A 143221-nucleotide genomic window follows, 5' to 3' on the forward strand; every position below is an offset into this window, starting at 1 on the left:
TTGCTGGCCAGTCCTCGGCAGCCCAGGGCCGAGTCCCTGCGATCTCTCTCCCTTCTGTCGAGGGGGCTTCTGCCTGTCTGTCTCTCTCCACAGGTGTTCGTGAAGGACAGAGGTCATATTGGAAGCGGAGCCTACCCTCCTCCGGTATGAATTCATTTTAACTTCGATGCTTACATCTACAACACTCCTGTTTCCAAATAAAGTCCCATTCTGAGGTACTGGGTGTTAAGTCTTCCATATATTATTTTGGGGGGTGGGCACAACCATCCCCCCCCTTGAATCACAGTACACAAGAGCATATCTTATTATCCCAACTAGACGGTGAAATTTTCCAAGGAAAACAATTCGATTTCAAATCTCCCGGGGCAAACAGGCTGCTCTTGGGCTGGATTTGAACAGCAGGAATGTCTGTCTGCCCTGAAGTGTTGGCCCAACGCAGTGCTTGGGAAGATATTCTGAATTAGTGTGAAAGTCTGGATGCCTGATTTCCAGGACAGATCGCAATGTGTTGTCTTACACCAGGGAACATTCCCCCACGTCCTCACTGCCTGAAGCCTGGCAGGGGCTGCTCCTCAGCCTGGGCAGTGCCGTTCTTGCACCACAGATGCTAGATATTCTACTGGTTCTGTTTTTCTGGAGACCCTCGAAAAGATTATTATCCTCTTCACTGACAAATGTCAATGAAATACCTAAGCCCCTCTCACCACTTCTATTAATAGCACTCTTGTTCATCTGTCTCCTGGTTGTTACAATTGCTGCATACCTGGAATCCCAGCCGAGCCGCTCTCCAAGGAGCAGCCAATCACGTGCCACCTCTACTCAGTGTCCTCCATTGGCTCCCATCTCAGCCAGAGTAAAAGCTGAAGTCCTTAGATGACCTCCAAGGTCCCACGCAATTGGACCTCCTGCTGCTTTCTCTGACCTCATCTCTACACCCTTGCCCTGCCTCCCTAGACTCCAATCACACATGCTTTTCCTTTAACCTGCCACACAGGGTCCAGCCCCAGGGCCTTTGCACATGCTGCTTGCTCTCTCTGACTGGAAAGCTCTTTGTTCTGGTTAATTCAGCGGAGCTACCCAGAGCAGAACAGCACTAGATTCTTGTATTTCAAGAGAAGCAATGACTTCTTCCAGAATGAACCATTCATTACAGATTTGCCAAAATGTGTATCTCAGTCAGCTGCTTCAGGGTATTGTCTGTGATGGATGACCTTCCATAGGTTGGTCTCGATCATTTACCGTTTCCGATCTCTGTTACTGTGCCTGTGTGAGCGTGGTGTGCAGGCACGTCCGGAGAAGTGATTACGTCTGAGAATCAGCTGTCATCGAGAGAGCAGTCACTCTCTATTCTCACGTACCTCCCCAAGTTTCAAGTGGCTATGTTCTAAAGAGACCCTTGCCCTTTTATCTTGGGCCCAAGAAAACACCTTAGTTTATACTTACGACACTGTGCCTTGGTGAGGGAAAAGGCGAGGGGCACGTCGTGGGAAGTGGATGCTTTAAACATCCTGCACAGTGGCGGTGTGATCAGAAAGACCCTCTGCCCCGTATCCCTGCCCCAGCCGAATCCTCCCTCAGTGTCGTCATGAGAAGAGCCTGTGATCACAAAAGTGAAGTCCTGGGCCGTGGAACCAACTAGACCCGGCTCACGTTCTGGATCTGACACTCATAAGTGGTGGGGCCTCGGACAGTGCTGCCCTCTCGTCACTGGCTCCCTGCCGTATGCCTAGAGATGGCGGTGCCGACGTTGTGGGATCTAGATGAAGGGATGTACAACGAGCGCCTGGTCTGTAGTGAACTGGGAATCGGGACGAGTCAGCGTTGAAACTGAAGCCAAACTTTAGAGACACGGTCAACGTGCTGTCACCTGGGGTTGAGCTGGTGTGTGTGGTGGACACTCCTGACCCCTCCAGGGAGACTGACCCTTGGACCATCCTGCATATTCTCACCTAGTGCTCCTTCCAGAACTTAACTTGACCAGGTCACCTCCCTCCCTCCTTTTTTTTTTTTTTAAATAAGTTTTTATTGACTTTTTAGAGACAAAGGAAGGGAGAGAGAGAGATAGAAACATTGGTGTGAAAGAGAAACATCGATCGGCTGCCTCCTGCACGCCCCCCACTGGGGATTGAGCCTGCAACCCGGGCAAGTGCCCTGACCAGGAATCGGACCAGGACCTCTAGGTCCATGGGCCGAGGTTCAATCCACTGAGTCACACCACCAGGCAGCCACCCCCCTCCGTCAAATGCTTGTGAGAGGGACCTCAAGTCCATCCTCCAGGTCGCCTGCAAGGCAGGCTGTGAGACCTGCTTTCCCTCGGCCCGCCCCTCTTCACTCTGACCACTCACCGCTGACCTTCGCTCTTGGCACGAAAGACACGTTAAGCAGCTAGTGATCCTTGAGCGTGGTTTTTGACCGCCTGTGCCTCTGTCTGACCTTGCTGGCATTCAGCCACGTTTTCTCCGTCTCCTTTGGGAGATGTCATGGGAGGTTTTCGGAGATTCAGCCACACTGTGCCAACGGCATGCCCCTGCTCTGCTGACCATCCGAAATGGAGCAGGGGTTGGTCAGCATGACCAGTTTTTGTGTGCATGCTTGTGGCCTTAGTACACCTTGTCCTTCGCCCTCCCACTGGGAAGGTGCTGGGCTGCCTCAGGTGACTCGGGGGCTGGGGTGCTGCCCCCTCCCAGCAGGCGTAGGCTTCTTGATGCTGCCGAGGCTGAGATGCGGTGCCCTTGGCTCCCACGTCAGCTTCACACGGACAGCTGAGGGAGGTGACTGCAGAGAGAGGCTGGAGAGACTCCCTCTCCCGGGGGCAGGCCAGTCAGCGAGGGAGCAAGGACGGCAGCCTGGTTCCTGGGATGTTCTCTGCTCTCCTCCTCCGCCCTGGCCACCCCCACCGAAATCAAACTGTGTATCTTGGCCTTAGAATGCCAGGAATGTGCCACAGCCTGAGAGGCACGAAGCAATTTGCAGAGAAGCAGGGAGGAGCTCTGCTTCCAGGCAGAGGCCTGGCAGAGCAAGGGCTATGGGGCCTGAGGGCCGGGCAGCCCCTCCCATCCTCCCTGGGCCTCCTGCTGCAGCCAGGATATCAAAGGCTGCATTGTGCACTGAGCTGGGACCCTGGTCCCTCGTGTGCCAGGGAGTAGGCAGGAGGAGGATCGCCGTGGGGAGGCTGTCCCCTCCCAGTGCTCTTCTGGTTGGTGTTCCCAGGGTCCTCGGCCCGGGAGGATGGTGAACACATGGGTGGCTGCTTCTGCATCCCCAGGGAGCCGAGTCTGTCCTGGGGTCCAGGTGAGTTTCCTGGGGGATCCTGGCCTATGTCTTGGCTGAGGTGGTTGATCCAGTGAAGGCTCAGAGGTCTGCTGGGTTGGGGAAGCCGCTCTCCCAAAGATGGGGAGATGGTTGTGCTCTGTTGCTCCCGCCTCCCTCCCTCCGTCCACATTGGCACTGTGGCTTTGTGAAGAGGGTGGAAAGCCGGGCGCATCCACTTTTCCTGAAGAGAGGCCGCGAGCGGGCTGGGAGCGGCCAGGGCTGTTGGCTGCCCTTCCCGGGATGTGACTAAGCCCTTCCTTCCTTTCTTCCCAAGATCCCCTAGGTCCGGAAGAAAGCGCAGGCTGTGAGTTCCTCTGGGGCCCGGGGTGGTCATAAACTTGGCCTCCGTCCCGCAAACCCTATTTTTGTCAGGGTTGTTGTTACCGAAGGAAAACAGGCAGTCCCCTGCTTCCTACCTGTTACAGTGCGACATAGCTTTCGGCACGTTGGGTTGAAGCTGCGCGAGGTGTTGCTCTTAGAGATTGTCGTCACTGAGACTTGACATCGGTGACCCACCATCCCGGGTTGGCCCGGGCCGGGGGGCTTCCCCAGGCTGCGGTCAGCGCTAACACTGGGATGGGGTCACCCTAAAGCAAGCTCCTTGCTTCTGTTCCGAGCAGGACGAGGTACAGCCCTGTGGTCTCGCCAATGGCATTTATCAAGACGAGTGTGGCTTTGGGGTGGGGGCGATTGGATGGGGGAGGACCAGTGGGGAGATAGAGGTGCATCACACAAGGAACCATTCCTAACCCTAGTTGGCATACCATGTCTTTCGGGAGCACCGCCGGGGTTCCTTGGAGGGGCCGCCCAGGAGAACCCCAACAAGGCTGTCTTCTCTCTGACGGATGATTTCCCCTGGGAGTCCTGTTACTGGGGCTCCGCAATGTCACAGTGAACAGGAAGTAGTTCCAGCAGGTAGAGGCTCCCAGACTAAGGCCACCCCAGATCTAAAACTCACAAGCAAACAACCCCCGAGCAGCACCTCTGAGGCGAGCGTCGTCAGGGTTAACCGCCGGGCCCTGAGGCCGGGATGCCTGGTTTGATCTCGGTTCCTTGACTTGCAAGGAGCAGTTTACTCATAACCTCGCTGTGTTTCAGTTTCCTCGTGTGTAGGTTTTATACGACTGTGTCTTCCTCATCGGGTTGTGGTGGGGATTAAGACTACATGTGAAACACTTAAAACAACCTGGTAGCCCAGCCGGTGTGGTTCAGTGGTTCAGTGGTTGAGCGTCGACCCAGGCACCAAGAGGTCGCTGGTTCGATTCCTGGTCAGGGCACATGCCCAGGTTGTGGGCCCAATCCCCAGTGGAGGGCATGCAGGAGGCAGCCAATCGATGTTCTCTCTCATCGATGTTCTCTCTCATCGATGTTTCTATCTCTCTCCCTCTCCCTTCCTCTCTCTCTAAAGTAAATAAATAAGCAAACAAACAATTTGGTACACAGTTAATTAAGCACAATAAATGTTATCCCCATGAAATACATCGCTATGGCCTCCATTTGCTCATCTGTGAAATGAGCGGGTTGTAAGCCCGGCCTGTGGAGGTTTCTCGGGACCTCTGCTCCTGCTCCCTGACCTCCCGCTTCAGACTGAGCAGCTCTGCTTCTGTTTAAAGTCCTGTCCTTCAGCCAAGATTTCATATACATGAGCTCTGCAGCTCTGACAAAGAAACCACTATTGAAGAAAACATTCTCAAAGTTCTTCAGCACTATCATTCCATTATTTTATTAGTTTACCTGATTTTGCTATTACTAATTGGTTGGCATCCCGGATTTGCTTATTCACCAAGGGTCAGCTTGCTGTTTATTTCATCGAGGCTTTATAATGACACCCTCCCATACTGTTCTCCCACATGTCAAGGCCTCTTCCTAAGTGGGTGATAGAAGTGTTGTAGGTTGGAGGCCAGTTGATATACACACCCCCTTCTAGGTGCCCTTAGTTAACCTAGAAAAATGGGACACACTCTGAGACACACGCTGGAGCGACTTAACAGTTGTGTGACTTTGGGCAAGTCTCTTCCATTCTTTGAACCTTTCAAATGAGCATAGAGCAATAAGAGGCTTTGGCTAGAAATGAGAGATAAAGATTTATTCAAGGGTCTCAGGGTTTGCAAACTGAAAACACAACTAGGCAATGCCCAGAGTGGTCTGAAGAAGCGAGAAAAGCCGAGGGTTTGTTTTTTTTTCAATCTTCACCCGAGGACATTTTTTCCGTATTTTGTTCAGATAGAGTGGGAGGGAGAGAGAGAGAGAGAAACATCGACGTGAAAGGGACACATCGAGTGGCTGCCACCCGCACAACCCAACCAGGGCCGGGGACAAACTGCAACCAAAGTACGTGCCCTTAGCGGGAACCGAACCCGGGTCTCTCTGGACCGCAGTCTGACGCTCTAACCGCTGAGCCAAACCGGCCAGGGCAAGCCGAGGGTTCTTATAGAGAGGAGGACATTCTTGAGAAGAAGCGGTCTGCATTCCTCTAGGTGACTAGTGGTCTGGATAATGGGTGTCAGGTGGCCTGGAGGTGTAAACAGTCTTTCCTTAGTCCTTTAAGGGATAATCGGAGGGTTCTCTGGAGGTTGGACGGATATCCGTGTCCGCCACAAGACCTGAAAGTTCAAAGGTATAGGTTCCCAGGCTCATTATAACAAGAACAGAATTGTTCCCTCATATCTCAACCTACTTGATTTTAGTCACTTAGCATCTTGACTCTACTGACTTCATTTTATTTCTGTACTCTATTCCTCAAACTTCAGTTTTCCTGTTTGTAAACTGGATCTAACAATAGTGTCCATTACATGGAGCATTTGTGAGGGTTAAATCAGATAATGCGTCTCATGGATTTAGCACTGGGTCTGGCTTCTGATAACCCCTCAGTAGTTGTGGGCAGTTTTATTGTTAGCTAATAAGGACCCCTCCAACATTCCTTCTTCCTAATGCCTTCTTCCTAATTTCTGACTTCCTGATTCCTAATTCCTGACTCCTAATTCCTAATTTAGGATTCTGAGCTCATGTTTCTTTGGCTGCTTCTGCCATTGTGTCTGTGTAAGTGGGAGTCAATAGTGAGGATGACAGTCCTCAGGGGTAAGGGAGGCAGCAAAGGAGATGGTTCTTGACAGAACGGTTGCCTGGCCAGCGGCCCAGCTGGTTTGCTGTTGTGCGACACAGTGAGTCATGTTGGTTCTTACGACTCCAGGCATGCTACATTCTCACACACGGATGCTGCCTGCAACGTTTATTCCCTGTGATGTTTCTCATTTGCTTACATAAATGTCCTGATTGAAGGTGGTGAGAGGGTGAGTTTCTGGTCAATTGCCATCATTCCTAGATCCTTAAATGTTCTTGCCATTGTTTAATAAACTACAGTTGCTCATTTGGGGTTACAGAGCAAGTCGTGTCAAAGTTGGTTGGTCTAAAAGCTGCTAATACTGCCCTGGCCGGTTTGGCTCAGCAGTTAGAGCATCGGCCTGCGGTAGAGAGAGACCCGTGTTTGGTTCCCGCTAAGGGCACGTACCTTGGTTGCAATTTCTCCCCGACGGGAGGCAGCCACTCGATGTGTCCCTTTCACGTCGATGTTTCTCTCTCTCTCTCCCCCTCTCTTTCCCTCCTACTCTGTCTGAACAAAAAATGGAAAAATGTCCTCCTTGGGTGAGGATTGTAAAAACAAAACAAAACAATATTTAGCCCTGGCCAACTGGCTCAGCGGTTGGAGCATTGGCCTGCGGACCAGGGAGTCCTGGGTTCGGTTCTCGCTAGGGGCAAATACCAAAAATAAATAAATAAATAAATAAATAAAAATAAAAGCTTCCAGTACTTTCCCCTTATCTTCAACACATTCTTGAAGAAATTTGGCAGACCTACACCCTTACACTGTGGATGTGGGGGAGACCCATTTGCCTATGTAACTTTCCTTTCGAACTTCTTGGTAAATAGTAATAATCAGTATAATAGGAGATTGAAGGTGAATGCCGATAATAGTAAACGATGCTTCACATTTGAACCTGAGAACACTTGGGAGGCATTCTGAGCATACGGGTAATAGAGACGCTTCGAATAAGCCCACCTAGCTTTAGTCAATTTCAACCTCCTGCCATATTAGCTTCAGGACTGCTTTCTCTTCCTCTTACTTTTTGAAACAAACAAACAAACAAACCAACCAACCAACCAACCAAATAACAAAAACAAAATGTTACAGATACAGTTAGGGCCCCTGGCATTTCTTCCCAGTCACATTCCTCCCTCTCTCTCCCCAAAGCCAGCCATGTTCATGAATTCAGTGGTTTTGTGCTTTTATTACATATTCATTCCAAAAAAATTAGTTTGAAGATTTTTGAAACTTAAAACAAAATTATTTCATCATGCAACTTGCTTCCTCCCCCCAACATGATTATCTAAGCTATTTTCACTAGATAGATGTAGGTGTTGTAGTTCTAATGTGACCTTTGCTCCTGCAGGGACCATGTGGGCTTACACCACAAAACTCCCTGTAGTTTTATGAAACTGCTTGCAGGTCAGAGGAGGAAAACATATGTGAGTGGAGAGAAAAAGTCATGCAGCGAAATGTTTTCCGTTTAGTTTTTTTTTTTCTCTTAAAGCTGTGGATGAGAGCGGATTCTCATTTCCAGCCAGTTTCTGTGAGTTAGATGTTTCCCGGATTGGAAGTGAGAGCTCAGATTTCCGAGGTCAGGTTAATGTAAGGGAAACAGCAAGGTCTGCACCCAGTGATCTGTGTGGCCCCGGACTCAGCTGCTAACTCGCTGTGTGACTAATCTCTGCTTCTCTCTCTGGGCCTTAGGTTCTCAACAAGAACATTCGGGGTGGAGCTAAACGATCTCTGAAACCCTTTCTAGCCTTCATTTTCTGTATTCATTGCCTTTTCCTCGTTTTTTATCCCACATATTCAATATGGCAAGATGCCTTCTGTTCTCTTACTTTAACATACTCCACTTGCTCTATCCCCTCCCTGCTCATTTGCCAGGATCGCAATCCACATGCTCATAGTCACACCCACGGATTTCCATAACAGTTTTCAGCTGGCTTCCTGATACACTCTGTCCTTCCTGTGCCACTCAGGTAGAAATTCCACCTTCGTGAGCCACTGCGGAGCTGAAGAATGTTTGCTTGCTTGCTGTATCCATTCTAATTCCTCTGCCTTCTCTACAATCCTGTCCCTATCCGGACTCTACCATTTATCAGTTTTAGCCCCATGATCACTCACCTCTCCGACACGTCCAGGCTGGCCTCTGCCGCCTTGCATGCAGGGAAGGCTCCTTCACCCTCTCCCGTCGATCTCCGTACTGGTCATCCTGCTTCCCCCACCCATACAAATGTCCCAAGAAAATAAAAAGGGAGCCACAGACTGGGGGGTAATATTTGTAAACCATATATTTGATGCTTGTATACAGAACATTAAAAAACAACAATGATGGCACTTCTTATAACTCAGTAACGAGAAAGTAAACAACCCAATTAAAATGGAACAAAATGTTTTTACAGACACTTTTATTCAGAAAATATATGGATGGCAAATGAGCACATAAAAAGTGCTCAGGCATCATTAATTATCAGGGAAATGCAAATTGAAATAATGAGATAAAACTGTGCACCTATAGAATGGCTAAGATATAATCGAGTGTTGGTGAGGCTGCGGAGCAGCTGGAATGCTCACAGACTGCTAATGGGAATGCAAAATGGCACAGCCACTTTGCAAAGTAGTTTGACAGTTTTTAAATAAACCTCAATGTTTTCTAAATTAAGTGTTAGTAACTTTTTCTAATTAATAACAAGAAAGAAAAAAAAAACTAGCTTCCAGAAAATAATTTATTGATTCATAAATGAAAAGTCCAGAGGTTATTTGCTTCAGGTATGGCTTGATCAAGATAGCCAACTGACGTAATTGGGAAATGATCTTTCCTAAGCTCTATTTTTTCTGGGTTGCCCTCAACCTCAGACAATCTCTCTCTCTGTGGTGGGCTCCACAGCTCCACGCTGTCATAGTCACAGCTTCAAGTTCATTGAAAAGAAATCTTCTCTTCCTTAAGAGTTCTGATGAGGGCCCTATGACCAATTACATTGGGTTAACTTTGGTTGCATGGCTATAGCACTGCAGAACTTGATTGACTTATGTGAGTCACCTGACCGCTTTGGGAGCTAGGGATGAATGGAGTCAGCCTCATCGGAACCACATAGACTGCATTCACAGAGGTTACATGGCTGATGAAGAAGCCAGGGTTTGAGTCCAGGACTGTCTGATGGCACAGTCTTTGCTCCTAGCCACTGCTTTACCTGCCCCTAGTGTTAGGAAAAAAAAAAAAAGGCAGGCCCATTACAGGATATTTGGAAAGTAGACAAAAGTACAGGAAAGATCATTTAAAATGACTCAGCAATAGTCACCATGGACCTTTTGGGTTATTTCTTTTCAGTCATAAAAAAATCTTATATTTTCCCTAAAGTACTTTTATTCTCTATGATCATTTTTTGTTGCCTTCAATAGTGTCTTGTTGTTTCTCAACACTCAGCTCAAGTCTCGAAATTCCTTCATGTCAAAATGTGATTCCACATGTGGAAAAGCTCTGTAAACTGTGAATTCTGTGCAACTCTTTACTGCTCTTCCTATTGTAAAACTCACTCTCGTGTTTCAGATTCCTTATTGTTTCTCAAGGAACTGACCCCTGGCTCACAGGTCCCAAGGCATCCGGTGAATTGGCTGTCTCTATGCACTTGAGAGGACATGATCAATCCCAAAGGCACTAATTAAAAACACACGTCTCTGCCCTGGCCGGTTTGGCTCAGCGGTTGGAGCATCGGCCTGCGGACCAGAGAGTCCTGGGTTCAGTTCCTGCTAGGGGCCATACATTCAAAAACAAAAACAAAAACCACACATCTCCAGTCTACCCCCAGATAGTCTGAGGTAGAGTAGGCAGAAAAAGATGCCCGGAATATTTTAAAATTCATCCTCTTATCAAAATTTCCCATTCTTATAGAATTGTATGTAAAGTTAGATGGGTACAGCTTGTTGAATTTCCACAAGGTGACTATATCTATCTATGCTGTTTCCTGTGGCAGTGATTTGCCAGGAACCAGCCTGGAGAGCAGAGTTCCTGAGATCAATATGGGATCAGGAGGACTGTCCTCAGCAGGCTCAGCCTTGATATGCTTTATTACAGGCCTTTTATACCTTATAGCAAAAGTTCAGTGATACCAGAAAATAGGATCTTCTTGATATAATGCCCAGGGCTACAACAATGCTGTATAGAATTAGTTTGCCTTGCGTGTATAACAGGAACACCCAGTCTGTTATCTCAGGTATTTCAAGGTACATTGGGTCACACTTAGCCCCGAACTGCACAAACACAATGCAAGCCTAAGTCCTGGAGATTGTGGGGGAGGTCGAGTCTCTGACTCAAGACCTCCAGGCTCTGTGGACTCTGTCAGACATGTAGCCGGCTCCCAACAGTAATTTATTTATTCTCGTTGCCGCATTGTATTTAACTGTACATTCTACCATTCACTTATCCCTGCTAGTGTAGATGGATATTTGCATTGTTGCCAGGTTTTGGCTGTTATTGATACTGCTGTTCTGAACATTTTGGTAGATGTATTTTAGTGAACATGTGTATGTACTATTTTGGGTATATACCTAGGAATGGAATTGCTGAATCTTATGCGTATGTATATATTGATACTGTCCAACAGTTTTTCAAAGTGAAAATTTTTAGAACGTATTCTCACACTTGTCATGTATGGAGTTCTGGTTTCTGTGTAACCTTACACACACTTGGCTTTGTCTGTCTTTTTCATTTTAGCCAGTCTATGTACAGATGTTTCACTGTGATTTTAATTTTCATTTCCCTGATGAACTTTAAAAAGTATTTATACATTTATTGGCCATTTGGACACCGTCTTTAATAAAATGCCTATTTAAGCCTGTTGCCCATTTTTTATAGATGGTTGGCTACCTGTTAAAGATTTATTAGTGTTCTTTGTGTATTTTGAATTCTAGTTCTTTGATGATTATACATACTGTCTCTATTTTCTTCTACTCTGTCACTTATCTTTCATTCTTTTAATTGAATCTTTTGATTAACAGAAGTTTCTAATTTTAATGTGTTCCAATATATCCATTGTTTCTTTTGTAAGTAGTGCTTTTTTCATTCTTTTTAAGAAATCAGTGGCTACTCCAAGGCGTGCAGATATTCTATATTTTTCTACACGTTGTTTTTTGTACAGGTATCTTTTACAAAACAGTCATGTTGTATAAAACTCTGCGATTTTCTGCCTTAAACCTCACATCCTGGCCTTCTTCTTTGAAGTGGACTCACCTCAAGGGTCCCCATCATCCTACAACAGGGACACACTCCTAGAGCCTGCTAAGGTCGAGTGTGAATGTGACCTGTCAGTGTGGGGATCATGGTGGCCAGAGAACAAATGCCCCATAGAGGGGCAGCAACTGCTTAGCCTCAGCTGACTGTTGCCACATGAGAACGAGGGCCTCGGGCTGTAGACCTTCCGGTTCTCAAAGCCAAGCATCCGAGTTATGCAAAGTATCCTGATTTCTAAGTGATGTCAAGCAATTCAAACTGTAAAAATGCATGTGTGGGGGGTGGAGGGGGGAAGAAAAAAAAAAATGTGTGCAGATTATCTGTGGCCTGTGGCTTCTGGTCCACCAGTTTCCAAACTTCGTCCCAGAGTAGGGAAGCAGACGGCCCCTCCAAGTGTGATCCCGGGACCACGCTGGAAATGCAGAGCCCCAGGCTTTCCGCTGTGGGGGCAGCCTCTGCGTTTGGTCAGTGTCCCCAGCTGACTCACAGGCACATGGACACTTGGGAGCCACCCATGCAGACATATGGTTCTCAGCACTGACTCCACTTAGAAGCATTTGGGGAGCCTAAAAAAATACCTGTGGCCGGGCTGCACCGCGAACCACATAAATCAGCATTTATGGAAATGAGGCTGGACACTGAAAAGGCAAACTGGGTGCTTCACATGACAGCCGGTGTTGAGAACATTCATTTAGAAGAGTGCTCCGGACCTCTCTCTCTCTCTCTCTCAGCCTCACCTTTCCCCCTCTCCTCCCCCAGGCGTGTTTTCTTTGTCTTTCTTTCTCCTGAGCTCCAAGAGCCCTTCTTTTGCCTCTGTGACTTGCTTCCCAAACCCACACAGCCCAGCACTCTCTTCTTCCATGGCTCACTTCTTCTACCTCTGTGACTTTCTAACATATAAATAATAAAAAAAGAGAACACTCATTTAGATGGATCCCCCATTAATGGGTGGGAAAAGTGAAATCTCAGAAAATGGACACATGAAATGTCTTGCCCAAGGTCACTTAACAAATGCAAATGCGTGGGAGAATCCGACTGTGTTCCACCTCCTAGCTCATGATTCCGGAGCCAGTGTCTGTTTGCTACAGTTACTTTGGGTTCCTGGGGGCAGAACTATGAAGTGATCCTGTTCAACTAGAGCTCATTATTGCCAGCTTTCCAGCTAAGCTGCTTAGCTGTTGGCGCCGAACCCTGTGGAGATTTACTGGATGAAGAGCTGTGAACGGACGGGCCCCTCCTTCTACCCACGGAAGCCGAAATCCACTTAATTCTCCCTGTTCATCACCACAAACATACTCACCGTTTTCTCTATGAAGAAATGGCAGGTCCTCCACTTGCATCTCATACTCCCGCTGCATAGGCGCGGAGGAGGCATAGACTCCATGCACCAAGAGGAGGACTTGGGTTCAGCACGAACCAGCAGTGACTGAATGGAGCTGGTGGCCCTGCCTCTGACCGTGCTGGGGCTGCATCAGCAGCAGCAAACATCTCGAGTGCGGGCCCGGTAGGCCTGCTGGACTTTGACCAGCACCGCTGTACAAGTGAAGACATGGGGAGGATTAGATGAGTCACTCGAACAGTGGTTGCTAACCCTCTTTTCAGGACCAGGTAATATAATATTCCGACCTCATGCTGCAGTCCCTGAGCAGTGTCATGGTCAAAAGAGCATAGTAACTAAAAGTAATGTGTGAAGGACTTGAGTTTTCCTGTGTTTTGGGGATACCACGAAGGAGGCCCACTTTTCATAGCCATACTTGTGAAATTCCCTTCTATTCTCCTTCTTCTTCTTCTTTTTTTTAATGGCTACTGCCTAATGCTTTTTAGCTGCACTCTCTTCTCTTTTCAACTTTCTGCCCTCAAAACAGCCTCCTCCCTAACCCTGTCCTGTGACACAATCTTCTCTTTTCCTCTTTTCACTCCAGTGTACAGCTGCAAAGACAGGACTATGTGGAGAGCTGGGGACGAGAGCTGCCCCATACAGGACTCCATTCAGTGGGCAGGCAGGGGACAGTCATACCTTTCAGGGCCATTGCTACCATGCCCCCACCATCTCCCCAGTGATGCCACTCCCCCTTGTTCTGCTTCAGCACTTCTGTCATCCACCCGTTGACCTTAAACCATGCTGCAGCCACGCTGTGACCTTGTTGGCTCAACGTCTACTCTGCACCTTCATTGCACTGTGCCATGGAATGCAGTCTTAACTGTGGGTGAAAATCCGTTCTTATTTTAATGATATGGGACACCCTGACTGTTGCGTGATTGAGATGGCATGTATGACGGTTGTTCTGGATAACAGTTGGGTACTAAATAATTATAAGGCAGTGGTGGTAGAATTCCTTCATGCCACCAGCCCTGGAGAAAAATTGGAGCTCGACCAAAACTTGCAGTCCTCGTTTGTGTCTTGCTTACACTCCCTCAACGACCTTTCCTTTGATCTCTTCCAGGGAAAGAAACTCTTCCCAAGGATCCAGCTGTATCGAGTGAGTTTATAGCCTCATCTGAAGACAGGGAAAAATGTTTCCTGCTACAGGACATGAGTCCAGGTATCTAGATTCCAAAGACAAACCCTATGACAGAATGTTTTTTTTTCATGTAGAATACCACAGTAACCTCTGTGTCTCTCCCATCTGTGGGTTCCCTCCTTCTTGTCCTGTTTAGGACCACCACAAAATGCATCCTTGAAAAAAAAAAGCCCTGGCCAGTTTGGCTCAGCGGTTGAGCATTGGCCTGTGCACCAGAGAGTCCCGGGTTCAGTTCCCGTAGGGGCACGTACCCCCCCCCCCAAATGCATCCTTGGACGCATGACCTTGACTATGACATTCACTTGCTCACACATATTCCAGGGCTCTCCACTGTCTGTGACATTAAGTTAAACCTTCTCAGGCTGACACTCAAAACTTTTCACAACCTGGCACATATTAGGAGCTCCATACACATCCACAAAAGTATATCATTGGTTAAATTTGTCTTCAGACAGAGTGGAAGGGAGAAGGGAGAGAGAGAGAGAGGGGTACATTAATGTGAGAGAGACACATCAATTGGTTGCCACCTGCACGACTCCAACCGGAGCCGGGATGAACCACAACCGAGGTACATACCCTTGACCGGAATCGAACCCGGGACTTCCTGGTCTGCAGGCCAACGCTCTAACCACTGAGCAAAACTGGCCAGAGGTCATTGGTTAGAATTTAAGGTGCTGAAGGTCGGGATAATTTAACAAAATTATGTATTCTACATGGTATCTAAAAGAATTACTTGTACATAACAGTTGCACATAAACTCTGGTAAATAAATATAAGAATGGTTGGATAAATATGTAGAGGCCACACGTGTATTCTGTACAATACCTTGCACATCGTAGGTTCTCAATTCATATTTGTCAGAGTCATGAATCAGTAAATAAAGGGTGGAATGTGTGAGGTGAGATTGACTGGTCAGAAGAGCACCTGTATGAATCTTTCGGAAGCAGAAGATTTTGAAATTAATGTTGACAACATAGTCCTCTCAATGCACGCCTCTCACAGGGTTCCCCTTAGGAGACAGTGAAGCTGGCAAAGGGCGTGTCGTCGTCACAGAGAGCTGCACCTGGGCTGACCCACGCACCTGAAACTGATCAGTTCTGTCGCTGAGTAACAGGGACCATTTTTGAGGGCAAACCATGTGCCGAGAAAGTGCTCAGTGATCCTCGTATGTCCTTCCCATCCTCACATGCTCACCTCCAGGAGGTGGCACCAAACTCCCCACTGGGTGACTTCCCCACTGCCGCACTTAGTCTGTGATGAGAAGGAGATGCAAACCCCGGCCCTGGTTCATAACCGCAATGCTCCATTGTCCTTCCAAACACGTCTTCTCTCCAGCAGACATGACATAGATTTGTGGAAAAGATTTACACTGTGAATGTTCCAATGGACATAAATCGTACGACTCGATATTGTACAAGTGTCATACCAGGTTCTCTCTTACCCTGATTTTAAATTCTGTCCAACTGCTTGGCTGGCAATACAAAACCTTACCCTTCATTTCTTTCTATTGTGCCAATCTGCTGACCTGCCTGTCAGCTTGGGCCATCCTTGCCAAAGCTGAGTCACCATCTGCCGGTTCATGAGCACAGTGGAGTCAGCGTTTTGCCTTATCTGTGCCCGAAGGCCAATGAACAAGGGGTATGTGCAGGTGAAACCTAATCAACCAAGGCGGAGCTTGTTCATCCTGCAGTGTTTTCTGCCATCGTGCTGCTTCCAAGAAAGGTCACGGAGAGAGAAGGGGGGACTCGGGTCCTGCTACCAACCTCTGATTTTTAAGGAAGACTTGCAGACAGGATCAATCAGATACATCACTGTGATTAAAAGACCGGTTTTCAGAAGGACTGAAAAATGACAAAATGCACTTTGCCTTGAACGGGAGTGAAGCTGACTTATCCCCACGTCTGGTGATGCAGAGGGCACTTAGGATCCCGCGGTGGGCCCTGAGGTTCCGCTCTGGGCGTTAGCTCTCACTGGTGGAGATCTCAGAAGCAGTTTGCTTATTTAAACCCTGGTCTTTTGAGCTCCGCATCCAGGGATTCACGTGCCTGTGTGGCAAGGACATTTACATCAAAGGGGCTATTCCCAGAGGGATTCTCGAGGGGAGTTCGATCAGGTTCTGCAAGGACAGAAGAGACAAGTTTGGTGAAAAGGAATCACAGACTCAGCGTCAAGGTCAGCGACAGGTGTGACAAAATGAGAGCAATGAGAGCAGTAATTGCTGGAGTCCTGGGGTGGGGTGGGCACTGGCCAGGGGTCACAGCTAAAGTTAAATGTGTTTAGTGAACATTAAGTAGGTTCCAGGCACTGAACAAAATCTTTATATGCATAATCTCATTCAGTTAGTCTCTGAAAACCCCTGTGGGATAGGTACTTTAAAAGCCATTTTGCTAATGAGAGAAGTCAAGCAAAGGGGGGTAATTAACTGCTCAGGGTGGTGCAGTTGGCAAGGACAGAGCCAAGCCTTGAGCCCAAGACTGTGTGACTCCTCCCCCGGGGACTTCCCCTCCTCCTAGAGGTCAGTGTGCAGAGAGGCTACAAGACGGAGGGTTGGACCTGGACTGCCGAAGATGGAGGGCTTGGATGAGATTAGAACACAGTCCAGGGAGGAATGGAAGGCGACAAACATCCAACCGAAGTTCACACCAAGGTCAGGTCAGTTGGGCATGTCATATTGGAGCTGGTCTGCAGACACAGCGGTTTCAGGACTTCTAGGTTAAAGACAGGCCTTTCAAAGGTAGGAGTCCAGGGCTGCCCTGTGGACCCAGGCCAGTGTGATAGGGGCCATCTCTAATGTGGTCAGGAATTTGTAAAGGCCCTGGCAAGTTCGGGCTAGAACAGAGACTTCTGTAACCAGTCCAGCACCTCCTTGGTTTATTGTGTTGGAGCATAACTAACAACATTGCTACTTACTGTCTAAAGAAGACACGTGGCAAAGTGCAATTAGAAGATGAATTTCCTAAATGTGGCCTTTTCTGACCACGCTATCCAAAGGCTTTCGCACCCTCCGACTGCTCCATCGCTCTGCCTCTTTACCCTGTTACATTTTTTTTTTTTTCATGGTACTTCTCTGCATCTGAGGTTATTGTGTTCATGGGATGGGTTACTTGCCAAGAATACAAGCTCCATGAGAACAAGGACCATGTCTATTTTGTGTCTTGCTGTTTCCCAGCGTCTGCTCACACTACCAGATGAGTAAATGTGCAACTTGAAGAAATTCAAGATGGATTTTAATAATTAACCAATTACTCTGACAGACATTAATACACACTGATCAGAAAGACAAGTTAGAGACAATGTATGTGTGTAGGTGTAAAGCATAAAGTATGCCATATCTATTACACGCCATAAATTTGACATATAAAGACATTTTCATCAGTACATAAATCATTCAAAACTTTCACAAATTATGCGCAGGAGGAACTACGTGTCCCAGCTGTTTCTACAGCTAACGCTCGATGTGGTTAGTGAATGTTCAGTGGCAGTGTGGGCACTGCCATTCAGTGCCAGGCAGCCGAGCAGTGAGCCTGGCTCCCAGCACAAAGAACCAGCCCAAGTGCACCAAGTCCTGGCATTCCAGAGCCTTCCTGGACTTTAGCATTTTTTTCTCTCTCCGGGGTGATAGTTCAAGGGAGGTGCTCCGAGGAGCGTTAAGATCACCTGTCATCTCTAAATAATGAGGACACCGGTTCAGGGTTGAGTGTGAGGAACACCAGTGTTTATCTGATGCTGTCTCCCCTTTGACTGCATTTCCAGCCTCATCCGCTCCCTCCGCTCTCTTTCAGACCTGACGCTCTCCTTCAGCGTGAAGAGCCGCTCCGGGAGGTGTGTGAATGGCCCCTTGCAGGAAGCAGCCAGGAGGCGGCTCTGGGCGCTGGAGAATGAGGACCAGGAGGTGCGTGCGCTGTTTAAGGTGAGCTCCGGAGGGCGGTGCGAACTCCGGCCTGTGGATCCGGCCGCTACGGGCTCCCCAGCACCTCGGACAGCGCCGGGAACACAGCGGGCCCCCAAGGAAAGGTCTGACTGAACAAATGAAAGAGGGGGTCGGCTCAACAGGAGGACAGGGACTCGACATGGGGGAAGCCCTGGAGGTGTAGAGTCAGAAAAAACTTCATTTCAAATCTGCCTCTGTTAGTTGTATGACCTTCCCCAAGTTACTTAACTGTATGGGAGTCATTATAATACCTACCCTATTAAATACCTACCCTACCCTAAAAATTTACTTTTAAAAAATGTAAATTTGAATTTTATTGTGATAAAATCTATATAAAACATACATTTTCAAATTTTAATCACTTGAAGTGTACAATTCAGTGGCATTGAGTGCATTCACATTGTTGTGTTACCATCACCACCATCCACTGCAGAACTTCATCCTCTCAAACTAAACCTCTACCCGCTGAACAATAACTCCCCTCCCCTCGATCCCCTTCCCTCAGCCACTGGGAACCACTAAGTATACTCTTTCCTGTCAAGCACCAAACTCGCTAATCAAAAATTAATACCTATAAATATTAAAACGAGAGAAGGAAAAGGCAATAAGGTAAATAAACCAACTGCTGGTTTTCATAGTGGGAAGATATTTGTTAAACTGTTAAACCAACTGTTAAACCAAGGAAGAGTGTGATCACCCTGTTCAGTTTAGGAGGCATTTACTAGGAGAGCGAAAGTCAATTGGTTAAAAGTTGTTGCAGTGGAGGTGGGGGAAGGAGACTATTACTTTACAGAATGAACAATTATGTTCTAGTTATTTTGTAGTTCCGCATTCATCGGATACAGATGTAAAAGAGAAATGTGCTCTGTGAATCCGCCCCGCAGCAGGCAACCGCGTTGTGCTGTGAGGGGGAGTGGTTGTGACAGTGTCCACGGAGAGCTCAGCACTGCTCGGCTGGGTGTGTGCCCTGCCTGGTAGACCAGTTATACAGACAACAGAGTCATTTTGGTTTTGGTTTTTAAATTTTCAGAATTCAGGAACTTGGAGACTTTACCTGCTAACTGGCATCATCGCTTTCTTTTTTAAAAAAATATGGAACGCCACACGCATTTGCGTGTCATCCTTGCACAGGGTCTCTGCTAATCTTCTCCACGTTGTTCCAATTTTGGTATACGTGCTGCCGAAGTGAGCAGAGTTTCTTTAATCCGAGTCACCTGGGTGTGGGCAAGAGCTGGGTGTGGATGAGCGAGCTGGTCTGCTGGGCTGAGGCCTGAGCAGGGCCCGCTTATGGGCACAGCGGAGGCCTGGAGTCGGCTGCATCCAGTCAGAGGGCCAGAGCTCCTCCCAGGTGACCTCGGGCAATTGCTTAACCTGTCTCTGCCTGGGCCTCCTTGACTATAAAACAGAGATGATCCCGTTTTCTATTGCATCTGAAATGCCATTTGATTACAAAATGCACCATTATTTTGTTTACCTCTAAGAAAGAAAACAAATGCCGCCAACAAAGTGTGATGTCACGCTTCTTTACTTGTGTTTCAGAAATGGTGAGAGGTGGGAACAGCGCACTTGGGAAAGGTTTGAGCCGTGTAACTACTCTTCCCATCGGCTCATAGTGAGAGTTAAAGGGGCCCTGCTCACAGAGCTGGCTCTTGGTGAAGTGCTTGACAATTAGTGCATTCTCTGTGGACCAGTTTTTGCCTGGAACCCCTTCCCTGGTTACCAGGATCTTCATCCTCCAATGAGGCTCCAGAATGGTGACTTTGCTGAGCAAGATGCTCTTCCTTTGGATCCTTCTACCCGCTTCTCCCCCTGGTTCTCCAGCTCAGTCTCCAGGGGTCCATCTTTGATGATGGGACTTGGCCTGGGGGGACAGGGGCTTTCCGATCCTCTCTCGTTATAATCAACTCCAGAGGCTTGGGCAAGCCACAGAGAAAGATTCTAGGGGAAAACCAAGTTTGGGCAGCGACTCACGCCTGTTTTATCAGGTATTGAAAAGGGGGGGGGGGAGCTTGCGGGCCCCCTCTTGCCCTGCTTGTGAGCATGTAAACTGGCTCAGCCTTTCGGAGCAGTTGGCTCCTGTGTGTTAGGACTGAAAACGTGTGTATCCTTGCATTCCCAATGACGCTTCTCGAAATTACTGTGTCTGAATAATCCAGGATGTGCACAGCACTTTAGGTAGAGGATGTTGATCACAGTACTGTTTAGGATGTTGAAAACAATTAAAACAACTCAAATGGCCAACCCTAAAGAAATATTAAGAATTAATTATGTTAATGCAACAATGGCATATACAACCATGAAAAACAACGTAGATTCGCCCTGGCTGGTTTGGCTCAGCAGTTAGAGCACTGGCCTGCGGACCAAATAGTCTCAGGTTCCATTCCGGTCAAGGGTATATACCTGAGTTGTGGTTTGGCCCCCGGCCCTGGTCAGGGTCATGTGGGAGGCAACCAATCAATGTGTCTCTCTCACATTGATGTTTCTCTCTCTCTCTCTCTCTCCCCCTCCCACTCTATCTGAAGATAAATGGAAAAAAATATCCTAGGGTGAGAATTAAAAAAATGACATAGATTCTTTAATGGCATGGAAGATGATTCACAAGATATGGTTTAGCAACAAGAGGTTACAAAACAACAATTTAAGTAGTGTGATGCTATTTATATAAAGGTAGTTACATAGAAACCCATGTATAGGAAAAAAGACTCCGTTAACACGCCCGTGTCGACACTGGGGTCTCTAAGAGGACGGATTGTGGACGATTTTGATTTTTGTGAGTTCTTTGTCAGCTCTATAAAGTTAATCAGTAGATTGACCACCAAAGGTGCTGCCTCTAATTTACCTCCCCTCTCCCCCAATTTTTTTTTTTTTTTTACCTGACAGGTAGCATCCACCGCACATAGCTCCACATGTTTGTCTTGTTATACACCTTGTTCCATTTAGTGTGTGTGTTTGGAGACTGTCACGTACAAAGAGCTCCTTCATTTTTTTTTTTATCCTCACCCTAGGACTTTTTCCCATTTTTATTCAGATAGAGTGGGAGGAAGAGAGAGAGAGAGAGAGAGAGAAAGAAACATCGACCTGAAAGGGACGCATCGAGTGGCTGCCTCCCGCACGACCCCAACCAGGGCCAGGGATGAATCGCAACCAAGGTACATGCCCTTGACCGGAATCGAACCTGAGATTCATTGGTTCGCTGGCTGACACTCTAACCGCTGAGCCAAACTGACCAGGGCTCCTTCATTCTTTCTTACGACCGTGTGATATCATAATATCCCATTGTCTTGATGAACCATCATTCACTTTAACCGGTCTCCTACGAGGGACATTTAGGTGGTTTCCCTTGTGTGTGTGTTTGATGTAAAATTCAATGCCACCGCCAAGATATTGACACAAAGCATTTTGTACTTAGGTGAGCTTGCTCACGGGACACTCCTCCTGGGCTGACTCGCTCTTCTGTCTCCTCAGGACCTCTCGGCCAGGTTGGTGGGCATCCAGTCCCAGAAGGCCCAGTTTCTCCTAACCTTCAAGACCATGGAGGAAATCTGGAAGTTCTCCACCTACCTGAACTTAGGTAGGCACAGAGCAGGCTGGTGGGGAAGCACCTGTGTCCCGTCCAGCCGAGCGGGGGGCCTGGACGTGGAGGAGTCGGTGTGGTGCAGACGGTAGAAGAGGCGGAGCCCTCGCGTGGGTAGCTAACTCCTGAAACATCACGAAACGCCGCACTAAATCCAAAGCAGATAGAGACGGTCACTCAAACGCCACGTGCAGCACTCTTTGTTTCCAGGGAGACCCTTCTTTATTAGACAGTCGATCAACTGGCAAATGGTTATTGGTCCAGACTAAATTCAAAGGACTGAGACAGATGTGAACTTGATGGTTTAAAAAAGGGATCGGTCTTGAGTGAGATCCAAGGAGCTGCTTAGAATAGGAAAGTTCCGGATACTTTATTCCATGTCTGGGAAGGGGCCAAAGGAAGAGAGGGAGGAGTTATTTGCTAGCGGGGCCTCGACTGCAGGGTTTTCTAGTAGGTAAAGGAGGCTACTGGGCACAGCCCCAGGACTACTGTGGTGGGAATGGTTCGCTGGCCTTCTCTACGGAGAAGAACTCTCGACAGGGAAGTGGATTCCAAAGCGAGGTCAGGGAAGCGGAGGTCCCTGGTGCTGACACACATTGTACGCCCCCTAGAGGATGCTGGACTCCGTGCAGACCGGCACAGGAAGCAGCCTTCTGGGGGACTCGTGGCCAGAACTATAGCTGCTCTGACAGCCGTGGTGAGGGTCTGCCTCCTACAGCACACGTGTCCTTCTCTGGCCCTCCCTGCTCAAAGTGTGCTGCGTGGGCCAGCAGTGTCGGCCGCACACGGGACAGGTTGGAAAGGTGGGATCGCAGGCCCCAGCCCAGACCCACGAGCCAGCACCTGTAGTTCGGAGAGGTCCCCAGGGGCCTTGTGTGCACAGGAGGTGGGAGAAGCACAATTAAAGAAGAGATTCCAGGCCCGAGTCAGTACACCGCAGAGTCAGAATGGAAAGAGACGGCTTTGCCACGGAAGAAAAGAGGAAGTCTCCAAAGAAGCAAAGTTTTAATATAAATACTCCACATTTATCGGCACATTTAAAATACTGCCCACGGTTGTTAGAATTCTGCAATTTGCATGGTTTCTAGCTTGATTTTAACGAAGGAGAGCTTACTGGGTGAGGCCAAGGGTCATGGGTGAGGTCAAGGGTCATAGGTGAGACCAAGGGTCAGAGTGGGAACATTGAAGTACATCCTATGTCTGTCGTGGGCCATGGAGAACCCCCACCCCGGCCACTGCATCACCAGAGGGACAGGAATTCAAGCCACAGGTCAGGAGACTTGAAGGGGCTGCCAGGAACCCCCAGAGTCAACATTGTCATCTTGGAGATTCCTCCATGGATATATCAGAAAAAGGTAATGGGGTCTGGTCATCTCATTATGAATTTATGGAGACCCATAAATATGTTGAAAATGGTAAAAAAAATTTTAAATGACTTGTGTTTCCCAACAGATGCTGACAAGAATCAATTAATTCTGGACATTTTTAAGCTACCCTCTTATGCTCTCCTAGTTCCGGTTAAATGGGGACGAGCTGGGGTCAGAGTCTGGGGGGAAGTCATGGCAGCAGCCGTGTCGTTTGTTCAGGAACCTTGTTGGCTTGACTTCCTAGGCCACGTGTCTGCGTGTCTGGAGCAGCTGCTCTTCGACCACAAGTACTGGCTCAACTGCAGGTTGGTGGAGGACACAGAGATCCAAGTGTCCGTCGATGAGAAACACCTGGAAACAATCTACCTGGCACTCCTGATGCAGGAAGGTGAGCAAGGAGTAGGGGTGGGGGTCTCACCTGGATATTTATTATCCAAGCCCCTGAAATAATCAGGTTCCAAAGGAGGCAAACACCATTCAAATGTGATAATATTCACAAAGGAACCCACCTGTTATAATATTACCCCAGATATCTGTCAGTTCAACACTGATATAACATGAACAGCTATGCCGGCCAGTCTCCCTGATTGTCTGATGTTGGAACCACTTGGGGAGTTTTCAGAAGATGCCTTTGCCAGGGCTCCCCCGAGGCCGGTGAAATCTCCCACGGTGGGGCCCAGGCTTTGGCAGGTTTTGAAAGTTGCCCACGTAATCGCCATGGGCATCTAAGACTGAGAATCACTTTTCTAGACCTATGATTTAATTTGATTGTAAAATAAAATTGCAAATCTTGTGAAACCTAAAAGTGTTCGTGAGTTTGAGGGAAGGGATGTTGGGGGAACTGCTTGGAGCTCCCACTGATCTGTTTACAAGAAAGGGTCTGATTAAGGCTCCATCTGACCAGTCAGCAAGTGATGACATCACAGCCACATGAGAGAGCAAGTGATGACATCACAGACACATGAGAGAGCAAGTGATGACATCACAGACACATGAGAGAGCAACATTTGCACAGCATCTTTTGCAAAACAATTCCCTTTCTGATTGCAGTGCTCAAATTATATACGAAGGAAAGAAGAATTTCATACGTGCTACTATAAAAGTCACTTGGAAAAATTGTATTCATCCAAATCACTGTAAATTATTCTTCGCTGATCCTAAGATTAAGCGTGAGGTAGCAGTTATAACTGAAGTTCTGTTAAATATCTTTTTATAAGTTTCTGTTTCCTTCTTTTTCAAGGTGAAGTCCCAATTAGACCTCGGTCTCACAAACTACTTAGAACTTTCAGTGTTTATTCTAAGTGAATTCCCTCTTAGTGGCTTTTTTTCTCCTACCAGTTTTCCTGTGGTGCCCCCCAGACCCCGACCTTGACCAACTGTGTACTTTTCTCCCAGAAAGAAAAGTGTCTGGGCCGTGGAGAGACGCGTTGCCTCGTGTGATAACCCCTTTCACTTGCTGCTGCTCCTTGGAAGGGCTTTTCTCATTGTCCACAGGCCACTTCTTCTGCAGAGCCATGTGCGTGGTGGCTCAGCCAGCTGACAAGGAAGGGGAGGGTCTGACGCTCTGCAAGGACGAGTTACTCTCAGTGAAAACAGCCGAAGGCAGGTCCGAGTGGGAAGGCATGTCCTTGGTGACCGGTCAGCGGGGCCTGGTGCCGGTGTCAGCCCTGGAGATTCTGCCGCTCCCTTTCCACCAGTGAGTAGCCGCCACCTCCCGGCCCAGGGTCCCAGGGCAGACCGAGGTCTGTGCGGAACGGCGTGGGCACGCGGGCAGGTACCATGCTCATGCTGCCGGGGAGGAAACGAGATGGGGTGGCTTTTTCTCTAATTTTTTTAAGAGTCAAGGTTTGCACAGTTTGATGAGATTGGAGACAACTCTCCATTCCAGATGGGCATTGTACCTAAAGGGTAACACACTGCCTGCCTCCAAGGGAGCATTTCTCAGTGCGGGCACTGGGGACCGTTTGTATCACAGTCCCCTGGGATTTGACTACAGCTTTAGACTCCTTAGCCCTCCTCGAACTCTCCTGGGGTTGGATCTGGGGACCTGCATTTTATATGAGCTCCCCTGAAACGTAAGGAGATATTTTCACACTAAACTGTGAGAATCTTTGCCGGAAGACATCGTCAACTCAAACAGAGGCTGCGGCAATGAACCTCACCCAGGCCGCGGACGTGGTGCGGCCCTGGCAGAGAATCGGACGGTGCCAGTGGGGAAAAGATTGTCTGTTAGTTATTTAACTGACAAACAATTGCAGAGCCGGCAAACACGCCAGGCAAGCCGACTCCTCTGCTTTGCACAGTGCGCCCTGCAAAGCAAGTTCTCAGCAAGTGCCTGCCAGCGCCGGACGGAGCCGTAACATTCACCTGTCACCACCACCACCCTCTTTGCTTTAGCCGGCTGTTTTGCTCACTGTTCTAAGGTTTTGAAATCCACGTTTGTAAACCGTGTGTTTCCGTTGGCAGGTGGTTCCTAAAGAATTATCCAGGAAGCTGTGGTCTTTCCAGAAACAGGGACTGGACGGGCTCCTATCAGATTGGTACGGCTGAGGGGAGGATAGTATGCTTGGGAGATAATACCGCCCTGCCTCCTAATTTCGTCTGCGGGTTTGGAGTCAGTTGATCTGAATCCCTGTCTTGCTACTGACTGGATTTGGGGAAGCCAGTTACTGTCCGTATATGCGGGTTTCCTCACCTGCAAATCTTGAGGTGTCACCCAGGCCTGTAGATACAGACGCCGGCAGGAGCGGCAGGATGCACGGGGCCTGGATGAGAGGCTGGGGAGTGGTAGGGGCCGCAGGGGTGTGAAGACCTGTCGGGGGAATGCAGGCTGCTTGTTTTCTTTTTTAAAATTTCTTTCTTTTTTTTCCTTTGCTTAATCCCTTCACCCTTCTCACCCAGCCCCAACCCTCTCCCCTGTGACAGCTGTCACTCTGTTAAGCCCACCTGGTTCGGCGTTAAGGTGGATCCAGATCCTGAGATGATCTCCCCTCCACCGTTCAAATGCCGTTTCCTTTATGCAATGATGAACGTGGTCGGTAGTTCCTTTTCTTGAATGTCCTAGTTCGGCAGAATGAAAAGCATTACCCCACGTCTCTCCTAAAGGGTGGGGGCCACTCACGTCCTACTACACGGAGAGACAGTGGAAGGCTCAGCGGTCTCTGCCTCGCTTGGCTGACCCGTGTGCTCTTTCCCCACAGGGCGAGGAAAATGTAAGGCCTGGAAGGATTATGAGAGGGAAGCAAAGGATGAGCTGAATTTCCACCGGGGAGAGAGCATCGAGATCATTGGCTTCGTCATCCCTGGGCTTCAGTGGTTCATTGGGAAGTCGGCGTGCTCAGGAGCCGTGGGCTTTGTCCCCACCAGGAGCATAGACCCCGATTCTTACTCCCCCATGTGAGTGCCCGCGACCTTCTGGTGTGTCCTGGGGCTGGGCTGCCTTCCTCCCTTCCCAGCAGGTTTGCAGATGAACTTCGGGTTCCCGGGAACACGGAGCCAGAGGAGCAGGTTCCGCCGAGCAAGGCCGGCAGGAGTGAGAGGGAGGAGAGGATGAGCCACCGGGGAGAGTCCGTCGGGTCCTTTCAACAGGTGGCCGCGGAGAGAAGCGCAGCCCGCGAAGGGCCTGCTGCTGGCCCCAGGAGGCGGCGGTGGTCCTTGTGCCCCGCCACTCATCCAGTCCGATCGAGGGGCCCCCAGGAGGCGGTGGTGGTCCCGCCACTCATCGGTCCGATCCAGGGGCCCCCAGGAGGCGCGCACACGGGGCCCCAGATCACAGCTGTCAGTGGCGAGTCCCTCCCACGTGGGCCTGTCCGCGGAACGTGTGACGTCAGCGTGGGCCGGGGTACAGGCTGCTTTCACTACTTCTGCCTTCAGTGCAGAGGGCGGCTCGGGCGCAGGTGGCCAGCCGGCTCCGCCTGCGTCAGGGGCGAGCGCTGGGGAGCACTCCCAGGGGTCGGGAGGCCTTCCTGCGCGGGGAGCAGAGGGGGAAGCCCGGGCAGCGGAGCTACGAGGAGGAACCCCGAGACCTGGGCCTCCACACGGGAAAACGGGGCCCGCGGAAGGTCTCCGCTCTGAACTCTCAGACCGGGGCCCCTTCTCCTGTGGGAAAGCACCGCTGAGGGAGTGGACCACGGGCAGGGCTCTCTGTGGGGAGAGGGGGAACAAGGTCATTTTCCTGCACAGCAGTGTGGAGCCCAAGTGACGCAGCGAGCCCCTGGAGCGTGTGGCGGCTGTGGGAGTCTGTGGGGAGGGGAAGGGGGTGGGGAGAACTCCCATGAGCAAGGGGAGGTTCGAGTTCAGTTCTGCACAATGTAAGACTTGCCACAGGTGTACACGGGCAGAGGAGGTGACAGTGGACAAGTGAGGATGCTGACCCATGTCCTCTGGGAGGCAGGTTACCAGGAGGGCACCGTGTTACCAAGGTTTAATGGGCCGCGAGGCGGAGACTGAAATACTGCGCCACGGCCTGTCCTTCACCCGGCAGAGCGGGGAGCCAGGTGACATGATGTGGCAGAGACCTCTCTAGGAAGCTGACTTGGCGTTGGGTGAGGCGTGCGCGGGTGAGGGAGGGCCTGTGGCCGGAGACAGTGTGAAGGCCACGGCGGTGGCACTTGGGAAGAGGGGGATTGGAGAGCAGAGGGCGCTGCCGAGGACCAGCGGTGTTCGACCCTGAGCGGCTCTATCTCACCGGCCAGGGTGGAGCCTGGGCGGTGACGGTTATGAAAGTTCTCCAGGTGGGCCAGTGTGCGGCCAAGGTGAGACCACTGTGCAAACCACCCTCAACCGACCGCAGGGGGAAGTGAGGCCCCAAGAGCGAGAGGACTGGACTCAGGGCCGTGGGTCTGGAACCCCAGAATCCTGGCATTAAATTCAACTGTGCTTCAACTGAGGTTCTGGAGAAAGGGAGACAGAATAGAGAACAGAGCTTTGGTGGGGACGACCCTTCACAGAGCAGAGGAGTGTAGCAAAGGAGAGAGAGGAGCCTGCTGAGAGGGAAGGACCAGCGCGGGGTGCGCAGGGGGTGATGCTTGACGCTGCCGAAGGCCTTTGGGGTTGGTCACTGAGAGGTCACTAGTCATGGGGGGCAGCGCAGCTGAGGAATCAAGAGGTTCAGAGCCAGAAAGGCGTGCATGGTCCTGTGAGCAGTCCTGTCTCCAGGAGCTCACCAGCTGTGATTTGGGGTATGTTACTGTCCCCCTAGGCCCCATTCCTGTCATCTGTAAAATGCTCACAACATTCATATTTTCCCATGGGAATGGCATGAGTTAAAATGAGCTAATACATGTCAGAATGGTGCCTGACACTGTGTGTGTGTGTGTGTGTGTGTGTGTGATGAATATGTGTTAGCGCTTATTATGGCTGGCATTGTTGTGGGTGGTAACCTTTGAGAAACAGTTTTAAAAGGAGATCGTGGGCAGATGTCAGATTTCATAACTTATATTTAGACTTAACCTCGTATTTTCCCCCAAATGACAATAATAGTACCATGAAATTAATTTCCCCCTTTTAGCTGCTTAGCTGTAGGGGGTACACTCTCACCCTGAGGAACACCAGTCCTGTATCGCGATGGTGGCAGGAGACCATCTCCTTCTTTCCACAGTGTTGTCTGTTGTCCTACCCTGGCCACCCGTGGGACCCAGTGCGCCAGGGATTGCACACTCGGTAGGGAACGGGAAAGTGAGCCAGGAGACAGGAGGAGTGGAAGAAGGAGAGGACAGGGGAACTGGCTCATTGCATCCCCACGCGGTGCTCTCTGGATGACAGACTTCCCTGAAACACAGCACTCAGGAAACCCCCGCAAACACCCTGGACACAACAGCAGCCAGGGTGTGGAAATCCTGGGAATCAGGCCTGTCTGCTATACTGGAGATTGGCCACTGGGTGTCACTCTTAGCCTATGTTTATTTGGGGTCAGGCTTCTGAAGATGGTCCAGCATATGCTGAAGTCTCCATCCTCTTCCCCCCAGATTGCCCACCCCCTTGCCTGGGATATTATTCTTTATGTATGTGTTAATTAATTAGTTAATTCAGCTAAATTGTCAGTATACAAGGAGTGAAATTTCTCAGATGCTGTTTTCTGAGTCAGATTTACTCTGGGTCTCTGACACATGGGAAAGGGATCCTGCTTGTCCACAGGAGCAAATTTGTGGGTTTCCTGTTTTGGAGCACAGATTTCAACATCGGCTCCCTAGTCCCACAGTGCCAGCAGCTGGAAGACAGTTCTTACAACCGCGGCAGGCTTTCTATTCCGTCTTCGCATTTGGCCAGAGTGACTTCAGGGATCTCAGAGCTTTTGAGAATGACAGAATTCCATACCCTTCCTATTTAAAAACATTTTTCTGCCTTTGTTTGTGTGTGTGTTTTAAAGAAAAAAATGTCTTTAGATCCTTTCCTCCTTCCTACTGGTTTCCACCCCAGAGGCAAACTCTATTTGAAGGTAATATGTATGTTTCCAGTTCTTTTTTTTTAAATAATTAATTAATTAATTAATTAATTTTTGTTATAGATGTTTCTCCTTTTCACCAACTGATTCCCCCCTCCTCCTCCCTCCCCGCCCTGTCCCCAGCTTTGATGTCCACGTCCACTGTTCATGCACACATGCATATAAGTTCTGTGGTTTATCTCTCCCCCACCACCCCCTCTTCTGGGGATTGTCAGTCTGCACCCCACTTCCATGTCTCTGGGACTACCCCATTCCTCAGACTGTTATGTTCATTATATTCCACAAATAAGTGAGATCATATGATACTTGTCTGTTTGGCTTGTTTCACTTAGGATGATACTTTCTAGGTCCCTCCATGTTGTCTCAAAGGATAAGAGATTTTTCTTTGACCGATGCAGTCACTGTGGAAAACAATATGGTGTTACCTCAGAAAATTAAAAATTGAACTGCCATTTGACCCAGTGATCCCACTTCTAGGAATATACCCTAAGAAACCTGAAACACCAATCAGAAAGAATATATGTACCCTCATGTTCGTAGCAGCACTTTTTACAATGGCTAAGATCTGGAAACAGCCCAAGTGTCCATCAGTAGACGAATGGATAAAAAAGCTGTGGTACATATACACAATGGAGTACTATGTTTCCAGTTCTTATTCTGGTGCATTTTAAAAATAGGTATTTGTTCATAAAAATAATATGTTTCTGTGTATTTAACAGTGTATATAATTTTTCTCCTGCAGCTGGCCTTTTTCTCCACTGACTTTGGAAATTTAGAATTTATTCCCATTGTAGGAGATATAGTTCATTTTAATAGTGTGACTTAAAGGAGATTTATATCCTTAAATGCCTAAATTTAAAAATAACAAGATTGAAAAATGAATGCACTCAAACCCAGAAAAAAAATGACATGGGAGAAAAGCCAGTATTTCGTAGTATTAGACATTAAAAACATAGCTTTCTTACATCCCCTCTGTTGTCCTTCATACGCGGTGTCCTCGTGTCCTCTTTCCGATTCCTTTCCTCCTGCATCTGTTTTGCTGGCGAGAAGTTGGCTGCTGCGCTCATCGCCATTTCTTTGCAGGTAGGCTGCTTTTTCCTCGCTGGCTATTTTTCCTTAAGGTTTCTGTTTTGTAATTCTTGTTTTGCAATCATGCAGTGTGTCTAGATGTGGCGTATTCTATCATATATTTACAACAGGTTGTCCACTTTTTCATAAGTCAGATCTTTTAGAGGTTATTTCAGTGGAAATCTGTGAGTTGTAATTACTCTCAGTCTCTAGTCCATGTTTGTCTGACATATACTTAAAATATACTCTTGAAGGATAACTTAGTTAGGTGTAGAATGACATCTTCAAAGTGTGGAGGGAAAAAGAACTATTCACATGAAACTTCAAAAACATTTTTGGCCAGGGTTCTGTCCATTTTATTAATCTTTTCAGAGAACCAGTTTTACTTTTGTTGACCATCTTTACTGTTTCTGTGTTCTAGTTCATAAATTTCATATTTATTTTTATTATTTTCTCCTTTCTTTGTGTTTATTTCATTAATTTATGTTCTTATCCTTTATATTTAACTCTCTCATCTCATAAACTGAACATTTAAGTAATAGATAATTGAACCCAAAAAGGAGGATGAGGAGAATTAGAAAACCTGAAAAGACCTATACTCTTAAAGAAATGGAAATCATGTTAAAATTATATTATTTGTATTTTTTTTTTGCCCAGGACTTGGTGCAGTTATTCCATTGGACGGCTCACGTCTTCCCTCAGTTCTGGACATTTCTCAGTCCCTTTGAGCACTGCCTTTCTCTCCTTGTTAGTCTGTCTTCTGGGATGCCTCCTAGAGCTGTGTTCGCCTTGGCGCTCTGGTCTCAATCCTGCTTAATTGGTTCTTTTGTATCTTTCATCTCTTTGTGACTGTAGGCTGCTCCCTGGGTGATTTCCTCAGAATGATCTCCAGGTTCACTGATTCTCTCTTCTGCCGGGACTAAGCCACTGTCTCACTCACTCACGTTGTCCTACATTTCTGTGTCTTCCTTTTCATCTCTAGAATGTGTAGCTTGTTGTTTTCCACACGTTTGTTTGCACTCACAATGTTCTGCGTTTTCACTGTAGCTTCTAGTTGTTCTTTGTATTTCAACGTTTTAACCGTGCCTTTTATAGTGAATCATCAGGGTACCGTTGTCTCTAGTTTTTGTAGTGCGGTGTTAATCCACCTTATTGTGCACCTGCTGGCCCTCCGGCAGAGTTCCTTGTGTGGTTTGCATGTTTGGTTATGTGAAACAGTTTTCAACATTTTAAAACATGGTCTTTGCATGAAACCTGGACAGAAGAAAGCATCCCAGCATAGTCATTTTGACATTTGCTTCCCCTGAAAACTTAGAAACTTAATGGTCAGGGCTGTTTTTCAAATGTTAAGTTCTCTGATTGTGGTACCTGCACTCTACAGTATAAATTCATGTCTCACATCTTTTAATGGTGTAAAACCAAGTTTTTAAAAAATTTCTTCTAGGGACTCAGATAGATGGAAAGTGTTCTTGGCAGACAAGTTTCCTACCCCCTCTTTAAGGAGATTGTACCCCATCAAGATTTCAGGCCACAGGGAGTTCAGAGCTATGTAGGGAGCACAGTTCAGCGTCCCTGTTACACATAGGTCCAAAGTCACAGCGCCGGGTGGCACAAGGTCGGCCCCAGCTGGGGAGGGCCAGCGTCCCAGCTGAGAAACCCCAGGGACCTGAGCAAGCTCTCGCTTCCCACTCTGGCTTTGGTTTCTCCCTTTGTTTTTGGCTCCCAGGAATTTCCTTCTTTTCCTTTAAAATTAAAGTGTGTATTAGACTAGATATCTTTGTCACATTTTACCCAGGACTTGTGTGCGCGTGTGGGGTGAGAAGCCCCACATGGAGCACTTGGCCCTTCCACGCACCTTCACCCCTGCTCCACCCTGGAAATCACGCTCACAGTTTGTCCACCTCCTCGGCTCTCTCCAAACACCCGGGCCTCGGGACAGCAGCAGATCAGCTGGGAGGCAGTGGACGCTGAGACAATCGCCCTCAGCTTTGGCCTCAGCATTCCCACTTTCTAGCTGTCATTCCGAACCTGTCTGATTTTTTCTCTCCAAATATGGATACAAGTATCTACGGCATAGGGCTGTTAGGAAGAGTAAATGAAATGTAAATTCAGGAATGCTTTGTAAAATTTAAGAGTTCTACAGGAATTGAGATTGCATAGTTCTTTTTTTATTTTTATCTCAAATGAGTTCAGCTGTAGGCTTTAAGTACATGCCCTTTTGAGGATAAATTCTCTCATGGAGAGTCTGAGGTCAGGCCAGAGAGATGGGGGTCAGCAGGTGTGGGAAGAACCCTGGGCCAGATGTCAGGACGCAGCCACTAATTAGTGGTGTGACCTTGAGCAGTCACATCAGCTGCTGGTTATCTCATCACTGGCTTTCAGACTGCATTTATCTGAGCTGTGGGGACAAAGGGTAGGTGCCTCAAAGGGCAATTGTGTATATTAAATGACATAACAGTGTTCGATTGGTAATCAGCCCCCCAAAAGTATTAACTGTTATTAACTCTTGGGATTCCAATTTACTTCTGTTTAAAATTAGATTCTGAAGTTAAAAAAAAAAACTTTATTTATAAGTAAAGAGAGTTTTCCATGGCTGGGTGGCTCAGATGGTTGTGGGTTCAAGTCCTGGTCAGGGCATAAACCTAGGTTGTGGGTTTGATCCCCAGTTGGGTGCATAGGGGAGGCAACTGATAGACTTTTCTTTCTCCTCGCCCCTTCTTCTCTCTCTAAAAATCAGTAAAACATACTTGGGTGAGGATTAAAAAATAAAAGTAAAAAATAGATCTTAAAAATTGTTCAGATAGATACTGGGCCAAACACTTTCTAAGGTACTTCTAGTTTTCAAATTCTTTGAGCCTAAGACAAATCTCTAGAAAGCAAGTTTGTTTGAACAGTTTATAAGATAGGGTGAATATAAAGATCCTTATTATTTATAATAATTTCTTCTAGCCCCCTGGTCCTCTTTTGTTGTTGTTGTTGTTGTTAATCCTCACCCAAGGATATTTTTCCATTGACTTTTTAGATAGAGTGTAAGGGAGGGAAGGAGAGAGAGAGAGAGAGAGAGAGAGAGAGAGAGAGAGTGAGAGAGAGAGAGAGAGAGAGAGAAACATCGATGTGAGAGAGACACATTGATTGGTTGCCTCCCACAGGACCCCAACCAGGGCCAGAGACCGAACTTGCAACCCAGGTACGTGCCCTTTACTGGTAATTGAACCTGTGGCCGTTTGGTCCGAGGGCTGACGCTCTAACTGGTCCCACTGGTCCTCTTCCTACCCACGTCTCACCCTTGGCACTGTATTTCTTTCTTGACACCACACAACACTGTTTTTCTGTATCCTGGACTCTGATGCCAGCAGCCATAAAAGGGCCCTTCTGACCACAGTCATGCTTTCTTCATCATCCCTCTAGATGGTGTCACCTGTCCCTAGTGTTTTCTTGAAATAACCTAACAAAGAAATTTCTTTTAATGGTCCCTTTCCAACCCTTACATGTAGGGAAGCCAATTCCTGTTTCTCCCATTGAGAACGGGCACCAAGTGGTCTCGAAGAGTGGGCAGGGGTTGAGAGAAGGGACTGTTTTTCTTGGGGGACAGAGTTTTGACAGGAGGGGTGTGTTCATCCCCACTTCGACCCATCCAGCAGCACACAGCTCAGTTCTCCGTGGAAGGGGTGCTGACAGCGCCCTTCCCCGCAGCATGAATTAATGCATCGTACCACAGTGAGCCACCCGGTTTCAACTGTGGCTCGTGGGTGGATGGCCCCTCTGTCCTTCACTGTCCTCACGTGGAGGGGGGAGGGGTCGTGCCTGGCACCTTTCACTCATCTGTGTCCTTGTCTTTTGTCTCAACACAGGAGCAAGAACTGTGCCTTTTTCAGTGAGGAGGAACGAAGCTCTCTGGGAGCCCTGGGGAGTGACAGGGAAGCCGAGTGTGCCGGCTTCCTCCACACGCTTGCTCACACGGACATCACGTCTGTCTACCGGCTTAGTGAGTGTGTGCTCCTCGGCCCCTCGGGAAGCCCAGCTCCTCAGGATTAAGGGAGTGTTTCTAACCAGGAACAGAATATCTTTACATTCTAACCCATCTGTGAAGTTGGGGCTATGGTTATTGTCCAGCTGATGACCTGCCTACTATTTGATTAGCAGCACTTCCACTTTAGATTTCAGGCAACTCTGGGTGTGGGTGGGATTTGTTGCCTAGAAACTGTGGGATATGTTGAAATCAACTCAACTATCACTTGGGAGGTCGGCGTTTTGAGCCTTCCATTCCAATCCTGGAGAAGAAAAGCTTCCTGAGTTGGGGCTGTGGTCCCTCCTTCAAGGGCTGAAGTAAGTCTAAGTCCCCAGTGATGATGGTGGGGGCACAGAATGTTACAGCTGAAAGGACCCTAAGACATGATGTCTCCTCCCATTTCACAGATTGGGAAACTGAGGCCCAAGTGAATTAGTGCCTGAGCCAGGATAAGAACTGCCCTCCCCCATCTTCTAGTCCACACAATCCCGACTTTCACACTGACCCTGACAGAAATGACATTGGACTGCTGGGTACGTCAGACTTGGGTGGGTGACGGGTCTCAGTGCCCAGCACAGTTTTCAGCGGCCTCAGGGTGATTGAGTGAGTGAATGACACTTCCTTCCCTTCCTTCGGAAAAGGCCCATTGCTCTGTTAGAAAGTACATTCTCCCACTGACAGTGGTCTGAGGAAGGGTTTCTCCCATCTCTTCAGCGATGGTGATGTTGCATCTACTTCCATGTCCCAAGATGAGTTAGGGCATGTTTGGTGGGTACAGACAGAAATTCTGCAGGAGGGACCCTCTGGCCAGCACCCAGGAGCAGAGGTGGGAGCCGGTCTTTCCGTGCACAAGGGTTGTTCGTGAGGAGCACCTACTCAGGCATCAGGCCAGCCCTGCAATCACACTGTCCCACCAAGCTGAGTCGGGAATCTGAAACTAGGGGTCTGTCTGCTAGGTGGGAGCTGAGATCTGAAAATCAGGGGTGTGTCAATGGGCAGGGTGGCTATAGACTTGGATCTAAAATATCCACCAACCACTGATCCCGTGGTTGGGAAGATCCAGGAGCAGGTTCCAGGCAGCCCTTATCTAAAGACCAACTCAGCAGGATGCAGGGCTGTGCCTCCTGGTTGTGGGGCTGCTCTTGGCACCACGGCCACCAGCAGAGGGCGCATCCTCCTGGTAAATTCCAGCTCCCCAAGGCCTCTGCCCCATGGAAGAACTGCCTCTCTGCCATTCTTCCTGTAGAAGGAGCACTTTTTTTTTTTTTTTATCCTCACCGAGGACATTTTTCCATTCTTTGTTCAGGTAGAGTGGGAGGGAGAGAGAGGAACAGAGAGAGAGAGAGAAACATCGACGTGAAGGGACACATCGAGTGGCTGCCACCCGCACAACCCACCGGGGCCGGAGACAAACCGCAACCGTGGTACGCGCCCTTAGCGGGAACCGAACCCGGGTCTCTCAGGACGGCAGGCCGATGCTCTAACCGCTGAGCCAAACTGGCCAGGGCAGAAGGAGCACCTTTTTGTAGCACATGCACTGTGGTGGTCCTGGCCCGGAGAGAAATGGCTGCAGTAAGACGCTGTGTCCTCAGTGGGGGGGGGGGGGGGGGTACTGAACATCTAGCTCTCCTGTGTTTGCCTGTGGGGCCTTCTCCCCTTTGGAGGTTGCAGATCTCAAGTATCTGCAATGACACTTGCAGAAAAAGCCTTCCCCAGAGAACAGAAGGCAGAGGAAGGACTTGGTAAGGGCCCCGATGTCCTCAGAGTTCAGTGGTGAGCCCAGAGTGGGGCTTTGGCTTCTCTGCCAGGAAGAGGTGGAGTCTCCTTCAGCAGCCCCTGTCCAGGGGAGCATGACTCTGGCGTCTGCCCCCACAGCTGCAAGAGGGTTTGCTTCTCTGCCGCCAAACTCATGACTTCTTGGTCCTCACCTCGTCTTGTTTCACTTTTGTGACATTAAGTGGCGGCAGCATAGGGCAGCCTGGTCTCCGTGTCTCTCCTCTGACCTCTGACGGTGCCTTTTCAGTCTCCTTCTGCCAACTTTTCTCCAGCCAGATCCATTTCATCCTCTGTCTAGAGCTCCTGCAAGTACTGCAAACTCCAAGTGTCTAAAACTGGGCCCAAGACTGTCCCTCCTTCTGCCCCATCCCACTAAGCTATGTCGGCGAACAAAGCTCCGCCCTCAGGTGCACCTTCGCTTTCTTTCTCCACTGTTTGCATCTGGGCGCCTCGTCCCGTCAGAGCGCACTGCACACCCCACACCAGTGTCTGCTGGGCGGCTGGGCGATGGTCGAAGGAGGAAGAAGGATCCAGGACACACGGGGATGGGGGCAGCGCCACGTGCCGCCAAGTGCGCTGCACGGGGAGGTCTGTTCACGGCTCTGTCGTAAAACTGTCGGGCAGCACCGCTCGGCGTTCCCACGCCTCTAGGCCGAGGGCTCGTGTGCTCAGCTTTTCTTCCCTGACTCCGGGTCTCATTTCCACCTCAGTTCCCCGCTGTGAAGGGAGTGGGTTCAGTGAGATAATCTTCAGGTTCCAGCCGCTCCAAACTGATGAAGAAGGGGAGAAGTCTGCCCCGTCCTAAGGTGGCTGATGGCCTGACCCTGAAACACAAAGGTTCCCAGGGGCCACCCGTGTGGGGACCACCCGCAGGCATAGGCTCGGTGGCCACGGACCTAACCCGGGCCTGTCCTTCGTCTCTCTCCAGGTGCGTTTGAATCCATCCAGAACCTTCCACATGATCTGAGTGGTGAGTAGAGGTCATGCCGACCCTGACCGCCAGTCCTCCAGGACAGCATCCTGGCCCCCTGCCGAGAGCAGGTGCTCAGGGTGGCTCCCCTCTGCCTGTCCCTTACAGCGTCCCAGCCCGAGGGCTTCAAGGAGGCCCGGCCTGGCGGGGCCTGGGAGGAGCATCGGGCCACGGGCTCCCGACGGTCCAGCAGCTCCGAGGACTCCAGCCTGGAGGAGCTCCTCTCTGCCGGCTCAGACAGTTACCACCTGCCCGAGCCAGACGACCTTGATGACCCGGAACTGCTCATGGACCTGAACTCGGGTGGGGCAGAGGAGGAGGCTGAGCACTTCGCCCCCATGTTGGCCTTCCTGAATCACGAGGGTTACGCCGACCACTTTAAGAGCCTCTACGATTTCTCCTTCTCTTTCCTCACATCTTCCTTCTATAGCTTCTCCGAGGAGGACGAGCTGGTGGTCTACCTGGAGGCCTCAAGGAAGTGGGCCAAGCGGAGCCACATGACCTGGGCCCATGCCCGGCTCTGCTTCCTCCTGGGCCGGCTGAGCGTCAGGAAGGTCAAGCTCTCTCAGGCCAGGGTGTACTTTGAGGAGGCCATCCACATTCTCAGTGGGGCATTTGAGGACCTGTCCTTGGTGGCTGCTCTGTACATCAATCTGGCGGCCATCTACCTGAGGCAGAGGCTAAGGCAAAAAGGCTCGGCCCTGCTGGACAAGGCCGGGGCCCTGCTGGCCTGCCTGCCTGACCGTGAGTCGAGTGCCAAGAACGAGCTCGAAGTGGTGGCCTACGTGCTGCGCCAGGGCATTGCGTCCGGCAGCTGCCCCCTGGAGGCCAGGGCCTGCTTCCTGGCCATCCGATTGCTCCTGAGCCTCGGCCGGCACGAGGACGTCCTGCCCTTCGCTGAACGCCTGCAGCTTCTCTCTGGACACCCTCCCGCCTCGGATGCTGTGGCCACCATCCTGAGCTTTCTGTATGATAAGAAATACCTTCCACACCTTGCAGTGGCCTCTGTCCGGCAGCGTGGTCCCCAGAGTGCCCACAGGATGTCCCTGCTGATCTGGCAGATCCACCTGGTCCTCCAGAATGCCTCCAAGCTCCGTGGTGTTACCTCCTCAAGCGGGAATGAAGTGTCCACCCTTGCTTGTCCGGCGCTCAGGCAGGCGCTGGCTGTCTGCGAGCAGCAGGCGGATCAGCGAACCCAGAGGGCCCTGTGTCTCATCCTGTCCAGAGTGTACCTCCAGCACAGGTCTCCTGAGGGTGCCATTCACTACCTGAGCCAAGCCTTGATGCTCGGGCAGCTGCTGGGTGAGCAGGAAGCCTTTGAGTCTTCCCTCTGCTTGGCATGGGCCTACCTCTTAGCCAGCCAGGCGAAGAAGGCTTTGGACATCCTCCATCCACTCCTACACTCCCTGAAGGAGACAGACAATGTTACCCAAAAGGGGGTGGTCCATAACCTTCTGGGACTTGCACTTCAAGGTGAAGGCCGGGTGAACAGAGCCACCAAGAACTATCTCCGGGCCTTGAACAGAGCCCGGGAGATGGGGGATGTGCGTAACCAGGCAGTGACTTTGGCCAATCTTGGCCACCTGTCCCTTAAGTCCTGGGCTCAGCATCTAGCCCGAGACTACATCCTACAGGCCATCCAACTCTATTGTAAGCTGCAGGCCAGTGTGGAGACAGACATGGAATTAGTACAGGTGCTTCTTTGGTTGGCCCAGGTCCTGGTGTGCGAACGCCAGCTGGCCAGTGGCCGCCTTTGCTATGAAATGGCATTGCTGTTTGGCTTAAGGCATCGACACCTAAAGAGTGAGTATGTCCCCTGCTGCTGGGAAACTTGAGAGAAAAGTGTTAGAGCACGTTTTGCCCTTGTCCAATCTCAGGTCATCTCATTCATGTTCCTGCTTTATGTTCAGGTCAGCTTCAGGTCACCAAATCCCTCTGCCATTTCTACAGCTCTGTGTCCCCAAGCCCCGAGGCATGCATCACCTACCACGAGCACTGGCTGACTCTGGCTCAGCAACTCAGGGACCGGGAGATGGAGGGGCAGCTGCTGGAGTCCCTCGGGCAGCTCTATCGGAACCTAAACACGGCCAGGTGAGTCTGGGCTTAGGGACAGTCCTAGAAACATTGTTTTTTTCCTTAGGGAGAAACAGTATTGTTTCCCCCAGGAAGTCAAATGCAGACGCCCATGGTGTGTTTGTGGTATCAAGGGAAAGAGATGGGCTTTGCAGCTGCCACAGGGGGCCAGCCCAGTGTGTCCATCACTACCTTTGGACAAGTTATTTAATTTCTCCATGCCTCAGCTTCCTCATCGGTCAAAAGAGGACGTGGTGGCATCTATCTATGCTGTAGTATTTTTGTGAGAAATAAGTGAGTTCATGCACATGGGACACTTGGAACAGTACCTGATACATAGAAAGGGCTCGGTAATGTTGCCTCTGTTACAGTTACTTCTGTGTTTTCATAACAAGTCATCACGTGCCCGTGGCTGAGGATGTATAATTCAGAGAGGTGGCCGTTATACCCAGGATGGTGGAACCCTCAGGTCTTCCTTACCTAAAGACAGTTGGTATTAGAGAAAGGATACTTAAGATAAATAAATTCACTGAAAGCAGGGGATGTAAAATTTCACAGTAAAGCCCTGGCCGGAGTGGCTCAGTTGGTTGGGTGTCACCTTGTGCACTGAAAGGTCGCCAGTTTGATTCTCGGTCAGGGCAGATGCCTGGGTTGCAGGCTCCATCCCCAGTAGGGGGCGTGCAGGAGGCAGCCAGCTGATGTTTCTCTCTCTCTCTCTCTCTCTCTCCCTCTCCCTCTCCCTTTCTCTTTCTCTCAAAATCAATAAAAAAAATCTTTTGAAAAAATTGTGCGGTAAAGAAAGTTTGTTTGAGCCTTTACCTCTAAAATGAAACTGGAAATTATAAAACCAAATTTTCTTTCACTTTTTCGTTAAGAATACTTAGTTTTTAACTACAACTATGGACTAAGTCTTGGAATAACAACATAAGAAGTGTTGACTGTTTAGCTTAACTGTGTTGACAAAATTGTTTAATGGTACAATGAAACATCCTTTGTTTTGTGACTAACTTTTCAGCAATCTCTTTAATAGGCTCATCTTTGCAAAAATATACCAAAACCTAACTTTTTTACCCAAAGGCTTCTTTTAACCTTTTGGTATTGGAGTTATTCTCAAAGCATCCTGCTGCCTCCTGACTTTCTCTTCCCGGCTCCTCACCGGTCTCATCTGCCTGAGCCCCATTCGTCAGGGGCACGTGCAGCTCTGCTCTCTAACAAGCCTTAATTCGTTCTATTAAATTCTACATGGTTTGCAAGGCACTCAATTGCATTTTGCAACAGATTAGCATTGTAGCATTGAATTCATAATTATGAATGACTTCTAAAATAGAGCAGAGATAATTGCTAGTGTTGAGCAGAGAGAGGTGGTTGAGGAGAAGCTAATTAAATTATAATTTGGCTTTTCTAGGCAACATGGTAATCTGGCAACCTTAGGCACCTGGGTAATCAGATCATGAATAATCAGATAAGGCTCTTTCTCTCTTCCCTTGCCCCCCCCCCCCCCCCAACTCTGTCTTCCTCTCCCTCTCTTAAAAGAATCAGGTGCCCTGTAAATCTCTCATTATCTATGTCTGCAGTCCCAGGAAGGGAGTTTTTGATCCTTGCAGCATGTAAGGAGACAGGAGGTCCGGTCCCAATGCTGTCCTTGCTTCCATTCCAGGATACGCCAGGAGCTTGGATAACTCTGGGGCAGATCCAGAAGTCAGGCTTGTCTTAACCTTAGAGGCGAAACAGTCATGTTGTTCATGGTGCGGCCTCATAGTAGTGCGCTTTGGGAAAGCCGGATTTCAAGGGACTGGAGAGTGGGTGGCAAATACTCGCCACCTCTCACTGTGTATAAACTCAGTCTCGGGTTAATCACTGCTCCCAGCCATCACCTAGCCCACTGCCTTCCTCCGACCCCCAGTTGTCAGAGACCACTGCAGTCTTCAGGGTGAGCCGGAGAAGAAGCCCTGGATGCTGTGAGCACAGACGACGGAGGCCTTGCTTAGGCCAGTGTGAAGGATCACTGTGCTGCTTAGGTGACGGGGGTGATAGAGAGGAGGTCCGAAGTGGGGCTGCAGGCGGTCCAAGAAGTGACTGGAGGAAGACAGAAGCCACAGAGCTGGGAGAGGAGCCACCAGAGCTAGAGTGGGCGTCTAGAAGTCATCCTGCCGTGGCCTCGTGACGTGTCCTTAAACCAGTCATTTCTCTTCTTGGCTGCCCCATTGATGAAGTTCAACTGAAGGAGGTACCTTCTAGTTCTACAATGTTGAGTCTAGGACTAGCCAGCTGTACTATTCTGACCTTGGCAACAGCCCTCTTAGTACCAGAATTCCTGCAGCCTCCAAAGCATCTTGAATTCTGGGGGCAGATTCTTAACATGGTGGGCCTTCCAGGAGGATCTTTTAGAGCAGAGACCTAAGCTTTGGGGGTTTCGAAAGACTCTGCAGTAGGTTCAGAAGGGCATGATGTTGTGACCGTGAGCTCCACGTGGGCAGACTTCGTGTCTAGCACAGAACGTGGCACAGAGAAAGCACACGATACGGATTTGTGTGGGTCCGCCAAGCAGTTAATGACAGCAGCATCCTGTTGTCCCTGGTTTCTCTTTCCACAGTTTCAGTCAACCCTAATCAACCGGGGTCCGAAAGTATTAAATAGAAAATTCCAGAAGTGAACAATTCAGAAGTTTTGAACTGCGTGCTGTTCTGAGTAGCATGACGTCTCACTCTGTCCCCCTCCACCCTTCCTGGGACTTCAGCTATCCTCTGTCCAGGATCTCCATGCTCCCTACCCAGAGTCATGTAGTAGTCCTGGTTATCAGATCGACTGTAGACGGATCACAGTGCTTATATTCACATCATCCTCATTTTACTCAATAGTGGCCCCAAAGCGCAAAAGTAGTGATGCTGGTGATCTGGATATGCCAAAGCGGAGCCATACGATGCTTTCTTTAAGTGAAAAAGTCTGTATGTACAAGAAACAGTACGTATGTAGGGTTGGGTACTATCCACAGTTTCAGATGTTCCTTGGGGGTCTTGGAACATATCCCTTGTGGATTAGGGGTTACTATAGTTACTTGGTTTTAGCTCTTATATTTAGGCCAGTCAGCCATTTTGAGGTGATTTTTGCATGTGATGTGAAGTAGGGGTTCAGTTTCATTCTTTTTTTTTTTTTTTTTTATCCTCACCCAAGGACATTTTTTTTTTCTTTTTTCTTTTTGTGTGTTCAGATAGAGTGGGAGGGGGAGACGGGAAGAGACAGAGAGAGAGAAACATCGATGTGAAAGGGACACATCGAGTGACCGCCACCCGCACGACCAACCAGGGCCGGGGACAAACTGCAACTTAAGTACGTGCCCTTGCGGGAACCAAACCTGGGTCTCTCTGGACCGCAGGCCGACGCTCTAACCGCTGAGCCAAACCGGCCAGGGCTCAGTTTCATTCTTTTACATGAAATGAGTATCCAGTTGTCCAAGTACCACTTGTGGAAACATTATTTTTCCACATTGCATATTTTGGCACTCTTGCTCGAAATCAATGGACTACAAACATAAGGGTTTTTTTCTGGACCCTCAGTTCTGTTCTACTGACTGATAAGTAGGTCTAGCCTGCGCCAGACGGCCATTGTGCTGGGTACTGCTTTGTGATAACTTTTAAGCTGGGACGTGTGAGTCCTCTAAACATGTTTTTCAAGATTGTTTTGGTTATTTGGGTTCCTTGTTTTTCCATATGAAATTTAGCATCAGTGTTTCAATTTCGGCCAAGAAGCCAGCTAGGATTTTGGTAGGGAGTATGTTGACTCTGTAGATCAGTTTGGGCGGAACTGCCATCTTAACAATATCATGTCTTGGAATTCACGAACATAAATGACTTTCATTTACTTGGGTCTCCTTTAATTCCTTTCAACCGGGTGTTGTAGATTTTAGAATATAACATTTTCACTTCTTTTGTTAAATGTATTCTGATGCTATTATAAATGGAATTATCCTCTTAATTTTACTTTCAGATCGTTCACTGATGTTTACAGAAATACAGTGGATATTTGCATGTAAATCTTGCACCCTGCAACTGCTTATCATCCTAGTAGTTTCTGTGCATGTGTAGCCCTTAGGATTTTCTATATATAAGATCATGTCACATGCAAATATAGCTTTACTTCTTCCTTTGCTATCTAGATGTCTTTTATTTCATTTTAAATCTAACCACCCTAGATAGAACCTTCAACACAATGTTCAGTAGAGGTGGTGAGAGTAGAAATTCTTGTCTTGTACCTGATATCAGGGGAAGAGCTTTCAGACTTTCACTACTAAGTATAAAGTTAACTGTGAATGTTTTATAAATGCTCTTTATTAGGTTGAGGAGCTTCCTGTCTATTCTTAGTTATTTGTGTGTTTTTCTTATTAAAGGGTATTGTTTTTTTTTCCTCAAATGCTTTTTTTTTTTTATCCTCACCCGAGGATGTTTTTCCATTTTTTTTTTTTTTTTGTACAGATAGAGTGGGAGGGAGAGAGAGGAAGGGAGAGAGAGAGAGAGAAACATCGACGTGAAGAGACACATCGAGTGGCTGCCACCCGCACGACCAACCAGGGCTGGGGAAAAACTGCAACCAAAATACGTGCCCTTAGCGGGAACCGAACCCGGGTCTCTCCAGACCGCAGGTCAACGCTCTAACCGCTGAGCCAAACTGGCCAGGGCTCAAATGCTTTTTTTTTATTTAAAATTTTTTTCTTTTTATTTATTTTTAGAGAGAGGAAGGGAGAGGGAGAGAGAGAGAGAAACATCGATGAGAGAGAACATCGATTGGCTGCCTCCCACACGCCCCCCACTGGGGGTTTGGCCCACAACCTGGGCATGTGCCCTGACTGGAAATGGAACCAGTGACCTCTTGGTGCATGGGTCGGTGCTTAACCACTGAGCCACCTGGCCGGGCATCCCCAAATTTTGTTTGCATCTATTGAACTTACCATGTGGGGGTTTCCTTTATTTTATCAATGAGGTGTATTAAATTGATTAATTTTAGTATGTTGAACTGACCTTGCATTCATGGGATGGATAAATCCCACTTGGTCATGGAGTATAATCATCTTTCTGTGATGCTGGATTCAGTTTCCTAGTATTAGGTGGAGTATTTTTATGTCCATATTCATAAGAGATGTTGGTCTGTATTTTTCTTTTCTTGTGATAATGTCTTTGTTTGGTTTTGCTATAAGAGTAACAAAATGTGTTGGCCTCAAAATGTGTTGGGACATGTTTTCTCTACTTCTAGTTTTTGAGAGTTTGTGGAGGATTAATATTAATTTTTCTTTAAACATTTGGTGGAATTCACCAATGAAGCCATCTTGGCTTGGGCTTTTCATTGTAAGGAGGGTTTGTTTATTTGTTTGTTATTTAATTAATAATTTAATCTCTTTAGTTGTTATAGGTCTGTTTAGATTATCTATTTCTTTTTGAACAGTTTGATAGCTTTTATCTTCTAGGAATTTGTCTATTTATCTAGATTGTCTAATTTGTTGGTATACAATTGTTCATAGTATTCTCTTGTAATCCATTTTATTTCTGTAGTTATTTCTGTTAGTATGTCTCCACTTTAATTCCTAGCTTTTCCTTTTATTTTTCTTTCTTTCTTTTTTTTTTAAATCCATACCCAAGGATATGTTTTTATTGATTTGAGAGAGAGGAAGGGGGGCAAGAGAGAAACATAGATGTGAGAGAGAAACATCAATCGGTTGCCTCCTGTACACGCCTCAATCAGGGTTTGAACCCACAGCCTGGGTATGTGTCCTGACCAGGAATCAAAGCTGCTCTACACCTTTTGGTGTAGAGGATGACGCTCCAGCCAACTGAGCCACACCGACCAGAATCCTTTTATTTTTCTTGATTAGACTAACCAAAGACTTGACTTTTAGAAGACCCAACTTTGGATTTTGTTGATTTTCTCTATTGTCTTTCTATTCTCTATATAATTTATTTCTGATTTAATATTCATTATTTTTTTCCCTTCTGCTTTTTTTGGGTTTACTTTGCCCCCCTACCAAGTATACTGTTCTTTTTTAATATAAATATTTATGGCTATGATTTTCTCTCTGAGCTGTGTTCTCTCTGCTCACTCCAGTTTTGGTGTGTTGTGTTTCTGTTTTCATTCATCGCAAAGTGTTTTCTAATATCCCTTGTGACTTTTTTCTTTGACTTCTTGAGTACTTAGGAGTATGTTGTTTAATTTTCACATGTTTGTGAATTCTCTCAATTTCCTTCCACTACCAATTTCTGATTTTATTCCATTGTAGTAGGAGAACATAGTTTGTACGATTTTATTTATTTTAAATTTATTGAGAAGGCCTAGATTTATTAAGAAAGACGTAACAGCCCTGACCAGTTAGGCTCAGCAGTTTGGCCCACAGACCAAAGAGTCTTGGGTTTGATTCAGGTTAGGGCATGGACCTCGGTTTCGGTTCGGTCCCTGGTCCTGGTCGGGGTCATGCGGGAGGCAACCAGTCAATGTGTTTCTGTCACATCAATGTTTCTCTCTCTCTCTCTCTCTTCCTCCCACTCTATCGGAAGATAAATGGAAAAATATCCTCAGGTGAGGATTTAAGAAAAAAAAAGAAAAGCCTAACACATGCTGTATTCTGGAGGGTGTTCCAGATGCTTGCAGAGAATGTGTAATGTGTATGCTGCCGTTCAGTGTAGTGCTCCGTAGGTGTGCGGGGTCAATGACTCGTGCTGAAAGGCTTCTGTTTTCTTTTGTTCTTATGTCTTGTTGTTCTACCCATTGCTGAAATCTCAATTATTGTTGAGTTGTCCGCTTTTTTCTGCCAGTTCTGTCAGCATTTACTTCATGCACTTTGGGGCTTTCTCTGTTTTTCAGTGCATTATATTTCTGATTGTTGTCTCCTGATGGAATGACCCTTTTATCATGTTAGAACGTTCTTCATTGTCTTTAGTGGCCATTTTGGCTTTTTAAAAGTGTCAGATATTAGTACAAACATTCCAGCTCTCTGTGAATGGTATATCTTTTTTCATACTTATAATCTGTGTGTCTTTGAATGTAAGGTATATTTCTTGTAGAAAGCGTATAGTTGAATCTTGTTTTTTTTGTTTTTTTTTTTTAAATCCATTTTGGCAATCTCTGTCTTTTGACTATAGTGTTCAATGTATTCACATTTAATGTAATTACTGGTAAGGTAAGATTTATGTCTGCCATTTAGCTGTTTGTTTTCTATATATCTTATATCTTTTAAGAATTCCTCCTTTATTGCCATTTTTTTTGTGTGTTAAATAGAAATTTTCTAGTGTACCATTTTAACTTATTTGTCATTTTTTACTGTATTTCTTACAGTTATTTTCCTGGTCGTTACCCTGGGGATTATAATTAACAGCTTCATTTATAACAATCTGTTATAAATCTCCTGGACTTGCACACAGTTTTGCACATTCAGATGGTTTTCTAGATTCCTGGGAATAAGCTGGAGCTTTCCAGAACCTCCTATGGACAGCTGACTCCCACGTTTCTCCTTTTATTTGTTTATTTTTTTAGCTTCTTCTTTGCTCCATGTTTTCAGCACCTCAGGCAGCAGCAGTGTGAAACAGTTGCTGCTGATCTTTCTGGCCACGCACCCCAGGGAAAGGGTACTCTACACAGAACGAGCTCTGAGTCAGGTTAAACAGAAACAAGTTCCGTGAGTGAGCGAGGCTTTCGGGGAACTTCCAGACATGTCAAGAAGTGACCATTCCCTGGGCACAGAGTTCTGGGGAATTCCAGACTCACCGTGTCCCTTCCGGCGGCTCTAGGCTGCTGGTTTCCCCGGCTATGGTGATTGCCAAGTGTTTGGTTTTTAAAGCTGCCACAGAGCTGTGCAGAGGAGATGCCTCTAGATCAAGTTAAAAAGCAACAAAATGCATTATTCATAACAAGATTCAGCTGTTTTTTTGTTTTGTTTTTAAATAAATGCTCTTCAAATTGTTGCAAGCCTTTGGTTAACTTCCAGAGTTCTGAAAAAATGGATGGTGACAATTTTTGCCAGTGTTCTCATTGGTTTTATGGGGGAGTGGATATTTGGAGGTTTTACCCCGTTGTCCTGGAAGTTGATCCAAATTGGAATTTTTAAAATCCTAACATTCTATAATTCTAAGATGTGGGGTTCTTATTTGTGTAATTGGGAAGAAATAAACACCCCCTTCTGCTCTACCATCAATATGAGTGATACTACGAGGAAAATCATGATGTACTTGGGTGACAGAGGAAACCTCTGCGAACAGAAGGTCATTATCCCTTTATAGAATGCTCAGTTTATCTAGGGGAGCATGTTATAAGGTTATATTGATTTAGCATGTATAAATTAGCCACTCTACAGAGCACTCAAGAAAATAAGAGAACAAAGACCAGTTAACAGACATGGAAAAAGAGGTGTCTCCACGCACCCGGGGGTGATTACTGTAAGTGAGCGTAGCTTCCTCGTGCCGAGGTAAAGGGGGAAAGCCGTGTGTGGTTCGCACTGTCTGATAAAAGAACATAAGCAAATATATCTGTTTGAGCACATTTGTCTTGGCACTGATTTCTGGGAGAAATTTGTTAAGTGAGTTTTGATGTAATGGACACATTTCTTCAACTGAACTTCCCCCAAGGGATTTCCATCCTCACAAAGCTCAGAGCCGCAGTAGGCAAAGGCAGGACGTGTTCACAGGTGAGACGGCAGGCATCTTCGAGGCTGGGTTTGGAGGGAGGGGGAGGAACACCAGCAGCTAAGGGTCAGGGAAGACTTCATGAAGCTGGTAGCATTGGAGGGTGCCCTTGACGGATAAGTAAAAATTTGAAAGTGAAGAAGGGTGAAAGAAGGAATAGCAGTAGCAACAGAAACGTGGGGGCAGTGGGGGACACATTGGAAAAACGTTGTATTGGTTTAAAAGACAGGGTTTGATGTGCATCTGGATATGGGTACTGAGGGAGAGAGGGGACTCTAGCTTGTCCCCTAGAGGGGTTGTGGCCTTGGGGGTGGGCATTTGTAGGGGGCTCTGGGTCTGTCCAGTGAGCACCCATTGTGAAAGTGGTTAGGGTTGGGGTCATAGTAACAGAAGGCATTCAGTGGGACACTGTTACCCAGCAGTGAGTAGTCTCAGGATAGCCATACGAGGTAGAAAGAGTCGTAGAAATTAAGAGCTGATAAAGCCTGGCTTGCAACTGTGATGATTCTGATAGAGTCGGTCTGAGGCAGTCTGGGAGCCTGTGTTTTGAATAAGCTCACTGCGTGATGCTGAATCAGGTGGGCTATGAATCAGACTTTGAGGAATGTGGGTGCCATGGGACACGTCCTGGGCTGGGACACAGGAGAAGGGAGATCTGGCCTTGAGTCTTCCCCAAATGTGCTGTGCAACCTTGGATGGTTGCTTCCCGTCTCTGGGCCTGTTTCCTCCATAGAATAAGGGGGTTGGACTAGGTCAGCAAGTTTCAGCCCAAGCTGTACAGTGGAGTCCCTGTTGGAGAACTCTGACAGGCTGTGGCGCCTGAGCCTCGTGCCCCGAGTGTCCCGTTCAGGGAGCACGTGAGCACACCGGGGTGCCCTCGCTCAGGTATGTACGTTTGACAGCTTCCAGGTGATCCCAGTGGCTGCTGGAGGTGAGAACTGGTGCCCAGCGCTCCTTCTTGTTCTGAGTCAGCAACCCTGCATTAGCTCTGCCTCATTTCCTCATTAATCCCTGTCATGGGGGAAGTGTCCTACATAAGACACTTTCTCCAGGTAATCAGAGACTACTACATTAAGCACCAACCTTTTAAAACGTCTACTCTTCTTTGATCCTCCTTCTTAAAGCATCAACACATTTTCGATGATTTAAAGTTGCCACTCTGGTCATTTCATCTGTGCATTTAGTCAGTAAATAGGTGTTGGCATCTATTGTGTGTTATGAAAAAATGTTATAGGGCAGTGCAGAGATGGATGGACCATGGGCCAGTAATAATGATAACTAATATTTAAATATTTACCAAGTGCTTATTCTATGGTGGGTACTGTCCTAAGCACTCTAGTTTTATTATTACATTTAATCCTTACAACAGTCCTCTGAGGCAGGTACAACTGCATCCCCATTTTACAGACTGGGAAACCAAGGCACAGAGAAGTCCTGTACTTTGTCAAGGTCACGGAGCTGGTTGAGGCCGAGCTGGGGTTCTGATCACTCCCGGACCTGGCACAACATTGTTCCCTCCCAGAGCCTCCGTTTCTTCCTGTGCTAAGGGACTCGGAGGCCCTTTGAGCCCTTACACATTACATGAGTCCCTGTCTGCCCCTCAGGTCCCTCAGGAGGTCCCTCACCTGCATCAAAGAGAGCCTGCGTATCTTCATTGACCTGGGGGAGGAAGACAAGGCTGCTGAGGCCTGGCTCGGGGCTGGGCGACTCCACTACCTCTTGCAGGAAGACGAGCTGGTGGAGCTGTACTTGCAGGTAGGCCTCCTGCAGGGCGCATCTGCTGACGGGCTGGTGGGGAGGCGGCTGGAGAGAGGGGATGTTCTCCCCCGGGCTGCTCCCTGGACACAAGGTGGGAACCAGGGCGGTCTGGCAGGCTGAATACAGGTGGCAGAGGGCCAGCCCCCAGGTCCGTATACACAGGGACGCTCCCAACGAACGTGATGGGAGGCTCCCTCACCTGTCATGTCAAGGACATTCGTCTTTCTAAAGCTTGACACACACCTTGACTTCAGGGTTTTGCTGCAACTTGAGGCAAGTTTGATGTGTGTGGAGTGTGAACATTGTTGTTCTCAAACCGTGTGAGCTTGGACTTGCTACATGAGCTCTCTAGGCCTCAGTGTCTTCATGGCTGAACCCGGTCTCTAGGAAGGACTAGGTATATCACTTGCCTAGTAAATGCACGTGAATAGTAAACAGGTACTAAGTGCTTGGAGCTTAGTAGATGCTTAATCAATGGTATTTCATTATTACTGTTATCTGCAAGTACTGACATTATGATGGTATGTAAGATTTGTTCCATCAAAAATGTGCTCTTCATCTTCTCTTCCTTCCCATTTCTCACTTTCCCCTTTTCACTCCCCCACACTCCAATTACTTCAGCTCACACACACTCATTGGCATTGAGCGCGAACGGTTGAGGCACATTGATCGAATGCACAGGAGACTTTGGCAAACACACCACATGCATGATGTAGGTTAATCCTCATTACAGATGCAGCGGGAGTTTCTACTGAAACTCCCATTTCATAGAGGAGGCTCAGTGAGGCCAAGTTGCCCATGGTGATATACAGCTGGTAAGTGGTAAGAACAGCGCATGAGCAGTGTGACTTACGCTTTCACGCCCAGCCGCTGTTCTGCCCTGGCGTTTTAGGGCTGGAAGCATCTTCAGCGAGCAGGTAACAGCCTTGCCTCTCACCCTCCGGGACGGAGGCCCCGAGGGAGCTGTTTGGTTTGGTGGCGGAGTCCCGACTCCGGGATTCCGTCTCACCGCCCCTCTCTCTGTGCAGCTGCACACCCTGTAACAATAGCTGGGGCGATCCCCTGGCCAGAACTGGTCCCAGGCCCACCCGATCCCAGACTGCTGGTCATTCCCACGGAAGGAATCGTTCTGGGTCGGGGCGTGCGAGGTTGCCCAGCTGTGCTGCCGCCGCCGTGGTGCGTCCTTCACCCTGCAGACCCCTCACAGGCTTCGTTTCGATGCAATTAGAATAGCGCTAGAGAGAGAAGTCCTGGGGGCCAGGAGAAGGGTCCTGAGCTGGAAGACACTGATGGGACTGTGGAGAGGTTTCTCACTATTCTGAGCCTCAGTGTCTCCATCTGGGAAGTGCAGGTGTGGGGGGATCACTGCTTTCCAGAGTTCAGTCATTCATAACATCAAGGTCATGGTCTTGCTGTGTCCGTGTCCCATCTATATGACTATTTTCTTATTTTTCTTTGACTTAACTTCAGGTCAGCTTGGCTTTTTTACACAAAACAATGCTATCTGAAACCACGGGTTTTGTTGTATTATCAATCTTTTTTCCTTGAAACACATTAAAATAAATACTTAGCTACTAAAACATAAAATGTCTGTCTGTGTACTGCTGAAATCATTCTAGGGCCCTGTGATGGAATCTCTCATCCAGTGATGGGAGAGGCTGGACCGGGGCCTCTCCAAGGCTTCCTACCGGCTCTGTGAGTGTGGAGGGTAATTTGGGATTCTGGGGGCATGGCAGAGTGTTCAGCCAGTCCTCTGCCAGTCCCATGGACGTCTGCAGTCCTTTTCGTCTCTGACTGTTGTCTCTGTCTGGTCTGTCCCACGCAGGCAGCCACCCAGAAAGCCCTGAAGTCAGAGGAGCCCTCCCTGGCCCTGAGGCTCTATGAAGAAGCAGGCGATGTGTTCTTCAATGGGACCCGCCACAGGCATCGCGCGGTGGAGTATTACCGAGTGAGTGCCAGGCTGCGCAGGTGCCCGGCCAGGTCCTGGCACAAATGTGGGTGGGGCCGCATAGACCTCGCAGCCTGGACTCTTCTTCCCTTCTTTCGCTGGTATTTCTTCTTCTTCTCTTTGTCGGTGTAAGAAGCATCCAAGCCCGGAGAGAATTTTTATGACTTTATTGAACCAAACTGATGACAGTTCCCGAGAAGCAAAATCTCAACAGACTGAGAAAACGCTCCAGAGAATGGCAGTTTTGCCGCTTATTTTGTCCATTAGAGTCAAAGGAGGAGATGCAAGGAGGGTCACATGAAATCCACTGGTGGTAGATTAAGGGACAGGAGAAGGCAAGCAGGGGAATCTCTGGGACTGGATCAACAGTAAAACAGAGACGTTTCTCTGACGTTGGCGGGTACCGGATAGTTAACAGTGACATTTCGAGCACTCAGAGGTGGTGTGTGGGGAACGAGATAACAGCGAGCAGTTCTGTGGGCTCCTGGTTTGTGGATGTGCCCTAAGGGTTCTGGAAAAGGAGATTTCCCTGACATTTCAAAGGTATGTTATCTCAGATGCGAAAAGACAACACACAGACTCACTTAAGGTCAAGATTGACCGTTGGCAAGGAAGCTGCGGGCCTAGGACGTGACTGCTGCCGTGGCCCGCTGTCAGTGGGGAGTTGCTGTGTCCAGGCCATCCTGTGTAGTTCGTTTTGGTGCCTGAGTTTGTAAGGTCCACCATGCTGGCCTTCCCTGGGCTTGTCAGGGTCAGTACGGGGCCCCCGTCCCATCCACACCTTCCTCAGCCAGTGCCCACATGCTTTCTCTTCAGTCTGGCGGGCTTTCAAAGAAGGAGCTGATAGACTGTCATTCTCAGGCTTGAGAAGCCATTCTTCCCGGGAGAACAGGCCTTAATCATGACAACTCTCGGGCGCACTGTACGGTTGTAGCTCACTTCTGTATTTACCGGAATGCCCCCGTGGACCACTGGTGGCATGGTGGGGGGTGACTGGTCCCTGGATGAACTGCTTTGTTTCACTATGTTTTTGTTAAGTATAACACCAGCCCACCAAGCCCGTGATGTCACAGATATGACTGCAGGGAATGAGGAAAGATAAAAAAGGGAGTTGATTTGATAAATGACACATTCAACAGATGACTGGATGTTAAGCAGATGGGTCAAAACTCATGATCTTTCTCACTGACTGAAGTTGGAAACATTATTATTTTATTCGATCCTAAAATCTCACATATTCATATCTTCAATCATTTGCTTGTTCAATTGATTCTTCAGTTATCAAACATTTATTAGTCACCCACTGTGTGCCAGGCACTGGACAAGAAACATGTCCCTGACTACTGAGGTGACCATTGTCACACGCATTTTCACAGATGAGAACACCAAAGCTCAGAGAGATGGAGCGACCTGCCCACCACGCTACCATAAGAACAGTAGAAGTGACCATTTATGGGGACTCTTACTACGCACATAGGTGCTGTGTAGATTAGCGCTCTGGGCTGAGGGAGCACATGGCCGGGAGGTGACTAACTTTCCTGCTCTCAGTTTTCCCAAACTTAGGAGGCCCAATGACCTCTAGTTCTTCCACCTCTAAGATTTGGGCAAAGCAACCAAGAGCAAGGACCAAGAAAGCGAGCTGAGAAAACACACGTGCCGACCACGACGGAGTCTCTCAGTTTTAGTCACTACCATCCCCCAGCCCAACAGCAGAACAGGCGCCTCCTAGAGTAGGGTGTGTACCCGTGATTCCTGGGGGACTAAGATTCCCTGTGCTCTCTTGGAAGGCTGGGGCCGTTCCTCTAGCAAGGAGGATGAAGGCGGTGAGAACCGAGCTCCGGATTTTCAACAAGCTGACGGAGCTGCAGATCAGCCTGGAAGGCTATGATAAGGCTTTGGAATTTGCCACCCTGGCAGCCAGACTCAGCACAGTCGCAGGTAGGTGGCCCAGTATTGAATGGGGTGGGGGGGGACAAACTCTCCCTGGGAGGCAGCACAAAGCAGCCACAGCCGGGCTGGAATCACACTGCCTGGTTCAGATTCTAGGCCCAACTGCAGACGACCTCACCTGGGCAAGCGGCTTGAGTCTCGAGTTTGTCTTTGGCAAACCAGGATGGGAAGCAGCACCGTCTCACACAGTTGTCCTGAAGACCAGTGACTATTCGTGTAGAGCCTACAGCACAGTGCTTGGTGCCTGAGCGTCCTGTGCTGCCCGAATTCTTAGGTGACCGTGGGTGTTATTCCCTAGGCCAGGGTGCATGGCATTTTATTCTGTGCATGGACAGTACCCCCTGGCAAGGAGACTGTGCCCTACATTTCAAACAGGTTGCTTGTTAGTCAAATACATATTTTCCCCATGGACTCGAGATGTAAATGAAGGTCAGATTCCCATTAACTTAACTCACCATGTAACTGAAATAGTTTGTATTAGTGGCAAACAATGTAAGGCATTAAAACAGAAGGGAGAATGAATAAAGATTTAAAAACGCCTCATTTTGAATGTTGGTGCTTGAGGGAAAGTGAGTTTGATTAGGGGAGGCTTAATTAGATGTGGAGGCAAATGGAGTCTTCCATTGATTGGCTGCCTCCTGCACGCCCCCCACTGGGAATGGGCTCACCTCCTGGACATGTGCCCTGAGCGGGAATCGAACCGGCGACCTCTTGGTGCATGGTCGACGCTCGACCAGTGAGCCGCACCAGCTGGGCCCTATCTGTTTCTTACTGCAAAAAACCTCTGAGCCATTGTCTGCTGATCTTAGGGAAGGCCTCGCTCTATCCGTCCCTGGACAGAAGCTGAATGGAGGCTGTTTCTCAACATTTTATGCTTCCCTGTGACTAAATTTATCCATATCTGAGAATTTTTTCTCCCTTGGATTTTCTATTATAATTTAAGCTTTTGGCCCTTTAAAGCATAAAAGTGTTTAGATTGCATCAAACAACCACCTTGCAAATATCCCCCTCCCCCTCAAACCCATTGAAAGCCTTTGTTCTCTTTAAAAGGTCACTTTGTATTAAAGGAGTTAGTTATTAAAACAACAAACCCAGAAACCAAAACAACAAGATCCAGGCCTATTAGAATGAAGGTTCCATGGTGTGGGTTACTCTGGTTTCTCTGCCACCTGAGCTGGGGAAGGGACAGTGCTGACCGCTGCTGGCGGAGCCCAGAGCCTCAGGGCAGTCCTTAGGTGGAGCAGGCATGTGTTACACAGTTACTTCACCGTAGAGAATTCTTAGCCATTCCATAGGCTAGTCTTGTCACCACGTCCCACCAAGGAGACTTGGAAGTAGTCATTTCCCAGACTCTCGAGCTAAGGTGACACCTGTAATGAGAGTGTTTCCTTCAGGAATCATCCCAGAACATCTTGCCAGCATGCACTTAGAGGGCTCTGTGTTTTCTTACGTAGCACTTCCACGGGTGTAATTTTCCTTTTGTGTGTGTGATTAAGGAGTGTTTGCGCCCTATGAGACAATGCCCCTCAGGAGGCGGGGACCTGTTTGCTGTGTTCCTCGGGTCCCAAGCACAATCCCTGATCCCTCATAGACCGTCACGGAGTTGTGCAGAATGACTGAGGGGACAGACGGTGTGAAGGGTTGGCTGCCCAGTGGCTCTCTCAGTCTCCAATTCCTAGGAGATCAGAAGCAGGAGCTGGTGGCCTTTCACCGTCTGGCTACGGTGTACTACTCCCTGCACATGTATGAGATGGCTGAGGACTGCTACCTGAAGACGCTGTCCCTCTGCCCAGCCTGGCTGCAGAGTCCCAAGGAGGCCCTGTACTACGCAAAGGTGTATTACCGCCTGGGCCGACTCACCTTCTACCAGCTGCAGGTAAGGGCCAGGGTTATAGGGTCATGGGTCAGCAGCCTTCAGCCATGTTCTTCCCTGGACCTGAGGCTGCAGGGTAGAGCTGAGATGCCCAGGCGGGAATCCTGCCTCACAGGATGGGGAATGGCTCCACTGGGGACCCCACTGGAGACACAGCGATGCCCCCCACCCCGAGCACAACATAGCTTCTCTCTCCGTGCTCTGCTGTGATGTCCGCGGCCACGCCATCTAGCAGGTGCCATGGGCATGCTGCCTGGTGCCCGGGCGCTAGGGCCGTCAGCACGGCCCGTCCCGGTCTCAGAGGCCTACGAAAGTATCTGAGACCCAAAACTAAAGGCCTCTAAGGGCCAAGGTTAAAGTAAAAATTGATACTTAACTGTATGTCTACCCGATGTTATAGGAAAACTAATCAGTCGCAAATATAAAACCACAGTTTGGAGAAATCGGGGTAGATATTAACATGTGGGGTGCTTAGGAGGTCTGGGTGTGGTTCTCCTGTTTGATCTGCTGGCATTGACGCCAGAACTTACTTTCCCAGCCACTTCGAGGCCTGTGTCGGTGGCCTGCAACTCTGCCCAGTTCTGCCCCCAGACCTTGTCCCCAGACCTTGGCTTCCCTCACCAGAGGTCCCTGTCTGCTCCAGCGTACGCCTTCATCTCCTAATGCAGTAGCTTCTCCGCTGCGCCTGTGTTTGGCCCCCAGGGATCCTCAGGGCAACTCTGCTGTCCTTTTCCTCCTGGCCAGACGTCCTTTCTGGCCTGAATGAGTTATTGAGTTATGAGGGTTAATGGGAACCAGACATCCCTTTTTGAGTCTCACCCAAAGCAGCATCTGTTCCTCGTCTCTGCCCTGTAGGGAGGGTGGCTGGGTGGTGAAGGGCTCCCCAGCCATCTGCCTGTCTGTCCCGCAGCTCCGGCCACTGGTTCAGGGACGCGGTGTGTGGGATCGGCTTGTGTCACCTAAAGGCTCTAGGGGTTGCCAGGGGAAGAACTAACTATAGCTTAAGCAGAAAAGGCAGATCGTTGGCTTCAATAACGGGGAGGTTCAGGAATAAACTTAATTTCTGGTAGTTCTGGATGCTGGCACTCAGCTGCCAGCATGTCTCCCTGCTGCTCTCTGTATCCCTTGGCTCTGTGTGCTTCTTCTCCGTGTTTGTTGGTCTCCCCCCGCCACACACACGCACACGCACACACACGTACACACACGTGCACACTACTGGCAGGCTAAGCCCACATCTAAAGGGTAAGGGACCATTTTCTCTGCCAGGTCACACTGGAAGGCCGGGAGGGACTGGGGTAGGTCACCTTGAGTCATGTATGCATTCCTGAAGCACTGTGCCCAGGGGGATGCTGCTTTGTGATTGGCCGACCCAGGGTGAGGTGCCACCTCTGTGCCTGGGGAGGAGGGCCACTGGGGTTGGCAAAGCCCAGGACTGAAGCGGAGTGGGGGAGGAGCCCCCTGCCCCCACCTGGGGAACCGGGAGAAGGGAGGGGAAAGTACATCCAGAGGACCTTAGCTGGGGCTCCCAGCAGGACCTCCCAGCCTCCCCTGGAAATGTTGCTAATGCTGTTTCTCCCCTGCCCGGTGCCGCGGGGTTAGGATGCCCATGATGCCACTGAGTACTTCTGGCTGGCCCTGGCAGCAGCGGCCCTGCTGGGTGACGAGGAGCTGCAGGACACCATCAGGGGCAGGCTGGACAGCGTCTGCCAGAGCCCCCTGTGGCTCAGCAGCCCCTCCGGCCGCTCCTCAGAGAGGGCGCGGTGGCTGAGCGGCGGGGGCCTGGCCCTCTGAGGACAGCTGTCCCGTCTCGGACCAGTTGCCATGGCCAGAAGCTGCTTCCCTGCCTTAGGCTCCTGACACTAATTGGAGGGTCTGAATCGTCACCTGGCCCAGCCCTCTCATTTGACAGCGGGACGAATGCAGTCCTAGGGAGAGGAGCTCATTCTGGGCTGGCCACACACGCAGTGGGCGATGGAGCTGTGGCAAGGAGTCCTGGCTTCGGGTCCAGAGCCATTCCAGCAGACGGTGGCCCTTCCACACGTGTGGCCTCGGACGTGCCCCTTCTCGGCACACAGTTCTCCCGGAGAAAAGGAGAAACCGGCCCAAGGGAAACCTTGTTCCTTTCCTGGGATCAGGAACTGCACTGGAGAGAAAGCAAGCGGACTGACTTGTCCCTCGCGGACTTTGCTCAGGGAAAGACCCTCCACTTGCCAATGGAGAAACGGGACCGGCAGGGGCCCATGACCATGCTCCTAGCCCAAAAGACAGTCTCAGAATGGCCCTGGAGGGCGTGGAACACCATGGGTTCACTGTCTCCATCCTGCCGGGGCTCCGCTGCCCCACAACCTCCCCGGAACCCTGGGAAGCCTCCCGAGGGCCAGGGCATACCAACTGAGCGCTAAGAAAGCTATGACGTAAATTATGTGAACTATTAAATATCGTCCATTTACATTACACAGACATTTGTTTCCTTTATAATAGGGGGAGACGGATGGGCACTTGAAGGATGGGTGTCCTAAGGATTTCACGGTGGCATCTTGGCAAAGAACTTCTGGTAGTAATTTACGGGATACCAGCTGCATTAGTGGTTTGGAACATTTCTTATCTCCCAGTTTCGGTAGGGAAGCGGGAATCCAAGTGTGCTTAGCTCAGGGCAGCTCACGGGCTAAGGGCAAGGTGTCGGCTTGGCTGCGAGCTCTCGAGCTCAGCTAGGGAAGAAGCCACTTTCAGATTCACTCATCACGTTGGGGGGAGCTAGTTCCTTGCTCGCTGTTGGCTGGAGACAGCCCAAGCTCCCTGCTTCATCAGCGAGCCAGTGCGGGGAGTGAGGGAAGGGAGTCTCGGGCTCCTCATAACCTCATCTCAGAAGTGACATCCAATTCGTTTTGCCTGTTCTATTCATTATAAGTGAGGTCCGGCCTGCAGGAGAAGGGAGGGAAGTACCAAGGCTGTGAGGGAATCATTGGAGGCCACTTCCGAAGTGCCTAGTCCAGGGACCCCGACGCAGGGGGTCACCCTCGCTCTGCGCTGTGGGAACACATGAGAAGACCCAGCCAGGGGGCTCCCGCCTGATGCCCCACAGTTTTACTTGAGTGGTCAGACCCTCTGCCCTTCATTTCTAGCTTCTCGGGCCAACCACATGGTTGGTGGCCTGTTGGGATGGGAAGCGGGTGGTGAATTGAATCAATATTGTATCTCGTCTACACACTAGTACATGTTGTTTTCTCTTAGGAGCTTGGTTGGTTGTCAAAACACCCTCTGCAGAATATTCTTCTCCAGGAAGGAAATGAAGTGACCCAGTTCACTGCCATGTAAAATAGACGTGGTTTTGTTCCCACCACAAACCATAAAATCCCAAGCAGGGAGGGGTGTGGTGGAGGAGTCTGACCTCCCACGCAGAGTCCTTTCAACGACATTCCTGGAGCTGTTACACATCTTCATTTGCAGAAGGCTTGCTTGGCCCTCTAGCAGGTGCCATGATGGTGACCCACCCTCCATTCGACTCAAGTTACAGACACTCTCCCTGTCCCACTGGCCTGTTACTCTCCCGGACAGACGCCAATTTCTGTCGCTCCCACAGCGTGGTCCCCGTAACTGCACCAGGCTTTGGGTATTGGCAGGTGGGTGGACAATACGGAGGGATATCACTCTACTTACTATTATTTAACATTGTATTTTGGTGTTGCGTGAAGATTTTTCCTTCCCCAGCAGCCACATCTTACCACTGGCTCACAGTGAGCTTATGATCAACTGAAACATCTCACGTGAGCTTCTGTTTGACCACATCTTTCTCGATTGCTACATATAAATTATATATATACGTGTGTGTGTGTGTGTGTGTGTGTGTGTTTGATATATTTAAGTGCAGGGCATTATATCTATCCATTTTATGTTTAATTGGGAATTGGGTTAACATGCTCTGATTCTGTGCACTTTGGTTCATCTGTAAACCTGTAAGTCTGCCCCCAGCCAGGTCCGCATGAAAATGGTCAGCACACTTGCAAAGACAAGAGCGGAGCTCTCTTATGTTTTATTTTATTTTGTAATGAGGAAACACTGTATCATTGCAAGGACTACATTGTATACACACATTGCTCTGCTGAAATAGTTTGAAAGTGTTTAAAATTTCATGTTAAAAGTATGGGCAACTATTCCCCTTGAGATCTGTTGAAGTTTTTTTTTTTTTTTTTCCCTCCACGATCCACAGTGGGTGAAGTGGTGATTGGATCTGGTCTCTAAGCAGGCTTTATTATACATATAGTAACCAAAGATGATTCATGTAAACTTGTGTGGCCTGGCTGGCTCCTGGCTCCTTGTATCTAACCACCAGAAGAAAGAACAAGGAGGAAATTACAACACTGTGGAAAACCCTGTAACATTTTCTCAGCTTTCATGTACATTACTTCCCTGTTTAATGTTGCGAATGACTGAAACCAGAAATGGCCTTTATCTTTTTCTTATTTACTTTTCCACTATTTCAAGATGTCTTTGTGTGTGTGTGTGTGTGTGTGTGTGTGTGTGTGTGTGTGTGTGTTGTAAGGAGGTGGGGATTCCAGACAGGGGAGAGGAAAAGATCACCAGGGGGTGCAAAAACTTGGATTTGGGTCTTGAATTTGACATTACATTGCAATGTGACCTTGTGCAAGTCACTTAACCTCTATACACCTCAGATCTCTGATCTCTAATATGAAAAGTATGGTCACCTCTGGGTTCCTTTTCAGCAAAGCTGTTTCCATATCATCTGAGCAGGGAGAGAGATCTGTATCTGGGAGATGAAATCACTTGCTTCTATGGCCCAGCTTTGTTCTCTTCTTTTTACAGGTGAGTAAACAAAGAAATGGAAAAGTAATTTTCTGCCAGGCCCACAGGTAGTTAGTGATAAAGACAGCAGTGCCCTGCATCTCATGACCCAAGGACTCAGCTGCATGAACAGCGGGTTCTCTGGTGCACAGTGACCTTCATGGTCGCATGCACGTGTGCGTGTGTGGACGCATCGCCACACACGCCGCCTGGAGAGCCATTCACCAACCTTTTTCTAAATCCATTTACTTCCTTTACTCACACCAATTAGTTCTATGATAGATGACTGGCCTGTGGAGCAGGAAATCTTGCATTGCCTTTCGTATTTCATAAATAAAAACAAATACAGGGAAAACAAAAAAATTCACTAAACTCAAGCGAGATGCTGTTGCCAAGGCGAGTGCCCAGCCTGGGCCTGATGGGCATAGTTTGAAAAGAAAAAGGTTGACAAGTGGCAGGGAGTGTTGAAGACAGACCAGTGTCCTCCTTACGCAAGCAGAGAAGTGGAGAAAGCCGTGCAGAGGGCTACCCCTCACCCCCAAGGCCATGTCCGGGCACACGCTTCCCGCTTCAGGGACGTGGGGCCTCACTCGTGTGGGAGGGAGGGGACACATCATGTAGTAAGAATATGACCCAGGATGAGGGGCACTGTGATGGGAGCTGAACACTGAGGGTTATGGGAGCTCAGGGGAGGGGATTTTAACTCAGGCATGAAAGTGAGGGCATCAGGGAGGACTTCCTGGAATAAGTGACATGTAAGTGGAGTCCGAGGAAGAGATCTATAATTCTAACTGCAGACCAGGGGGTGGAGGGGGCCTGGCATTTTCTGAGAAGAGCCACAAGTTCAGCCAAGCTGGAGCTGAGTCAAGGAGGTAGGGAGGGGAAGTGAGAGGGGAGGTGGAGAAGGAGCTGGAGGTAGACCCTGAGGGGGAGGGGAGCCACGGAAAGGTTACGAGTGGGAGAGAGAGCGGTCGGACAAGAATGGGTTACAGAGGAGCAGGAGGAAGGTGGAAGCCCCGTTAGGACCTGGCTGCGGCAACCATGGACCACGGCCTTTGTTTGAATTTCACAGCTTCTCCACTAACGTTTGTTTTGGGAGCCGGGATCCCAGGGTATCATGTGGCACTTAGCTGCCAGGTTTCTCTAGTCACCTCTGCTCTGTGACCATTTCTCCGTCTTTCCTTGTGTTGCATGACCTTAGCCATTGTGACCTCTTTTTCTTTTGATGATTGTACCCATTGAGGGGTGGACACGAGGGCGAGAGAAAGGAGAGATTCAAGGGGAGGGCCCTGTCCGCACCCGGGCACCAGCTCCAGGTGGGGGGCAGGCACACCTGGGCTGGAGTCTGTCTTAGCTTCTGTGTGACCTTCAGTGAATTAACTAACTTCTCTGAGCCCGCTGTGGTCAGAACCATATCAGAAGACACATGTGAAAGAACGGAGCACACACAGTGCCCAGCTCGTTGTGTAAACGCTAGATGACCGGACAGAGTTGTTTACCGTCTTCATCTTGTGGACGACGACATGCTGAGGCATAGCTACCTATCTTCGCGGACAGGGCTTTACCCTCGGATGAGAGGAGCCTGGTTCAAGACACAGAACAAATAAGGCTCTTATAAAAGGGAGTGATTAAAAAATGCCTGCCATAACCCCGCCCGTCAGTTTAGTTTCTTAAAAGTTAAGATTTGAACTCTTTTTCATACTAGGTTTTAGTTGCCACTTTGCAGTTCAATCACACTTTGTTTATTTCTTGATGTAAGCCTTGAAGTCGAGAAGTATGGCCAAATCTAGAGTGGTGGCCGGGGCTAATGGTCCTGGACTCAGGGACACCTGGGTCTGAAGCCAGCCTCTGCCTCTTGTCTGCTGAGTGATCCAGGCAAGTGCCTCCACCTCCTTACGCCTCAATTTTAACTCTGCTTGGAGTTCACCTGAGACTGCACGTGTGGGTGACTAGGTGTGAGCACCCGGCTTGTGGAGCTGTCCTAAGGAAGCAGGTAAAGCAGTTTTTTTTTATTTATTTTTTGGTACGTGCCCCTAGTGGGAACTGAACTGGGGACTGTCTGGTCCGCAGGCCAATGCTCCAACCGCTGAGCCAAACAGGCCAGGGCAAAGCAGTTTCTTAGTAAGCATTCTGGTTCTGGGCCCCACATCGTGCAATGGGGTGTGTGTTAGGGGTGCTGTTTCCTCTGGGCCTTTAGCTCTCGGTGAGACCTCTTGGATGGAATAGCATATGGTTCCCAGTGTGCACTGCTCTGCACCCCTGCCCCCGGCAGTTACTTCAGACCTCGGAGGCCTGGAGTATGGAGGCTGCTGGCAGTCCCGGCCCTGAGAACATGCAGCTGGTCTGCATTCCTCTGAGGGGTGTCGTCTCCCCAGAGAGCAGAGACAGGTGGCTGCGGAGGGCTGGGAGGCTCTGCCCAGCTGGGATGTGGGATGAGCAGAGGTGGAACCAAGGATGATGTGTGGCTGAGAATCAGTCACAGGGCTGCTCAGCAGTTTCCCAGGAGAGACTGTGGGAGGCTGGTGGGAGGGGAGGACCCGTGCTTTAGAATTTGTGCAAAGGGGAGAACGCCAGCTCCCACTTCTGGCGGAGCCTTTGACTCATCGCTGAGGGCATCAAGGTAGCTCAAGGGGTGAGTCCCCTCCAAGTGAGCTCCCACACAGGGAAGGGAGGACAGCTGAGGTCACACGGGCAATGACAGTCAGGGCCTTTGCTAATCTATGTCTGTGAGAAATCAAGAAGAGCTCCAGGAGGGGGCAGTCATGTCTCTCCTAAATGGTATATCATAACCAAAGAAAGTCTGCAATAGTTCTGGATCAGCCTACAGCAGTGACTTTCAAACCTTTTTTCTGCTCTTACTGTGACACAATTAGAAATGCTTTTACACTGTATCCTAGTATGCGTATCACCCTACACAAAATGTACTTTGATACATTCTATTCTATTCTGTTCTATTCTATTCTAATGTTTAAATGTATTCTGCTCTAATTTAAAAATGTCCAGCTAGTGAGTGACCTGCTAAATTGATTTCTAGATTCACTAAGCTGCAGTTTGAAAAGCATTGACCTACCTGGAGGGAGGTGTCTCAGAAAGCATAGGAAGCCCTGGCTGGTGTGACTCAGTGGATTGAGCGCTGTCTCATGCACTGAGAGGTCCCAGTTCGATTCCCGGTCAGGGCACATGCCCAGGTTGTGGGCTCGGTCCCCAGTAGGGAGCATGCAGGAGGCAGCCGATGGATGTTTCTCTCTCACATCGATGTTTCTCTCTCTCTTTCTCCCTTTCTCTCTTTCTCTCAAAACATTTTTTAAAAAGAAAGCATAAGAAGGCTCTGGCCTTTGTTACTTCTTATACATCATTTAATGGACAACTTTGATGAGCCCAGAGAACATTGTTCAGATCAAATAAAAATAACGGTTCACATGGTTGAGTAGATAGGATGCACCAGGCCATGTTGCAAACCCTTTCTGAGGACTCCCTCATGCAGTCTGACAACACTTTGAGGAAGACACTATTGTTTTTCTCTCCTTTGGAGTTTAGAGAATGGCAGTGATTTAAGTCCACAGTTATTAAGTGGTCAAGGTGAGATTTGAACTTGTGTCTTCCTCAGGTTGGAACTGGGGCTCTGACCCATTACATGACACAGATTGTGGGTCCATGTCAGGTGACACATTTCTGGGACAGATGCTGCCACTGATGTGATCATAACAGAAGCAACATTGAAACCTGGTTGAAATCAACACTGTGATTCTGGTGGGCCAACAGATGAATCTACAGCAGAATTGGAGAAACCTGATGTTTCTAGAAGGTCTTAAGAAAAACATGAGGGTTATCACTGACCAAAGCCAGGTATCTTAGTCTAGAAGAGATGATACATCATCTTTCCCGAGTAGAAAATGAAAGGAGGAACAGAAAGTTTGTATAATGGCATAGTGTTCATAGGTCAAAGCAAGTTATAAATTAGACTTTGAAGATTCCACGGGACGAGTAGGGTGAGTGAAATGAATTTGCAAGAGACCCAGAGCCAATAATAGAAGAATCTGGACCCCTGAGCAAGTGAGGCAGACGGGTGGAGCCCCTGGGTCTCACTCGTCATGGCATTGTGGCTTGAATGGCAGAGGCAGAAAGGAGGCCACAGACATGAGAGCATCACCTACTTCTTCCTTTTTTTCTTCAATTTTTATTAATTTATTTTTGTTACAAATGTGTCTCCCCCCCGCCCCCCCAGATATCCTCCCCATCCCGCCCCACTCTCCACCCCAGCATTGTTCTCTGTGTCCCTTGGTTATGCATACATGCATATAAGTTCTTTGGTTCATCTCATCCATTCCCTGCCCCCTACTCTGAGGTTTGTCAGTCTGAACCATACTCCTTTCTATGTCTCTGGGTCTATTTCGTTCATCAGCCCACCTTGTTCATTATATTCCACAAACAAGTGAGATCATATGGTATTTGTCTTTCTCTGATTGGCTTATTTCACTTAGCATAATACTCTCTCAAGGTCCCTTCATGTTGTCTCAAAGGATAAGAGATCTTTCTTTCTTACAGCTACATACTATTCCATCGTGTATATGTACCACAGCTTTTTATCCATTCATCTATTGATGAATACTTGGGCTGTTTCCAGATCTTAGCTATTGTAAATAGTGCTGCTATGAAAATAGGGGTACATACATTCTTTCGGATTGGTGTTTCAGGCTTCTTAGAATATATTCCTAGAGGGATCACTGGGTCAAATGGAAATTCAATTTTTAATTTTTTGAGGAAACACCATACTGTTTTCCTTAGTGGCTGCACCAGTCTGCATTCCCACCAGCAGTGTACTAGAGTCCCCTTTTTTCCACACCCTCGCCAACACTTGTTTAATGATTTGTTGATGGTGGCCACTCTGACAGGTGTGAGGTGATACCTTGTTGTTGTTTAAATTTGCATCTCTCTGATGATTAGTGATGCTGAGCATTTCTTCATATGTCTCTTGGGCCTTTGTATGTCCTGTTTGGAGAGGTGTCGATTTAGCTCCTCTGCCCATTTTTAAATTGGGTTCTTTGTCTTCCTTTGGTTGACTTGCATGAGTACTCTATATATTTTGGAAATTAACCCCTTATCTGATGTATCATTGGCAGTTATGCTCTCCCATCCAGTGGGTTGCCTTTCCATTTTGATGATTGTATCTTTTGCTGTGAAGAAGCTTTTTAGTTTGATACAGTCTCACATATTCATTTTTTCCTTTGTTTCTGTTGCCTTAGATGTTGTATCAGTGAAAATTCTGCTGCGTATGATGTCTGAAATTTTGTTGCCTACATTTTCTTCTAGGATTTTTATGGATTCATTAGTCATATTTAAGTCTTTTATCCATTTCGAGTTAAAATCACCTACTTCTGACTTCATGGGAAACCTGGTAGAGACACCAGCCTCCTCCAAATGTGTCTTTGAAACCAACAGCCTGGCCTGGCCGGTGTGGCTCAGTGGTTGAGTATCGACCCATGCACCAAGAGGTCACTGGTTCCTGGTTGAGGCACATGTCTGGGTTGTGGGCCTGATCCCCAGTGGGGGGCATGCAGGAGGTGGCCAGTCGATGTTCTCTCTCATCGATGTTTCTATTTCTCTCTACCTCTCCCCTGCTCTCTCTCTTTAAAATCAATAAAGAAAAAATTTAAAAAGAAAAAAATGAAACCAACAGCCTGGGAGAATCATGCTAATGTCGAGAGGCTTTAAACAAATTCTTATGCATAAATAGTGTTAGAAACAATGTTTTACTTACAGTATTCAGCAATGCTTATCTATTCTCTTAATCTCTCATTTTATTTTTATTTGAGATTCCAAACTTTTACCACTACCTATGGAAAGGATATGAGTACTCTCTTTTACTTTTTATTCTAACCTTTTAGATCTCAAGTGTGATATTTAAACAGATGTAAACGAGTTTCAGCTACTTCACCTTCCTTGCATGGGCCAGACATTGTGTGAAGGTGATATTTTTGTTCTTGAACTTTCTTATAAATTGGGAACCTCTGATGTTTGGCCATCTGGGGATATATTGGACATCTGCTTCACGGAGATGCTCAGAGGCATGTCCCGCCTTCTTTGGGCACTGCACCAGAGACAGTGACATGGGCCGATCGCCTTCCTCCCGGGGGAGCTGCCGTGGGCCAGGCTGAAGTAACAGCTGCATGGTAATCCTGGTGACCAAACAGCTACTTATTCATGAAACAAAACAAAACAGACTCTTGTCTGTCTCAGAACATGTAGCTTTGGGACTCCAGAGGGTGGAGGGAATGAGCCAAGCAGAAGGATGACTTGGAGGATTTGTATTGCAGGTTGCTTGAAAGTCCTAGGGGATTATTGGGATTGACATTCTGACCCTCTTCCAAGCCCGGTGACATTCTTTTCTTTCCTTTTTTCCCCAGTTATATTAAAAATCTGTCCATCTGTCTTTCCCCGTGTGTCCTTAGATCAGGGCCTCCTTTTCCCATGTGCTTATAGATCCCTGTACTTTTCTTTCAGGGCACTTATCACAGTTCCTAATTGTACTATCTGTGTGGGGTTTTGAAAAAGATCATCTCTGTACACCCCCTAGCATGGAAGCTCCATGAGGGCGGGGACCTTGTCTGGGCCACTCACCTCTGAACTTCCAGCGTCGAGCCAGTGTCTGACATACAGCAGAATCTCAGTAAAGATTTGGCGAATGGGTTAATAAAAAAAATAATAAGTGAATAAAACTTTGGATTCAGCTTGTGACCCCTTATATTACTAATGAGGGGGAGAAAGTATTAAAAGCTTACTCTACCTGCTTTTTGCTCACAAGTGACTAGAAAATGGGCTGATAAGCTACTCACACTCCTAGCAGCTGCTCAGTAAAAGTCAGTAAAGAATAATTAGCATCATTTTAGATTGAATTGCTATAGATGTGTAGGCCTCTCCCTAATTTTCAAAGAGGTCGCAGTTATGACCAGTATGACATGGCGTTTCACGAAGCACCTGCCCTACACTAAGCACTGTGCTCAGTAATCCACCTGGTCCTCCAAACGACCCTACACAGAGGGGTCACTCTCCCCACTTTCCAGGTGAAGCAATCAAGGCTCAAAGTAGTTAAGCCACGTGCAGAGATTCAAAACCACTTCTATCTGACCTGAAAATCAGTGCTTTTAGTAACTATGTAATTCTGGTTTTACACGGACTAAAGAACCCCAGGGGACAGGTGACACCTATAGGGTATTTTGGGGACTAAGTGGGCAGAGTATTATTTCAGAATAATTTTAATGCTCCTTCTTTGGGAAATCATACATCAGGGATGTGGTGAGATGCAAGACAAAATATCTAGTCTCTGCCTTTGAGTATCTGTCACTCTGCTTGGGGAAGACTAGATACATGTATGAAAAACTCTAGGAAAGGGAGTTTGAGCCAGGAGAAAGTTCCTGTGGGACAGAGGAGGTAGAGAGACATTCATTCATCCCACCCCACCCCACCCCATCCCATCCCTCCCTCCATCTTTCCCTCCATCCACCCATCTCTCCATCCAACCTTTCCTCCCTCCCTCCTTCCCTCTCTCCTTCCCTCCCTCCACCCATCTATCCCATCCATCCATCCATCCATCCATCCACCCATCCATCCCATCCACCCATCCATCCCATCCCTCCATCCATTCCATCCATTCATCTATCCATCCCCTTGTCCATCCATCCCCTTGTTCATCCAACCAATATTCAGCACCTCTTATGTGCTAGGCTTACACTCCAGTGAGCAAGGTGATCACAGTCCAGGGCCTCATGGAGCCATGGGCTTCTGTATGGGCCAAGGTTCTCTGATGAACTTCTCATCGTTCTCACCATCACAGCAGAGCTTGAGCACTGATACTTCAGACACTGTGCCAAATGTGTGCTTCAATCCTATCACTGACTCCGCCTAAAAATCTCTCCCTGCCCAGAAAGTAACTGCATATTATAACTGATCATAGAGCACATATAAGTACCAAGTTCAGAGAGGTTAATTAAGAGATTAACTCTTAACCAAAGTCCCACAGGTGGAAAGTGGCAGAGTCAGAGTACCAATAAAGGCCTTGTTTGTATGGCAAGTATCACATAAAACGGAAACGAGACTTTTGATAAATTTCCCAGAACTTCAGCTAGATTGACTTTGCCTGCCGAGCATCCTTCCCAGGACGAAGGGTGGTACTACTGAACAACTCCACTGCTTATCAAATGTGTGACCTCAGAAACGTTTTTAAGCTCTTGGTGCTTTACTGACATTATTGTTAAATTGAAGATGATAACAGTACACCTCATGGGGTTGCTGTGAGGATTAAAGTAGTTAATAGTAAAGTGCTTAGACTAGTGCCCGGCGCATGATGTACTAGTGGTGGCTGTTACTGATGCTCTTCCATTGACAGACATTTCAGAAGAGCACTTGTTTGGGTGAAGATAACGAATTCAGCTTGGAACTTGTGGAGCAGCACGTGGAGTTTGCATCCGACTGTGTGCAAAACCAGTTTCATGTCCACACTGTCCACACTGTCCACTTGACCTTAATCATGAGGCCAGAGATTATGTGGGTCACTGCTGCACCCACAGCACGAGAACAGTGCCTGATCCACGGAAGGTGCTCAATATTGATTTATTGGGTAAAAGAATGAACAAATACATGAGTGGACTGTAGGTGTGATTTAGGGTCTAAATTATACATGGATAAAATAATGAAATAAATGAACGTGCTCCATAGGACAATGGCATGACCTGAAATAGAGAGGTACCTGAACAAGGGTGGGCTTGAAAATGATCCTGCAGAGACTCTGTAGGATACGCGGCCACCAGGAAGAACTGGGGTCATTCTCCTTCCAGTTATAACATGAGCTGTCATTCCAGGGCTCCGGGATGACCCAGGCCAGGCCTTCACAGCATCCCTAAATTCCCTCCGAACTATGTGGCCAATTTCTATGGAAAAAATAAAAGAATCTTTCTTCCTGTTCTTTGACTTCAAACTGGGGTCAAAGGCCTTAGGCTGGTGTGAAAATAAATAAAGGCTCCAAGCAGACAAAGACCATTCTGAAGCCAGCCCTCACTGTAAACACTGCCTTCCTTTCCTCGGCCTGAAGCTTCCAGGCCTTCCCCAGCCCACCAGGACCTTACTGGGCCTGAGTCCTGGTGGCTGCAGTTGGGCCTGGTGGTCTTGTGGGAAGAGATGAGGGGCCTTCTGAAGGAAGTCAAAGTAAATGTCTTTAGATTCTCCAGAAAAAGAAATGTGTGCATGTATATGCCCTTGTAGGAACACTTGCATACTCAAGTACTCAAGTTTATACATTTTACTTTAAAAAAATATATATATTTTTAGTTTATTGATTTTAGAGAGAGAGGAAGGGAGAGGGAAACACAGAAACATCGATAAGAGGGAACATCAACTGGCCGCCTCCTGGATGCCCCCGACTGGGGGTTGGGCCCACAACCTGGGCATGTGACCTGACCAGGAATCGAACTGGCGACCTTTTGGTGCATGGGTCAACGCTCAACCAGTGAGCCATGCCAGCCGGGCTATACATTTTACTTTGATAAAGGGTGAAAGGGTGTGCAGCACACAATTCCCAAATAACAATGAAATCTAAATATTTTCATTATAAATTCCATATAGCCAATTGGTTCTGAGACAATACACTCATTGACTTAGATGGAACTCGTGTGTGTAGAGTCAACTATGGTTACTATGGGATAACAAGCATAGTTTGGGAATGAATATCGGTTGATTTTATTTTTTTTTTATCCTCACCCGAGGACATTTTTTTCCATTTTTTTGCACAGATAGAGTGGGAGGGAGAGAGAGGAAGAAAGAGAGAGAGAGAGACATCGACGTGAAAGGGACACATCGAGTGGCTGCCACCCGCACGACCAACCAGGGCCGGGGACAAACTGCAACCGAGGTACATGCCCTTAGTGGGAACCGAACCTGGGTCTCTCCAGTCGGTTGATATTTTTGTTAACAAGTACCTGAAAGTGAAACAACAAAGACGTTAGAAAATGACTCATTTGTCAATGGTGTGAGTGACTTTTTTGCTGAATACAAAGTAATATCTTCTGTTTTATGTGCTCATTGCAACGTAACAGCTACAGACGTGACACCATTTTAAGTAGAATCAGCATTATTGGCATCACTTTCTTACGTCTATACAATCAACAAAGCCATAAAGTTAACCTTGATTTATCTTTTTTGTTTTCTTTTTTGCTCAATCCCTCAGTGCTCCCCATCTAGCTCCCCAAACACAGCTGTCAGCCAACTCTCTATGAGTCTGTCTCTATTTTGCTTGTTAGTTTGTTTTGTTCATTAGATCCCACATATGAGTGAAATCATATACTTGTCTTTCTTTGACTGGCTTATTTCACTTAGCATAATACTCTCCAGTCCATTCATTCTGTAGCAAAGGGTAAGATTTCCTACCTTTTTACAGCCAAGTAGTATTCCATTGTGTAAATGTACCACAGCTTTTTTATCTACTCATCTACTGATGGGCACTTGGGCTGTTTCTAAACCTTGGCTATTGTAAATAATGCTGCAATGAACACAGGGGTGCAAATATTCTTTCAAATTAGTGTTTTGAGTTCCTTTGGATACATTCCCAGAAGTGGAATTGCTAGGTCATAAGGAATTAAGTCTTAATTTATAATATTTGCAAATTTCTGTGTCATAAATATGTTCACCTTGGCTGATTTCAAGCTACTAATGTGAGGTGGCTGAATAAGAGGAAGATGTGCACACCTGTATATAGTAATTTCACTGGTTAGATATGACAGGTGTCAACAACCTCAAGAGCATAGATAATAGCAACATCCACTAAACTAATTAGGAAGTGATAAGTTTTGAGTATTTATTACCTCTTTTTAGTGTGATATATTTAATCATAAGCTTACATTCTTTATTTAATTTAACTTTTAGTAATGGCTGTGTTTAACAATCAGCTCACACTATTCCTGAAATTTAACAGTTGGCTCTCAGGAGTAGGTTCGAGTCAGCTCTAGCACACCTCTGAATCCAGCCTGGCCAGAGGAGAGGAGGTCGAGAGAGTGGGCACGAGGCCCAGAGGTCTGGCGGATGAGCCAGCAGAATGACATGGGGCACGTAACTGCTGGGACACCAAAAATGGAAGGCAAAGAGGTAAGAGACCCCTCTTGTTCAGGAAGTAAAGGGAATTATCCAGGAATTTCTGGGCTGTTCAAGTGAGCTTTGCAAAAGCAGGGATTGTCTTGGTTTGCCTGCCTTGTCAGAGCATCTCCTGGGAATGATCGAATCCTCACTCAAACACAGCTAAGGAAGCTTGACTTCCCTTTGTTGGTACTTTCATTTGGATCCTCCTGTTGAATGTGGCAAAGTTGTTTATTAAATCCTCACCTGCTGACATGCTTAGAGAGAAGGAGGAGGAGGAGGGGAAAGCAAAAGAGAGAGGGGGTGGGGAAGGAAGAAGGGGGAGAGAGAGAGATCGAGAGAGAGAAACATTGCCATGTGAGAGAAACATCGATTGATTGCCTTCTTTACATGCCCCGATCGGAGATTGAACCCACAACCCAGGTATGTGCCCTGATCTAGAATCGAACCAGCGACCTTTCAGTGCACAGGATGATGCTCAACCAATTGAGCGACCCAGCCGGGCATGTGGCAGACTTTTTGACCTCTAAGATTTGGTACTGAGAGAGGATGATTTGATTCCATGGTTACAACTACAAATATGTAAACTACAAATATATAAATATGCAAAGCACCAACATGGCTGCATTTCTGTCAAAAAAGTATTTTCCTTAATTAACTCTCATTAAGCCATTTGATTTCAAAATTAGTGTTCAACGTAGTGCAGTGAAACCATTTCTACTTTTTGCCACTTCCTTTTTTATTTTATCAGAATCATTTTTGTAGAGGTTAATTCTTCTGCATGTGAATTTTTACAAAAGGAAGGCTTGTTTATTGTGATTTGTTTGTATCAAATTTAATCACGTCAAATTTTAGGTTCTGCCAGAGTGAATTTTCTATTGTGGCTTTATTTCTCCTAAGACCAGTTTTCCTGGTTCACATTTGGTTGACCTTAACTTCGTCGGGACAATCTGATTCCTCTATCAATGTTTATCATGAACACATTTTGCTTTGTGCAGCATAGCCATTGTCAGTTGTATTCTGACTGGTTATCGCAGCCCAAACAATGAGATACAAATGCCCAACTACCTTCACTGTCTGTGGAGGCCAGGTGTGGGGCCAGGTCAGAGGAAGACTGGACCAGATCGGAGTGAAATGCCAGGAGCTAAGTTTTCATCCATAGCAGATGAGCGGACAGGCAGATCAGTGGTAATCATCAATAGTAATAACTTTCGAGAAAAGGAGAGATGCTGAGGCCCAGGGTTAAACTGAAGCATTATGATGTCCTGAACCACACACCCACCTGTGAGCTGAGGATGTCATTCCCTCTGTGGCATCTCGATCCCGCAGGTCCTTGGGGCACATTGGAGGGAACTGAGTTAGGTCAGTGTGATGCAGCTGAAGAACCTTGGGCTCCGGGTCAGGTGGTCTGAACCCAGTTCCATTGCTCCTTGCTGTGTGTACTTGGACAAGTCTATTCCTCATCCTCCCAGGTCTCCGTTTTACCAGCTGTCAAGAGATGAGTTGGCCTCTAAAAGTTCATAGAAACCCTGTGAAAATCAGAAGAAATTTATGACGTCTACCCTCAGAATTATGTACACGCATCCACATTTTGCACATGACTTCAGAATTTATAGACCCTTTAGTGCCTGCCCAAGGACGATGAGTTAAGAATATCCCGCCTTGCCCTGTCCGGTTCAGCTCAGCGTTTGGAGCTTGGCCCTCGGAGGTTCAAGTCTCAGTGAAGGGCACATACTTGGTTTGCAGGTTTGATCCCTGGCCCTGGTCGGGGTCATGCAGGAGGCAACCAGTCAATGTGTCTCTCTCACATCGATGTTTCTCTTTCTTCCACTCTAAAAATTAATGAAAAAATATCCTGGGGTGAGGATTAAAAACAAACAAACAAACAAACGAACACACCCAGCCTAAGTGATCTGTCAGGATTGACATGCTGGGACTTAGGCAGGTGATATTTATCTAATCCACGTCTATCATCTGCTAGGTGATAGCTGAGAGCTCACACACACACTGTTTATAGATAAAAATGGAGAAATCCAGAAAAGAAGGATCTGGAACCCTTAGTTTGCATAGCTGGTTCATTAATACTTTCCTTAATACTATTAGTTAAAGCATAGGTCTTGGAGTTATGCTCCCTAGCTAATTCCAGTTCTGTGCATGATCTTGGGCGAGACAATTGACCATTCTGGACCTCAATTTCTGCATCTGTAATATGGGAACATTAAAGGTACCAACATCCTAGGGCTGGGGATAAAATAGCCAGATTTTCAATTAAGTCACCTCCTCCTACCTCTTAAATGAATAAATGCTCAGAGAATTTTATATTATGCAAGTGGTACTGTGACGCCAGTCGGCTTTGGAGACTGTCTAGTTTAACTCTTTCTTTTTTCCTATTTTTGTTTTATTTTATTTTTGTTTCTAGTTCAATTCTTTTATCTCAGGGAGAAACGGAAAAGGGAAGGGCCTCACTTGAAGTCGTCCCAATTACCCGCGTTAGGGTTGCTCTCTGATACGTCCCTTAGACACTGGGAAAATTTGGCTGCTAATATGACGTCATTGGCATATTGCTTTGCAATGCTAGAGGAGGCCCGCCCCTCAGACCCGCCCCTCGGACCCGCCCATGTGATTATTGCCAGTAGAATTCACTGACACCAGCTGTTTCCCTGGGTGAGTATAGAGTGAATTAGTGCAGGTTGGACACCACTGGGGATGATTCCTACAAAAGCAATTTGCAAAAGCCTCTGATTCTACCTGGAAGTTAGTCACCCCAGTTCTAATAACAGGGCTTCTATGACCCCAGCTTCTATGACTGGGCACCCCTCCCAGAGCAGGCATTTCAGCCACGCAACTGCAAGGTCAGAGGGCTGCTTACTGTCACCACCACAGAAAGGACTGGAGCCACTGGGGAGCCCTTCTGACACAATCGCCTTCTTCTCTGACTTCTGAGTTCTACCAGGCCCAGGGAAATGCAGGCTGCCGCTGTGAAGTCCGCGGTGAGGTTTGCTGTTGAAGGACCTGTGGATCTTAGACCGGGCAGAATGGCTTGTGCTGCTACTCGAAAAAAAGAAGAGCAGCAAATGCGCACTAAGTAATAGATAGGAGAATGTGTCCCCTGTGCACACCGAGTACATAACTGCAGCTGATTCCTACGAGCACTTGCTGTGGCTCAGGCTTTGGGTTAAACGCCCTGCATGCACCGTTTTATTTCACGCTCAAAACAGCCTGGGGGAGGGGCTAGTAGTAGCTCCATTTTACAGTTAGTGAAACCAGGGCCTGGAGCAGCTCAGTAATTTGCCTGCGATCTCACACCTAGTGAGGAACAGGGACAGGGCTTGGACAAGCTGGTCTAGCTCCAGGGGCATGCTCTTCACCGCCAGCCTGTCGTTATCCTTTTGCAGTCTTGTCTCCAAGTAAACCTGGTCACAGTCAAATCTCTTCCTTTCCACCAACTGACAGGCATTGTCGTGTGTGTGTGTGTGTGTGTGTGTGTGTGTGTGTGTACAAGGGCCAACCCACTTGTGAGGGGAAGTATGGACATTTACACATGAGGAAACCAAGGGTTAGAGAGTCACATGTTTACATTTCCAAAGAGAGACTGTTGATCATCTTAATGAAGAGATTTTATTGATCATCAACAGTCATGGACATGTCCTCAAGGGAAAGTAGACTGCAGGTGTGACTAGAGACAGGAATACATCAGAGAAAAAGAATCAACAGAGCAACCACCGCACCCACGAGCACGCTGCCATAAAATCTCATTTCCCAGCTGGCTCAGTTCCCCCAGGAGGGTTTGTCTATGAGAATGCAGAGAAAACTGGTTTAAAGGGGCACAGACCGAATGAGGGGGAAGGCTGTTCGGAAATGACACAGGGAAGAAAGTAGCCCCTATCCAACACACACACACACACACACACACACACACACACACACACACACACCAGTGCATGGATGCTGGGGCTACCCATTCAGGAGCATTTGGGCAGGGGCCCAACAGACAGTCTCAGAGACCCAAGAGATTGAACAATCGGGAACTCAGAAGCACTTGGAATGGACTATAGTGGGAGAGCTGAGTAGCAATTAGGATATTTAGGAACTTTCACCATGGATCAGTCCATGTGCCCTGGGGAGAGATGGGATACATAACAGAGGGATCATGTCATGCCTGGCCGGTGTGGCTCAGTGGTTGGGCACCGACCTATGCACCAAGAGGTCACCGGTTTGATTCCCAGTCAGGGTACATGCCCAGGTTGTGGGCCTGATCCCCAGTGCGGGGCATGCAGGAGGCGGCCAATTGATGTGCTCTCTCATCAATATTTCTGTCTCTCCCTCTCCCTCTAAAATAAATAAAGAAAAAATTATATTTATATATATATAATATAATATATAAAAAGCGACGGTTCTTTCAACTGTAAAGTGGGGATAATAAATATCTATATCACGAGGTTGTTGTAAAATTAACGAGTTAATGTGTCTAAAGCACTTGACCCAGTGCCTGGAACACAGGAGATACTATATTATGGCTGAGTTTAAGCCTATGATTTCATCGGGAAAAACAGACTTCTTCATAAAGGGAATTCAATGACTCCAAAAGGAACTGAGAGAAATTTAAGAAAAGTAAGTTACAAGACAACAGCAGCAGCAAATTCTTTCATGACCCAAGACATTGCTTTGTGTGTGTTGCGTTGCCTGTGTGGTTAGGGGTTGTTTTTACTCCCTTATGCTTTGGCTCAGTGGGGCACAACAGACCAGATAAATCAACATCCCAAGTCCAAATAAGAGAGCAAAATGAGAACCCTTGAAGATTAGCTATGGGGATTATATTGTTCGAACCATAAGAGGGAACACGTGATCTTACCTAAGATTTCTGTGCTATTCTTTGGTGTGAGAGACAGCTTGCAAGATGCAGTGTGAATGCAGAGGATTGAGTCCCGGACCCCCTGGAGATACCCAAATCTGCGGATGCTCTAGTTCCTTATATGAAATGGTGTGGTATTTGCAGATAACCTACCCGCATCCTCCCATATACCTTAAATCATCTCTAGATTACTTATAATACCTACTACAATGTAAATGCCATGTAAATAGTTGTTGTTGTACCATATTGTTTATGGAATAATGACAATACGTCTGTACATTCTTAGGCCTAACTACATAGCACATGTAAGCAATAACGTAACATTTTGTTTTCTAATATTTTCAATCATTGGATGTAGAACCGCCATGTGAACGGCTGGTGTATATATACTATGTTTTTCCCTATACATACTTACCTATGATAAAGTTTAATTTGTAAATTAGGCGCACTAAGAGATTGACACCAATAACATTGCGGAACAGTTATGACAATATGCTGTCATCACAGTTATGTTATGTGGTCTCTCTCTCTCTCAAAATGTCTTTTGTACTGTACGTGCATTGTGGGTACACTGGACAAAGGTATGATTCATGTCCCTGGTGGGATGGAGGGGACATTGCAAGATTTCATCATGTTACTCAGAATGGCATGCAATTTAAAACTCATGAGTTGTTTATTTCTCTAGAGTTTTCTGTTTAATAATTTCTGGCCGCTGTTGACTACGGGCAAATGGAATGGCAAAAAGCAAAACTGCGACAAGGGGGGACTACTGTACTTGAAATCAGGATAATTTTGAAAAATATAATTACAAGAGCTATAAATCCACAGTCACTGACATGTATTTAGAGCCAAGTTTATAAAACTAACTTTATAATATATTTTTAAAAACTCAAGTTCATTGTTTTACATCCAGTGCACACCTCTGAAAATTCAATAGGCAAAAGATCCTAACTTCAGAATTTAATTCTGAGGTATTGCAAACGAAGCCAGCTATCCTTTGCAAAGCCAGTGAACCTTTGCTAAGAAAGGGCAAAGTCTTGAATAAGTGCATATAAATGGCTTGCGAGAGCAGCTTGGGCTCTTAAAAATCTATGAAGGAATCTGGGACAGTGTTCCAGTTTTTAATGGTGCATAATAAATCACTCCCAAACTTCATAACAACACCTTGTTATCTATCTTTATCTGGTGGGTGGAATAGGCTCATCTGGGCAGTTTTCTTCTGGGGTCTTTCATGTGGATACAGTCAGATGGTGGCTGGGGCTGGAGTCACCCAAAGACGCATCTGGGTCAAGTATCCAAGATGGCACCCTCGCGGGACTGGCGTTGGTGCTGGCTGCCAGCTGGGAGCTCAGCTGCGGCTATGGTCAAGCGGAATGCCAACACATGGCTTCTCGTGTATGTGGCTTGGGCTTCTTACATGGTGGCTGGGATCCAAGAGTGAGCATTCCAAGAATCAGCATTCCAGGAGATTAAAGCGGAAGCTGCAAGACTTCTTATGACCTTGTTTCAGAAGTCACACAGCGTTGCTCCACTGTATTCTGTTGGTTACACAGGCCTAACACAGATTTGGTGTGAGAAAGGACCACTCAGTGGCATGGATACTGGGATGCATGGTTCACCGAGGGCATCTTTGAAGACCAGACACCAAATGGCTTTAGGAGACCGGATAGCTCTCCCATCTAGAGTAGGATTTTTGAAAGTTATTTTTATTTCCATGGGAAAAGGAGGAAGATGCTTTGTGACCTGTTTTTCATAAAACCCAACTGGCTTTATTGAACCTTCTCCCATGTAACTCCTAGTATGCACAGGTTTATTATCTAGCAGGGCTGAAAGAAATCAGCCTCATCTCTAAGAGATGCAGGAAGGATATTAGGCAAGTCACCTCTGTCCCCAAATGGGCATGCATAACTCGGCTCCTGTCCAGGGGTAGGTGTAGCAACATTCTCGGGCCTTTCTTGTGAGCACCCAGAGAAGTGGCAGGGGCGGAGATGGGCTTCCCTTTGGGTGCACACGGAGTGGAGACTTTTAGATGAGAAAACCCCACGTCTAGAAAACACCTGTTTTGGGATGAGGTCTAGAGTGAGGATGTGACTTGGAAGCTTCACACATGACTAGGTAGTATGGGAGTGACCAGAACTTTGTTCATCTAAGTCTTTAATTTCATTCTTCTCACCAAATCACTCCCCATCCATCCCTCAAAGGTTTCTCTTCGTTTCTGCAGTGGTCCCTGACATCTGGTTATTTCAGTGCTTGTCTGGTGAGGCTGAGAAGGGTACCATGAATTAGCCTGAGACCACAGACGTAAAGACCAGGTCTGGACTGGGACAGGGCTAAGAGCTGGAGGCCCAGTCTAGTGTCTCCCTGAATAAGCCAAGGGAGGCCTTCAACTCAGGTAGATAACCCCCATTAATTTATGCACTCAGCAGATAATTACTAGATTCCTTCTGTAAAACCTAGCACTGCCCTGGGCTCTAGAAATACACCATTGAACACACTCCCAAAGTCTGACCTCTAGGAATTTACAAGCCAGTGAGAATATTCTGGAACATTCCCAGTGGTGGCAAGTGGAACCAATCTTTGTTCAGAACAAAGATGATTGGTTGGCAATTATGAAGTTTTTCTTCCACGCAGATGAGTTGCAAAAATTAAAATTTAATTTAAATAAAATCGAGAGGCCTTTGCTGCACATGTTTCTTCTAAAAGGTGAGACTAATAAAATGATGATGGAGTGGATCTAAAAATCAAGAATTTCAGATTACAGAATTAAGCATAATACATTCCCATGAAAGAGATCAGCTACTGAGGTAATTCTTCATTTTCCAAAAATCATTTCATAAACAATAGTTCCCTGGCATGGAGCTGGAGTCTTTGAAAACGCTGCCTCTCCTCAGAATTCTTGATATGACCTCATCTTATTGCATTGTTAAATAATCTCAACCCTCTTGGGTGTAACTGATTTAACAAGTTAACACTTGAGACTGTTTAGACAGCGTGTGCCTTAGAGGAGCAAGACGGAGCAGGACCAGGCGATTACGGCATGGGAATGGGATTTAGGCCCCTCTTCTCCGGTTGTCTGAGAGATTCTTTCCCTCTGATTGGGCCATGACACCTGCGAATCACCCTTAAAAATATGTCGAAGATATCTGTCTTTTAGTCAAATCTGTTATAAGCATACATAATTTGATTAAAGTCCATTTTTCTAATATCTTTCAACAAACATTTATTGAGGACTTATTATGTACCAGGCAATAGAGGTGCATACCCTGGCAGAGCTTAGCTGCCAACACACACACACACACACACACACACACACACACACACGCACACGCACACACACACAATGAGTGAAGGTGGGAATTAGACAAATAAGACAGGGACATGTGATGGGGCGATTGGAAGTTCCTTTCAGTTGGCTGATTATTCCTTTATGGTGGGGCCTGGCCTAAAGGTTGGTTGTGCCTAATCACTACCAGCCGTTAGAAGAGGGTCTCGTAGGATAACGAGTGCCCTGGGCGTAGGGTTGGAAGTTCCGAATTCTCTAACGAGCTCTGCAACTAGTCACTCCGTGTGGCCTTGGCCTGTCAGGGCCTCTGTTTCTTATCATTAAGAGCTAGGACTTGGTGGGAGGTCTCGAAGTTTCTTTCAGTTCTAACATTTAATAATTACACAATCCGCGCTATTAGGGTTTAAGGACACCTGGGCTTGCTGAGGTGGCTCATAGAAATTTAATCTCACTAGTCATGTCCGTATTCTGATTACTACTTAATGTTTCATTATGATTCCAGAGCTCTTTCCCATTCTTGTTCTCTTCATCCTCACAAAACCTTGCAGAGATGAAGAAACGAAGGATAAGCAACATATCTGGTTCCACATGGGTTGCTTGACTATGACTGGATCAAAACACCCCTGCTCAAATGACAGGAGTTTCTTCCTATTGAAGGCTGAATAATATTCTGTGGTGTGTTTATACATATAACCTCACATTTTCATTATCCATGCATTTGTCAGCAGATGCTTAGGCTGCTTCTACATTTTGGCTATTGTGAATAATGCCGCAATGAAGCCAAAGAATATTCTGCCATTTGCAACAGCATGGGAGGGCATTATGCTAAATGAAACAAGCCAGACACAGAAAGACAAATAGTGCATGATGTCACTTACATGTGGAACCTAAAAAATGTCAAACTTTTAAGAGCAGAGAACAGCCCTGGCCAATTTCAGCTCAGTGGTTAGAGCATTGACCTGCAGACCAAAGAGTCACTGGTTCGATTCTGGTCAAGGGAATGTACCTTGGTTGCAGTTTGATTCCCGGCTCTGGCTGAGGTCACGCTGGAGGCGACAGATCCATGTGTCTCTCTCACATCGATGTTTCTCTCTCTCTCCCTCCCTCCCTCCCACTCTACCTGAAAATCAATGGATAAGTATCCTTGGGTGAGGACTAAAAAAAATAAAATAAAAGTAGAGGGAACAGTGGTTGCCAGGGGCTGGGGGTGTGGAAAATGAGGATCGAAGGGTACAAAGCTTGAGATATGAAGGATGAACATGTGTTGGAGATCTAGTGTATAGCATAATGACTATAATTAACAATACTTCATTGTACACTTGAAATTTGCTAAGAGACTAAATCTTATTTTACTAAATGTAAATTATACCCTCATAACTGACTGCCTCAAAAAAGTAGTGGTAGATATTTGTGTCTTGTGTCTTTTGATTTTCAAATGGTTTAGTGACTAGCTTCCTGTCAGAAAAGCACCTCATTCTTTTTTTCTCCCTTTATCCTCACCTGAGCATATGTGTGTTTTCTCTTTAATTGATTTTAGAGAGAGGGAAAGGGAGAGAGAGAAAAACATCAATTGGTTGTCTCCCATAACTTGGGATCAAACCTGCAACCTATGTATGTGCCCCGACCGGGAATTGAACCCGAAACCTTTTGTTGTAAGGAACACACTCCAAGCAACTGAGCCACCTGGCCAGGGCAAAACTCCATTCTTTTTTTTTTAATCCTCACCTGAGGACATTTTTCTATTTTTTGTTCAGGTAGAGTGGGAGGGAGAGAGAGGAACAGAGAGAGAGAGAGAAACATCAATGTGAAAGGGACACATCGGGTGGCTGCCACCCACACGACCGACCAGGGCCGGGGACAAACTGCAACCGAGGTACGTGCCCTTAGTGGGAACCGAACTCGGGTCTCTCCGGACCGCAGGCCGACGCTCTAACCGCTGAGCCAAACTGGCCAGGGCCAAAAGTCCATTCTTATGCACTATTTTCTGAAGATGTCAGATGGGGTCAAAATTAATAATATTCCCATCAGGAAGGATTTTCATTAACTTGCCCAAGTCTGGGAACCATGAAAAGTAATTTAGAAATAATCCATGAGCAACCTTTCATGGCTTAGCCCCTAGGACTCACTTCCTCTTCTCTGTTTTGTAAACTTTTAAAATGCTGCCTCTAGAATCCCTTATGCTTTCAGCATCGTCACTCCTTTCGACCGTGTACGGACTGCGGACTGAGGTCAGAGAAGCGAGCGGGACAGGATAGTGACAGCACAGGAAGGGGGCATCCTTCAGACTAAAGGTTATTTGAGGGCAGGTGCAGGAACACGTTTACTTAGGGCACCAAGCACAGTTGTCTGAGGGCAGGAATCCCCACTAAACCTCTTAGCAAATGCGCATATTTAGGTCTGTGGGACGCAAGCCGACAATTCTTTCCATATCCCCACCGGAAAGACCAAGCCTTTGGAGGAATATGAAGCACTGCCCAGTCCAGGTGAGGCAGAGACTGAGTCAGGGGTTTCAGTTTAGTCAAAGGGATGCAGCAACTTACACATCTTCCTTCGTCTCTCCCGGCACACCTTCCTCCTGACTCAGGAGCCCAGAGGAGGGCCCGGGATCCTTCCTGGAGAAGTTCTTCGGGCCCTCACCACGTCCACGGGAGCTGGCGTGTGCGCAGGGCCTGTGAGCTGCAGAAAAGAGAAGGTGGAATCTAAATGGGCACAAATGATAGCACTAAAAAAAGAATGTTGGTTCTTGTGACTTAAAAACCAAGCCAGTTCCAAGAGCAAGCTGTGCCTGTGTTCCGAAGCTTCGTGCAGTTTCAGCAAGGTGACCAGCAGTCCCGTATCTTACATTCCTCCTCCCCCAGGTGTGATTGTGATTGCGAAGGGGACATCTTCTTTCCCAATGCTCTGCACAGAGGGCTGGGCTGATGACTGCAGTGAAAGGGTAGGATGTCACTGCTGGGCCGGCCCGGGACACCTGGACCCAGGGCTGCAGCTCGCAGACCGAGAACGACGGGGAGGGGCGGGCAACTCCCCAAGGAGGAAGGCAGAACACTGTGACTGGAAGAGGAGTGTTCACATCAGTGTTTCTGACCTCACCTCAAGTCTGATTACTCAGGACAGGTTAGCACCCAGGTATGTGTAAGTGGGGGAGGGAACCTACCTTTGATTTTTGGTGATATCGAGCCGGGTAAACTGAGTCCAGAGGTTTGGCTTGCATCTGAGAGGCTCTTCCCACCCCAGTGAGTTTGTTTCTTGTGCTCCTTGCTCTGCCTTCTGTGGGTCATATTCCACGCAGGACCCGACTTGTCCCCTCCACCACTGTGTCCCAGGTCATGGTCATCGTCACGGCCCAGGTGACCTTCTTTAGCAGAAACAAGGTGGGCGCGTCTTAAAAAGAACTCTTACTAAAAAAGTAAGTCACAATTTTTTAAAAAAGGAAACAAATGAAGAAAGTAAAACAAAATACTGGACTTAAAATGCCTTAATAGGGCATGGTGTATAGGGTATGGAGTTTTTCGTTCAATTAAGTACAGCCTGGTCATAGGTTAGATTCTGATGTCAGAGCAGTAGGGACCTTTAGAAAGTCCCCAGGTTCACCCGCGTTATCCTATTGATGGGGCCACTGCGGGAAGGGAGCACCTTCCCCAAAGTCAACGCTCCCATCAGTGTTAATGTCAAGGTCACAGCCGGCCCCACACTGACATTTAGTTCTGTTTTCACGTGTGAGGCTTTGGCTGCTCCAGCCTTCTAGAATGATCTTTCATACTACAGCCCACACGTTGAAATAGCTCATCAAAAAAAAAATTTTTTTTTTTTTTTTTTTTTTTAGCAATTTATGTGACCAGATAATGTGCTCTTATGGTTCCAAATAAAAAATTAAATAAGGACTGACATAAAAAGCCTTACTCTCTCCTCGCCCCTATTTCCCCTATCCATAGCACTGCTTTTTATTCGTTTCTTGTTTATTCTCCCAGGAATATTTTGTGCATATGCAAACAACTCAGTGACATACCCACTCCCCATTTAAAAATGATTATAGCATACTCTGTTTTGCATTTTTCCCCCCACTGGAGTACTTACCAGGGAAAACTTTCCATGTGAGTATATAATGAGCATCCTTATTTGTCTTTGCAGCAATTTTGATGACTTCCAACATTTTACTATTACAAACGACACTGCAACAAATAACCTTATATAAGCGTCATTTCGTGTGCTTGTGATTAAATACGTAAGATAGCCCTGGCCGGTTTGGCTCAGCGGTTAGAGCATCGGCCTGTGGTCCGGAGAGACCCGGGTTTGGTTCCCGCTAAGGGCACGTACCTCGGTTGCAGTTTGTCCCCGGGCCTGGTTGGTTGTGCGGGTGGCGACCACTCGATGTGTCCCTTTCACATCGATGTTTCTCTCTCTCTCCCTTCCTCTCTCTCCCTCCCACTCTACCTGAACAAAAAATGGAAAAATGCCCTCGGGTGAGGATGTTAAAAAAAATACGTAAGATAAATTCCACAAAAATGAGATAGCAGAATCCTAAGGGTATGTGCATTTGTTGGCTCCACAGATGTCACTGAATTCAGTGCAGACTCTGACCATATTTGAGAATGCCTCCTTCTCCAGGTCCTTGCCGACACAGCCCACCACCAAAGGTTATATCTTTGTGCATTTGATAATAATAAGGTGGTATCTCTGTGTTTTTCAATTCAAACTATAGAAATAGGAACATTAACAACTGCATCTTCCTTCTTCATTTCTCCCAAATCCCGTTTCCAGGGTAACTTCCACAATCACTCTGATGACAGTGATTTCATTAGTTGTACTGGCCCCCTTTCTCCACTCACAACACACCCTTGACATTCAAAACATACCGCTCTGCCCCGCTCATTCACACAGCTGATATTTCCTGAGTGTTCATCAGGTTTCAGGCCCCAGAGAGAAAGTCCTGAACAAGATGGACACATTCCCGGTCTCATGGGGCTTATATTCTAGTTGGAAAGACATTTAAACATGGATGAACTGTCACTGAAGAATAACACAGGGTGACGTGGTAGAGGGGCTGAGGCGGGAACTGAATGGCCCGCCCCTCCCCCGCTTCCCCTGGATTGTTATGAGCAAACAGTACACTCACTATTAATAGTAGCGATTTTTTATTTATTAGTTTTGGCCTGAGCTGACCTGTTGCTTTGGTATTATGTAGACAGAACTTTAATATCACCATTAAAACTGCTCCAGAGGGGCTTGAGCTGGAGACAGAAAAAGCCACTCCAGCTCCCGGAGGGGCGGGTGCTCAAAACCCAAATGTCAGTCTAATTCCCAAGGACACAAACCAGGACTCAGTTCAGGGAAGATCAGCCGCCCCTTTCCACCAAACTCAATAAACAGCTTATTGTCTGCGGTGGGTTTAGAAAATCTTGTTTGGATTTGGAATCTAGCCGAGTGGCCTCACGTGGATTAGGTACTCCGAGGACCAGGGCAAGGGAGCAGTTTTTCCGATCCCCACCCCTCGTGTCTGTGACTTTGGATCGGCCTTAGGGGAGACCGAAAGGCTCTGAACAGGTAGCTTGATGAAAGCAGAGAGTCAACTTGCTGCTGTTTGGACTCCAACCTTAGCCTTGGGTCATGGTTTCCCCTTTGGAAGCCACCCACATTCCCACCTTAGACTTCAGTGCCGATGTGTCTCGTCTTTTTGTATTTAGGTCCTGCTTTCTCCCAGATGGGGACCTTGCTTAGCTCTCACCTATCTCCCTGAGGCCCTGGCCCTGTTATCTGGTCTTAGATCGCCCAGAAAATTCTCTGGCCATCGCCAGCTACCAGGTATGCTGTTCCATGTCCCCACAGCCCGGGGGGGGGGGGGGCTTCTCCACCTCATCTCCCTGGACGTTTGGTCAGGCGGCTCTTTCTGTGGCCAGCACCCATCACCACAAGCTCCCACCTGTCCCTCCATCACCTTCAGCTGCTCCCGCCCCAAGGTGCCCAGCTTCTTCCCCTCCGGCCCGTGCCATGGCTGGACGAGGGACGTGGCTTCCAACCATCTTCCTTAAGGGAAACACATCATTGTTGGCTGAATTCAGGAAGCACTAAAGAATCCTAGAACTCTTCCAAATTTAATGAGAAATTCGGAACTGTGTGGTCTAGTCTGTCCCCTTCTGTTATCTCTGCAGCCCAGGGAATCAAGTGGCTTGCTGAGGTCACACCGTGAGACTGGCAGAATTCAGTCTTCAGAGTGTGCTGCCCCCAAATAGAAGGTGAAGTCCAGCCGGGCGAGGGTACACAGCTGCACTGCCGGTGTCACTCCAGTGTCCCGAGTGTGCAGTGAAGGCCTGGCATGTGTAGGAACTCGACCAGTCGTGGTGAATGAATGAACAAGTCTTGCTGAGGAGCTTTTTGGCCCGTCTCCCTGCCCTTCGCTCTGGGCTCAGAGCCGAGTTGAGAGTAAAGCTGCTCCTTCTCGTATGGAGCTTAGAGATAAACAGGGATTTGGACCTGAAACAAATGATCACAGGAGGTTAATGGAATAATTACAACTATCTGGCCCTTTACAGACAAGAGGACAGGAGCGAGGCAAGCCTCGGAGGTGACCACCGGAGGGAGGTGGGTCAACCCTCGGGCCCAGCTGTTCCCTCGCAAGGTCTTGTCTCATTTCAGAGAGCTGCTCTGTTGTCTAGGCTAAGGGTGTGGCCAAGGCCTGCCTGAGGGAAGGCAGTGACCTCAGGAGCCCTGCCAGACTCTGTCACACCTACAGGGAAGTTGTCTCTGCTTGGAGTGCCGGGCCAGGCAGGGACAGGCCGGGCTGTGAGTCTCCACCCATCAGCTCTAGACTGTATTCTCGAAGCCCCTGCACCGTCAGTCTCTGCCCACGATGTTCTTTCTGCCTGGGGTGGCCATTTCTGCCTTTCATTCCCTGTCAAAATCCTTTCCACTCTTCAATGTGAAGTTTAAATACTACCTCCTTCAGGAAGTCTAGCCTGATTACCACCCCATGTCCTCATCCAGGAGGAAGTGACGGCTCCATCTTCCGGCTTCACATAGCGCTCATTGTCTCCCTCCCTTGTTGCAAAGACAGAAGCAAGTTATGGGTTCCTTGGGGTGTGTTAGAACATTCATCCATTCATTTCACAGCTGTTTACTGAGCACCTACTATGGGCCAGGGGTTGTAGACAAGGTCTCTGCTTTCATAAGGTCTGCTTTCGGATAGGAGAATCAGAAATAAAAACAAATAAGTAAAATATTTCCAGGTTGATAAGGGCTAATAAAAAGCATGATAAAGAGTTTTGGGGTGGGGTGTGTGTACACTAGGCTAGACAGGTCAGTCAGGGACAGCTTGCTGAGGAGGTGAAATTTGAACTGAGGAATGAATGATGAGAAGCAGCCAGCTATGGGAAGAGCTGGAGGAAGGGCGTCCCAGGTCTCGGGGAGGGCAGGTGCCAAGATCCCAAGGCAAGAAAAATCTTGGTGTGTTTGAGAAACAAAATAAGGCTAGTGTTGTTGAAATGGGTGTGTGTGTATGTTGGTGGGGGTGGGGAGGAGAAGGTGTCACGAAGGTGGCAGGACCCAGGTCAGATCTGGCATTGTGGGCCATGGGAACCTTCCTAGATGTAGAAAGCCACTGGGGAGTGTCAAGCAGGGGAGATGTGAGAATTGACCTGTTCATTCATTCATTCATTCATTCATTCATTCATTCATTCAGTGATGACTCATGCTCTCTGGTGACATACAAAGAACTAGGTGCTGAGAACACGGGAGGACCAGAGATGCTGCCTGCCCTCCAGATGTGTTTGTGGAGTGAGGTGCCTCCCCTGAATAGTCATTCCACGTGCAAGGCCTGCATTTCCTCTTTGCTGATTCAGATATCTGATCTGTCAGGTTCCTCTCCCAAGCGTGAGCTCTGTGAGCCCCTGCTGCATTGCTGGAAGCAAGTTGGAAATGCAGAGTCGGAACCCTGCACAGACCGACAGAATCGGCATCTGTACCCTAGTTGATCTGAAGTCCCTTGAAAGCTGGAGGAGACTGGTCTGGAAGGAATCAAGGCTGGTAACAGACTCTTCGCGACCACATGGAGAAGTCAGGAATGAGTCCAAGGCCAGCTCAACAATCAACCGTGTGGGGCTAGTAAACTCTTACATTACCGCTTCTCAAAACTCGAGGTGTGGCCAATCTCCAGGAGTCTTGTTAAAATGCAGCTTCTGATGCAGTGAGTTTGGAGTGGGGCCCTCAGTGGTGCGTTTCCAACAAGCTTGAGGGTGACGCTGGTGCTGTTGTCCCCGAAGTACAGAGGACTGCACGGCACTCGCCACGTTACCCACTCGATCTTCACGATCACTCTGATGTGAGATGTTTATTTACATTCTGTGGATTAGGAAACACAATTTATAGAGCTTAAAATCGAGCTGTGGTATCGCAGCTTGTTTTTCTCAAAATGAGGCTGATGATATTACTGCCCATGTTAGAGAATTTCTTGAGGAGGAAGTGAAACAAAGCATGTCGTGTGCGTAGCATGATGCACGGCACACAGCAAGGGTTTTGCAGCTTTAAAAAATTCTCTTTGGAACTTCAGTTCAGCTTTTCTGACTCCAAAGTGGGGGTCCTCCCTATCATATTGGTAGAAACCAGAGGTTGGCTCAGCTGGAAGATGAAGTTAGGAATTAAATATTTAGCAAGAATCGAATATGAGTCCTGGCCTGTTTGGCTCAGCAGTTAGAGTGTTGGCCTGCGGACCAAAGAGTCCTGGGTTCGGTTCCCACTAAGGGCACGTGCCTCAGTTACAGTTTGTCCCCAGCCCCGGTTGGGGTCGTGTGGGTGGCAACCAGTCAATGTGTCTCTCTCACATCGATGTTTCTCTCTCTCTTTCTCTCTCCTCCTCCCACTCTGTCTGGGGAAAAAAAGAGAAGAATCAAATATGAATAGAATCTGCTGGTGGAGTTCCCAAGGACAGTGACAAATTCACTTCTCCTCTCTGAGGACATCTGTGTGTTTGGAGCTGGTCACCCTGAGAAGCTCCCCTTCTCCAGCTGTGCTGGGGAGAACATGCTCTCTGGTTCTTTCTCCCCCTCTACACCACAGGCTCACTGCCCATCTGTTTTGACGACAGCCATGACCTCTAACCTATCACAGTTCAATTGCAGAGATCTCATCATCCTGCCCTACTCCAGGCAGAACTTCTCCCGGAGATGCCCTCATCCCCTCGGCCTCCAGCAAGTTCCCTGTGGTCATTTCCATGAAATAATGAGGCATCTCCAAGAGCAGGTCATGCCTCCTTCAGGCTTAGTTGATGAATGACCTTGTCACTGTACTTGAGGAGGAAAAAAAAAAAGCAAACTACTAAGGTTGCCATTCAACGATTATGACCACAGGGTCCCTGCCTACTTTTTCAGCCTCCATTCAAATGCCTCTACCAAGCCCCGCCCCTGCCTGCTCACTCCCGTCATTCCCCTAACGCTTCATGTCTTTGTTTGGGAAATGCTCACCTGCACGCCCGGTCACCTGGCAACCCCTGAAGTCACAGCCTTCTGAAGCCTTTCCTAATGCATTCGTTCAACCGTCAGGCGTTTACAGTTGGCACATGCAATCTGTGCCAAGTCTGTTCTAGGCATTGAGAATACAGTGACGAACACAAGGGTCAAAGTCCCTGCCCTGGTGGAGATTGCATTTCATCTGGGGGGAACAGACAATATGCACTATACAAATAAATAAACAAGGTAATGTCAGATGGTGAAAAATGCACGCTGGGGAAAGCGGTGGGGTGACAGAGACGGCTGGGGTGTCTTCGGGGCAGCTGCAGGAAATGATAAGATGACTGGGGAAGAGAGCTTTGAGGAGGGTGTATAAGCTGAGGCGGACTGATACTAAGGAGCTTGCCAGGTGACGAGATGCGGAAGATCATTCCAGGCAGGCAGGAAGGAAAGGCAACCAGGAGCAGCACGAAGGGCAGGAGGTGGAGGAGGGCAGGAGAGCTGTGGGCCGAGCTGGGGAGGCGGGCTGGGCCGGGCCATGCTGGCCCTCTGCAGGCCCAGAGTTCTTTGACACTAACTCTGTGAAGTCCTGTCCACGCTGGCGTGCAATTGGGGCATCAGGGACTATTCTTTTTCATGTCTATAGTCCCAGAACAGTAGCCAGGACTCACTAAGTGTTGATCCAATGGGGGCCAGTTTGAGACAGAGGTGGAGAGTGTGGGAATGGAGTCCGGGCCATGCAGCACGTCCGAAGGGGTCTTTGATGAATCAACACCCGCCAGACACATTTGCCCCACTAATTCTGTAGTAACCTCGCCTATGCCCTGGTCTGAAAACAGCTGTGGAAGAAGCTGCCTCTGGCTGCGAGAAGCATAAATCACCGTCTCTCCCAGGCGGAGGCGGAGCTGAACAGGAGATGTTTTGGAAAGGGACCTAGGCAGTTGATCAAGACCTAATCAATTTCAAAATAGACACTGGAACTAAGTACAAATGACCTAAGAGGAAGGGCAGAGGTGTGGCCTCCCCAGGAAATCAAATAGGTGGGCAGACAATGAGCCTTGGCAAAGAGGGGATCTGACAGCAACGGATCTCTGGAGAGAAGTCAGCCCCGACCAGCGCGAGCGTGCCAGCGAGCGAGGGTCTGAGTCACACATAATGAAACATTAGCCACGCTCAGCTTTTCCTGCCCGCCTAGTGAAAACCATTTGCTCAAATCCTGTTCTATTTCAGGAAACGCCAGCTGCATCATAGGAAGTCCTGCACTTTCCACATTAGGAACAAGTCACTTCTGTGCTGCGGGTGCTCACCCAGCACCTGGAGGGCTCCGGGGCCCCGCTGCTCACATAATGAGGGGCTGGGCACGGTGTACCCTGGGAGCTGAGCAGGCTTTACCCCAGGCAGGGAAAACCTGAACCACAGCCTTGAAAATCCATGAAAACATGCATTTCAGTCCCCAAGGAGCCTTAAAAATCCCTGTGCCAGCTTCAAAGGACAGAGAGAACAGTGGCCAGATTTGCAAACTGTCCTGCCCCTCTCGCCCCCTCCTGCCTTGGGAGAGGACCGCTGAGGGCCGGGCCTCGCCATCCCGAGGGGCAGCATGAGCGAGGACCTCCTTTCGGGCTGATGGCTTCTGTGTGCCCTGACCTCCAGCGACTTCCTCGTGGCCACTGCTGAAAACTGCTCTCGAGGTGGATCGGGGGCAGGCGAGTTGCAGGTGACCTCTCTGAGTCTGAATGCCCACACCTGAGAGTCTCACAGGACAGAGAGTCTTTACGGGGTGGGCCTGGGAAGCCCCCCTGCCCAATTCCTCATCGTGGCAGGTGGTCTAGGGTTCTGTTTAAGCTCTCAGATATTCAGAAGTCTCTACAGACTTTCTGGGTTTTATTTGGGATCTTAGCAGATACTTCTATTACAAGAACTTCTGTAACACATGAATGAGTGGTTGGAGAAAACAACAACAAAAAATAAAACATTTTGATCGGGGCTAATGAGGGGAATCACCGTTCCGCCAATTTGAAAAGGATTTTTTTTTTTTTTCATCCAAAATGAAGTGGATCAAGACCGGTCTTCAGTCATGGGGAAGAGAAAATATAAGAATTTTCCAAAGTGCTGGTTTGGTGACTGCAGCCCGGTGTCACAGAACGTACTTTGGGGGTCACTGTTGGCTCTGCCGTTCACTTGCTGTGTGCCCTTGGACGAGGCACCGCCTGTCTCTGGGCCCTGGCTTTCTTTGGAAAATGAGAGGGTTAAATTAGGTCATGATTTCTTCAGACTTGTGACTAATCATCACAACATTAAAAACAGTTAAGATGGAAAGTTGTGCCCAGTTTACCCCTCCTGATTAAGCGAAGGTGAACATCCCAGAGTAGTGAAACCGTGTCTTTAACACCTGTCAACACCCCGATCTTTCTGTTCCACAGAGGGAGGCAAATCGGGCTCAGCTTTCCTTAGACTGCACATATCTACCTAGATGAGAATTTCATCACACTCTTTGGTTGTTTTTGTGGTTACTTTTCCATGACAGTCGTCCCGGTTTTCCATTTTCAGCAGTGATGTCGTGTTTTTTCTTAAATGTGTTTCTGTGGATGAGAACGTTTACAGAAATCTATGAAGGGGGTGTTGGCATGTGGCAAAAACCCTGAGGTCGGTACATGCACTTTGGAAAACCCTGGTCTGGATGGTCCCTGAGTGCTGTCCTGCTCCGAGGGCCATGGCTGCTATGCCGGGAGCTCACACGGCTGGTCTCCAACCGCCGTCAATGAACGCTCTGTGTGTGCACCATGGTATGTCGCTTTTCGGCCACTGAAGCTGAAAGGTCTGGCTTAGTGAGTGGCACGTGGTTGAGGAATGAATGCATAGTTTGGGGAAAGTACAGGGATGTGACATCATTTTATATTTGGGAGCAAAAGGGAAGGAAACCCCTGCATTTCAGACCCTGTGGAGTAGTGGACAGGCACAGAGGGGCAGACACACACACACACATACACTCAAGCTCATTCAAGCACACTATATTTTGAATGGTACTCCAAATTGAATTTTTGTGATAACATTGAAATTTGCAGAATATGTACTATGTGTTGTTTTTTTAAATAATTTGGCTCTTAGACCCTTCTTGGAAAAGGCGACGTTTAAATAATGAATGAGTGAATAAATAAATTTACCTTTTACTTTCGGTTTTTCTTGTTTCCAAATCTCATTGGCTCTCTGCTTGGAGTATTTTTAAATTGACTGGCTGTTTGGTTCAAATCGTGTTTTAAAAAAGTTTTGGCGCGGGCTACAGACCTGGGTGTTTGCGGGTTGGAGTCTGGGCGTGCCACCAAGCTGTGTTGGCTGGGTGACAGTTTAAACACAGCCAGACAGCTGGTCCTGCCGGAGACTCACTGGTGGGCAGATTTCACAGAAACAATGTCCCGGGCCCTGCAGGAGGAGCTGAGGGGCCAGGTAGTGTCCTCACGTCCAAGGGAGACTACTGGATTCAGGGGAGCCATTGCCCAGCCTTCCCCACCTCTGCTTCTATTTCCTTCTCCCCCAGAGGCTGTCGTGGGCTCTCACTTCCACTGGTCATTGGGAACCACTTCCTCTACAGAAGGACAGACTCCGGACTTTCTCATCAGTCCACCTCACATGGCAGGTGCAGGCTTGACCTCATACGGGGAAGAACGGAGAATAGGAGACAGCCTTTCAGATAGGGCCATCTCTGCCCCCTCCGCCCAATTCCAGCCAGTTGGTTTCATTTATTAGCTTTTTCTGAGGGCCAGGAGCATCATGGGCAAAGAAAGTGAAAGCAGAATTATTGCAGCATATGGAAAAACTTTCCAGTCACCCTTGCAGCACAGTTAGGACAAAAAGAACAACGTGATGTACTCCACAGGGCTGTTGTGGGGATGAGCTGAAACAAGGTGGCGAAAGCATCACAGCTGTGTCCTGCTCATCGGTGGCACTCCATAAATAATGGCCAGGGTTATTATTTAACTCCTCACGCTGTAAGTTGCTCCTAGGGGGTCTCAGTGTATGTTTGTTGAATGAGCACATGATGGAACTGGCCACTTTAAGAGGGAGAAAGAGCTAGAGGTGTCCAAGCTGAAGATGTATGTTCCTGGCTTACGGTCCTGATACTCCCATCAAATATCAAAATAGAAATGAAAGTGAGCTCAGAGCCCATGCTTTAGACCTGCACCCACCAGCCCAGCTGTTGACCTTCGGGCAGGGTGACTGGCCAGACAACAGCAGAATGACTTTCTATTCCCCGCCCCTCGCATAATTAATTTTAAAGTTAGAATATGCTTCCAATTCAGCCAACATGCCTCAGACACCAGAGTTTTGCAGCAGGTTTGAATAGGGCAGCATTTGGGAGCAGGGCAGCAGGTGGGTGTTTCCTACTGGCAAATACTTTTAGGGTGTTTGAAGTTTGGCACGAAGATCCAAGGAGTCTGCTTCTGACTTAGTGAAATATTAAGGAGGAGATAAGGTCTCTGCATCCGTCTTCTGTTGAGAAATTCTGTTTCTCTTCTCCTAACCTAGAGGGCGTGATGAAGCTAATCTGGCAGAACCCGAAACTTCGTCAGACCGAATGGGGGAGAGGGGGACAGCAGACAGGGCGTTACGAGAGTAATTATGAGAATCAAGTCCACGTGACAGTCTTGTTCTGAGCCATCTGGATACTGTTGGACTCCCAAAGGCACAGGATGTACTTGTGATCAGTAAATCTCCTACCGTCCCCCAGCCAAATGGTCTCAACATTCGAGGTAGCCTAGGACCCCGATTCCCAAGGCGCAGGGGTCTCAGTTAGAGGTCACTGTTGGACAGACACGCCGTAGAGGGGATCCTATGGGGCGCAGGTTACAGCAAGAGCCACGAGTGGTTATGGAGGGCTTCGGCCTGCCAGGCAATATGCTTAGCACTCTATGTGGGTCATCGCTGCCAATCCTCTGAGCAGCCCTGGGGTGCATGGTCATGAATGTCCACCGTTCACGGTCCCAGGCAGCATTCTCACTTCCCAGAAGCCCCTGATTTGCCTTTGGGAGTCTTCACTCTCCGTGTTTACCGTCTTGATGGAACGGTAAATCAGATGTCTTCCTCTCCCACTACAGTGCTCAGTTTCATCAAATCGCCCTGGTGAGGCAAAGGAAGGTTCGCTGCAATTTCTCTCTTCCGGGACTTGGAATCCCGAGTTTCTCATTCAAGAGCAGAAATCCTCAGGACTGGCTGATCGCAGCTCCTGTTTCAGGCCGGACTGCCAGGTAACTTCTGCTGTCTGCTCTGTTCATCCTAACCTTCCTCTTTCCCTCCCTTTTGTGAGCCGCCCCGCACGGTCCAGTGCATCTCTGGATTCAGGTCTGTCCGCCGCCAGAGCCCATGAACTTGGCTGTTACGGGATACCGAAGCCTCTGTTTCCTCCTAGCCACAGGCTCTCTCTGCTTCTGCCAGGCTAAGAAACGAACGATTCCGAAATGATCTAATTAATTCTTTTTCTGTTTTCAGAGCTGCCCAGGGTGCACACCTGCAAACCCAGACAGCTTGAGCCATCGGCTGAGTCAGCAGTAGGGTGTGTGAGGGCTGTCAGACTTGAGCTCAGCTGATAGACAAAGCCCTTACTCATGCTGGCTTCTCCCTGCAGGCTCCGCATGGAGAGGTCATGCCAGCCCGGTCCCTGCGCTGCCCATAAGCCCTGGGGTCCACCATCCTTAGGAGAAAGGCGCAGACCACACAGGAGAAAGTTGAAATTGAACAGTAAGAATTTTTGTCCTGTGGACAGTCCCCCGGGGTGCCCAGGGGTGGTCTGGCCACTAAGCAGCCATAAGCAGAGCCTCATAGCAGCTTTGAGAAATGCTTCCTAGTCTACTCGTAGTGTGAGAGATTGGAAACGTGCCCCCCGGTATTGCCACTAGGCAAACACGAACAGCTATTTATATTCAAGCAGCTAAAACGTAGTACCCATCGCCTTGGCGTTGTTCTTCACTCAGCAAAGTAGATCATTTGAATTGTATGGACACTTTTGCCCACGTGAAACTCAGTGAAGCTATTTTCGTTTGGAACAGAAATTTAATCTGATTGTTTCTGAGTTGCCTTTGGCCAAAGAGCACCGCGTTCCTCGAGCTCAGCGGCAGGAGGCTTCGTCCACGAAGGAGCTTTGCTCTGGGCACCGTGGCGAGCACAGGCGTGAGCAATGGAATCGTGTTTTCAAGTTTGCCGTGGAACTATAACGCAGAAGACAGGTCAGATGGAGCTGCTCTGTGGAAGTCAGCCCTGCCCTGTGGCATGCCCTCGGGTCCCCGAGGCAGCTCCAGAGAAGTACAGAAATTGAGGGAGGATTGGGGAACTGCTGAGCCAGCAGCGGATTTGAACTGAATTAGATTCAGTGACATGGGGCTGAGCAACGAACGTCTGAGCTAGAAGGGCTTATGCTGTCTCTCTCTCTCTCTCTCTCTCTCTCTCTCTCTCTCTCGTCCTCTCATCCCCCTCTCCCCTGCCAGGATATGTCTGAGGGTGGTTTACAGAGAGATGAGAAAAGGCAGGTCAGTGTATCCTTGAAAGTCCAGGCTTCGGGCAAAGAGGAGGCAGAAGATGGGAAGATGGAGAGCTCAGCTGGGCAACAGCGTTGCTCCCGACAAAGTCCTTGGGACGCCTCAGATTTATAGGAACTGGTGGGAAGAGCAAAGAAGTCACTGAGGAGGTGAGCAGCTAAAAGTCAGCCAAGGACGGGGGTCCCACGCCGACCTGAGCTGAACTGTGCACAGCCCGGGGCCTTCAGGCGGTGCCAGACTTCCTCGGAGCTGTGTCCAGTCCCTTTGCTGCGAGTCTGTCCTTTGCTGCTAGGGGTTTCTGACTTCTCTCTAAAGAATATTCTCATTACAGGAGCCTTTGAGTTAGGTTGGGGCTGTGGGAGTCAGAAACCGGTCACGTTGAAGTGTATTTGGTTTTATGGCTTGCAAAGCACTTTTGTACACATGACCTCAATAAAGGTTACACAGTGCCTGATGTCACAGAACACCGCTGATGCCACCACCGCGTAGAGAAAGCAGGGCATTAGTGAGGCAGGAAGAGAAGTTCGGTACAGACGGGCTACTTGCTGCGTTTTCTCTTTGGCTCCCACATGTGCCTGGCCACCAGGCCGGATGGTGGCCGTTCTGCATTCCATTCCCAATAGGTCAGACTGGCTTTGTGTTAAGTTTCCTGGATCGTGTCACTCAAATGTGTCATGTGTACTCGGTTGTCATAGCACGTTGCTCAGAAAGGATGATCTTTCGGGCCAAAGGTCACACACTGGCTGCCCACAAACTGTGCTAGCCACAGATGGGTTTTGTTTGGTCTGAATCAGGTTTAAAATTTTGAATTGGTTGCTGACGTTTAAAAATTGGAAGCTACCTGCCTTTCTGGTTTTCTTGAGGGAAAAAAAAATATATTGGAGCATCTGAGAACACTGGATTTTGCACCTGCCCACTTCTGTGAGTCACGTGTCCGTCACGCGGCACAGACCCGACCCAGCCTGCTGCGCTCCTGGTATTACCTGCCTGGCCCCAGGTGCCCTCGGGTTTGAGACCCTTGTTCTAGGCTGTTGTCTTATGTAACTTGCCATGTAGAATAGGGCTTGGTCTGTGGCCAAATCTGGTCCTTTTCCTGTTTGTATAAATAAAGGTGTTTTTATTTTTTTGTTAATCCTCCCCTGAGAATATTTTTTCCATTGATTTTTAGATAGAGTGAAAGGGAGGGAGGGAGGGAGCGAGAGAGAGAGAAATATCCATGTGAGAGAGATGCATTGGTTGGTTGCCTCCTGCATGATCCCGGCCAGGACCAAGGATTGAACTTGCAACCCAGGTATGTGCCCTTGACCGGGAATTGAACCCGCAATCCTTTGGTCGTAGAGCTGACACTCTAACTGCTGAGTCAAACTGGCCTGGGCTGTATAAATAAAGTTTTATTGGAATACAGCCACACTCATGTGTTGACATATAGTCTGCGGTTGCTTCCACACAACTCAGTGCAGTGGTTGCTACAGAGACCACATTGTCTGCAGGTCCTAAAATATTTACTATCCAGCCTGCTATAGAAAAAGTTGATCCCCGCTGTAGACCTTGGCCAGAGGGCTGACTTTCTACTACAAAATGGCCTATCCAAGTGTTTTCTAAATAAAAGACTTTTCCCCTTAGAGGAATTCTACTTCATTTTCTTGCTCTCGAGGCTTTATCGATAACCTACCAAACTGAGAGGGGAAGTTGGTGACCAGTTGTCCCCTGGGTCTGGGTTGCTAGGAGGTCATACAGTGTCTGTTTTAGTGGTCAGGGCCATCGGGCAGTTGTCCCCTGGGTCTGGGTTGCTAGGAGGTCGTACAATGTCAGTTTTTGTGGTCAGAGCCATCGGGCAGTTGGCTTCCTTTCACGTTTCCCTTGCCTGCCTTGTCTGTTGAGAAATACCTAGAATTATTGGCATCAGACTCTACCTCTAATCCACAGGGATTAACATCACTGTTGCTATTGTCATTTATGAGAACAATATCTTACCCATGTGTAGTGGAAGTGGCTAATTCTCACAGTATTCTGTACCTTTTTCTCATGGTTTCTTCTCCAGACTATCTTGCAAGGCAGGCTGACTGCCCACTGAACAGCTCTTCTTTTTCCCATCTTTCTTACTGTGGGGCCCAGCTCTAGGTAGTAATTAAAAATGCCAGAATCTGGCTTGTCTAGCCTTCTGTAGTGGCTGGGGTGACCATGTGATCCTATTCTGGCTAATGACAGATAAGTCTTCTGGGAAGTGTTTAGGGAACATTTTTCTCCCTCATGTTCAAGAGAAATTCCTGTGTCCCTTCTTTTTTGTTTCTGTGTGTGGCTTTGTGAGGATGTGATGGTTGGAGCTGTTGCAGCCATTTTGGGACATGAGGTGAGGCATCAGTGATATACAGAGGATATTGGGAGGAGGGAGGAGAAAATCCTGAGTTCCTGGGGACATTTGGTAGCCTGGAACCACTGCCCTTTAGATGGTTCTTGTTATGGGAGATACTAATAAAACTTTCTTATTAAAGCCACTTTGGGTCAGGTATTCTGTTATTTTATAGCCAAATCTATCTTACTTCAAATTACATAATTTAAAAAAGTAACAAAAATGTATACAGTTCTTACTATGTGTGAGGTGCTTACTATGTTCTGAGTGCTTTCTAAATAGTAACTTATCTAGTCTTCATCATGACACTAGCAAATAGGTATTATCATCCCAGTTTTACAGAAGTGAAAAGTGACATTCAGTAAATGCTAATACTGCATGAGGTCATGCACCTGGGAAGAGACAGAGCTAGGATTTAACCCTGGGCAGTCTGGCCCCAGAGGGCCATGGGCTTGATCACTGCACTGGGCTCCTGCTCTAGAAGAGACGACATGGTTTGCTCCATGTCGCCTTACACAAGTTATCTCACAGCATGTGGTGCCACTCTAAACCTGGGACAGGCACTGGGGCGGTCTGTGCACCGTCCATCCATCTCCTCACCAGACAGTGGGCTCTCCATCACTCTCCATCTTCATTACCCTTGGGCTGGTCACTCCTATACCACAGTGGCTGCTCAATCCCAGGACTAGAGTTCAAACCTCTTTGCTGCTTTCCTGCTGCTCCTCCTTCCTCCCTCCTGGCTGAATGCATCAAACCACTGCCAGCCTGGGTGAGCTCAGGAGGGGGCTGTAGCTGGGCTGGTACCCTCTGCCCTGTATCTTCCTGGGAGGCACTGCATAGTGACCACAGGTGTGGGGTTTGAAGTCAGGTGGAGTTAAGTTTAATTATGGCTCTGCAGTTTCTGTGTTGTCATGGGAAAATCCCTTCCCCTCTCTGAGCCTCAGGGTCTTCTTCTGTAAAATGGAGTAATAGTGACCTACACAATGAGCTAATTTTGAGTATCAAATTGATAGGCATATAAAATGCTTTAACGAAGCACCTGTCACCAAGTAATCACCTAGCAAGTGGAAATACTGTTATTATTGAGGCTGCTTTTTCATTCTTATTGTCACTATGTTTGAGGCTCTTTGCGGACTAAAATGTCTCGGGAACACTCTATTCTGTATGAGGTGGACCTGAAATCCTGGGCATAAGGGAGGGGACTCGGTGTGAGAGGTGGTGACCCAGGAGTCAGGGGAGTGATCTCAGTGTCCCCCCCCCCAGGTTCCTGCTTCCCCACCTGTCAAATGCGTGTGTTGGCTGAGATCGACCCCTAAGCTTCCCCAGCTTGGACAGGCCATACTGCGAGATGCATAGACACACAGGCCTCCATCCTCTCTGGGGCTCTGCGCAGCCCAGGAGCAGTTACCATCCCCGAGGGCCCTGATTCACTTTTCTCCCAAATCGACCAAGGCTGCCCAGGGGTTTCTGTCCCATCAGCCACCAGCATGCCCAGTGCCTGGCATGGAGTGCATGGGCAATAATTCTGACCTGGGTGAACGAATGGACTCCAGTGATTGACGCCTGAGAGCTAGGCAGGTTTGGTCCCTTGTAGTATAAATATTTAGAATATGACCATGATTATAGTTTTTGGCAGGGGGAATCGCTTACTCATGGTCATGGCCTCGGACCTCAGCGGACTGAGCCAGCACCAGAATAAACCTGAGCTGCCGGCCTCAGAGCCAAAGGGAGACGGACTTTCCATTGACCCATGAGCCAGGTCTGGTTTTAGAAAAAGAATTTTACAAACATTCCAATATCTAGCAAACCTGTCAAACCAGATGCATCCTTGCATCTGCTTCTAAAATCCTGAACTGGAACAGAATTAGACTCCAACTAATCTTTGCTTATAACGTTGCACAATATATGTGAAGGATGCTAATATTAACTAATACCGGCAGGGCGCTTTGTGCTAAGTGCTTCGTCTCATTTATTCCCCAACTGAACCTATGAAGTGGGTACAAGTGAGGCAAGTTTGACAGCGAAGCAATTTTTGCTCAGGTCACATGACCATTAGGAGGCAGAATGGACACCTGAACCCAGGGCCGCCGGGTTCCTCAGCACCAGTGACAGCTAGCGAGTACTGAGCCTGCGTACGAGGCATTCCCAGGCTGGCTGTGTGGCATGCGTGAGCTCAGGCAGTCCCTACAACAGTGCTGTCTGGGGTGTGCTGTCATCAGCTCCATTTTGGAGATGAGGAAACCGTTTTCGAGAGATGAGGTAACCTGCCTGCGGTGTGGGCGGTGGAGCCGAGCTATCCCCATGGAACGGCAGGGCTCTGGCAACAATCAAGGGCCACAGAGAGGGAGGGGCTTTGCCCTGGCCTGGTTTGGTTCAGCAGTTACAGTGTCGGCTTGGGGGCCAAAGAGTCTTGGGTTCGATTGTGGTCAAGGGCACATATCTCGGCTGCGGTTCAATCTCCGGCCCTGGTCGGGGTCGTGCGGGAGGCAACCAGTCAATGTGTCTCTCTCACATCGATGTTTCTCTCTCTCTCTCTCCCCTCCACTCTATCTGAAGATAAATGGAAAAATATCGGGTTGAGAATTTTTAAAAAAGAAAAAGAAGAGGGAGGGACTTTACCAAGGTCACACAGTGGCTCTGAACTGAGACAGAGCTTCACTGAAGACCTTTTCCATTCACTGCCGGGGGGAGGAGGGTGCTGCATAGGGCTGACCCGCCGTGTCCCTTGCTGTAGTGACAGGAAGGAGATCTCCATGGGTTAGAGTACATGCTTTGGAGTCGCAGACCCCAAATCCCAGCTCCAAAACTAACTTGCTGGGTGACCTTGGGAAAGACCCTTCTTCTCCCTGAGTCTCTGTTTCCTTTTGGAAAAATGGGGCAGTAGCCTCCTGGGGCTGCTGGAGGAGCCACTGGGAGAGCACACGTTCAGTGTCTGGCACAATGACGGCGGCACAGCTACCAGCACAGAGTAGCTGTTACTGCTGTTGGGATGACCCACCTGCGGAAAGAGGTTTGAGAACCACGGCCCCATTGCTGTCTGGGGAAGCCCTGGAATCTGCTTCACAGTGATGCCTCATTATGGTGGGAGGGAACCGTGTCAGACTCTACCAAAGACACACGTGCACTTGGGACACACACCTGCACCTGCACACCTGGACACAACACACTAGTGGCACACACACGTGCATACATGTGCACGCACGCATATGCACACACAATATATGTGGCATATATATACTCACACAAATATGTTCAAACACACGTGCACACACGATACACAGGATACATCTATGGCTATACATGCTCACACATGTTTGCATGCACCCGTGTGTGCTTGAACACACACTGCATAGGCACACACCCTCCGCTCTGTGTCTTGCTAACACCTGTTCATCCACAGCTCCCATCCCAAAGGTCACAGCTCAGGGCAGCCACCCTGACAACCCAGGTGATGCCAGGTCACTCAGCTGTGTTCTCTTGGCACCTTGCCCTTTCCTCCTCTGTTTACATCTCAATTGTCATTGAATAATCGTGTAATAAATTGCTTAATTCGGTACTTCCTGCTGGAAAGTTAAGCTCTGCAGAGGGCAGGGACGAAGTCTGACTCTTCTCTACTGACCCAAGCACCGAACGTAGGCTGACACACAGAAGGCCTTTGAGAGACTTGTGCCGTCGACTGGAGAGAACCAGCACGATCCCTTTTCACGCAGGCTGGAAAATAAGCTGATTCAGCGTGGGGCTAGCTTGTACGGGACTTTCGGCCTTGGGGTCTGTGATGGTTTGTAGGCTCACCCCGAGAGATCCATGCCTCAGAATGCTGTGGAAGTTGGCCAGGAAGAAAGCCCCACTTTCCAGGGCATTCCTAGTCTCCCGGAAAACAAGTGGCAGTGGGCAGAATGTCTACTGAGTCTGAAATGCAGACAGCTCCTTATTGCCTCTCTCTCTGCTTTTCCCAGGGAGGCTCAGGGACTCCAGCAGCTGCCACAAGCAATGAGGCTGACGAGTCATTGCCTGGGCAGGGACAGGACTGTTCTCTTTCTCTCAGTCCAGATACCAGCAATAAGCAGGCTCCTTAGACACCCGGAGGCCAGAGGATGGTGGACGGATGGAAATGAGAAATGCAGTGCAGGGCGGTGCAAAGCAGGTGACTCAGGTCAGAGTACGGATGGTCTGGTCCCGGCTTGCAATGGTTTCATGTAGCGATTTTTTGACTTCACGATGGTGTGGAAGCAATGTGCATTCAGTAGAAAGTGTACTTTCTGGGCTAGCAGTATGTGGTACAGTACTCTCCCGTGATGCTGAGCGGCGGCAGCCACGTGATCACGAGGAAAAACCACCGATTCTCTGCAGTGTGCTTGCTGTGTTGCCAGCATTTTTGGGATATTGTGTTTTGCTTTTGCATCCCATCCTGTCTACATAACCCCCACTTCTGGTGAGAACAAGAAGGAGATGGCAAATACAGAAGCTTCTTGATTTACAGTGGGGTTATACCCCAATAATGTAAGCATTCTGCGCATATTTACGGTAGGCTAGGCTAAGCTATGATGTTCGGTGGGTTAGGTGTACGAAATGCATGGGTTTATGGAAACTTAACTCCATTGTAAATCAAGGAGCATCAGTAATTCATTTTCCCTCATCAATTTGTTTAAGGAATCGTCCTGGGCACCTCCTAGCTGCTGGGGACACAGGAGAAACGAGACCTCCGTAGTCCTTGACCTCTGCGTGCTCAAGTCTGCTGGAGAGATGGACAAGGACACAGGCAGTCGAAATGCGGTTGGTTAGCGCCCCAGCGGGGATGTGCAGAGAGAGGGTCCTGGGGTGGGGATGTGGATGGCTTTGGAGAGGAGATATCTAAGCTGAGTCCTGGAGAATGAGCAGTTGTTGGGCATTCTAGGGGAAGGGGAAAGAAGGACCTGAGGGGAGAATTTGGGCAGGTCCCAAAGGGAGAGAGGGCCACCATGAGACATAGGAGCTCAGCATGGTGGCCTGCGGGCCGGGGTTGGAGTGGCGTGGGGGGTCAGTGGATGCATAGCTCCTCCCTGTGGCCCCTGGAGCTCCACCCCCAGGGCGATGGCTGATAGATTGTAGGACTGAAGTACTCACAGGCTGAGCGAGGACTGTTCCCTCAATGAACTGAGGCTTGTCCAGCCTGGGTGCGGGAGGGTAGGCAGGCTGGCACATCTTGGGAGCAGTGGGCTCCTTCAGACCAGGGCATATAGGTTGAGGAAGAAGGAGCTATGCCACTCTCTGCTACTGGCCCGTGCCCCTCTGCGCCTGTGTTCTCTCCAGCCATGGCCTCCTGAGCTCATGTGGCTGCTTCCCTCTCGCGCACGGGCCACCCTGTGCCTCTGCCCCATGTTTGTCCCCACAGCTCTTTCTACCCTGCAGTATCCCCCCTGGCCACCCTGGCCTCGTTTTCTCTGTCACTACCCAGAAGTGGTCACCACAAGCAACTCACGTCACATTAATGGGAAGGTGATGGGGTGATATTACTACATGGCTCTTCGCTCTCTTCCTGCGCCCTTCTCCACGCCACGTGCCGGGCTCTCTGTAGCTCAGGGCACGGAGTTCTTGCCTAGAACTCTGCCCCTTCTCTCTGTCCATGCCCTCCTCTCTCTGCCTGGCTAATTCGTCCTCCTCATTCAAATCCAAGCTTAAGCATGCTTTCTTCAGAGAAGCCTTCCTGCAGGGTCCTTGTTCTCTATTAACACCGTATATTTCCTTCCCAACACCTCACGGTGGAATTTCACCCCGTGCTGAGTGATTACTGAACGCCCCGCGCCCCCTGTAAGATACACGCTGGGACAGGGGAGAGAGCCGACATGCTCATCACTATATCTTTCCACCTGGCACTGTCCTGGGCACACGTTAGGCACTGAGTGACATTGAATGGCTAAATGACATGTCAATGGATTTAATACATGTCATGCATAGGCAAGTTATTAATTATACTCCAGCCAGACCTATACACGTAATCTCAGTTTTTCAAACATCACAGACCATAGTGACATCTCCTGGTCACTAGAGGGCGATGTGAAACCATCAAGCTGGGTGGCCTCAGGGACCCCCGCCCCTCCTTGAGGAGTGGAAGTCTGATGTTGAACCCCTTTCCTTCTCTCCATCCCCTAGACTCACCGAATAAAATGTAAAAATATGTAGACGATTATGAGTTGCCAGGCTTGTCAGAACTTGCTCAGTCCAATCCCTACGCAGCCTTCACTGGCCCTGAGGCACAGACTCGTTCTCAGCCGAGGGCAGCCCCTCTTTCTCAATATTCACATGTTCTGTTACCTAGGACAGACCACGGTCACTCTGTCTGTCCATTGGCCCAATAAATGTTCATTGGCTTTCTACTATGTGCTGGGCACTGGGTTGGGTGCTAGAAATCCCAGTGTACAAAATAATCCCAGTCTCACGGAATCTCTTGTCTAGTTGAGAAAAAGAACATCGAGAAGTAATATACAGTTACCGGCTGTGATTTGGGCGAAGGAGAAAGGCCCTGTTCGAGGACAGGGTGTAACAGGACCCTAGTTCTTCCTTCTCCAGCTCACCCGTGGGGGAAGGGCCATTCAGCAGAGCCCCGGAGGCTGAGTGGCTACTGGCAAGGCATCTGAAGACCAGGCCTTCTGCCCACATGCCCCTCTGGCTGCCAGGTGCTGTTGGGCAAGTTTGTTTTGCTTGTTGTCTACTTTCCATCCACATGATTGGAAAAGTCTTTAGAGCCTGTTGATCAGGAGGCGCTTGCATGTTGGATATCTGGGTACTTATGTGTGCGTTTCTCAGTCCCAAGAGCTGGGGTTCCAACTCTTGGGAGAAAAGGGGTGCCTGCACTGATGGCCCCCCACTCAGCAGTGGCCAGGAACTGACCCTCCAAGGTTTACAAGCTCCGGGGCAGCTGTGCTCAGGCACAGGAGGACATCTACCTGAAGTGGCACTAGCCCCCCACTGTGTGGCTCAGAATGCCTGCTTCCAAGCTCCCCAGCGGGTTAAGTAGACAGACCCCTGGGCCCACCCCCAGAGATAAGGTCGGTCTGGAGGAAGGCCCTGGAATCTGCATAAACAGGAGCCCTCCAGGTGATTCTGATGCATATTAAGGTCTGGAAGTCATTACCCTCAACTTTGTATAGAAAGGACTAGGACTCAGGATACCCATTGGCCTCAATTTATACTCTATTATGTGTATTCCAGAAAAGTTGTGGCTAAACTCAAAATTTGTCATTCATATTATACCCTTAATGCACATCGAGCAAAAGAGTCAACCACTTGGGATGCGAATTTTCACTCCAACGGAGTTCTTTCATGTGTGTTAATTTTCCTAAAATGAGGTTCGTGCCTATTTATGCTTCACAGATGAATTCATTCATTCATTAGAAACACCTGGAATTCAGCTCTGTGACAGATCAGCAGTCTTGATTTCCAGAAGGTGGAGAGATGGAGAAGATTTGAGGCAGGAGGCACAAAGAATTAAATTTCAAAGCCTAGAGTTAAGCTCTTCCAGGTTAAAGCATTTATTTATTGTCAGATTCATAATCACTGCCCACCTGGGACAGGTGAGCCCTGACCCAGTGTCCCCTGAATGCAGCGAAAATCAGATGCCCTTGAGTTTGCAGAGGAGGCTACGGTCCCATGGCTCCTGCCCAGAACAGCCATCTGTAGGGTCTGGGAACATGCCAGTCCCCTCATTCTGGGCTGAAAAGGGGTCTTGCATCATGCACGTGTCTTGGATCTTGATGAAGACTATTTCAATCAGAACCTTTATCTCCTTGACTGTTGCTGTAGTCCTTGGCTTGTCCATCATTTTCCCCTTCATGGGGGGCAGTGGTAGCAGGTGGCTAGGCTGTCCAAGAGCGTGGTTCTCAGAGTTGTAACAGTGAAGACGTTGACCCATTCAGCTGTCATCTGTCCCAGGCTGGCCAGAGATCTCTGGGGAAGGGATAGGGAGGTGATGACTGACAAACAATGTAAGTAAGCCCAAAGGCTGCCAGCCTGTTCATGCTGGTGGCTACTGCAGGTCATGCCGAATCAGAAGCCCAGGCTGTTAGATCAGAAAGGACAATGAATTGGATTTGGGGCCAAAAGACCCCCTATAATTTGCATTGAGGCAGAGAGAGGAGATGGCATCAGAGGGACTGGGAAGCCAAAATAAAAACAGCATGATCACACCCTTCTGGTGTGGCTCAGTGGTTGAGTGTCAACCCATGCACCAAGAGGTCACTGGTTCAATTCCTGATCAGGGCACATGGCCAGGGTGTGGGCCTGATCCCTAGTGGGGGGCATGCAGGAGGCAGCTAGTCAATGTTCTCTCTCATTGATGTTTCTCTCTCTCTCTCTTCTTCTTTCTCTAAAAATCAATAAAGAAGAAAAAAACAAACTAGCATGACCAGGAGGTCAGCATTAAAGGCAGCCAGGCCCAAGAAAGGGAAAAGAGGTGGGTTCAAATGCAAGAAAGAAGCATTGATTTTGTTTATTATTGGTTTTTGTTAATCCTCACCTGAGGATATTTTTTCCACTGATTTTTAGAAAGAATGGAAAGGGGGGGGGGAGAGAGAGAGAGAGAGAGAGAGAGAGAGAGAGAGAGAGAGAGAGAGGAGAAAGACACATCAATTGGTTGCCCTGAGGGCTGGGGATGGCACCTGCAACCCAGGTATGTGCCCTTTACCAGCAATCAAACTCGTGACCCTTTGGTGCATGGGTCAGTGCTCTAACCACTGAGCACATTGGCCAGGGTAGAAAGAGGCATTGATTTTAATCATAATTCCTTACACGAGTTTGTTGCTATGTTCACTTCATATGTGTACATAGGTGTTGTCCACGGACTCTCTTTGGATCCCCACCACTGCCGTAAGACAGGCTGGTCATTTCCATACTGCCAGTGAGGAGACTGAGGCCCAGAGACTGCTACTTGGTGGCATGGCCAGGAGAAAGCCTGGGACTCCCCACTCTATGCCCAATGCCATTCTGTTAGTAAGTCTTCCAAGTTTAGCCTTATTCAAAGGACACTTTATGCAGGGAGCGATTGTATAATAAAGATGAAGCCCACCCACCCTCTCAGATGCTGTCTCCTTCAGGTGCCACCTTGGAATTCTGTTTAGAAGCCACCAAGTTGACTGGGGCTTTGTGGCATAGGTCACCCAGAGCCACTGTCACTCGTGGGAGGGGGCAGGGCGCTGGCTTGCAGCTGCGCGATGATGAAGGCTATGCTCAAGGTAATTTAATCTGGTGGTACATGCAGGAAAGGTCAGGAAGAAGAAGAGGAAGGGGACGACTCAGAAGGACATTGATGGTTACAAGACAGATAAGGTTTATGCTACAGGGTCTTACCAGGAATCGTCTTCAGTTGGTCACTGGGTGAGCAACGGAGAGCATGTGGGGAGTGGGGGGTCAGCTCAGGCCTGGAGGAGTAGTGACCAGGGTGTCTGGTTCAGGAACCCCTGCCCCCGGGGATGGGAGCATGGGTCCTGGAGTCAGACAAACTCAAGTTCAAGTCTTTGCTACTTTCCAGGGCTGTCCTTGGATGACACATGCAATCTCACCGAAATTTAGTTTCCTCATCTGTAAAGTGGGAGCAATAATGATTTTGAAGATGACATGAAATCATGCTTAAAAAGCACCTAATGCAATAGTAACCATCATAATTATATTGAATAACATGAATGGAGGGGATTCGATTGAATAAAGCAACCATGGCCCTGTCTCTTCCAGTTGACAGACTCTTCCCTGGATTTCAGATCTTTAGGCTACCATCTTACCTTTTTCAGCCAAATTACTTGTACCATTATTTTCCCCCAGGTTCCATTCAGTGAAGAAAGCCTCATTCTGAGGATGAAGAGACAGAGTTTTGGAGATGGAAAGTGACAGCGTGAATGAGGTGACAAGGCTGACACATGAAGCCGTGTCAGCACCATTGCTCAAACCCTGGTCATGTACCCTGCCGGCTCAGCCCCTGCCTTTGAGCCAGGAAGACAGGTTGTCTGATGATGACAGAAAAGCACCGTACGTGGTTCCACAGGGACGTGCGGAGGAAACCAGCCTAGCGTAGGGGCTCAGGAAGGCTTCCCTGAGGGTCAGCAACGCTACAAGGAGTGGAGGTCTTCACTGCAGGGATGCAGAACTGGAGGCCAGTGGCTCCCAAAGACAGTATGCGGAGTGCTTTCAGAGGCTGGCATGTGAAAATGCAAAAATCCTGACAATTATGTATTCATTATAAATTATTATGCAAGAGTCTCTGTTTTACATTTATGGGGTGATAGGGGATTTCTTTTTTAAATATACAAATACACATGAGGACAAATATTAGCTAAACGAGTAACAGTGCTTACATATGGCAAAAATCAGCAACCCAGAAGTCCCATGCCTGAAGTCTGGGAAACGGATTTTTGTACCACTCTTTCTTTCTTTCTTTCTTTCTTTCTTTCTTTCTTTCTTTCTTTCTTTCTTTCTTTCTTTCTTTCTTTCTTTCTTTCTTTCTTTCTTTCTTTCTTTCTTTCTTTCTTTCTTTCTTTCTTTCTTAATGGAAGAGAAAATTGAGACCCAGAAATACTAAATAACTTGCTGAATGTCATAAAATGAGTTCGTGAGCACGTTCAGTCATATGAAAATATATTTCATTTCCCCCCAAATCCTGAGATGACCATAGAAGTGATACATCAAGTTAGAGTTCTAGGCGACATTTGATGAATGATTCTCAGTTCTGCTGGCAGCCAGATCCTCCGATTAGAATCTTTCTGGTGCTTTCCCTGGTTTTTCTCAAATTAATCTCTCTCTCTAGTCTTCCTCTGTCTCCCAGGTCCCCCGCCGTGGTGAGAAGGCCTGGGTTTTAGAACGAGGATTTGTGGCTGAGCCACTTGGCTGTCCTGGTCCCTGAATCATAGGTTACGTCCAGACTGTGAGCTGGGCTTACCTGGCGATGGGGAGGAACAGACCCTGGATTTCAAGTCCAGATGGGCTTGGAGCTCAGCTTGGCCTCTACTTTGGTGTGTGGCTACAAGTTGAACCCCTTCTTCCCAGGCTGCTTACCTCATGGGGTTGTTAGGAAGAGAAAATGAGACCAAGCTTTCGGAGCTGAGATGACTCTGCCACGGAAAGGGTGCCTCTGACCCTGCCAGAAGCTATGGGGCACGTCAGCGGCGTCTGTAAACCACCCTGGCCGACTGCAGAGGGCTGCCCCGGGCTGCCCCTGCTCTGGTGTGGAACCCAGACACCGCTCAGCAGATGGATGGTTCTTTCTGAGAGTGAAAAACTGCTGCTCATACAATAATGTCACGTAGAGGATGTTACATTGATTTTTTGCAATAATCCTCAGTAGTTACAATCATTACTGTTTTGGTAAGGAGGGACCCATGAAAGAAATACGCCCTGGTCACCTGGCTGGTGGGTGAGTGGAGACTTTGGGACCAGCCCACAGGATTGCTGGTTCCTAGACAGGGGCACCTCCACAGTCACCGCCTGCACTGAGCTATGGAAGTGGCAAAGGGGGGACCCTGACTGTTAGGGGTTTTCTCCATTCATTCCTGTATTTGTCATGAAACTGTCACGAGACCCTCATTTTACAGATGGGAAACAAGCCCAGAGGGAGAAGACAACGGGCAGAGCTAGGATTCATCTCTAATTGATTTTTAACCTAATTAGGAAAATCAGATCTTTTCATACAAGTAGAGATGTGTACGGCAGTTATAGGCTGCGTTCTTCATTAGGAGCTGAATTTCTAGAAGGATCCAAGCAGTTGGCAGCCTTTTCCCTCTAACATAGACCTCCCGAGCTTCTATCTGCTCATCCAATTATTGTCATTATTACATATATCTGTAGTAATCAGACTTCTCCAGAGAAACAGAATCAATAGGATGTGATATGTATATATAAAGAGAATGTGTATGGACAGACAGAGAGAGAGAGAGAGAGAGAGAGATTTATTTTAAGAAATTGGCCCGTGTGATTGTGAAGATTGCCAATTCCAAAATGTGCAGGACAGGCCAGCAGGATCAAGATCCAGGTCAGAGTTGATGCTGCAGCTGAGACTGAAGGCCAGCTGGAGGCAGAACACCCTCTCTCTTGGGGGAGGTCATTTTTCTATTCAGGCCTGCAACTGATTGCACGAGGCCCACCCACTAGGAGGGTCATCTGCTTTTCTCCGTCTACTGAAAGAAATGTTAACCTAACCTAAAGAATAACCTTCACAGCAATATTCAGACGTGTCTAACCAAATATCCAGATACTGTAGCCTGGCCAAGTTGGCACATAAAATTTACTATCATGATATATAAGTATATAATACGTAGGATAACACAACTAATATTTACTGACCATTTATTATGGGCCAGGCAACATAATCTCATTGAATAATTCCTAATACTGATTATCGTACAGGACCTAACACATAGATAGAAATACATGATAGTTTCAGCCCTGGCCGGTTTGGCTCAGTGGTTAGAGTGTCAGCCTGCATACCAAAGAGTCACAGGTTTGATTCCCATCAAGGGCACGTACCTTGGTTGCGGTTTTATCCTCAGCCCTGGTCAGGTTCATGTGGGAGACAATCAATGGATGTGTCTCTCTCACATCGATATTTCTGTCTCACTCTCTATATTCCTCTCTTTTTCTCTCTCTCTGCCTCCCACTCTATCTGAAGATAAATGTAAAAATATCCTTGGGTGAGGGTTAAAAGAAAAAAAGAAATACATGATAGTTTCAAATTTAGAAGACAATTTAGAGGAGAGGTAATAAAGAAGTGTTTTGGCATCAGACAGACCTGAATTCAAGTTCTAATGCCGCCAATATCCGACTTGGGCAAATTACTTCATCTTTGCAAGTCTCTTTCCTATCTGTAGAACAGAATGAAAAATAGTGCTTACCTCATCAACATAAGGAGCTTGATAGCTATCTTCTGACAAAATGAATGTTGAAGGAAACTCCAAGTAATTTACCTGCGGCCCCTCACACGGTCCCTGGCACACGGTGAATTTAGCTGCCTTTTCCTATGACTATTTTTCCTCTTGACATCTGCACACACAGAGTCGTGGCAGGCAGCTGTTGGGATCCATCTAATAAGACTCGGTGAGATGTGGCTCCCAGGAAGGTCTTGCCTCCCAAGGACAGGACAAGACAAAAATCTGTTGCCTGACTCAGTGGGCTGGGGGAAGGACAGAGAGGGACAGCTCATGGAAGGTGTCACTGAGCTGCTAATATTTAGGCTGAGCTCTGAAGGATGAGAAGGAGAAAGAAGGAGGGAAGGAGGGAAGGAGGGAAGGAAGGAAGGAAGGAAGGAAGGAAGGAAGGAAGGAAGGAAGGAAGGAAGGAAGGATGGGAGGGAGGGAGGGAGGGGAATAAAAACAGCACACGTAAAAACATCGAGGGAGGAAGAACTTGGTCTGTTCATGAGAGTGGGCCGGGCCACTGTGGCAGGGTAGAAAGCGGAGAACAGCAGCAGCCAACACTTACAAAGCGCTCACTCCACCTCAGACGCTCCTTGGGGCACCTTATGTGTGTGTCACTCACCCAGGCCTCCTGCCCGCCCTGGGAGGAGGCGCTGTCCCCACCCAGGTGGGCCTGGTCATGACCATGTACACGTCGCCCTTAGCCTTTTGCTGCCGGAGCACGAAGGACAACCTCTAACCTTGACATCTGAGATGCTTCCAAATAGAGTTCCAACATAATTTTCCAGTTTTATTTCCTCTTTTCATGTTGCTGTTCACCTTAGAAGTAATTTTTACCTATATAAGGAATCCATGACTGTATTTTCCTCGTGAAAACTAAAAACAATACAGGTAAATGTAAAATTCTTTAAAAAACTGTTTTTTGGTTTTTTTTTCTTTATTGATTTTAGAGAGTGAAGAAGGGATAGGGAGAGAGATAGAAACATCGATGAGAGAGAACATCAAGTGGCTGCCTCCTGCATGTCCTCGACTGGGGATCAGGCCCACAACCTGGGCATGTGCCCTGACTGGGAATTGAACCAGCGACTTCTTGGTGTAGGGTCGACGCTCAACTACTGAGCCACACCGGCTGGGCTGAAGTTCTTTTTTACCACTGTGTCCAGTTCCCCATGTCTATTTCGGGTGCTTCCCCAGAGGGATTACTACAGTCAACCTGCTATGAACCCTTCCCCACGTCTCTAGAATCTCTGATTTATAGGTACACGTAAAGAGTGTGTAACACCATAGGAAATACATGGAATCATTTTGTGTTATTTAACAAGCATACACCTTAGTGATTCCCAGAGAAGGGGGTTGGAGGTGGGCCAGATGGGGGAAGGGAGCCCACCACACGGTGATGGATGGAAACAAAACATGGGGGTGTGATCACTCTGTAGTGTATGCAGATATCAAATTATAACGCTGCACACCTGAAACATATAATAAAAGAGTTTAAAATGAAAGAAAACAAAAATAAAAAATGAAAACACATCACTTCCTCCACAATCCATTGGCCAAAAACATCATGAGGCCCCACCCAGCTCAAGGGAGAGTGCAGGGCAGGGGTCGGGTGGGGTCATGGGATCATCATCTTCCCATGTGCCTGGAAAGAGACAAAGACTGAAGAGGGTGAGCCCAAAAGTATCTACCACGTACAGTGATAACAAAAGGTCCTTTAACAATACATTGCTTGAAGGAAAAACTGGAGTCATTTAAAGAAAAAATGAACGCAGAGCACGGTGCAGAGGGGCCATGCTATGGCAGAAACAGAGACGATGGTATGAGAATGGGCTTTCCAGCTGGAAGGCTGTCCCCTGTGCTGCTGCGGAGCTGTCCAGGTTAGGGACAAAGGCTCCGTCCTGCCGGGATCTCCAGGCCCGCTGCTGCCAGGTGCCCTATCCAGGTTTCCCAGGAGGTTCAGCCCGGAGGGGTGCTGGCCTCACGTCTCCCCTCTCTGCTCAGAAACCTCAGTCCCCCTCCCCCTCCCTGAAGTCCTCCCCCCCGCAGTTGTCCACAGGAAGACTCTCCTGTTCCCAAAGTGCCTGGAGACCTCGGCCCCAGGTAATGGCCTCTGGCTGGCCCCCAGCAGCCTGCACACCTGGCCGACTCCTACCCACCCAAGTCTCCCACGGCTCCTGAAAATATGATATGAAACCACACTTTGGACCGAAGAGGCCCGTGTGTTGTTTGGCAGGGTTCTGTTTCAAGAAGTGTGGGAATGCAGCCAGACGGTGGAGCAGCTGTCGGGGGTGTGGGAGAGAGAAAAAGTGTGTGTGTGTGTGTGGGGGGGGGGATCCCTGCCTCTTGCTCTCAATACTTCACAGTTCTTCTGAGTCCTCACATTGTACAATAAATGGTCACACAGCAAGACAGCGCTGCAGGGACCACAGGTGTGAAGCTCTGTGTGCCTCTACTGGCTCCAGACCCCCTGAGCGGCCATCCGCCTGAGGGGGCATCCGGAGTGGAAGGGATGGGGCTGGGGTTCGAGGAGGGCAGTAGGTGGGAGTAGACAGGTGTGAGCTGAGACTCTGGCCCTGGGCTGGTTCCTTGTTATGTTCCAGTGACAAGAAACCTCTTGCCACTCATTTCTGCGCCCCTTCCCTCAGCTGCGGAAGAACTGTTTTTTTGTGTGTTTTTTTTAACCTCACCCGAGGACATTTTTTTTGCATTTTTTGTTCAGACAGAGCGGGAGGGAGAGAGAGGAAGAGAGAGAGAGAGAAACATCGATGTGAAGGGACACATCGAGTGGTTGCCACCCGCACGACCAACCAGGACCGGGGACAAACTGCAACCGAGGTACATGCCCTTAGCGGGAACCGAACCCGGGTCTCTCTGTACCGCAGGCCAACGCTCTAACCGCTGAGCCAAACCAGCCAGGGCTGCGGAAGAACTCTTTACTAGTACAGAGCCCCGCTCAGAAGCCGTCGGAGGGAGGGAGGCCTCAGAAGTCACTTTCAGCCCAACCCCTCCACACACAGGTGCATGGCGTATGTGTCTCCTGTTGCTGCTACTGTAACAGTACCGCCCACTTCGTGGCTTGTTGAACCACCCAAATTTATCATCTCGCAGCCCTGGAGCTTAGAAGTCCAACACCGGCCTCGTTGGACTCCAATCAAGATGCCAGAAGGGCTGTGCTGCTCTCCAGAGGCTGGGCTGCATTCCTTGGCTGTGGCCCCTTTTCCCATCTTCCAAGTCAGCCACGTGGGCCGCGCCCGCACACAGCATCCCTCCGCTCTCCTCACCTGTCTTTTCTGCTTTGAAGGACCCTGTGATGACACTGGGTCCATTTCTGTGGGGATGGAGACGCGTCTGTAAAATGCATAAGAAGGAGACACTCAGCAAGATGCCAGTTTGCTCGCCCCAGATGGGCACGGAAATCTGAAAGCCAGAGACCCGCGCAGAGGTGAGATCTGACACACAGTGAAATCAGGGGCTTCGAACCAGCCTGACAGGATCGGGAAGGCCCTCAATTGTTTGGGGGAGAAGAGGAAGACCAGAGGCAACACTGTCCTTCATCAGCCACTCCCCGCAGGGGAAGGAGCTTTCCACGGAGCACAGGCCCTCTTAGCAGGGCCGGGAGGAGCTGCCTCCTTGGGCACTAACACAGCCTAATTATTTATCATCAGGCTCCACATCAGTGAGAACTGGGACTCCCTGCGGTCAGGTCAGTCAAAGCCACATTCGCGGCCATGGCATGGACTCTCTCTGGTCTGTGAGTGTGTGTGGGGGTGGGGCAGGCTTTAGATTTGTGGTGCAGCACATCCCCAGCTGGGTAAGGAGTCCTGACTTCGGTGCTGTGGGCTGGGGACATAGACAAGATCATGAGTCCGTTCCTATGCCCAAGGGGCCTTGCTTTAGCCCGCATGTGTAGGGCTGACAATTCGGTGTAACGGGACAGAGGGTCGTTCTCCAGGAGCTCTGAGCCTAGCAGAGAAGAGGGAAGAAGGCCGTGGGTGTCAGGGTGCAAAATTCAAACTGGGACAGAAACGAGAGACGGAGGAACAAGACAGGAAGAGCGCCGGCGCTAGCTGAGCCCCGGCCCTCCCCGTTCGGGAGAGGACTTTGCGGAGTTTCCCAGATATTAAAAGAACGACTGAGAATGACCAGAATCCATCTTTCTCCCCTTTTAGCAAAGATGGGCAACACAACGTTTATCCTCTCCCAGTCCTCGGGGACTTCAGGCCTCTTAGAGTTCCTCAAAATAATGGCTGATGGCTCCACAAATGCTGTTCAAGTCCTAGAAGTACTCTAAAGTCGCGTCCCAGGCCGCTCCTCCTGGTAATCCTGGCCCTGGCAGCCACCACCTCCCGCCCGGCCTGCGTCCGCCTCTGCCAGCCAGAGCCTTTCGGGAGCCAGTGTGGGAGCAAACTCCCATGACTCATGGCTGGGGAAGCTGTCAGGGTGAGGGGAGGCGGGAGCACACCAGGACAAGGGGAGGAAAAGAGAGGAAGGAGAAGAAAAGGGGGAGTGGAGGGAAGAGGGGGGAAAGGGTTAGAATAGGGAAGAAAGAAGCAAGGGAGGGAGGAAGGGAATGTGGGGAACAATAAATACTTTCAGAGTACTGACAATGTTCTTCAATTGTATGAGGTCCTTAAAATATACGATCATGTTTGATCTTGAAAACAACCTGATGGTGAGGTTAAAGAATAAAACACGAGGCATGGAGATCTTAATCCATCTAAGGACAAACAGACAGGCAGTGGTGGACTCAGGTGTGAAGACAGGGGGGAAGGAGCTGGTATGGTGGTTGGGATGGGGAAGAAGACCACGGGAAGGACAGAGATGAGGTTCACAGGCATAAAAGTGCCAAGGTGTGTGGGGCAGATGACAGGGTTCTGGAGGCTGGAATCTGGATCATGGAGATTGTCTTCAAGCCGAGGCAAGAGCCCCGCCTACTCTCCTGGGACCTTAGGCACAGACCAGGAAGGCTCTTGGCTTGGATGGGCGCCCCTGACAAGCTGTCCCGGTGGACACGTGGGCCCAGGAAAAATGCAATGCCCTCGGTAGATATGGATCCTTCCTTCTTCACACGAACAAACAGGAGCTCCAAAATAATCTCATTCATCACGCTTCGGGGCAAGGAAAACATAAAAACAAAGAAAGGAAGTTATTGACATAAACACAAATGGCTTCTCTATGCGTTCACATCGACAGGTCCCTCTCACATCCTTTGTGTCATGTGTGACTCCCGTTCTGCGATTAAAAGAAGGGTTCCGAGAGAGGAAGCTCAATGAGTAAGAACCTGGGACCCAAACTCGGGTGTCCTCCGGATCCTGAGCGCTCTCCAGGGCACCTTCTTCAAAGTCATGCCCAGGTTCCCTTACGTGCAATTCATTTTTTTTCAAACCGGCTTCCCAGAATGAAAAACTCTGTAGAACAAGACCCTGGCCTATTTATTATTCATGAAGAGATTAATGCTAGGGTTGGTTTAAAATCATATTGCTTATGTCATATGGCCCCTCAGTAATTGTTTATAGAACAGTTTATTTAAAACATTAAAAAAAAATTGGTTCCCAAAAAAGTGGAGTGTGTGCCTGTCCTAGGAGCAAGTTAATGGAAGCAAACAGTAGTGTTCTTGGAAATCTCTTGGATAAATAATTTTGTACATGCTGTTCCCTGTTGCCTCACCTCACCTGGGGCTACACCCTTGTCCCTCTCTTGAATGGAACTCTGATGAAGTCTTATCTTGTTTTCTGCACTCTGCTTGCCTTCCCTTCCCCCACTCCACCTCCCACACCCAAGTGTCCCGTGTTCCTTTCTTTCTGTGAAATTCCTACAGTCCTTCCTATTTGTACCCCTTAGGAAGCAAGCTCCACAGGGGTAAAGGCTGGTCCCTCTTCATCGTTGCTGCTCCTCAGCAGGCTGCCTACTTCCTAGTAGTTGCACAATAAATTCTTGTTGGATGAATGTCTGCCTGGGTCACCAGCTGCTAAACACAGACTGGCTGGCATTGTTAATGTATGTTCTCTCTTCCCATTACTTGTCTTTTCTGTTTATATTCCCAGCACCAACCCTGGTCCACAGAATGGGAGCTCTGTAAGTGCTTGTTAAAGGAATCAAGGAGTGAAAGAAATATTGAAATACTGTCTTACAAAACACAGCTTTCAATGGAAACAGAATTTTTTCATCTTGTGAAATAACATTGGGTCTCTAATGTCCATGAAGACAGTGGTGGTGGGCTGGTGGGTGGCGGGAATGATTTACGATCTGTATACGTGGGCACATTTGTGTGGTGTGTCTCATGACCACAGATCCCTACGTTTCTGGCTGACAGACTATAGCAAGCAAGTGGCAGTAGTAATCAGTGATGCTTAGCCATTATTGAGCACTTACTGTGGTCCAGGCTCTGTACCAAGGGCTGTATTGATTCACTTTATTCCTACCACCAACCCTGTGAGAAGGACTAATTATTGTCCCGTTCAACCGAGGCACAAAGAGTTATGTAATATGATGCCTATGGGTGTTTGCATGGGGCTTCTCGGCTGCCCGGGGATGAGGGGAAGGGGCAAGGCTGTGTGAAGTCCAGGAAGGCTATCAAGCAAGGGCCTGATGTGCACGCGCGTGTGTGTATTCCCACCTATATCTAGAGCAGTTTTTCTGTTAAATATTTTATATATTGGGTTTCTGCAAAAGATTTCTTAGCCCTGGCCAGTTTGGTTCAGCAGTTGGAACATCGGCCTGCGGACCAGAGAGTCCGGGGTTCTGCTCCCTCTAGGGGCACGTACCCCCCCCCCAAAAAAAGATTTCTTAGAGGAATGGGGTTTTGTCTAGCTAAGAAAAAGGCTTATATGTTAAAAAAAAAAATAGATGTTTTAGTTTCACAGATAAGAAGACTAAGATTTCAGGGATGTAAAATTGCAATTGTCATGAGTGGCCAAGCCAGGTCTCCGAATCTGGATCCAAATAGTCCAGGATGCCCGCCTGTCTCCATGGTCCCCGATGCCCGCCTGTCTCCATGGTCCCCGATGCCCGCCTGTCTCCATGATGACACTTGCATTTGGAATGCTCATTCTTTGTCCGGGTTTGTTTCCAGAGGTATGTCCTGAGCAATAGGAGTAAACTAAGGCAAACTGATCAATATTTGTCTGGGAGAGCTGTCAGAGAGCAAAACAGGAAGGACAAGGCAGGCCATGGAAAGAAAAGTTGGGAACGGAGCAAAGAGCTGGGCGTGTGGAGGTGGGCGGAGCGAGGATCGGCGGGCACAGGCAGGCTCCGGGCCCTGGACTGAACACGACAACGGCGAAAACAATGACACTGGTTTTTGAATGCCTAGTGTGGGACATGCTCACAAAGCGAAATGCTTTGTATGCATCATCACTTGTCATATTGAGGCCACTCAACCCTCTCTGTCTCCGGGAGAAGGAAAGAGAAGCTTACAGAGCTGGTAAGCAGCTGAGAGAAACTCCACCAAGGCCTGTCTGGCATCAAAGTACCAGCTCTGAACCCCTCAGCTACCGTGACCTCAACGCCCCAGAATCACAGGGACCCAGGTGGTCTTGCAGCAGCGTGTCTTGGGACTGGGTTTGGTTTAGCACTAGGACCCCTGACTGGACTCGGGGCCACTGTGGAAGGCTTGGATTAGATCTGCCTTTGCGGCCAGCTGAGCCGGTCTAGGAGATCCTTTGACATGGAGACTGAGCTCTCTGTTCCCCGTTAGAGATGACAGTCAGCAACCAAGTAGGAAACAGTAGCCGAAAGCAATCCCTGCATTTGTGTCGCCCTTTGCGGTTTTCCAAATCCCTCCCCTCTGTGTTTTTGCAAGGTCATTGGAGCAGATGTTGGAACCCCTATTTGACAGAGACACGAGCTGGGATCAGAAACAAAGGAGACTTTTATGAAGGTTACACACATCTCCGAAGCGCCTGCCCTTGGATTCGACCCGTCGCCTTCTTAGGTAAGTTCCTCTCTGCAAGGTGCTAGAACACTGGAGGCACCAGAAAGAATTAGGAATCTGAAGGGAAGGAGAGAAGCCCCACTGAGGGGCCCAGAGTGCCAAGGCAAACCAGGCCACCGGCTCTGCAGAGAGCCCGGCGCTGGCTGGCCCGGCTTCTGGGCTGGGTGGGGGCCCGGAGGAGCTGTGCCCAGAGGTATTTTTGTCTTGTTGCTTCAACCCAGGCAGCTCTACTTGGAATGATTTATGATGATTTGGGTTTGTTTTGTAAACACAGCCCATACCACGGGAGGGAGTTACATTCCCAGGGTCTTCCTTCATGGGTGGGATTGCTCTAAAATTATCTTGCTTTGGACTGCTGCTTCACTGTAAGAGTTCTCAGGTTGTTGAACCTAGAACTCTAGCAGGGCGAGAGGCCCCCGAGGTTCCCCGGCCATCTGCCTCATCTTGTAGTTGGCGAAACCGAGGCCCAGAGAGCGGGAACCAGCAGCCCGAGGAGTACAGCCACGCCCCCTGCCCTGGCCAGAATGCCCACCTACCTCAGAGATCTCTTCCATGGGTTCTGTCGCGCTGAGGAGAGACCTGGGCACAGCAGATACAGTCTGCGGCTTTGTGAAGTGTAGAGGTCAGGGACATCAATTTTAAACAAACAATTAAAAGTGTGCCATGGAGGACTAGAGGAGCTCTCGAGGCTCATAACAACGGGTGCCCCGGTCTAGGGTGGAGTGATGGCCGCCTCGAGGGCCTGAGGTTCGGAAGGAGGAGGACAGCGGTCCATGGAGCCGTCGGAGACAGCTTGTCTGTGCAGAGGGACCAGCATGCACTCGAGACTGGCAGGAACAGGTTTGAGGCTCTGAGCACTGGCCAATGTGGGTGCCCGGGACACGAGGAGAGCTGGGAGTGGGGCAGGAGGTCTGGCAGGCCTCGTGGGAGTGGTTCGGCTTCTAAACACAGTGGCGAGCCAGGGAGATCCAGCAGAACTGGGAGGGACGAGGCTTGGTCTGCGCTGTAAGTAGATCTCTCCGTGCATCGAAGGGAATGAGCTGGGGAGCCCTGGCTCTAGACTGGCTCCAGATTGGCACAGTGGCCCCCCCGCCCCGGCACCCCCACCGGCACAGGCACAGCTGGGACCAGGGATTCTTTTAGGTGTTAAGCACAAAGCTGGTCATGAGACATGCTCTGTAAAACCCTTGTGGCTTAAACTGGGACAAAAGCCAGACAGTGGTGTCCTTGCTGGTGTCCAAGGGACACAGTAGAACAAGCAAGGCCTGAGGAAGTATCTGGATGGAGGAGGGAAGGCCAAGGGGCCAGGTACAACCCGCTGGACTTCGGTGGCTGGCCCGGCCTAGGTCTCTTGACTTGGATGGGGGCAGAGCTGTGTTTGCCAACCTGCCCGGAGAGGGGAGTGTCTTCAGGTGTCTGAGATGCGGGCGCTCCAGAGCTGTGAAAACTCCACCCCGGAGTGGCTTCTGCGTGCCAAGCAGGAACAGCGAATCTGGACTTTCCCACCCCCGATTTCTCACACTGGTCTGAATGCTTCCTTTTACAGGGAGCCGTACAGTTCACAGGGCTGTTTGACATGCTCTTTCCTTTTCTGGTCTCTTTGTCTTTGTATCTGCCTCCCTGTCCGTCTGTCTTTGTGGCTTTTCCATCTACCAGTTGGATCGCTTTGGGCAAGTTTCCTCATCTCTTGCATTCTCTGTTTCCTCATCAGTAAAATGGGCGTATTACTATTTCCATCATGGAGTTGTAAGGTTTTAAACAGGCAACATGTGTCACACACATATGACGTGGCGCACAGAACCTGCACAGTAAGCTCATTCATTTGCTCAGTGTTTATTGGGCAGCTACTGTGGGCCAGGCCCTGGGCTTAGCCCTGGGGTCATATGCTGATTCCTAAAACACCCCTTAGAAGTCTGGAGCAGGGATCAGGGTCCCTGTATGCCCCAAGTGCACTCTGGGAGGGGAAATGGCTCCTCCCAGGAAGCGTCTGGAAGTGGCTGCCGACCAGCAGATGGGTCTGGATGGTGTGTAAGCAATGCTGTGAAGGACCCGTGTGCTCATTTTCTGCATATTTTCCTTTTGCAGTTTCCTTATTCAACAGTTCGATTCGAATAATCAATCACATCGTGCCTACTGTCATGTGGCAGGCCCCGAGCCAGGCCCTGCGCCCGACGGCAAGGTCAGCCTTGGCCAGGCTGATGGTGCCGGCAGGATGGTGACTGAGATGGCGAAGGGACAAGACTTGCCCCACGGAGAATGTCCGCAGGAGCCGGTCTCTAGGTTGGTAGTAAAGGCTCAGTGAGTCTCCTAATTCTGAAGCCTATCCCAGGACAGGGGGTCACAGGTCATGTTTGGGTCCCCTGGAGGCAGAACCTGGTAAACCTGGTAGAAACCACCCTAAGCCAGATTTGGGCTCTTTAGGAAGATGGAGCTTTCCATTACATTTCGCTGTCCAGCGGCAGAAAAGGCTGTGTGATCAGCAGAGCGAGCTCCACCTTAGGGAGTGCCGGGCAAGGCCGTGTACACACCCCGGGGTGTTGTAGGGGGAATTCCTGCTTCGGGTGGGAGGTTTGATGAGATGACCTCTAGGCTTCCGTGTAGTCGGGAGATGGAAGGTTTCTAAGTTTTCACGGTCAGCCTCAAACCATCTTCTCTTGGACACTTGCCAGCTTCCTCCCTCTGGGGAGCACCCTGCAGCTTACTTCACTCCTTCCTAAACCCAGCTCCGGAACCTTCCCACCATCTTGGCAACTTGCCAACCCCGGGTCCAAGAGGTCAGGCCGCTGGGCATGCGTGACACGGTTTCCATTCTGTGCCCCTGCTGGACAGCTGAGTTTTGTTATTGCACCAGCGCCTTTTAGAAATCTTCCCTCTTTAGGTATTTGTGTTTTCGTTCTTTGATTTCTCTTTCACACGCGTTTCCTGTCATCAAAAGATACACCAGCATCTGTTACTACACCCTTGGGCTTGATATTTTGGAAAAGTCATCAGCTCCAGAGTCAGGATTCGAATCCCAGTGCCAGTACTTACTCTCAATATTGTCCTGGTCAAGCCCTTAATCTCTGCAAGAGACTTGTATCTTAATGTCTGTCGACCAAGGTAAGGATAACATGGAGCTCACAGGAATACTGTAAGACCACCTAGATGATGACACGTGAAGAACTCAGAACAAAATTCAACTGAGTAAATTTGAAGACTTAATTGGCTTCACTAAGTGATGTGTGAATATGGCAGCATCCTGTCTAGAAACTAGAAAGAGGCACCAAGGATTATACAAAATGAAGGGTTTTTATAGACAGGAGGGTGGGGCAAGGGGGGTTATTAGCAACAAAAAAAAGATTATATGTAGGCCAGGTCATCTTTTTCTGGGGGGAAGGAAATGGCAGGGGTATCATGTAGATGACCTCACCAGTACTGATCAGAAGATTCCAGACTGATGGATTTATTTGCTTTTTAATCCTTACCAGAGGACATGCTTAGAGAGAGAGAGGGAGAGAGAAACATCGATCAGTTGCCTTCTATACACCCCCTGACCAGGGATGGAACCTGCAACCTAGGTGTGTGCCCTGGCCGGAATAGAACTGGCGACCCTTCAGTGCCCCAACCAACTTGGTCACTCCGGCAGGGCCAGATGGATGGACTTAAAATTCCACTCCTGGGAAAGGACGAACTTTCCATTAAGTTAGTTAATTAGGTTAATTATCAAGTTTTGGTTTGGTGCCCTGGTTTAGCCAAAGTGACTCCATTTTAGCTTTTTTTTAATACTCACAAACCTTCATTTACTTTTTATGTATTAATTTTATAACTATTCCTGTACCCTTTAGAAATCAGAATCACATCGACATTGAAAAGGTTTTAGATGTTTCCTAACCCAAGCCAGCTTTTTGCTGCTAAGGAAATTGAGGCTCAGAAGGGTGAAGCTTCTTCCTTGTCTAGTGGCAGAGTCAGGAAGAGGGGACAGGGAGGTCTCCGCTCTTCCTGACCGATGTCCTTTCACGCACTGTAATTTCCCTAATGAGAATTAATTAAGGGTTGGCATAATTTTCTGGTAGGTTGCTTTGAAAATAACAAATCACAAGCATGTAATTAAATACATAAACACCAAAACCCTTTCCATGAAATTTGCTATTTAAATGATTGGAAAGAGGGAAATGGGATCGTGGACACAAAAGGGGCCACATCCCAACCCTGACAAGCTCAGGGGAGGCCAGCATGGCAGGTCCTACAAACTCAGAGACCAGAAGCAACCGTATGGGGTGATCTCAAGGTAAAAATTCCTCTGAAAGTGGGTCATGGCCGTAGCCAGGTCCTAGGCCTGTAGCTTCCTTGGCACAGGTCAATCTTGACCTTAAGTGAGTCCGTCTTTTGTCTCTTTGCACCTAAGGTAACATACCTTTGTGATGTCAGCTCTCTTTCCCTAGACCCCTCAAGGCACAATCGCAGCCTCCAGGGCGCAGACCACAGAGCCCCCTGCTATTTTGTTGTTCACATACTGTGGCTGTGTGCTGGAAGCATTTAGTGTCCTGTACCCACTGATGTAAAGGAAGCATGTGTTAGTCTATTTTGCCTTTTCATCCAATCCCAGAGATCTCCCTTCTTTGCTTTCTCCCGCCCCCTTACTCTGTTACCAGTGGATTTCATGTAATCCTCCTTATGCTTCCTGCTTTGATTCTAATGTATAAAATAAGTGGGGGAACTGCCATTCTCCAGAGCAGATTCTCAATCTGTTGAGATTTTGCTTCCGAGAAATTGTCATCAGTTTGGCTCAAATAAATTCATAAAATTCTCTACAGATTTGGACGTTTCTTACGTTGAAAGGATTTACATGATACTTTCTGTTTCTGTTTTTCAGAGGATATCAGACATTGGCTTCCAGGGGTCCAGAAGCCCCACCCATGCCTCCGAGGAGCAAAGGCCACCATGAAATAACCTCAAATAAATGCCTCCTCTTAACAGTCCTCCTGGATTACTTCCTGGAATACCAGTTCCAAGGCCAGAGGGCTCAGCCAGTGTGGTTTAAGTCAGGCACAGATGTGCTACCAAACTGTTTTCAGGGTGTGCAAAATCACTTTCTGCTTCAGCTGCCTATCACACTATTGTAATGTTGCGGGTGGGGAGAACGTAGAGCTAGTGAATGGCGGGATGTCTTAGAGAGCGGGGTCAACTGTCTGCCAAGAGGTGTGGCCCGATGCCAAGGCATTTCAGGAAGACTTTTCTGGAATAGGTGGGGACTTGATTTGGGAATATATAAGGAAGCATGATCAGGGCAGAGCCAAGTTCAAGTCAACCTTCAGCTCAGGACTGAGGGACACGTTCTGACTGTCCCACACAGAAACCTTGTTCAACACTAGGCCCGTCTGTGCACATTGTCTGTATTGCCAATTTAAAAAAAAATTTTTTTTTGTTTATTGATTCTTAGAGAGAGCGGAAGTGAGAGAGAGAAAGAAACATTGATGAGAGAGAACATCGATCGGCCAACTCCTGCATGCCCCCCCTGGGGATTGGGTCCACAACCTGAGCATATGCCCTGACTGGGAACCGAACCAGCGACCTTTGATGCATGCGTCAATGCTCAACCACTGAACCACACAGGCTGGGCTACCTGTATTTCCAATTTTAAGTGTGCTGACTCAAATTCCAAAATCTGAAAGTGTACTGTGAACAAAAACGCCTGAGAGCCATTGTCCTAAGGGTGACAGAGAACAAAGTGTTCCTTGGTGACATAATTATGTGCAATACTGGGTTGAACCAAGTTCAACCTGATTCCTCACTGCAGGATTTATCAGTGCCTTTAACGTGCTAATGAATATGGTGACTCCCCCATAGCAGGTTTAGAATGTGCATTTATCCATCTTTTTTTTTTGGCCACAGAGCTGTTTTTCTTTTCAAGAACACATGTGGGGACTGGTGTTCTGAGGATAATCTTTGGCAGGTACTCTTTCAGGAGGATTTCACCTTCTCTCTTTTTGTCTGAGCAAAGTTTATTGTTTTTCTTTTTTATTTTTTCTTTATTATTTTTAACTCATCTGTATTGTTGAATGCATTACAGATGTTCCCCCTTTTTTCCCCATTGCCCCCTCCTCCCCATTTTTACCCCCTCCTCCCCGTTCCCACCCTCTCCTGCCTTTCTCACACTGTTGTCTGTGTTCATTGGTTATACATATATGCATAGAAGTTCTTTGGTTCATCCCACCCTTCCTCCCCTCTTTCCTTTGAGGTTCATCAGTCTAATAACCAATTTGTACTTCTTAATTCCTTCCTCTTTTTCACCCGTCATCCCAGCCCCCACCCATCTGGCAAGCAACAAAAAGTTCTCAGTATCTATGAGTCTGTTTCTGTTCTGCTTGTGTCTGAGCAAAGTTTGAAGGGTATTTATAGAAAGGGTTAATCCAAAGATTGACCCTTCATCGTCCCTGATATCCAGCTCAGCCACTCACTTGGACACCTCACTCTACGTAAGGTACTTTCTGAACATATCTGAGAGGATTCAAAGGGCCACTCACTCCTCTTGGGGAGGAGATGGGACCACTTCTTAATGCAAAGAGGAAAGTTGGGATCTCATACACTCTACCTTAGGGCCAGAGCATCTTTGAGGGACTTGCCTCCTTAACCAGATACTCTTATCAATCTCTTTTGCTTATATGACTATTTCCAAAATGTAGCTGCACATGACACACTGTTGTGTTGGAACTCATTTCTTTCCAGCTCTCTGTACACTGTGGAAAATGTTCATGTTTTGGCCTGAACGCCACAGCCTGGAGCTAAACCTTTGGCTGGCAAGTCATTAGCCTGAGCAAGTTTGGAATGTCTCTGCAGCCTTTTGGACTTATTTTTTCTCATCAGTAAGTGAGGGGGTAAGACTAGGTGAAACAAACATGACCATTCAGTAAATCTATCCTGAGCTAGAGACCATGGCAATGCAACATAGGGCGTTTTGTTTTGTTTTTTAATAGATATATGCCAATAAATTATAATACAGAATGCTGTCTGCAAGAAGTTGCCACAGAGACAGGGAGGAGGAAGGGATGAATTCTGTCTGGATGATCTTTAAGATTCCTTCCAACACTGGTAAATTTTTAAAAATTTATTGGTGAGAGAGAGAGAGAGATTTGTTCCACTTATTTCTGCATTCATTGGTTGATTCTTATAAGTCCCCTGACTGGGGATTGAACCCAAAACCTTGGTGTATTGGGATGACGCTCTAACCAACTGAGCTACCGGGCCAGGACCTAGTGCTGATATTATTACATGTCGTGTCTTCAGGGTCTTTTCTTCTGTAGTTGGCCCAGAGCCTTCTGATTCCCAAAACAGCAGACAAGGTGCTAGATGACTATCAACTGCTCCCTTCATGACTGAACTTGACCTGACATGGACCTTGACTTAGCCCAGCCAGGCAGGGCTATCCTATTCCAGTCCCGCAAGTGGAAGTGGACACTCCTCGGACCACAAGTCTGCCTTAGACATGAAGCATAAGCCATGAGCTTGTCACATCCTCCGGAACCAGCCTCCAGGTATGGGAGGACAAGGCTGGGTCCCCTGTCCCATCCCTGACAACCTTAGGCTCCTCCCACTCCTCCTGGCCTACTGGCAAGCCCTGCCCCCTCGCCAGCCTCAGCCTCTCCAGGTTGGCTGCAGGGAGGGCGCCCGCTCTGCTTAGGGCACCTGCTCTGCTTTAGCTCCTCCCCTCTTCGCCTCCTAAGGCCTGAGACTCCCTTCCTCCCTCCCTGGGCTCATTCCTCTCCTCTTCCTCCTCTTTTCCCTCCTCCCCTCTCCTTCCACACTCCAAGTACCACTTGCTGAGGGTGATTTCAGAAATAATGCAATTATCAATACCAAGGAGTTGCTAGTTACAGTCTCAGAGAGAAATCAGGACACACAGTCTGCTATTACCCAGCCGACCCAGGGTGTGAGGGAAGTCTTTGGTCCTGAGACTAAAGGCACTACTAGAATACTCTAGAAAGCCTAGACCATTCTCCCCACCTTAACAACAAAAAAAGTCCCATTCCACCGAGGACAAAATACCCGGAAGCAGCATTGTTAGCAGCCGCGGCCACAGGCCACCCACCCTCTGCCCTTCCTCACCGTCGTGTCCTCAGGGAGGCTATAGAAAACAAAGAGCTGGGCCCAGAGAGCCAAGGGTGGGTTGGCACCAGGAAGCCTGAGAGCCTGGAATGGGAGTTCAGGAATGGGACAGCCAGCGGCTCTAGCAGCTGGGAGCACCTTAGCTGGGGGCAATGAGGATGACTTCCTTGCCATCCCTTCTGAGTACAGTCAGAACACGGTCCTCTACTCTCCCGCCTCCAACCTGAGCTGCCCGCTCCATCCCACAACTGCCTACTGTACGGATAAGTCTGGGCCACCCAACATTTTTTCAGAACTTTTAAGAGTGTCAACTACCATCTCCCTCTCTGCCTTCTTCCCTCCTTCCCTTCCTTACTGCCTTCTTTCCTTCCTTTTTCCCTACCTTCCTTCCTTCCTTCCTTCCTTCCTTCTTTCCTTCCTTCCTTCCTCCCTTCCTCCCTCCCTCCCTCCCTCCCTCCCTCTCTCCCTCTCTCCCTCTCTTCTTTCCTCCCTCTCTTCCTTCTTTCTTTTCTTCTTCCTTCCCTTCCCTTCTCTCCCCTCTCATCCCCCACTCCCCTATCCTTCCTTCATTCCTTCTTTCTCACTAAATGTATCCCTTGTCCTTCCCTGGACCTTCCCTTAGGGCTTCTGCAACACCCCGATTTCTTTTTTTCTCTGGCTCCTTCTCCTCCACCTGACCTATAGGCGAAGAAATGCAGCCACATGCTGACCTCCACTCTGACCCCACACCTTTGCTCACGTCCTCCATGCACCACTCTGCCACTGAACCCGCTTTCCTGTGGGCGACCAGTGACCTCCCAGTGGCCTCTTCTCCTTTGTTATCCCATTCAACTCCTTTGGGGCATTAAAATTTAATAAAATTTGTATTATAAAAATGATCCCTCTTATTACAGAGCAGAAAGTGAAACATCACCAACCCCGCCCTCACGCCATTCCCCAGAGGCAAGTACTATAAATAATTTGGTAAAAATTCCTCTATGCTATTGCTCATGAATATACAAATTTGGGATCATTTCACCATATCCTTCTGCAAGTGGCATTGTCGTTTAACAATACGGTACAGTTGTCTTTCCATGTAGATGGATAGATATACATCATTAGAAAAACATTCAAACAGTGCTCCATTATATGGCTATAGCATAATTTATTTAATCAGTCTTCTTTTGATGGACACTGAGGTGGTTTCTACTCATTTATGTGTTTATTGTTTTATTGGCATATTCATTCATGGATACAGTCATTCCCATTACAAACAAATGGGCAATGAACTCCTTGTGCGTCTGTCTTTGCAAACATTCTCGGAGTGCTGGACACGGCTCATCACTGTCGTGATGCTTCGTGTATCTCTGTCGTCTTTGTTTCCTTCGCCATAGCCAACCTGTTTCCCCTGAGCACGGTACACATTCCCCCCTTCTTGCTGCTGTCCAAAGTCTCTCCTCCTGAAATAACCACTTCCTGCTCGCCCTTCCCGCCCAGCTCTTGTGTAGAACCATCTGTGATCCCCTAGACCAGCCTTTTCCAATGGCTTCTGTTTACGCAGCACTTATGATGGGCCGGGCCCCATGCTGGAGCAGACACTTATCACCCCGTCCTAATAGTGGGGGAGGTGTGGACTCTATTGTCTGCATTTTAAAAGTGATAAAAACTGCCTGGCCAGTGTGGCTCAGCGGTTGAGAATTGACCCATTCACCAAGAGGCTGTTGGTTCGATTCCCAGTCAGGGCACACGACCAGGTTGTGGGTCTGATCCCCATTGGGGGGCATGCAGGAGGCGGCCAATCAATGTTCTCTCTCATCGATGTTTCTATCTCTCTCCCTCTCCCTTCCTTTCTCTCTAAAATCAATAAAGAAAATAAATAAAATAAAAAAGTGATAAAGACTGAACCTTAAAAGGTTAATGAATTGTTCAGGACCCCCAAGTCGTTAACTAGAGGAGGAGCCAGGGTTCAGTCTCAGGCCTCTCTTACTGTATAATCCACGTATTACACACCCACGGTGTTACTGCCTTTGGCTCGGGTGTGCGCAGGACCTCGCACACGCACCTGCTACAGCGCCTACCAAACCAAACTGTGGCATTGCTCACAGGTCTCTTTTCTCCACCAGCCTGGGAGCAACCTGAGGGCAGACCTGTGTGTCCTCTGTCCACATGTCCCGTGTTGAGTACAGAGCCTGTCATGTCCCAGGTGCTGACGTGGGTTTGAACGAATGACCCTGTGTTTGCTAAATGAAGAATCCCAGCCCCGCCTGAACCCAATCCAGAGCCAAACTTCAGCACTTGACAACACACACTGAGCTTGAAGTTTACATCCTGCTAATTTATGAAAAGAAAATACCCTCTTCCCAGGGCCCTAATTCACTAAATTCTAAGAGGCTCTTTGGATTGGCAGGAGTAGCACATAATAACATAAGAAATAGGCTGTGAGGGAAGATGGCCAGTGTTATGAATCCAGTTCTGCCACTTACTAGACATAACCCTCAGTTACTCAACCAGTAAAATGGGGTGAATGACAGTTACTTGCTAATTGGGCTATCGTGAGGGTTTAATGGCGACGTTACTACGAAAGGCTCAGTTGGCACAGTGCTTGCACGCAGAAGACACCCCATCAATGTTGCACGGTGGTCCCTAGGACCCGTGTCAGCCCCTCAAAGAGAAATAAATCAAGCATTCATTTCTCTTACCACTTCCAAAGCTTTGAATAACTTTTTTTCTTTATTGATTTTAGAGAGAGAGGAAGGGAGAGAGAGAGAGAGAGAGAGAGAGAGAAACATCCATGAGAGAGAACATCAACTGGCCACCTCCTGCATGCCTCCCACTGGGGATCGGACCCACAACCTGGGCATGTGCCCTGACCGGAAATCAAACCATCAACCTCTTGGTGCATGGGTCAATGCTCAACCACACTGGCCAGACTAGATGATTGTTTTTAAACTTTCAATTTCTACAAAAATTCTCTCTCTTGCCCTTACTTGTAAAAGAAACATTTATTGAGTGCCTTCTGTTTACCAGACTCCCTTCCGGTTGGTCCCTCACCTGTTGCGGAATCTCTAGTAGGGGCTAGGCATTGCCCAGGCTAGCAGTCCCGGAAGAGTCAACCTTTCCTGCTTTTTCCGTTTGAGAACATTACTTGACTCTCTGGAAAACACACTTGTTTTTCTTTTCAAGCTTCCAGGACTTGTTTTAAACCATTTTTTAATGACAATTTTAAGGTTTAATACCTTGATGCATGAAGATAATTTCTAGACTCTGATTCATAGAGGTCCTGTGCTGTCTTTGTTCTTTGAGACAAAAAGGTTTGCCTTTATCAGCAGCTCCTGAAGGTGACTTTAGGAACCATTTGTTTTGTGGTTCTGTGCATTGGTCCTACCTATATCCAAGTATTAATTTTCTAGGGAGCTCGTTGTATTGTTTGTGTTTTGTTTTGTCTTTCCAAGTACTCTACTTAGAAAAGACCCTACTCCTGGCAACTGAAACCAAAACAAACGAAAAAGAAGGTCCCTCACCCTCAAACTCAAATTCCAACAGGAAATGACTCAGTACGAGCTTTCCAGACTTAATCTATAGATTATCCAATTCCAGAACTATATGTTCTCAGAGAACCATGCCTATTGTTTACTTAAGTTATCTAAAAAGGAGAAAATTCCTTAGTAACACCACTCAGCTCTGAAGCTTGGGATCGTCTTTCCTTGCATCTAACGTAGGTGTCTCCTATTGCAAACCAAGGTGTCCCTTTTGCGGGCGACACACCTGTTCAGGAAATCCAGCTTCAGGGATGCAGGGAGACAGGCAAGGGGAAGGGCTCACTTCTCTGGTGAGTGTCTGAAGGAGGTGTGGCTTCAGGTTATGCAAACACCTGGCTGCGTGCCCTGAAATACCTGGCTGTCAGGGGCTAGGCCTCCTGCACTGCCTCGTGCTCCTAGCAGTAGTCACGGGGGTCCGCTGGGTGCTTCTCCTTGCTCCTTGCTGCCCTGGTGCCTGGGGTTCTTAGTCAGATGCTCTGTCATCCGAACTGCACAGGCCTTGCGTTCAGGTCAGAGGGGATTGTGGATCAAAGAGCCAAAACTCTCACCTTGAGCCCACTGTGTGACCTGGGACAAGTCCCTTCTCCCTGGGCCTCAGTTCCCTTACCCAAGGGGTAAAGAACTGCATCAGCGTTTCTGTGCTGCCGCAGTTCCAGAATCCGTTGCCCAGCCAGGCCCGTGACCTAGTTGTGAAGGACAGTGAGAATAGAGCCGTTGTTTGGAATTCATGGGTGGGGTGGGTGGGGCACTTCCTAATAATAAATTTGGCGGGGATTGGAGCAACCTGTTTGCCCAAACCTCCGGTGTGGCTGCCCGAGACTTGCCACTCCTTTGGCGATGCTGCAGGGACCTATGGAATGCCCTTATCAGAGACCATCGGGCTCCTCCACCTGACACGCCACCATCCAGCACCATACAAGTATCAAAAAAGATAAACTTGTACAAGAGGTGGAGCCCAGTGGATCGCTGGTCAAATCTGCATTTCAACTATCGCGCTTCGGAGCTCCTGGCGGGGCACCTCCTCTGCCATTTCAAAAGACTTTTTAATACTCTTTTCTCCCTGAATGATTTTGTCCTCAAGAGGAACTGTGGGGAGGCCCAAGGGGATTTTGAAAGCTTAGTGCTGAGCTAATTCTGTGCCCTAATGATTCTCAAAGCCGGTTGTAATTGGGGACTTGGTGGCAGGGAGCCTGGCGCTGGAGGTCAGGAGACTGGGTTCCAGCCCTGGTGTTGCCACCACCTGGCTGTGTGGTCTTGAGAGAGTGTCTTCCTCTCTCTGGGGCCTGAAGACAGAAATGTTCCATCTTGGGTGTAGAACGGGCCAGATCTACCCCAGTTTTTTGCTAGTCCACTTCTTCCTTTGTGTAGAGACGTGTCTTTGGTTGGAGGTTCAATTCCCACCCCAAGCTCCTCCTCTTGAAAGCATCCGAGAAAACAAGGGAAGTGCCATGGGTGTTTCAGTGACAAGGGGCTTCGAGGAGCCTCCCCCAGCTATTTCTAGAATACTTCTTACTCCAGATGCCTGGTGGGAGGTGCTAGGTGGGTTTGGGCACCAGTATGTCATACAGGTTAAGAGCTCTGGCTTCAGACTTAGCCAGTCTCCTTTCATATCCCAGCCTTGCCAATTATTTCAGTTCATTATTCAGCAAGGTTTTATTTATTTATTTAAAAAATAATTTTTTGTTTGGTTGTTGATTGATTTTTACAGAGGAAAAAGGGAGAGGGAGAGAGAGAGAGTAACATCGGTGAGGGAGAACATCGATTGGCCGCGTCCTGCATGCCCCCCACTGGGGATTGGGCCCACAACCTGGGCATGTGCCCTGACCGGGAATCGAACTGGCGACCTCTTGGTGCGTGGGTCAATGCTCAAGCAGTGAGCCACACCGGCTGGGTTTTAGCAAAAATTTAAAAGTGCCTATACTGTACCAGGCACTACACTAAACGAAGCTGTTTTGATACCTTATTACTTTTAATCCTCATGACCTTATAAATCAGGGACTAACTTTATCCCCACTTGCCAGATGAAGAGACTGACACTCAGAGAGGAGATGTGACTTACCCAAGGTCACACAGCGAGCAAGTGGCAAACCTGGGGCTTGAATCCAGGATTATGGACTCCAAAGCCCTGGCTCTCAGCCACCACACTCTGCCGTCTCCCAAATCTTGTCTTATTTAATCCTCATTTAAATCCTCATTTGCTTTATTTCAAAGCTTCCACTTCAGTGCTTCAGAAAAGCCCCTGGCAGGGCCACTTCATGGATTAACAAGCATGTCCACTGCTGAAGGCAGAGGGGATTTCAGGCCTGGGAAAGGCCCTACAGTGTGTCCTACAACAACTCGGCTCCTAGGACTGCCTGCCCCTCATCTGTACATCTGATCCACTCAGGGCGTTACCAGCAGGGACCTTACCTTTCCTCGCAAGGCTATTGTAAGAATCAGCTGAGAGCTTGGCTGCAGCAGGACTTTACAAATTAACAAGTGATGACAGTAGCCTCGTTATCATGGTGGCCCCATGTCGCTGTGTCACTCACCAAGGTGAACTGGAAACTGCCTTCAAGAATCCTGAGATCCACCCTCTAATGGACAACCCTTGCGGTCCCATGAAAAGGGGTAGGAGGCAGGTTTTGCTCTCAAACACCGGACACTCCTTCCTGCCTGACTCATCCAGCAATGACACATTCCGGGATGTGTGGCGTTAGGACGGCTGGCACTGTGACATGTGGGCGGCCCAGAAAGGCTGGGACATGACATTCCTGAACAGACTCAGGCACGAGAAGAGAGAAGGAACAAAACACAGCATTTGTAAACAGGCGGCCTGGGGCTTAGGAGAGGAGCATTTGTTCGGGAAGTCTGTGGAGGGGTAGGTGCCCGGCCATCACCGGGTCTGACTGTCCCCTGGAAAGCATGCATTGTTACCCGATGCACAGACCCTCACCCCAGGGTGGGGACCCTCAGACCACAGGGTCCAGCTGGGTCAGGTAGGGGATCACCTGATGACTGAACCACTCAGCCCCCCAGGGACTGAGGGGAGACCAAACCGAAGGTGCCATCTGCAGGTGGATGGAGGAGCTCCACCGTCATCACTGAGTTTTTCCATTTGTTCATTCATCTCTCTCCTTTCGCCCAGTTGTGCTGCCGGCGGAGAGCATTTTATTCCCTTTGAGACTTTGTGTATCGGTGGGGACCCAAAGCGGGGCTAGAGGAGCAGAGCTGCCGGCCCAGGCTTGGGAAAAGAGCATTTCTTTACTTAGACATAGGGCAGAGGATGCCCTGACCAAGTCCAAGAAGTTCTGGAGACACGGCGGCCTCCTGCATGGCAGACGTCCCCGCCTTGACCCCTCTCCTGTCATGGAGACATCTGCATCCCTCCTGGCGAACAGTTAGCAACTTCCGGGCTGTTGGGAGATCCCCTGCTTAGGGTGGCACCAGAAGTAGCCGTGGTCCGTGAGTGGGGGAGGGGAAGGGCTGGAGGATGCTGAGAGAAATCGCCAGCAGGGCAGCTTGGAGACCTGGGCCCGAGTCCCCGCCCTGCCGCCGCTTCTGTGTGAACTTGGCCGAGCGCTTGTCCTCTCTGGGACTATATTTTATGGAAGAGGGTTAGACAGTGATGTCTAAGGTCCCTTCCACCTAGGCTGACCAATTGCCCAGGACTGTCCTGGTTTTAATACAGAACGTTTCACGTCCAGGAATCTCTGCTCCCAACTAAAATCTCTGCTTCTTTTGAAAAAATTTTTATTTTTTTCCTTTATTGATTTTTAGAGAGAGAGGAAGGGAGAGGGAGAGAGAGATAGACACATCGATGAGAGAGACCTTGATTGGCCGCCTCCTGCATGCCCCACACTGGGGATCTGGCCCACAACCTGGGCATGTGCCCAGACCGGGAATCGAACTGGGACCTCTTGGTGCATGGGTCGACGCTCAACCACGGAGCCACACTGGTCGGACAAATCTCTGCTTCTTGATTGTTCTTGTAATGTCCCTCTGAGGTCTTAATCCCTTTCCTCTTGGAGCTGTAGAAGCCTCGTCTCAGATTAAAACCTTCCTAAGAGTGTGTGGGCAGAGATGATACTGGAAGCATGACCGTCCTCTGCGGCCAGGCTCCAGCCGCAGGCTGTCCTGGCTGGCTGCTCCGGCCCGGGATGGGCAGCCCACATCGAAACCGGCTTCCACCTCTTCTGCAGCCACGCCGGGGACCTCAGGACCAGCGGACCTGAAGGATTACCCAGTTTCTCTCGATTCTCATTCTCACACAAAAGGTGGTGACTTCCCAGTTCACCAGTCAGATCAGGGCTTGTCCAGCTCCTAATGTACGGGTGCGACTGCTCCGGGCACTGCTGACTAAACCCGAGAGCGTCTATCCTGCTGGCCGCCACTTGGTTTCATTCAGAGAGGAACCCTCAGTGTTTGGGATTGAGGAAGTTACTGTTTCAAATAGTGGCTGCCACACATGTATCCGAGGGCAGAGGAAGGAACAAATGGGTAACCTCCGGCTCCCATTCACCTCCACCCCTGCCGAGCCGTTGTAGGTGGCCTCTGTCCGGGGCAGTGCTGAAGGTATGTGTAAAGTTGGATACGACCCCTGCGGTGATGCTGCAGAGTGTGGTGGGCAGACCAGCAACCCAGCAGCTGTCCCATGATGTGGCTCGTGCGCTTGGACACCTTTGAGCGCCAGGGCAGCACCCAGCAGGGTAATTTATTCTGTGGGGGCGACATCTATGCTGGGCCTGGAAGGTGAGGAGGAGTTCCAGGTGGAAGACGAGTGGGAGGAAGCCGGCATGCCAGGCACAGACAATGGCACGCAGAAGACTGAGGTTTGCCCCACCCCCTCTGGCACTGTGGGTGGCACTGTGGGTGGCAGTGGGTCAAGGATTGCTGGGCCAGAGGCCAAGGCAGGCAGAGGCGGCCCTCTGGAAACTGCCAGGCCCAGGCGGCCTGAGCACACCCAAGAGCCTACTACCCAGAGCCAATGGAGACCCCAGACACAAGCTTCCTGCCTCATTTCTCATTCTGCAGAGAGCCTGAGCCAAAGCCCCCACCCTGACCCTATCTGCAGCTCCCAGGCCTCTGCAGCCAGCACCAGTCACTGTCCATCCCGTCCCAGCCCTCTGGGCGCCACTCCCTTTTCCAGTTCCACAGCTGCCACGATGGGTCAGGTCCTGGTCACCTCCCACCAGCTGGGCTGCAGCAACCTCCTCATCCATCGTGATTCAGGCCTCGCTGTCCCTCGCTGTCCTGCGTGTGCTGCCAGACGGCTCTTTCCACAGCGGTGCTCAGTTGACCTCGTGTACCTTTCCTGAAATCTTCCTGCGCGTATTTCCTCCGGCCTCACCATCCACTGTGTGCAAACAAGGCCACGTCCCGCTTCATGACTCAGCTGCCTTTGGCTCCTGCCTCTCTGCTTACCCGGGGCCTCAGTCTCCCCCAAAGCAGTTCCGGGACCCCTCGGAGCAGTGCCCAGTCTGGCCCAGCCTGTGCGTGTTTGCTAACGATCTGTGACCCGGCCAGCTCCTACACCGAGAAATGTTTAGAGATACTGTGACCTCCAGCACATGTGATTTTTTTATTTTACAAACAAACAAGCCATGTCAACACAAACACCTAGCCCTTCCACAGGCCTAGGGTGTGTGTTTCATCCACAATAAAAGTCTGGCCCCTCCGAGCATTCCCTCACTGGCTCCCTGTTACTCATTGGCAGCTGTGGAGCTGCTCTTTCAATCAATCAATCAATAAAGGGTTCAAATCAATCCCCACTGCCTCTCTTCTTGGAGCACAGGTACCCAGAGTGCTGACTTGAGAAGCATCTTGCTTCGAAAAAATTACCTACAATTCAGGACGTCTGCCCTTCTAACGTTAAATTTGGGACTCCTATTTCAAACCACTCTTTGCCTGCTTTCCCCAAAGCACTTCTTTTGTTCAGCTTGGTAATCCACAAAAACCTTTGAAGTCAACCTTATTAAAACATAAGTTCCATACACTAAACTGCACCGATTTTTCAATGCACGGCTTGATGAATTTTGACAATGAACACTGTACACTTGTTAGACCACTGCCCTAATCAAGGTGTACAACAACTCCACCCACAGTTCCCCCGTGCTCCTGTACAGCTGACCCCCACTTCCGCCAGCAGCCACAGGCATACTGACCTGCTTCCCGTGTCTATAGACGGGTCTGAGTCTAGAACACCACACGGATGGGGTCGTCTAGAATGACCCTTGGGCGTCTGGCTCCTCTCCCTCACCATGATGTGGGTGACATCCCCCTCCGATGTTGCATGTGCTGGAGCCCAGTCCTTCCACCCGTTTGGCAGTATGGCATTGTGGGCCCCACAGCCCAATGGTCCCGTCACCTGTTGATAGATACCTGGGCTCTCTCCTGAGTTTGGTTACTTAGGTAAAGTTCTCTGACTACTCATGTACAAGTCTTTTTTTGGACAAATGTTTTCATTTCCCTTGGGCAAATATCGAGTAGTGAAATGGCTGGGTCAGATGGTGAAGATTTCGTTTAACTTTACGAGAAACCTATATCAATCCACAGGCTATGTCTCCCCTGATGGGAATCCTATGCTTTCTAATTGGACCCCAGCCCCAGCGGCTCTGGAGGATGTCCCCAGCTTCAGGGACTCACCTAATCAAATTTCAGGTGGAGTTCTCTATCTCAGTGCTGTGGTACAATAAATATATATAGATATAGATTCTTATAGCTATGGATATTTATAAAATTTCTGCCTTAAAATATATGAGTGGGTAGAATATATATTGTTGTAGACCAACGAGACAGACCAGACTCAGACTCCGAACTGGGTTCAAATTAAGAGAGCTTTATTAGCCACAGGGCGACTGTCCCATCCTACGCAGAGGAGAGAGTGGCCCCGAGCCCAGGGGGAGGGTTGCTTATATAGTTGTCTTAGCCCCTGTTAAGGAATTGGGCTAAGGGTCTGCGAGCAAGCAAGCCTGGACAGGAGCAGATATCTGCAGTTAGCCGTTATGTCTGAGGGGTGAGCAGTCCTATTTGCACAGTGTAGTGGTCAACTCCGGCTGATGCCTGTCTCCTTCCCTCCTACCTAGTTCCTGTGATCCTCTTAGGGTCCAGGGCAAGGTCTACCAAGTGGGAAATTTTTAACTACAAGTTTTCACAGTACTTTAGCTATATGCTCATTTTATTGCCCTATTGTTTGTCCTTCACATTCCCCACTGGTCTTGGGGCTAATTCAAATCCTTGAATCTAGATAAGTTGCTTCAGTCTCTTCTGCCGTGGCTGGTCTCTGGTAAGGAGTGCTCAGGACCACGAGCTGCACAGTCTGAATGTGTTCCCTGATGAACTGAACTATGCGGCTGATTATAATAGGACCGCATGTCAGTATCAGGAGTAAGAGGGTGAGGGGACCAGCCAGGGAAGTTATGAGAGTAGTGAGCCAAGGGGACCAGGTGAAGAAATTCCAATTAGTGGAGGCTGATTGGCTTTCTCCCGTTCCTGTTGTGCCGTCCGATTCCTGATGGAGTCTGTTGTTTCTCCTATCGCCCTGTTGGTGCCGGTGCCTATGTAGTATGGAGGTGAGGGGTTTAAGCAGAACCAACCGTTTCGGGTTGGGTTAGGGTTGGTCTTCTACACAGAGGATACCATTTGCCAGAGTCCTCAGAGAACCGTATCGCGTCCCCGGGCTGGAATGGGTGCATGGGGTCCAAGGTGGGCACAGGCAGGGCGTCGCAGACGAGTTTGTGGACAGCTTTCAGGGTGGACTGCAGGGCCTGCAAGAACTGTAAGAGGGCGAGGGGGAGCAGAGTGGTCCAGTTTTCACCGGTTTTTAAAGTAAATTTGGTTAAGGTTTCCTTAAAGGTCCTGTCTTCCTGCCTGAATCTTTCCTTATCTTGCATTGACCCTGTGTCTTTCCTAGTGCTTTCTCTGCATAACCTGGGAGCTTGCTCAATCCACCTGCGGTCTGCACACTGCGCAGCTTCCCCTCTCCTCCTCCCTACTCAGGTCCAACTCCTGCTTCTCTCTGCCTTCTCCCCTTCCCTGTGACTTTACCGGACGTAACCTGCCTCTCAGGAGTTCAGTAAGCTTGGTGTAACCTAAGTGGGTCGTCTGGTGCAGCTGGTTGACTAAAGTCCGACCTAAGGCCTCTGGGGCTAACAACCTCCCATCAGGCAGTGTCCATCACCCACTGATTCTGGTCTGTAGCAGATTTCCCTTGCCCCATCAGAGAGCCTGGATCAGGGCTACGAGTTCAGGCCGTTGGGCTGAAGTTCCCCTACTCAATGACTGAGACCAGATGACACGGTCCAGAGTTATTGCTGCTGCCTCAGCATACCTGATTTCTTCCTGGACATAGCCACTCCCGACCATGACAATACCTCACCTGATGATGGCAGCGGGACATCCTTGAGGTCTGGCCGGGCTGTCTGCACCGTATCGATTGCCTCCAGGTAGTCCTGTAGAGGTTTCTCCGTGTCATCATGCAGGAGGCAGGCTGGCAGGATTGATGGCCAACGTCTTGTAGAACTTGATGTGGAGCTGGCCTGGAGTGGCAGTGGCCAGCAATTAAACAGTCACTGGAGTAGATCACGTCCAAGTAGGGGATATGGGCCAGAAATGAATGAGTCACAGTGTTTCTCCCATGGTCCATAGCCCTCTTTGACGTCCACAGGTAGGTTAGGGGCCCGTCGGCCCAGTCAGGACTGAGTCTGCTGCACCAGTATCCTCTACACCTGACTTAGTCCTAGTCTTTTCTACCCCTAATCGGGACCTAGGCCTGCCATCCTGACCCTTCCTAGGGTGATCCTTCCCCAAGGGCCCTGTTTCCCTTAAGGCTGCTCCTACCACCTTTGCTAATTCAGCCAATTGGGCCAATAGGCCTAACAGGAGAACAGGGTGAAAAGGGGCCAAGGAAGCCCTCCCCCGACAATATTTGGGTCCCATAGTGGGCAGAGGAATGGGAACATTTCCTCCGACCCACCCCAGCTTTACAAAAGGACGCAGGAAAGGGGAGTGACATCCTAGCACGGGTGTTTACGCGGGGCAGAGTGTTTTTTTAACTCTCCGAGAGCATTTCGCACCCGTGCCTGGGATTCCTATATTCAACTTCCCAAAGTTCAGAGAAGCCTGTTGGAAACTAGCTGCTGCCAAGCCTGGGGCGGTGGACAGATAAGCCCCCCGGGCTGGCACCCAAGGAACATGCCCCTTTCGTGGCCTGATCACCCTCCCCGCCCTTCCCATGGGAGCCCTGTGGCCACCAGGTGAGTGCATGTGTGTCCACCCGCTCGCCGCCCCCGTTTCCCAGGACGAGGGGCTCTCTACACCACCCCCAGTCCCAAAGTGCGGGGCCAAGCAGGACACACAGGGCGGCCCACCGGTGGGGAGGGCCCTTGAATCACTAATTATTCTGTTAACTGCCTGTAGCAACCGAGCTACAAAATCTTGATATGGCACTTCAGGTCCCTGTCTGATGGATGCAAGGTCTAGCAAATTCTCCCTTTTGTTGGGAGCCCTTTCCAGACTTTCAAAGCACAAAGGTTAAACAGAGCTGTGATGGAGGATGGGGGGGGGGGGGATCTGTAAGGACTCCTAGCCATTCTTGGCTTTCCTCAAGTACTTCACTACACCTGCTTCCCCACCTTGCCAGCCTCCGGCACAGATCAAGGCAGTCTCTGACAGGGGCCCAAAGGGGAAATGTTTGCACCAGAGACTTGTTCGGGCCTTTAGCTGTGTCTCTGCCTCACAGGCACTGCCCTGCCTGTGCCCAGGTTTCTCCTGGGGCCCCCTGTGGGCCCCACTACCAGTATCTGTGCCCTAATCAGAACCTTCCTCAAATAAAGTTTCCAAATGCACCCAGTGAGGTCTCCTGGGCACTGGGGCTGCTAACTATGATTAGATTAGTTGAGGGCGACACAGCGGGGAGGCAGACCAGGACAAAAACAAGGGAAGACACACAAGACAGAAACTTTTGCTTACAAATGTCGCGGAGCACGGTCACTCACATACAATTACACTCACAGAGTCACACTCACACACCGTTTAAATTTTCTTTAGAAATTCCCTATCCTGGGCGGCACCTGTGCCGCTTGGGAGGTGGTCCTTGTCCCCTTCCGCCCCAGTGTCGGGTTTGAATGAACAGAATTTGCCAGATTTGAACCCCGCCTAACGTCTTAGGGGGACTCCCAGGGGAGGCATCCGGCCCTCTCCTCTCTTGCAGATAGACCGCTCACCCAGAACTCCCCTCCGGAGGCTTTTATCAGGTCTCCTTTCATCTTTTTTTTGGTTTGTTTTGGGGATGTCTTAGCATCTCCTGGCCGTTTGTCAGAAACCCAAGTAGGATCTTTGGGGCCCTGGAACTCAGGGGCCGCCCCCCCCTCAGATTTATAGGGGTCCAGAGGCCCTATCGGGAGAGGCAGCCCATCCTAGGCGTCTAGACGTTGGTGTAGCAAAACACCAGGGAATCACGCTGGTGTTGGGGTCCCAGTTGGGTCAGAGAGTGGGAAGGTGGGTCTCTAGGTGAGCCGGATTTGTGACAGGTTGGCTGTTTGGCCCAAGAACCATTTTTGCTGCTTCTCTGTAAATCCTGTCCCTCTCCTCAGAGGTGAACAGTACCTGCAAAAGCTGCTGACAGTCATCCCAAGTGGGCTGGTGGGTGTGGAAGACTGTCTCTAGGAGAGATAAACCTTGGAGTTTATCAGAGACGGAGGGGTTTTGTTGTTTCCAATTATACAGATCGCTAGTCGAGAAGGGGACATAGACCATGAAGGGCCGATTCTGGTCTCCACCCCGTGGTGGAGCAACCTGACGGAGGGGCAGGATGGCAGCCGAGGAGTCTGGCGCCTGCGGAGGAGGTTATAAGGGGTGCACCACGGGTATGGGGAGGACTGAGTGGCTGAAGGGCTTCAGCCTCTCTGGCAACGGCAGCGGCGGGTGGCGGAGGCCGATAAGGGGGTGGCCCCAAAGCATCAGTGAGGGGGTCTTCTGGGGGACCTGAAAGAACAGGGTGAAGCCTTCGGGAGGAAGCAGGAGCCAAGGGCTTCTGAGGCTTCCGTGGAGGCTGGGCAATTACAATCTTCTTCCTGTTAGGGCACGAACACACCTTAATATACCTAGGCTTGTCAGTAGCTATGTCAATCCAAACATCAATATAGGGAATTTGGTCTGGGTGTCCGGGATTCTCATAGATGACACCCCAAACTGCAAACAAAGAGCCTAAATCGAAAGTGTCCTGAGAGGGCCAGCCGACCTGGAAAGTGGGCCCCTCCGATTCGCACAGAGTGCGCAGGGACCCAGGGTCCACCGTGACGTTGTGACCTGAGGCGTACTTGGAAAAGTCTGAGAAGTTATCAAGAAGACATTGAAGAGGGGTCTTAGGTCCTGATGATCCCTGACCCATTTTGAAGGACGCAGGGCGTCACAACCCAGAAACACAAAACACAAAAGGACAAACGAATAAGACAGACAAAGAGGTTGCCAGATAAATCGAACCGGGGCCATGAGCGACGTCTCGCTTCGGCCCAGGGGTGGGCTCCATGTGTTGCGTCCAGCAGGTCCTCTTCCCCTTCCTCTGCAGAGTTTCCAGAAACAGACTTACCGAGGGACGTCCCGTCTGCTGAGCCTGGGCCCAGGGTTTCCAGATGCTCTCTAGATGGAATTTGGAGTAGAGACAATTTCCAGGGCAGAGTGGCGTCCCGGGTGGAGGAACGTCTCTCCGAGGCCTTCCCCTAGACCGCCCGTCTGCTCCGGGGATGGACCTGTCTCCCGGAGTCTGAGGAGGTCAACCCGCCGAGGGGGGGACCTCATTTGTTGATCTCGCTGGGGCCTCCAAATATTGTAGACCAATGGACAGACCAGACTCAGACTCCGAACTGGGTTCAAATTAAGAGAGCTTTATTAGCCGCGCGGCGACTGTCCCATCCTACGCAGAGGAGACAGCGGCCCTGAGCCCAGGGGGAGGGTTGCTTATATAGTTGTCTTAGCCCCTGTTAAGGAATTGGGCTAAGGGTCTGCAAGCGAGCAAGCACGTACAGAGCAGATATCTGCAGTGAGGCGTTATGTCTGAGGGGTAGGCAGTCCTATTTGCACAGTGTAGTGGTCAGCTCCGGCTGAGACCTGTCTCCTTCCCTCCTGCCTAGTTCCTGTGATCCTCTTAGGGTCCAGGGCAAGGTCTACCAAGTGGGAAATTTTTAACTACAAGTTTTCACAGTACTTTAGCTGTATGTTCTTTTGTGTCATTGCCCTATTGTCTGTCCTTCACAATATATGTATATATGACGGCACATTGGTCATATTTAGGAGAATATTATCATTTTAGAGGCTATATGCGTGCAGAAAGAGACTCTCTCGGGACCTTAAAGGAACCTTGTCAAGCATTTTCCCATTATTCTCTGGGAGCTTTGATGGTGCTTTAATAAAACCCACATGCCTCTGGGTCTTATTTTGCACTCATAGGATCTAAAAAATGGGACAATAGGTAATGACTCTCCCGGCAAGTGTTTGGGGGACACTGACTCGGTCTCAGACTGTCTGTGGGGTCCGTCTCCGGTTTTGAAGATGGAACGGGGGATGGGTCAGGAGCCATGAGCAAGGTGAACCTGCGTCCCAACCATGGGGTAGAGCAATAGGCCCCAGATTTCTCACATCGACCTCATGGCATTTCGATGCACGTGAGTGTCTGACATGTGTACTGGGATGAGAGTGTCTGCTCTGACCTGGGAGAAATGTTTCTTGGCCCCCTGTCTGCACGAAGCATCAACTGCACCGGCCATAGCAAGACAAGCGAAACAACAACACTAAGGACACCAAACCAAAAAGCAAGCAAACAAACAAACAAAGGACCACCCACATCACCGAGGGAATGCCCTACACAACTTTGGGAAGACTTATTCGACCTAACAGAATTCCAGAAGAACAGAGTCAAGAAGAACTTAGCAATACC

General features: G+C 48.7%; 1 protein-coding gene, 1 long non-coding RNA gene and 1 other non-coding gene across 3 annotated transcripts; 1 reads left to right on the forward strand and 2 right to left on the reverse strand.

Annotated features, from left to right (window-relative positions):
- The first annotated feature begins 3126 nt into the window (after window positions 1–3126).
- SH3TC2 (SH3 domain and tetratricopeptide repeats 2) lies at window positions 3127–57943 on the forward strand. The gene is made up of 17 exons (XM_036241805.1): window positions 3127–3291; window positions 14072–14170; window positions 17932–18059; window positions 21546–21651; window positions 23266–23409; window positions 24516–24717; window positions 25488–25561; window positions 26222–26417; window positions 34383–34516; window positions 37245–37286; window positions 37395–39089; window positions 39197–39377; window positions 49621–49771; window positions 51600–51722; window positions 53510–53660; window positions 55352–55548; window positions 57145–57943. The coding sequence occupies exons 1-17, from the start codon at window positions 3240–3242 to the stop codon at window positions 57334–57336; spliced, it is 3867 nt and encodes a 1288-aa protein (XP_036097698.1). The 5' UTR covers window positions 3127–3239; the 3' UTR covers window positions 57337–57943.
- Window positions 19167–19273, reverse strand: LOC118616611. Its single transcript, XR_004956607.1, has one exon. It is a non-coding gene; the product is annotated as a U6 spliceosomal RNA (small nuclear RNA).
- Window positions 57944–85718: 27775 nt separating the features above from the next.
- On the reverse strand, window positions 85719–89219 carry LOC118616511. Its single transcript, XR_004956558.1, has 3 exons — window positions 89051–89219; window positions 87713–87932; window positions 85719–86069 (listed from the first exon to the last, which is right to left on the reverse strand). It is a non-coding gene; the product is annotated as an uncharacterized LOC118616511 (long non-coding RNA).
- Window positions 89220–143221: the final 54002 nt, after the last annotated feature.

The sequence above is a fragment of the Molossus molossus genome, unplaced genomic scaffold (assembly GCF_014108415.1).
Source record: "Molossus molossus isolate mMolMol1 unplaced genomic scaffold, mMolMol1.p scaffold_m16_p_4, whole genome shotgun sequence".
NCBI classification, from domain to species: Eukaryota; Metazoa; Chordata; class Mammalia; order Chiroptera; family Molossidae; genus Molossus; species Molossus molossus.

Bases quoted from the DNA above. Each gene is read 5' to 3' on its own strand.
- SH3TC2 (XM_036241805.1), top strand. From the start codon at position 3,240: ATGGGTGGCTGCTTCTGCATCCCCAGGGAGCCGAGTCTGTCCTGGGGT. The intron at 21,652-23,265 runs GTAGGCACAGAG...TTGACTTCCTAG, and splicing joins CTCCACCTACCTGAACTTAG to GCCACGTGTCTGCGTGTCTG. The intron at 25,562-26,221 runs GTACGGCTGAGG...CTTTCCCCACAG, and splicing joins GACGGGCTCCTATCAGATTG to GGCGAGGAAAATGTAAGGCC.